Source organism: Peromyscus leucopus, chromosome 11 (assembly GCF_004664715.2).
Source record: "Peromyscus leucopus breed LL Stock chromosome 11, UCI_PerLeu_2.1, whole genome shotgun sequence".
Taxonomy (NCBI): Eukaryota; Metazoa; Chordata; class Mammalia; order Rodentia; family Cricetidae; genus Peromyscus; species Peromyscus leucopus.
In genome coordinates this window covers 67,233,218-67,377,396 of record NC_051072.1, presented here as the reverse complement: position 1 = coordinate 67,377,396, position 144,179 = coordinate 67,233,218, and the positions used below count along the sequence as shown (strand labels likewise).

At 37.2% G+C, this 144,179-nt stretch overlaps 1 pseudogene; it reads left to right on the top strand.

Moving 5' to 3' along the window:
• The first annotated feature begins 102,427 nt into the window (after positions 1–102,427).
• Positions 102,428–123,708, top strand: LOC114697398 (annotated as a pseudogene).
• The last annotated feature ends 20,471 nt before the right edge of the window (positions 123,709–144,179 follow it).

The following is a 144,179-nucleotide window of genomic DNA, read 5'->3' as shown; positions in this document are numbered from 1 at the left end:
AACTTATAAGATGAAGAGTTTATTTGGGTCCATGGTTGCAGAAAAATAAGAGTACATTAAGAAAATATGGGAAAACAGCAGGGAGTAGGTATTTTGTCAAGAACAGGAAGCTGAGAGTTTATATCTTCAAACCCAAGTGTGAATCAGAGAGTGCAAATTAGAAATGGCACAGGTCTTTAAACTCTGAAAGCCTAAGCCAGTGACATACTTCCTCCAAATTCACCCAGCTAGGCTGCACCTCCTTAACTTCCCTACACAATGACACTTATTGGGGACCATGTGTTTAAATTCGGGATCCTGTGTGGGACAGTTTCAACTTAAACCAGTGCATCCCTTTGCAGGGGCCCAGCAGATTTCATGGCTATATTATAATGCAAAATTTGGCTGCCCTAGTTGCAGGCCAAAAGGGAAAACTCCTGGGAGCAGACCTCCCCACTAACACCACCCAAGGAGCCTGCAATCTATAAGACCCACTCCCTCCCCCAAACCCACCCATCCCCCTGTGACCTCAGAGGCTCCCTGAGACACAGAATCTACCAGCTCCAATTATACCAAGAGCTACAATTAGACCAAGAATCGCTGCCTGAGACACAGACACAGCCAGCACAGATTGGACCAAGAGCAGCTCCCTCCGACCCAGACACCTCTTGCACCTATTGGAGGAAGAGATAGGTAGACACCAGTGCAAAAATACATAGGACAACGTAAAGAGCAATATGGCACCACCAGAACCTAGCAGTTCAACAACAGCAAGACCTGAACATCACAGTGTAGAGGAAGCAAAAAAAAATTGACCTTAAAAATGACTTTATGAAGATGATATAGGCCTTTAAAGAGAAAATGAAAAACTTCTTTAAAGAAATCGAGGAAAAGACAGATAAAAATAAGTGGAAGAAATCAATAAATCCATTAAAGAAAGCCAAGAAAAAGCAATCAAACAGGTGGAAAAAAAGAGACCTGATCAGGAATACAAGGAACATACCTAAACATAATAAAGGCAATTTACAGCAAGCCAACCTACAACATCAAATTAAATGGAGAGAAACTCAAAGTGATTCCACTAAAGTCAGGAACAAGACATGGCTGTCCACTCTCCCCATATTTATTCAATATAGTACTTGAAGTCCTAGCTAGAGCAATAAGAAAACAAAAGGAGATCAAGGGGATACAAATTGGAAAGGAAGTAGTCAAACTTTCACTAGTTGCAGTCAGTATGATAATATACATATGTGACCCCAAAAATTCTGTGAAGGAACTCCTACAGCTGATAAACATCTTCAGTAATGTGGTGGGATAAAAGATTAACTAAAAAAAAATCTGTAGCTCTCCTATATACAAATGATAAACAGGACAAGAAAGAAATCAGAGAATCATCATCATTTACAATAGCCACAAATAATATAAAATACCTTAGGATAACTTTAACTAAGCAACAGACCTCAAAAGAAAAATATTCAACTTCATATGGAAAAACAAAAAACCCAGGATAGCTAAAAACAATCCTCTACAATAAAGCAACTTCTGGATGCATTACTATCCCCCACTTCAAACTCTACTATAGATCTGTAGTAATAAAAACAACTTGATATTTACATAAAAAACTTACATGTGGACCAATGGAATCCAACTGAAGACCCTGACATTAATAGACACACCTATGAGCACCTGATTTTTGATAAAGAAGCCAAAACTGTACAAAAAAGAAAGCATCCTCAACAAATGGTGCTGGCATAACTGGTTGTCAACATGTAGAAGACTGCAAATAGATCCAAATGTATCACCATGCACAAAACTCAAGCCCAAGTGGATCAAAGACCTCAACACAAATTCAATTACACTGAACCTTATAGAAGAGAACATAGAAACAGCAACATACAGAATGGGAAAAGATCTTCAACCCCACATCTGACAGAGGGCTGATTTCCAAAATATATAAAGAACTCAAGAAATTAGACATCAAAATATCAAACAATTCAATTTAAAAAAATGGGCTACAGAGCTAAACAGAAAACCCTCAACAGAAGAATCTCAAATAGCCAAAAGACATTTAAGAAATTGCTCAACATTCTTAGTCATCAGGGAAAGGCAAATCAAAATTACTCTGAGATACCATCTTATACAGTCAGGATGGCTAAGATCAAAAACACTGAAGACAGCTTACATTGGAGAGGTTGTGAAGCAAGGGGAACACTCCTCCACTGTTTGTGGGAGTGCAAACTTGTACAGCCACTTCGGAAATCTGTATGGCAGTTTCTCAGAAAACTGGGAATCAGTCTACCTCAAGACCTAATGATACCACTTTGGGTATATACCTAAGGAATGCTCAATCATACCATAAGGACATATGTTCAACTATGTTCAATAGCCAGAACCTGAAAACAACCTAGTTTCCCTCAACCAAAGAATGAATAAAGAAAATGTGGTACATGCACATAATGGTGGACCACTTAGCAGTAAAAAACAATGACATCATGAAATTTGTAGGCAAATGGATGGAACTAGAAAATAACATCCTGAGTGAGGTAACCCAGACTCAGGACAAGCATGGTATGTACTCACTCATAAGTGGATACTACATGTAAAGCAAAGGATAACCAGACTACAACCCACAGCTCCAGAGAAGTTAGCTAACAAGGAGAACCCTAAGAGCGACACATGGATCACTCTGGAAGGGGAAATAGAGGAGATTTCCATGAGTAAACTGGGGACAAGTGGGTCAATAGTGGGTAGGGGATGGGGAATGAGAACATGAGGGAACAGGATGGTCAAGCTAGAACAGGAATGGAGTGGGAGAGCAATAAAAGAGATATCTTGATAGGGGGAGACATCATGTGGATTGGGAGAAACTTGGTTCTAGGGAAGTTCCCAGGAATCCACAAGGATGACCCCAGCCTAGACTATTACCAATAGTGGAGAGGGTGCCTGAGCTGGTCTACCCTGGCAATCAGATGGTGAATACCCTAAATGTCATCATAGAGCATTCATCCAGTAACTGATGGAAGCTGATGCAGAGATCCACAGCCAAGCACCAGACCTTGTGGATGACTATGAGCAAGGGGCATCAAGATCATGATGGGGAAACCTACAGAGACAACTGAAACCAAGCTAGTGGGAACTCATAAACTTTAGACCAGCAGCGCAGAGCTTGCATGGGACTGGACAATGCCCTCTGCATAAGAGAGACAGTTGTATAGCTTGGTCTGTTTAAGGGGCCCCTGGAAGTGGGATCAGGATCTATTGCTAGTGCATAAGCTGGCTTTTTGGAGCCCTTTATCCATGGGGGGACACCTTGCACAGCCTTGATACATGAGGGAGGGGCTTGGACCTGCCTCAACAGAATGTGCCAGGCTTTGTTGACTTACCTTTTCAGAGAGGGGGATGGAGTGTGGTTTAGGGGGAGTTGGAGGAGGGATGAGAGAGTGATCTAAGTTTGGTATGTAAAATGAATAAAAAATTTCTTAGCCAGGTATTGGTGGTACATGCCTTTAATCCCAGCACTTGGGAGGCAGAGGCAGGTAGATCTCTATGAGTTCTAGGCTCTCTGTGAGTTTCAGGACAGGCTCCAAGACTACACAGAGAAACTCTGGGAAAAACGCAAAAAATAAAAAAAATCTTAATAAAGAAAAAATAATTTGGAATGATTAAAAAAGTGCAAAATGTACTTGATCCTACTTTAAAGTTTTCCATAGTTTTTCCCAGTCATTACACTGTTTAAAATCTAAAAACCAAAATATTTTCTGAGACTCATGGAAATCTCTTAGTTCTAAATTCCCTTGTAAAATAAAAATATCAAATTATATACTTACAACATATAAGGGCATAGGATATACATTAACATCCCCAAAGAGGGGATCAGGAAATAGTGAGGAAATACAGGACCAGTAAGACTAGAACTCAGTAAGGTGAACAAAAAAGAAAATAATATAGTTTCATCTCTGGTTTAGAAATTTAATTCATGGCTTAGATGGCTCCTCTCCTCCAGATTTACTCCCTCTAACATCTCTCTTTTTGGCCAGTTCCATTCCTTGTATGCAACTCTCCTTGGCAAGTATCTCACATCTCAGGCTTCTTCAACGTTCAACCCTCCATCATAACCCACACTTGACTTTCAAGGTGCATCAATGGCCTCTATGGTTCTTCTGCTTTCTCAGAGCCCTCACATACAGACTCCCCCAACAGGCTCAACCTACCTTCAGTTTCTCTGAAATCACAAAGGAAGAGTCCACAAACTCTTGCATCGTTCAAGCCTTTAAAGCTCGCAAAACTCAACCCCAAATGGAAGAAGGACCATAACGTAAGGCCAGATACCCTGAATCTGATAGAAGAGAAAGTGGAGAATACTCTTGAAAGCATTAGTACTGGAAGTACCTTTCTGAACAGGACACTGATAGTACAGGCATTAAGATGGACAGTAAATGGGACCTCATGAAGCTAAGAAGCTCTGTACGCAAAGGCCACCATCATTCTAGCAGAGCAGAAGCCTACACAATGGGTTTTGCTTTTATTGTTTTCAGTTCTTTACATTTTGTTTTTATTAATTCTTATAGACGGTTTCAAAAGTAGGACTTGTAAATCAACAAGTTAGAGACATGATCTAACAAGACTTTAAGTATAGTGTGAAGATGGGATGGAGATCTAAATGATTCTGTGATTATTTCTTGAAAATTAAAAACTAATTTAAAAGCAACTGTTTTATGCTGAAGAGAGGAACATTGTTATATCCCATAGTACTATAATGTGTGTGAAAGTATTTTAACTGATAACTATCTGGTATTCCAACTTTTATTATGTACTATTAAAATATATTCTTTTGTTTGTAACTTCAACTTCAGACGAGAAACCTATTTATATACTTGTTATCATAAATAAGAATATTTTGTCAACACTCTCAAGCACCTTTTCTATAAAAAATTTAGTTTACCATACATCCCCCATGGTGGATTTCAAGTTGTAAATAGAAAAGAGACACAGTAAAAGTAAACTTTTAATCTAGGATTCTAATGATGAAATAAGTTGGAATTCTCATATTGAAAAATGCAGCAATATACTCTAACATAGGTATAACAAGTGAAGATACATCTACACGTGCATACCTTCCTTGTATTGTCTTTTCACTAACATACTGAATTTGATCGTGTGGACAGCTTGGGATAACTGGACACTAGTGAGTGTCGAATGAGTGGCTTGCTCAAGCATGTGAAGAATGGAGGTTGACTCCTTAGAATGTTTGTTCTCAAAATTTATGAACTACAATACTTTAGTTAACTTAAGAAGAATCCATGGAATGGAAACACAGGGGATAATTAAAAAAATACAGTCAACATTTACAACCAATATCCTAGAAGTGCACACCTATTGAACAAACTCAGCTCTGCCCTATCCTGTCATGCATTCCCGATGGAAGATCCTAGAACTGAGCAATCATAAAAAGTAAACTACTAGTTGTAAAATCACTTACTTTTGCTGTTTAGCGTTTACACAGTAATAGAGTAACCACTTTTGGTGAGCTTCAAAATGTAGATAATACCGTAACAAAATAACAGTAAATATAGGAGCAGGATATTGAGAGAAATAAAATTTCCCTCCAGTTATTACAGGTACATAGTTTCATTTTAATTGCACTTAACAAAACATACCTTCAGTTTAGTTTAAAACAATAGTTGCTATGGACCATTGTTTTAAACTGAAGGTATACAATGGTAAGTGCAATTACATGAAGCTAAGCTGCTGTGTAACTGGAGGAAAGTTTTTGTCTGTCCATCTGTGTCTGTCTATCTCTGTCTCTGTCTCTATCTCTCTCTCTATATATGTACATATATAATGTACTATTTGTATTTAAATAATATATATGTGTAACATTTATATGTTAAATTAAAGTGTGAAGAGTATTTTAAAAAGAAAATATATTCAGTAAGAGTCTAATTAAATAATTAACCATAAACATTGTGTTTTACATCTATAAAACAAATATATTTACTTAAATTCAATCACATTTACAAATTAAAATTTTAGTAGACTGTTTTGTTGATGATTGGCATAACATACATTCAAGTACAAAAAATGCTCAATAGTATTCAAATAAAAGAACTTAATGTATTTAATAACATTTCAATTGCTAAATATGCTCTGAGTTTAACACTAAATAGTAATAAGCTTGGTAATAAATCACTAAAATGCAACAAATGTGTTTTGGCATGCATGTAAAGAACGTGTAAGTCAACCTTGTTTTTGCAGTCCATTCCTTGTTTGTTTGTTTTTTTTATGACACAGAATAATCACTGGGGCATGTTACTTGTTACATTTAGAGTTTCTATTGCTGTGACAAAACACCATAACCAAAAGCAACATGCGTAGGAAAGGGTTCATTTGGCTTACATTTTCACATCACAGTCTGTTATCAAAAACAGGAACTAGGAGGCAGGAACTGAAACAGAGGCCACAGAGGAATGCTGCTTATTGCCTTGATCTCTATAGCTTGCTCAATTTGATTTCCTATACATTCTCAGGACCACAATACCGGAGGCAGTGAACTCTGAGTGGACTGGGTCCTCCCATGTTAGTAATTAATCCAGAAAATGCCCTAAAGACTGGCCTGCAGGCAATTTGATAGAAGCACTCTGTCAACTGAAGATCCTTTTCCCAGATATGTCTGTTTGTGTAAACTTGACAAAAACCAACTAGTAGCTACAGTACTTTTTAAGGGTATTTTAAATTAATATGGAGCAGAAAGATAAGATAAGGGATTTGCTGTAAAATTGGGTCACCAACATGACTGCCTCAATATGAGCTGAAGAAGGACGACACCAGAGAACCTGCCACACCGGCAGAGAAAAGCCACAGGAGCTCAGGCCTCCACAAAGAACTGCAGTAACCTAGGAAGCTGGAAATAGGAGAAGTGGGCCTCCCCAGAGAGGAGCACTCCAGCTAGTTATCTGGTATCAAACTGCCAGCCATGAAAACATACATCCATGTAGCATTTGGTGGACTGACAGGCTATGTTTAGGACTACATATGTGCATGCAGTAACAATTAGTAGGAAAAGAGACAACGCATTGGAAGGAGAGTGGGAGAGAATACATGAGAGACTTTGGAAAGAGAAAAGATAGGGAGAAATGTTGTGATTAAATTATAATCTCAAAAGTAAAATTTTAAAAAGATATTTAAATTCAAAAATGTTAAGATAAGGAAACATCATCAAAGGCCTACAACTAATGAAAAATCTGTAAGATTCATTCCTGCTCTTAAGTTTTTCTGAGCCTATGAAGATATTAAGGATTATAATCACTGACAAAAGGAAGAGTCTATTTTTCATACCCCACTCCTCCTGTCCCTCAAAAAACTTGGGAATTCGCCATCCTTATTTTTTCATTCATTTACATTTGTTTTATGTTATTTATACTGCTTTGGGAAAAGCTGTGACTTTTGACAGTTGAAAATGTACCAAAAGAGAGAGAGAAAGAGACTGCTGAATTTAGAAATATAAATTCAATCTAACATAAACGGAAGTAACATTCATATTCATATAATTTTCCTGCACTGTTCAGGATGTCTATCTCAGGTGGAAGGAATGTGACACTCATTACATCACTTGAAAGCAGAAGCAGCTTACAAGCGATGCATATTGTATCCTGAAAAGTGAACAAACCTGATGTGTTACAGCTTAAAAGGTATTTTGGAAATTGCTAACAATTTATGACAGCCGATTTTGCCAGACTGCAGAGACTGCATAGGCCTCACGTTAGCTAGCAGGCCAAGGCAATAGGAGGCAGTATGCTGGTGCAGTTGTTCTGTACTTAGTGGGACTACCCATTCCTCCACTACTACAGAACCACAGATGGGCAACCTATCATTAAAATTGAACAACCAATAAAGAGAACATGGCAAAACCAATATATGAGGTTTAGACTGAATTTCATATTTTATACTAAAACATGTGCTGCTTTGTTTAAATTTTACATAATATAATGCATGTAAACACATGTCTATTGAGTTAGTGTTCACTGCATATTAAATTACTGAATTATCAAATGAATGTATGCAATTGGATATAATGTGTTACTCTTCCTTTGGTACTTGAATTGGGATATATTTCAGTATTATTCACTACAAAAACAGATCACAATATCTGACTATCTTTGTGCTTACCAGTTTTAAGAAAACAAATTAACAGCATGTAAGGTTTACATAATGAATTCTAGTGGTTTAGATGTTATCATAAACAAGAACATATTCTGAGATAAGGGTCTCTTTGTGGTTATTTTCTTGCATGATCTTGTGCAAAAATATATTCATTTATGACTATAAATATAAATAGGAACATAAGTATAAACATACATACATGTATAAATGCACAGAGAATCAGGTTTGGTTGATTTTAAGGCAATCCTGGGAATACTAGGAATCTCTTATTGCTTGCATACTAAGAGAATGGTAGAGCATTTTAAAAAAACAAGTAAGAGGAAGGCCCAGAATGAGATAGTCTAGAGGGAAAACAGCCAGGTCTAGCAGCTATATGTTAGTTCTTATCCAAGAAAGGTAGGTCCTCCAGGAGAGGCGTGAGGAAGCCTGGAAGTCGCACAATCCTACCTCCAGGGTGAAAGGTGAAGAAACAGGCATACAAATTTAAAAACGCCAGGGATTTACTGAGATGCCAAAGGGAGTCTGTAGAAGAATTTATTGGATTCACTGCATAAGAAATTGAAAGTTCAAGTACAGTATCTCTGACTTATTGACTGGGTGCATATGCTAAGTGCATTTCTCCATTGGTCAACAGGCATAGCTCATACATAGTCAAGAACAAATAAAGTGCATGTATTTCCACCTAAAACGCAATGAGATATTTGTGGTAGGCAAAGAATTCTTTTAATTTGAAGTCATTACATTCAGTATCATTTTACTAGAATTTCTAGTGACATTAGTATTTAATAAAACAAAACATTATATTTAATTGAATATTATATGTATTTATGAGCCACTTTCCCATATTGGAAAATAAGCTTTCACATGGCATAATGCTACAGTTAACTGGCAAAAAAGGCTTTATTCAATACAATTGGAATATAGAAGAAAAGCTGTTAATGTTTGAAGGAAGGCACTATATAGGAGAGGATTATAGGTATGTATGAGGTGACTAGTTCTCTTAAAGGAAAAGTCTTTTTTTCCTCAAACTTTCCTGCCAGGAGACAGTTTTACAACTTTGAGCAAAATGCCAAGTAACTTAAGAACCCTTCTATCCCACCGGGCCCTTCTCAGGATCTGAAAGGCATTCTGTTGTGATAAAACCACCAATATTCTCTTCAAAAGATTTGCATCTTAAATGGACAGAAAGAATTTGCCCTAACAAGCAGCTTAATTAAATGGTTTTAAGGAATAGAGTTCTGAGGCTATGTCAGCAAAGAACCCAACTAGCATTTAAGAGCGGCCATCTTGATCATTCCTCAGAAATATTTCACTTCATTTTCAATTATGACTTGGCAAGCATATCTCCCTTTTTCCTCTTCATTTCACTTTAGTATTACCGTAATTACTATTATCTGGATATACATACTTTTAATTATTAGTAAAGCCACAATCTCATTTCAGGGTACAGATCTGTAATTTCTGAACCTATGCATATCTTCTGTGGATCTACTATGTAATGTATAAATCAGATTTCCATTTTTGTAATTTAGAGTTTGCTTTAATGTACAGTGTAATTGAATTATAAGAACAAAAGTTATCTCGTGAATTTTAAATCTCAAATCTAGGTTTAAAGTTGAAAACTTGTGGTTAGAAGCATTGCTGTCAATTATGAAATTCAGTAGACTGAAATCAGCAAAACCCATGCTCCGTAAGTGGCACTGTCCTGTCTCCTGATACCAGGGAGAGAGGTGGCAGAGTTAAAACTACCTGGGATAGGATGGTAGTAATGAGCCAAACACTTACAGGGTCTTATTTCCTAATTTTTGAAGAAAATTAAAAGAAAGAAAAATTATTACTCTGGAGTGTGGAAAGATAGCTCAATGCTTAAAAGCACTTTCTGCTCTTCCAAGGGCGCAGGTTTGGCTCTCAGCATCCAGTGGTGGTTCCCAACCATCTGTATCTCCTGTGGAACCAAGGCTCTCTTCTGACATCTGTGGACATCAGGCTCCTCCCCATGGTATATGTGCATATCTACAGATCAAACTAATACACATAGAATAAGCTAAATCAACCTTTTTTAATGCCAATCGTATTTCCGTTCATGAAATAGTGTGAGTAGAGTAAATTTGTTCCAGTTTTGCATATATTTGAAATCTCTAAAATTGTCACTTGAGGAGATTGTCAGAGTTTAGCCTATTCTAAAGCTTCTATCTCCTAACTCCATCAGAGAGAGAGAGAGAGAGAGAGAGAGAGAGAGAGAGAGAGAGAGAGAGAATAAAAAAGAATAAAAACAGGCTGAATTATTTTTCTCATGAGAAATGAATTTGGAATTCAGATTCCATTTCAAACTGCTGATAGCACTATTCAGAGTGACTCATAGATTTTCTTTCCACATGGCATGACAGTCTATTTTTATAAACTGGCACACAAATTAGTAAAATACTGCATAGTATCATAATGTTCAGGGTCTTTTTGTTTCTTAATTTTTCTGACAACTGGAATCGAAGTTACATTAATTGAAGGCACGTATTTTCCTCCTAAGACAAGCATGCTTTTACTATTGCAGTAAGTGTTCTTGCTTTGAAGTAGTGCGTCAAATTTAACTGTGCTACTTTAAATTATTATCTCTGCATCTTTACCCATCTTAACATGACATCATAAAAGAAGAAGATAAAAACCCTGTGAAGTGGAGGACATAAGAAGCAAAGAATTATTCTAGATGCAGAAGAGGTAGACTACCCACATCCTAGAGTTCATCGTTTTAGAGGAGAGAGGTCTTCGTGGGAAGGGGTTACCCAGGTGTCTGTGTGAAGACTGAAAGAGCTCAACAAGACAAAATATCAACCCCCATTTTGTCACTCTGCTACATGCACCTTTCAAGATATTTAGTCTCATTCAACTGGAAGAAAATCAAGCTGGGAAATGGTGCCTACCTCTGGGGCCAAATTGAATAGCACCCTTTCCCCAGCATGAACCTTCAAAGGGAGCTTCCCTTTTACACCTATCACAGTTTCTGTTTGGGAAGCCTAATAACAAAAGAATAACAGTAAAAGAGGTCCACAGAAAGAAGAGTGCATGCAGCTGCATGAACCATGGCGGTTGGCCCTGGTGCAACCATCTCTGGAGTGTTTCCCCCTTTCCCTCCACTTCCTCTCCCTAATATTCTTACAGGATAGTTTCCCACTCCTTGTGCACTAGCACAGGAAAGTATCTGCTGGCTGTCGATGCCATCTAGGGGAAGGCTAAACAACATGTAGTTCACAGCTCCAGCTTTCCTGTGTTCCTAAAAGGACTGGATTGCCAGCTGGAAGAAATAAGATCAAGGAATGTTGGTTTTTTTCCTATTCCTTTTCTTTGTTCCTTTCACCGATTTCCTATTTTACCAAAGTTGATTTATCTGGGAGATAACATGAGACTTGGCTGTTACTAGCAACAAACCCCTCTCCATTCCTTCCTCATGTATCCAAATCCCTCTTCACAAGGACTAAGGAATTCCCGTATGTAATCTGTATAGCTACAGAGCACTCCTTGCCATTATTCAGTGCTCTGTAGATAGAAGGTAGGGTGAAATTATTTTCCATCCATGAAAAGATGTATATTCTCAATAAAGAAAAGTACACACACACACACACACACACTCAGAAAAATGTGATCAATAGTCAGAATTTTAGTGAGGACAGTAGAGAATTCTTTCCTGCAATATACTAAGAATCCCACACATAAAAGCACTTTTGAAAATTCAGTCTATCATCATGGCAATTCCAGCAAGGCTGTAAATGTATTCTTTATTTTCACTTTGTTTTATCAATAGGTCTTCTTTCATCAACTAGACATTTCAGATCAACTCCTCTAAATAACATGTATATTTTTAACCTGGGGGATTCCTGAAGCATCAAGAAACAGCTGCAAAGTTTAATGATTTTCTTTAGAAAATCATTAAAAGTTTGGCTTATTCAATCTATCAGTCATTTGTCTTCATACTTTTTGAAAAATCTTTTCATTACTTTTATTTTTTTTTTTTACATCTTGTGCTATAGCTCTCTTGATCTTTTATGCTGAGATTAAACTCCCTAACGTTCCTTTCTTCCTCACTGGTGACTCTGGCTTTCTCTTCCTTGTGGATACCCTATAAGGATATTTCTAGTGCTATCAGCTAAGTGCAGACAGTTTGAGCGAACACCATCTCCTTCTGTCTTTACGATTGCCCGTTCCCTTTCTTTGGGGGATATCAATGAGCTCGCAGTGTATTCTCTCTCGCCTCATAGATCCACAGTGAAACCAGTGTTCTGGACCCATCTCTTACAGCTGCCACTCGTCTCGAAAAACCCCAAGTGGAAGCCCTCTCCAGAGCACATTGGGGACCATCCTGAACCTCAGTCACACCAACACAGTACAGATCTAACCATAATGGCAATCGTAAATGTTGAAAATGTAGGCTCCTGGTAGGGATTTCTATAGTCCTTTATCATGAAGGTCATGGAGTGATTTTAAACCACAAAAATATATGGTATTTCAATATTGATTTTGATTATTATCACTCAAACAGCTCAAAAGGCAGCTGTCCTTTAAGAATTTTTGGAACCATTCTTAAGAACTTACCATGCATTCATAAATGATGAATGTGTACAGCGGTGAGCATAATTTTGTGGGGACACGTTAGCACATGAGACATAGCTGCTCCAGCAAATCTGAAATAATCACAAAACACTTAGTGTAGATATTTGGCAATTTTTTGTTTGTAGATCAGTAATGTATACATACATTATAATATGAAAAGTAATCTCTTTGTGTGTAGTTGGAGTTTCCTCCAGTGCCATGTGGGCCTGTAGCCACTCAGGTCAAAGTAAACACACAGAGACTTATATTACTTATAAACTGTATGGCCGTGGCAGGCTTCTTGCTATCTAGTTCTTATATCTTAAGTTAACCCATTTCTATTAATCTATACGTTGCTATGTGGCTTGTGGACTGGTACTTTACATATTGCTTCTCATGGTGGCAGTGTCTGGCAGCATCTCCTGACTCAGCCTCCCACTTTCCAGAATTCTCTTCTATGTTTGTCCCACCTATACTATACTTCCTTTATGGTTACCAGCTGATCAGTGTTTTTTCAATAAATTAGAGCAACACAATCACAACATACAGAAAAACATCTCCAGTACTTCCCCTTTTCTTTTTTTCAAAAAGGGAGGCTTTAGCTTTAACATATTAAATTACATATAACAAAACAATTATCAGGCAAGAATTACAGCTACAATATCTAGTCTATTTGTAATATCTAGTCTATTTGTATTTGGCAAAATTAAAGAAGGTATCCTATCTATCCTATATTTATGAGTCTAAGGTTTCATATCTAACATATCTTTTATCATAACTAAGGAAATTATAACTATCTAGTCTTCAACTACATCAAAGACCTCAGGAGGATATAATATTATCTGAGAAACAGGAGAAGGACGCAAGCAACTTTCAGGAGTCTTGTGAAAGTAGACATAGACAGCTGGCAGCCTGGACAGTCATCCATAGTTCCTCTGTAAAGCTGGAGCATCTGTCTTCAGTTCACAGGTCTAGAGTCTCTCAGTCACTTTTCTCTGTGTCCTGTAAAATGTCTGGCAGTTTCCTCTGTGAAGCAGGAACCTGAAGGACCATTTTGCCAAGCAAAGTTCAGTGGTCACCTTGCTATGGGTCCTGCATGTCCAGTAGATCAAGCAATCCAGGCAAGAAGAGTTTCTAACTCAAATAGCTATTTTTGCCGAGAGGAAGATAAACTCCATAGAGAGTGTCTTCAATGCCCATCCTCCTCTCATAAGTCTCTATGTGTTTACTTGGGTCTGAGCGGCTGCAGGAGCTGGGTGGACACAGGAAAACTCCAACTACATCTTTGTGTGTTGATGTCATTTTAGCCTAACCTGCCTTAAAAAATTGCTTCATGAAATGAAAAAATCTAGGTGAGTGAACAGGAACTACAAGCTTAAACATCAACAACAGAATACAAGAGATGTAAGAGGGAATTCAGGTATTAAAGAAATGACAGAAAAAATAGATACATTGGTCAAAAAATGTTTAAAAATATCCTATAACAAAACATTCAGGAAATTGAGACACTGTGAAAAGACCAAACCTAAGAATAAGAGAAATAGAATAAGGAGAAGAATATTAGCTCAAAGGCCCAGAAACTATTTTCAGTAAAATCAGAAGAAATTTTCCTAACCCAAAGAAGGTAATTCCTATAGAGATACAAGAAGCATATAAAACACCAAATAGATTGGACTAGAAAAGAAATTCCACTGTCCACATAATAATTAAAACACTAAACACACGGAACATACAAGGAATGTTAAAAGCTGCAAGGGAAAAAAGAAAAAGCAGATTTCTACCAGACTTTCAAAGAAAAGCTAATACCAATATTCCTCAAATTACCACAAAATAGAAACAGAAGGAAAATTGCCAAATTTATTTTATTAGTCCATATTCACTTTGATACTCAAACCACACAAAGAGTCAACAAAGAAAGAATTACAGAACAATTTCCCTTATAAACATAGTTGTAAAAATACTCAACAAAGTCGGGCAGTGGTGGTGCATGCCTTTAATCCCAGCAATCAGGAGGCAGAGCCAGGTGTATCTCTGTGAGTTTAAGGCCAGCCTGGTCTACAGAGTGAGCTCCAACACAGGCACCAAAACTACACAGACAAACCCTGTCTCAAAAATTCAAAACAAAACAAAACAAAAAACTCAACAAAATATTTGTAAACTGAATCAAAAAACACATCAAAAGATCATATATCATGGTCAAGTGGGATTCATCCCAAAGATGCAGTCATGGTTCAACATATAAAAATCAGCCAATGTAATCCACCATATAGACAAACTAAAGGAAAAAAAAGTACATGATCATTTCACCAGATGCCAAAAAAAAAAAGCCTTTGAAAAAAATCTAACACACTTTCATGTTAAGTCTTAGAGAAATTAGGAATACAAGCTACACACCTAAACATAATTAATGTAACTTACAACAACATCAAATTATTATGCAATTATAGGCAATATCAAATTAACAGTGAGAAACTCAAAGCAATTCCACTAAAATCAGGAAGACAAGGTTATCTACTGTCTCCATATCCATATCAATATAGTACTTGAAGTTTTAGCTACAGCCATAAGACAACTGAAGGAATAAGTGGGTTATAAATTGGAAAGGAAAAATCAAAGCATTGTTATTTGCAGATGATATGGTCATGTACATAAGCAACACTGAAAATTCCACTGGGGAACTCCTACAGCTGATAAACATATTCAGCAATGTGACTGGATACAAGATTAACTCAAAAAAATCAGTGGCCTTCCTATATACAAATGACAGACTGAAAAAGAAACCACACAAAACAACACCATTCACAATAGCCACAAACAATATAAAACATATTGGGTAACCCTAATGAAGCAAGTGAAGGACTTGTATGAAAAAAATGTCAAGTCTTTGAAGGAAGAAATTGAAGAGGATATCAGAAAATGGAAAGATCTCCCATGCTCAGGGGTTAGTAGAACTAACATAGTAAAGATCATCATCTTTACCAAAACCATCTGTAGATTCAACACAATCCCCATCAAAATTCCAACACAATTCTTTACAAATCTTGAAAATACTCAATTCATATGGAAAAACAAAAAAACCCAGGATAGCTAAAACAATTTTGTACAATAAAAGAACTTCCAAAGGTATCACCATTCCTGATTTAAAGCTGTACAATAATTAAAAAAAATGTGTGGCATTGACATAAAAATAGACATGTTGATCAATAGAATTAATTTGAAGACCAAAATACTTATGAACACCTGATTTCTGATAAAGAAACCAGAAATATGCAACATAAAAAAGAAAGCATCTTCAAGAAATGGTGCTGGTTTGCATTAGTCAGTGTTCTCTAGAGTCACAGAACTTATAGAATGAATCTAGATAGATAGATAGATAGATAGATAGATAGATAGATAGATAGATAGATAGATAGAGATTATTGCAGGAATATTTATTGGAGTGACTTATGGGCTGCAGTCCAACTAATCTAACAATGGCTAGCTGTGACTGGAAAGTGCAAGAATCTAGTAGTTGGGTGTCTCTGCTGGTCTTCTGCATATGCTGGAATCCTGAAGTAGATTCCAATGGATGTGCTGACAAGGTGAGAGCAAGCAGGCAAAGAACCTTTTCCTCTTCCACTGTTCTTATATAGGTTTCCAGCAGAAGGTGTGGTCCAGATTAAAGGTCCAGATTCCCATCCAATCTGGATTAAAGATGTGTGTCCTCCCACCTCAAGATCTGGATCAAAGCCTGTGTCTACCTGCCTCAAGATCTGGATCACAGGTTTGTACTCCATTTCTGTATTGTAGTTTATTCCTGATATAGTCAGGTTGACAACCAAGAATAACCATCATGTGGTCTAATTGGATATCTTCAGGTAGAAGAATGCAAATAGATACATATTTATTACCCTGCACATGGGGTACAGATCTAAACAGAGAATTCTCAATAGAGGAATCTCAAGTGACTAAGGAAAACTTGAAGAAGTGTTCAGCGTCCTTAGCCATCAGGAAATTACAAATCAAAAGTACTTTGACATTCCATCTTACACATGTCAGAATGGCTAAGATCAATACACAAGGGACAACTCATGCTGGTGAGAGTGTGGAGCAACACTCCTCCATTGCTAATGGGAAGCCAAACTTGAACAGCAACTATGAAAAAATATGGCAGTTACTTAAAAAATCAAAAATCAATCTACCTCAAGACCCATATTCCCAAAAGATACTCCATCCTACCATAAGGATACTTGCTCAATTATATTCAAAGCAGCTTTATTCATAATAGCCAGAAACTGAAAACAACCCAGATGTCCTTCTACTGAAGAATGGGTCTAAATAATGTGGTATACTTTCTCAATGAAATATTACTCAGCTGTTAGAAAAAAAAATGACATCATGAAATTTATGAGCAAATGGATGGAACTAGAAGAAGTCATCCTGAGTGAAGCAAGACAGACTCAGAAAGACAAGCATGATATATATTCACTTTTAGATTAACTGTTAAGTAGAGGAAATTCACACTACAGTCTACAGACCCAGAGAGGCAAAAAACAAGGAGGGCTCTAGTGGGGGACTCATAGATCTACATGAGAATGGGGAAATGGAATAGCTTTGCAGGTGGACTGGGTACAGGTGGGTAGGGCAATAGGAGAGATCAGGTATGGGAAAAGAGTACAGGGAGAGACAGCTGAAATAGAGAAGCACTTAAGTGAAATATGGAAACCTAGTGCAATGGAAACTTCCTGGAACCTATGAGGGTGACCCTATCGAGGACTCCTAGTGAAGGAGAATACAGAGCCTGACCACCCATCTTTCGTAATCAGGCAAGGTGGTGGGACTGGGAAAACAAACCAGCCAACAAATCTTTGACCTTCACCTGTTCTTGCCTGCAAGATGTGCTGGGGCAATGGTGGTTCAGAACTTGTACAAGTAGCCAACCAAAAACTGGTCTAACTTGAGGCCCAAGCCATGAGAGGGAGCACATGCCTGACTCTGCCTGGATGACCAGGCAGAACCAGAAACTGGATGGCTAAGAGATCTAGGGTAAACCCAAACATGAGTGACCAAAATAACAACAACATGACTAATAATAATAATAATAATAAGTGGTGATATTGTGTCCCCCAATATACTGTGCACCCTAATAAATTTATCTGGGGTCATAGAACAGAACAGCCACTAGACAGACATAGAGGCCAGAAAATGGTGGCACATACGCCTTTAATCCTATCACTTGGGAGGCAGAGATTTATCCAGATCTCTGTGAGTTCAAGGCCATACAGGAAAGAGCCAGGCATGTAAACACATACCTTTAATTTCAGGAAGTAATGACAGGAGGCAAAAAGGTATATAAGTCATGAGTACAAGAAACTAATTTTGCTAAGCTTTTAGGCTTTTAGCAGCAGTTCAGCTGAGACCCATTCGGGTAAGGACCCAGAAGCTTTCAGTTTGAGGAAACAAGATCAGCTGAGGAACTGGCAAGGTGAGGTTGGCTGTGGCTTGTTCTGTTTCTCTGATCTTTCAGAGTTCACCACAATATCTGACTCCAGGGTTTGTTTTTATTAATAAGAACTTTTAAGATTCATGTTACAATAATAATTCAATGAAATTATTCCTAATGATATTCTGCTGTTCTCATAGATCAGTGCCTAGCTCAATCGTCATCAGAGAGGTTCCCTCTAGAAGCTGATGAGAGCAGATGCAGAGACCTGCACCCAAACACTGAGCAGAATTAAGGGAACCCTGAGAAGAGGGAGAAGAAGGATTGTAAAAGTCAGAGATAACAAACCAGGAGAATACCACCCATTGAATCAAAAAAAAAAAAAAAAAAAAAAAAAAAAAAGTAGGGCTCCCGGAGACTGCAGTGGCAATCTCAGAGAATTCATGGGTTTGCTCTAGGTCTTCTAAGTGTTATGGTTATATAGCTTGGTGTTATTTTGGGACTCCTAACAGTGGGGGTTTGGGTGTCTCTGACTTTTTCACCTGCTCTTGGGACCCTTTTCCTCCTCCTGGCTTGCCTAGTACAGTCTCAATATGAGAGTTTGTATCTAGTCTTATTGGATCTTATTATGCCATGTTTGGTTGTTATCCCGGGAGGCCTGCTCTTTTCTGAAGGGAAATGAGGAAAGAGTGGATCTCAGGGAGAGGGGAGGTGCAGGGGGGACTAGGAGGATTGAAGGGAGGGAAAGCTGTGATTGGGTTGTACTGTGTGAGGAAATAATAAATAAAAATAAAAATTAATGAATATATTTCCCTGCAATACAAAAAAATTTCATTCCTATAGTCATCAAATCCAATATTGCTCTTCTTCTGGTCTTACATGTGTGGAAACAAAGATCCTGACGTTTTAATGACCTCTTACATTATTCATATATGAATATAATCTTAAGGAAAATTTTAAGTTCCATCTTCTGTAAGTGTCTTATTAGCACAGTGCTAAAAATAAATAAAAGTCAATGTTTTTTGCAATTTCTAAATTCCCATTATGTATGGTTTTCTATTTCACTTAAGGATCAAAAAGATTGAAAAATAGCAGCTGTTTACATAACCAATAACAAACATCATAAATGATGTTTGCTCAGTTCTGGGACAGATTGTTCTCCCTTACTAGCTCCAGAAGCTAATACATTTCTAGTGGAAATGTATAGAATATTTGACATTTAATGAAAAACAAAGCTGGTTATTGTAAAAAAGTTCAGGAAACTATATTAAGGAGCAAGTCATTATTTGACATTTAACATGGAACAAACATTATCTGAAGCTTTTCAAAAATTTTATTCCAAATATTTTTAGAATATGATATTCTGAATTGATATATATATATATATATATATATATATATATATATATATTACTAAAATCAGGAAACAATAACAAACAACCACATAATCATTTAACAATAAGAGTTCTCTTACTTTCAAGTTTAAAAAAGTCAATTTAAAGTAGCTCATCCATGGAGAGATGTGTTATGTACATTAGGAAAACATCACGACTTAGGGTTAGTTCACTACTCAGTGTTGAGAACAGAGACCTGGGTCCCTTAAGTTTATCATCTTCTCTATTTGATGTATGAGTTAGATATTTCCAGATATTTAATAAAGCTTGAAGGTGCTCTATCAGATTAGATAACAAAATACATTATTGCTTATTTTCATATTTAGTCATATGCATTATAGCTATGCTGAAGAATGACCATATCTTTAGAAAATTTGTGTCAAATAAAATAGAAGTCAGCCGGGCGGTGGTGACGCACGCCTTTAATCCCAGCACTCAGGAGGCAGAGCCAGGTGGATCTCTGTGAGTTCGAGGCCAGCCTGATACAAGTGAGTCCAGGAAAGCGCAAAGCTACACAGAGAAACCTGTTCGAAAAATCAAAAATAAATAAATAAATAAAATAAAATAAAATAAAATAGAAGTCGTGATAGCCTAAAAATAGAACACATAGTTTATATTTTGAGACTTAATTTCCATGTAGGCAGTATTAAGTAATAAGAAATTTAGGAAGTGATTAAATCATGAATGTGCAGCTTTCATAAGTAGAGTTAGTGTTCTGGTTTTTCTTCTTCCTCTCTTTCATTTCATCATCATCATTATTGAGTGCTTAGGAACCCATTCTAACTCTTCACATATACTAAACAGGGTCTTTACCACTTAGGTACATTCCAAGGCCTGGGATTAGTGTTCTTTGAAACATGTTAAAGAAATGCTCATTCCCCTATTATGTGAAGATTCATAAAATGTTCTGTCTAAGCGGCATAGGCCCTGACTTAGGCATCAAACCTGCTGGCATCTTAATCTTGGAATGTCTAACCTCTAAAATTATGAGAAGCAAAATTCTATTTCTTATGTATTACCTAATCTAAAGAACTCTGTTTTAGTATCCCCAAGGACCTAAGAGTAGATTTACAAGACATAAACTTGGTGACTTGACCTCAAATAATTCAGAAAAAAATATTTTGAACATTTTACAACTTTTCTACATATTCAGTATTATTATAGAAATACAGGTTGTATTTATGTATTTAGGATTTTATATATAATATACATGTGTTTCTGTTAACAACAATTAATGAAAAAGAGGTCATGAATTTGAAATAGCAATGAGGTGTATATGGGAGCATTCAAAGAAAAGAAAGAGAAAGGGTAAACTGTATCATAACCTCAAGAATAGGATAAACAATTTAAAAAATATGTAATACAAAAAAAGCGAAAGGGATTTTACTTGATTTCCCAATAGTATACTCAAAGGAATGTGTGGGAAATTAAGATAAGTCAGAGTGACTAATTTGTCTCAAATTGAGAACTCATGACAAAATAACCTTTCATGAAAATGGTACTAAATAGACTATAATTTTCCTCATCAATGGCAATATTCCTAGCATATGGATTGAGATTAGTTTAATGAAGAAAGTGTTTTGTAAGTCAGGTCAAGCATGTGTAATTTGTCTTAAACACTGAAAATTTTAAGAAATGATTGTACCAAGAATCTTTAAAGTTGTTATTAATAAACTAAACTGAGCATTATTGGGTCCATGCTGTAAAAGAAAGAAAAGCAAGCTATTCACTCGCAGATCTCACTGGTTTGTCTTCAGACTGAGCTTTATTCATCTGAATGGGTTAGCTGATTATGCTCAAAGCTGAATGCTTACCAGCAAAATGCTTAACAGCAAATGCTCTGAGTTTCTGGTCTCAGTTATATATTTTTTGCTTTCTACACTCCTGGATTAAGGTTGTTTTGGATTAAGCGTTACCATGTTGCTTTTCAATGTGGCTTGAACTCACAGAGATCAGAGGATTTCTATCTCTGGAATTCTAGATTAAAGTGTGATCCACATTTTCTAGCTTTTATCTTGCTGTCTTTTCTGACAGATAAATTTATTAGAGTAACAATATTTTGGCGAACACAATACCACCACAATTGGTTTTGCTTTTGTTAATTGAAAAGATTCTTTTCTCATGCAATACATCTCAATCATAGTGTCCCCATTTCACTTCTTCCAGTCCCCTCCCACTTCCCCTCACCCCCAAATTCATTTCCCCTCCATCTCCTTCCAGAAAAGAACAGGCCTCCAAGAGATATCAATCAAACACGACAAAATAAAATATAATAAGACAGGGGGAAAGCCTTCATACCCAAACTGAACAGGCATCCTGATAGGAGCAAAAGAGTCCCAAGAGCAGGCAAAATAGTTCAAGATACACCCACTCCCACAGTTATAAGTCCATGAAAACACTAAGCTAACAGCCACGGGATACACACAGAGGACCTGGTGCAGACCCCCACAGGCCCCAAGCTTGCCAGTTCAGTCTCTGAGCCCATGTGAGTCCTGCTTGGTTAATTCAGTGGGCCATGTTCTCTTGATGTCCTACAATCTTTCTTCCCCTTCTTACCCCAGAATTCCCTGAGCTCCACAGGGAGGGACCTGATGGAGACCTCCAATTTAGACTCTCTCTCTGTATAACATCTGGCTGTAAGTCTCTACATCCCCTCCTACCAGCTGTCAGAGGAGCTATTTTTGATGATAACTGGACAAGGCACCCATCTATGAGTATAGCAGAATATCATTAAAAATCATTTCATTGATTTTTGTTTTAGAGTAGTCTCATTTGGTTCTATCCTAGGTCTCTGGCTATCAAGTCTCAAGTTTCTGGCCATCCAAGCAGTATTGAGCATAGGCTCAACATGTGCCTCATGTTAAATCAGACATGGGTTTGCTACTCTCATGAGTTCAGTGGCACCATTGTCCAGCACACTTTACAGGCAGGACAGACTGTAGAAGAAAGGTTTTGTGGCTGGGATGGAATCAGGTTCCTCTTTCAGTAACCTGCAGAGAGCCTGCACCTTAAGGGTGAAGGCTCCATGCAGAGATCAACTAGACCTCCTCCCCATATTCACTGTGTGTATGTTCCCCAGGCCATGGGACCCCACTGTCAGTTTGTAGCAAGCAATTCTCTGTCCTAGCATTAGCTTCAGTTGTTTGGGGATCTCCACAGGACCTCCCTCAGGCAAGAAGTCAACCAGATGCAATCCAGTCCCACCATTGGGAGACTTGCCTGGCTACAAGGGATGACCAGTTGAGAGTCCAAATCCCCCATTACCAGGAGTCCTCACTAGGGTATCTCTCATAGATTTCAGGAAGTTTCCACTGCACTAGATTCCCCCCCCAAATTCACCCAATTCCAGCCATATCTCCCTCCACTGTCTCTCTCCATCCCATCTCCCCCACAACCTAATCCCTCCTGCTTCTATCTACATCAACCCCCACTACACCCAAAAATTATAATCTAATTTCCCTTCTCAGAGAGATCATTGTGTCCCCTCAGAGTCCTCCTCTTTACCTAACCTCTCTGGGTCAATGGATGGTATCTTGGCTATCATTTAGTTAACAGTTAATATATGCTTTAAGTGAGTAATATGTTTGTCTTTCTGAATCTGAGTTAACTCACTCACAATTTCTTTTCTAGTTCCAATGATTTGCCTGAAAATTCCATAAGTCATAGTTTTTTTCTGTTTATTTTTTTAACTGCTAAGCAATACTCCATTGTATAAATGTACCACATTTCTTTAATCCATGCTTCTCTTGAGAGACATCTAGTATTTTTCCAGTTTTCTGGCTATTATGAATAAAATCACAAGGAACATAGTTAAGCAAGTGTCCTTGTGGTAGGGTGGAGTGTTCTTTGGGTATATACCCAGGAGTGGTATAACTGGACCTTCAAGTAGATTTATTCCCAATTTTCTGAGGAATTGTCATAATTGATTTCCACAGTTTCTGTAAAAGTCTACACTCTCACCAGCAATGGAGTGGTCCTACACATCCTCACCAGTATGAGCTGTCACTTGTGGCATTGATCTTAGCCATTCTGATAGGATTAAGATGAAATCTCAGAGTAGTTTTGATTTGCATTTTCCCAATGGCTAAGGATGTTGAACATCTCTTTAAATGTTTTTCAGCCATTTGAGATTCCTCTATTGAGACTTCTCTGCTTAGATCTGTATCATTTATATATATATATTTTTTTTTTTTGTTTTTATAATATATATATATATATATATATATATATATATAATTTTTAAAAAAATTTTCTTTCCTTTTGCACACCAACCTATTCTCCCTCCCTCCTCTTCTCCCACTTCCCCTACCTACCGCCATCCCACCCCAATCCCCTTACTTAAAAAGAGTAAGGCCTCCCTTGGGTAGTCAACACAGACTGTTATACCTTGTTGGGGCTAGATCTAGCTCCTCCTTCCTGCATCAAGGCTGAATAAGGCATTGCACCATAAGGAATGGGGTCTAAAGAACCAGTTTGTATACCCAGGTAAGACTTGATCCCATTGCCAGGAGACTCACAAACACATCAAACCATGCAAGTTTCACCCACATTCAGAGGGCCTAGTTCAGTCCCATGCAAGCTCCCCAGCTATCAGTCCAGAGTCCATGAGCTCCCATTAGCTGGGTCAGCTATTTCTGTGGTTTTTCCCATCATGATTGTGACTCCCCTTACTCTTATAATCCTTCTTCCCTCTCTTCAACTGAACTCCAGAATCTTGGCCAAGTACTTGGATGTGTGTCTCTGCATCTGCTTCCATCAGTCACTGGATGAAGGTTCTATGATGACAATTAAGGTAGACACCAATCTGAGTACAAGGGAAGGCTAGTTCAAGAACCCTCTCCACCATTGCTATGAGTCTTAGCTGGGGCAATCTTGTGAGTTCCTGGGCTTTTTTCTAGCTGCAGCTTTCTCACCATCCGCTTAATGGTACACTATGTCAAAATATCTCTTTCATTACTCTCCCTCCCCGTCTCTCCCCCATGTTCCCACCTTCTTCCCTCCACCATCCCCTCCCCTGTACTCTCCCCCTCTCAGTTTGCCCAGGAGATCTTAATCATTCCCCCTTCCTGGGACTATCCATTTGTGTCTCTCTTAGTTTCCTCCCCTTTACCTCGTTTCTCTGGGATTGTGGATTAGCAAATGGATGGAACTAGAAAAAGTCATCCTGAATGAGGTAACCTAGACCCAGAGAGACAATCACAGTATGTACTCACTCATAAGTGAATGTTAGAAGCAAAGCAAAGGATAACCGGGCTATAGTACCCCACTTCTTAACTGGACTATTTAGTTTTTTGATATTTAATTTCTTGAGTTCTTTCATATATTTTAGATATTCTTTCTCTACTGGATATAGAGTTGGTAAAAAAAAAAAACTTTTCCCATTCTGTAGACTGCTACCTTTTGGTTTTGCTTGATTGTTTATTTCATTGTCAAAACAGCTTTCTTAAGAGATAACTTATACACATTATATATTTAAAGTATACAATTCAAATCTTTTGTGATATTTACAGTTAGACAACCAGCACTAACCAATTCAATCATTCCAACAAAATCCCACAGCATCATTTTCTGTCTTATTTAAAATAGATTTTCTCGTACAATTTATCCTGATTAAAGTTTCCCCTTTCCTACTCCTCCTCCCCTTCCTCTCATCTGTATCCACTCACTTTCCATCTCTCATTAAAAAAGGCTTCTAATAAATAAAAGCAAACCAAAATATAATAAGTTAAAACAAAACAATCACATTGAAGTTGGTCAAGGCAACCCAACAGAAGGAAAAGAGCCCAAAAGAAGGCACAAAATAAAGAGGCTTGTTCACTCACACATGCAAGAGTCTCATAAAAAAAAACACTGAAAACTAGAAGACCTGGTACAGACTTGTGTAAACCCTGTGCTTGCTGCTTCAGACACTGTGAGTTTATATGAGCATTGCTCTGCTGATTTAAAGAACCGTGTTCTCCTGTTGTCCTCCACACCCTTGGCTAGTACACTCTTTCTACTTCTCTTCTACAGAGTTTGGGTTTCCTAAGCTCTGAGAGAAGGGATTTGATAAATACATCCCATTTAAAGCTGTGTGTTTACAAGGTCTCTCTCTCTCTCTCTCTCTCTCTCTCTCTCTCTCTCTCTCTCTCTGTGTGTGTGTGCATGTGTGTGTGTGCATGTGTGTGTGTGTGCATGTTTATGTGTGTGTGTGTGTGTGTGTGTGTGTGTGTGTGTGTGTATTTGTTATCATCTGCTGCAGGAAGAAGTTTCTTCAGTGATGACTAAATAGGGCACTGATCTACAAATACAGAAGAATGTCATTATGGGTCATTTTATCACTACTTTTTTTTTCTAAGACAGGTAGTATTTGGTTTTACCCTAGGTCTCCTGGATATATAGTTTCTGGTTTTTGATGACCCAATCAGTGTCATGTATCTATTCCATCTTGTGGAGAGGGCCTTAAATCAAACCAGATGCTGGTTGGTTATTACCACAAGCTTTTTGCCAACATTGCCCTAGACAGGACAGATTGTAAGTTAAAGAATTTGTTTCTGGGTTGGTGTTTTAGTTGCATTCATTCTATCATGAGAAAAAAAATCACTGAAACAAGATATATTAACATCTAAGATCAGAAAGAAGAGAAAATTGGTTATATTCAAGAAATATTTAAGACTTCAGAAATGATAAGAAATTCTGAGTGTGGATCAGTAGTTTCAGGTCTGAGCAAGCCTGGTGAATTGGGAAAATCTTTATTTTATTAGAACAACAAAAAGCAAAGACATGTTTATATGTGTCAATGTTAGCTTACAGTCTGGATAAACTTAATATTTTCCATTTACAGTGCATCTAAGTATTAACATCCAAAATCCCACTGAATATATGGTGGTGGAGAATGCTAAAATAACAGTCACGTATTCAAATTTTCTGATGTGTACATAATCCACTTTGTGTTGAGGGTAGATACAAAATGAAGAAAATAACTTTGCTAGAGTCATTAACCAAAATGCATGCAAAATTATTGTGAGTTTGTGATGTCAATTTGGGGCACAATTTGTTGAACAATAGTGGCAGAAACAGGGGTGTGATCCAGTAATAGGACAAGAAAGTTGGAAAACAAGTTAAGGGATGATCAGTAAGTAGGTACACTGACCCTTTCCTCAAAGAATATCGCTTTTGTTGAGCCAGAGCACATTCCACAGAACTTAGTTCCTCTAGGAGTTCCACAAGGCAGAGTGACCACAGACGTTGACAGTGAGCAGGAACATCAAGCCAGCCGGAAGTGATCTCTAACTCTGTGACCACCTTGTTTATACTAATGTGCTTTGTATTTTCTTCCATAACAGGGGAAATGGCAAGAGACGGTATTATATTTTCTAAATGGAAGAATATCCTGGAGTTCTCATGTCAGTCACACCTAAGTACATCAAAAATATCAAACGAACTTTACTTTGGTTGATTAATCATGCACATAATCCCAGCTTCATATCCCTGCGTAGTTACTCTGAGTCAAGGCTGTAAGATCACAGCAGAAGGGCAGCATCTTAGGTACAGAATGAGTCTGTGCTTTTGCACCTTTTGAACAGCTGCCTAGGGAGGGCACGGGAAGAGGAAATATCCAGGGATGCAAAGGAATTTTCTGGGGAGCCTCTCTCTTGGAAGCAACAAGACTTTTATTTTTTCTTTACTTTTACAATAATACTATTTTCTGATACTGAAAGGATTATTTTATAATTTGAACATAAAGTCAGAAAACTTCTTTTCCTTATACCAATGTTGATCCTGATGTAACCTTACAAAAGTCACTTTTTGCTCTCAAATTCTGTTGCAAATTTAAAGCAGACATAATTCTTTGTACCTTTCCACAGATACTGTAAGCTTTCATTAAATATTCACAATACTTCTCAAATATAGAGTAGTAAGAAATGTGAGGCATGCAAACTCTGTCAACAAATTAAGATTTTTACCAAAATTGACATTTCCGTATATACTTCATCTTAAATTAAGCATGACTTCTGCAACTCTAAAGGGCATATTTAATACTCCCTTCACAAAGTATAGTGAAAAAAAATACAAAACTCTCCCTCAGATTTCATATTCAGTTTAGAAGCATATTCTACAAAAGAACACATATTCTACACTCCCAAGGAGAATGCCAGAAGAAAGACTGAACAGTCATTTTGATTCCATCTTCTACACCAACAACAAGAGGAATAAACCTTTCCTCCTCCAACCACTTTTGAAGACAGTGAAGCAGCCGGGACCACAGATCATCTTTTATCACCTTGGGGTATGACGGGATTATTCAGGAGAAATAAAATTGACTTTATAACTTCGGAAAGATCTATCTACAAAGAAAAGAACTGAAATGAAAAACTGTAAATTATAGTTCTCTATGTAAAGAAGGAAGGTAAGCCATCTTGTTCTCTACGTTCACAATCTCTCTAATGCTTCCAAGAAGCAGCATGGTTTATGATTTTAAAAAAAAAAGAGTAAAGCTAAGTGACACTTGACAGTGAGGGATTTATTATTCCATATATTCACTTTTTTCTCCCACTTCAGTAGAAAATTAAGAAACAGTATATGTGTGTATGTGCGTGTATCTCTCTCTCTCTCTCTCTCTCTCTCTATATATATATATATATATTATATCTATATATATATAGATAGATATAGATAGATAGATAGATATAGATATAGATAGATATAGAGAGAAATCGGTACAGCTCATGAGATAAAAATTACATCAGAATCTGATAAATTTTAAGTTTTTATAAAATTACTATTTCATTAATATGTTTAACATCTATAATTCAATTTGTAAATATAAAAGTGATTAAATCTTATTCAAACTATGGTCTACTATGGACCATACTGGAAACACTACTTACTGGGAAAATTATTTAGGAACTTATATATGCATATGCATGTAACAGCAATTAATAAAAAAAGAGGTCATGGATTTGAAAGAGAGCAAGGAATGTCATATGGGATGATTTAGAGGGAGGAAAGGGAAGGGGAAATTATGTAATTATATTATGTCAAAAATAAAAGAATAAATAAAAAATTTAACATTCTGATCTATATATTTTGAGTGTGCCAACAATAACCTATTAACCCTTACCAGAAGAATTTAAACACCTCCCTGGAGAGCATATCAGAAGTTTGTTGGTTCAAGTGTAAAGAGTTGAGTTTACAACCATTGGCATCCACATGTAAGATTACAGAGAGAACATCCCCTTCCATTTTGATTTACATTACAAAATTCTAAGTTAATAGGCTCAAATAATTTAATACTGCCCTCTAGAGGCATTATAATAACATTAATTTTGTACATTATGGTCAGGTTTTATTAAATTTTATCTGCTAAAACTTAAATCAAATTATATAAAAAAAAAAATTTTAAAAAAAAAATATTAAACATTTTAAAAAATAAAAATATTAATTTTTAAAATTTGTTATAAATTTAAAATTTTGTACAGCTTTGTTGTGATTTTTGTGAAACTATAAATCACATGAGCAGTCATTAAACAATTTCTCACCCATCAATAAAACTGAATTAAAAGAAATAAACAAGAAAAATGAAATAAAAAAAAAGAAAAAAAATATTTAAGCATCAAAAAAAAAAAAATAAAAAAAAAAAAAAAAAAAAAAAAATAAAAAAAAAAAAAATAAAAAAAAAGAAAAATTGAAGTGTGAAAAGTTAAGAACATGAACATAAAAAAACAAATAAGCAATCAAACTTCAAAGCATCAGAAGCATCTGGTCAACCACATGGTGATTGAAGGACTAGACTTCTTTTCTATAAAGAAAAGCTCCATATCTTATGTCTGGTCCTAAAAAAGGGGAACTTTAAATGATATTTTTTGTGTGTGTGCCTAGAAATGTTGTGTAATATCTGTTGTTTTCTTAATGGTACCTAAACTATTAAAAAAGATGCAAGCTTGATTACCTTTAATAAGATAGTTTTTGAAGTATTTGTTATTTAATGGTTGTTGTTTATAGAAAGTAATGTTACTAAAAATATTACATTACCTAGCAATTGTGAAGAAAGAAAATGCTGATTCAAACAAATACTTCATAATTATCTCTAAGATAAATTACTTCCAGTTGTTTCTCTCTCGTTTTTATCAGTAACATTTTCATAACCTAGACACTTATAACTGTATTATACCAGTAAATGTGCACAAATTAAATTATGATTATTAAACAAATGCTTACATTAAATTTTGTCAAATTTAAGAAATTTAATCCAAATATAAGTTTATCTACATTTGAAAATTTATTACTATTCATAGAGGTTACATATACAATATTTTTTCTTTTTTATTAATTAATCAATTTTCCCCAGATAATTCAGTTTCGCCTCCTTTCCTCCTCTCATCCCAGTCCCTCCCTCCAATTTCCCAGTATCCCTCCATCCACTCCCGCTGCCTTCCCTTCAGAAAAGCTTGGGCCTCCTTTCTATATCAGCCAGCCATGGAGTATCAAGTTGCAGCAAGACTAGACACCTCCTTTCCTGTTATGGCTGGACTGATGAGGCAATCCAGCAGGAAGAAAGGGTTCCAAGAGCAGTCCTCAGAGTCAGAGACAGCCCCCTCCCTCTGCCCAGAGTCCCACAATAAGAGCAAGTTACACAATTGCAATACCTGTGCAGAGGACCCAGATCACTCCCATGCAAGCTGTCTGGCTTGGTCTCATTTATCCCCCATGAATTGAGGTCAGTTGACTCTGTGTGTTTTCTTATGGTGTCTTTGGCCCCTCTGGATCCATCCTTCTTCTCCCTCTTCCATAGGATTTCCCAAGGTCCACCTAAAGTTTGGCTGTGGGTCTCTGCATCTGTTTTCATTAATTGCTTGGTGAAGACTCCTTAATGACAGTTGGGCTAGGCAATATTTTATGGGTATAGCAGAGTATCACTGGGAATCATTTCATATAAAATATAATTCTAATCATTTCCAAAAAGGAAATTAAATAATTTGCCTGGTCAAAGATAATAAATTCATTTAATATCTATTAGAACTTCATAGGGAAATGAAGATTTGCACAAAGAAATATTGTAAATTTTGTCTTAAATGTTTAATTTTATAGGACAGTTTCAGGCAATACAAACTGTTCATTCAGAATGTGTAATTAAGTTCCAGGCATATGTTTTCTGTCCTTCCTTGTTGAATTGCTCTAGTTAACTAGTCTGAAAGTGATATTAATGCTAGAGTAGATATGAAAGAAAATGATTTGTAGAAATTGAACTTAAACATAACTGTTCCACTATTTACTTTGTTATTTAGAGAGACAAAAATGATAAGAATTGCAAGTAATGTAAAAGCAAACTGAGTATCACAAGAATGCTTTCAAGTGCATTCAATTAATGTTTATATTTAGTAGATAAGTAGTTAAGATAAAATCAAACTGTATTCTATTTGCTAATCCTCTAAAAATACAATGGAGTGCTGCCTTCAACTAGCAGGGGGTTGTGTTTAAAATGAACTGAGGTGTGAGAGTAATCCTACATGTTGTTATACAAAGAGTACATGATGTGAGAAAACACAGGAAAAACATTTCTGTATTAATCCCCACTCAAATATTCTCCCACAGTTCATAAGTTCTTAAAGGAGTAATGACTTCCTTTCAGATAACGAATGCTTTTCCAAACAAGTCTCAACGTCACACAGTACACTTATTTTAACCTTAAGCCACTCAAAGAGTCATGTTCTGTGATTAAAACAATGCATTTACCATTCAGTCAAGAAATAAATTATCTCAAGGTTGAACTCTATCTTGACCTACAAGTACAGAAGAAAATAGAACAAAGATATTATAAGAACCATGCTTGGAGATGGAGTAATTAGTGTTGATATAATTCTTTAAAATCCTCATTGGACCAGCTCTTCATAGCAAGTCTGTTATGATGACATTTCAGAATTAGATAATGTCAAAAGTAAGCATGAAGGCAAGATGTCCATTCCGGAGTGGGGCCAAAACTATACAAGTAGCATATAAATGATGCTATTTTATGCAAAAAATAGAAGAATTGGACATTTGTTTATTTTTGATAGCTTGTTTCATACACTCAATTTCAAAACTAGTGTTCTCTTATCTTAATTTTGATTTACAATAGGTTCTGATTTTTAATGAGAAGTGTTCAATTAAATAAACAAATTATATCATATTTCTGTTTATTTTCTGCCTTGTTAAGTTTGGAAAAGTATACTTGTAAATCTTTGATAATGAATGGTAACTTATTAAATTTTTAAAATATTCCTTTTAGATGTATGAAGTGTTTTTACTATATGTATGTATATGCATCAAGTATGTGCCTGGTGCCTGAAACATCAGAAAGCCTAGCCAGTACATAGTTAACATCAGTCTCCAGACACTCATACCCCCAAGTTATTACCTCTTACCTATTTTACTCCTTAATATCTATCTGCTTCAGGGTACTTGAGAAATGGAGCAGTGGTTAGCAGAGCTGATTGATCTTGAAAAAGACCTAAGTGTGGTTCCCAACACACACATTGAGGCTCACAACTACATGTAAGTATAATTGCAAGATGGAGACCCACATGCATACACACACACACACACACACACACACACACACACACACACAAACACACCATGCACAATAAACATGAATGAAAGTAAATAAATCTTAAGAAAAAATGTTGTCTACTTTCTTTCACTGACTCTATAGCCTTACTAATGGCATAAGTCCAGGCTTCTTTGACTCTTGCATTGGTCTCATGAGATTCTGACTTTAGACTTTTCTCTGATAATCTATTCTTCACACTAGTCCAAATGTCCACTAGCACTGTCATGCACAGTATTATCTCATAGGTGAATACAAGAAAGGAGGATTTTATGGACACAAAAGGGCAATTTATATGTGCAAATTCATGGTAGTTGTGAAACATGGACAAGACTCATCAATACTCAAACCAGACAAGATTCCCAGTATAGAGAAAAGAGGTTGGCACAAGGTCCTACCCCTTCCTGAGTGAGGGACAGTTGGTGGCTATGTGGGAAGAAAATCAGCTTCTTTAAGACTGTGGTTATTTATGGGCAGGCCACACATCCAGGAATATATGAACAACACGGATGGCACATGATGGCTTTTAAAGAGAGGAGGAGGAGGAGGAGGAGGGCAAAGAGAAGGAAGGAAACACATAGTTCCATAGAGTTGATCTGGGAGGAGTTGAGTGGTGGAAAAGATCAAAATATATTATGTAAAATCCTCAAATAACTAACAAAAATTCTAGTTTTTAAGGTTTCAGGAGAGGTATGTTCTGCACAAAAAAGTAAAAGCTTGATTAATATGTGGCCTTTTGGTTATATGGCAGAAATAGTGGAACAGCACACGATGCTACCTAACTAGAGGCAGAAAGGGGCTGGATAGAGGGCTGGGGATTGATTAATGGGTGACTGTAGTCAAGTTTCTCTGGCCCTGGGATGACTGGGGCACTGGATACTGTTATCTTCCTGCTCACAGCAGCAGCTCATGGAGGGTCTGGCTTCTAGCAGAGGCTATGTTTTGTGTATATATACATGTATATAATGTGTTATTATTGCATTTGAAATGCCATTCAAGATACACAGTTCACTATTTTAAAGTCAGAGAATTACCGACTAGACAATCATAAAGTGGTATTCACATTATTATTATTGTTATTATTGTGCTGGTTCCATGCCTTGGGTTGTTAAATAGCTTCCTTCACTTTATGAATAGTCACTTCCATAAGCAAGATCCATTAGCTCTTCATGACATGAATTCTGAGTATTGTCATTTGTGTACACACCATTCTTTCATGAATCCAATGTTCCAAATACCTCAGTCATCCATAGTTTGCTTATATTTCTCATATTTTCACATTTGTAAATGCCATCTTTTTATTCCATTTCAGATTTAATCTTTTGATGCCCCAGATGCAAGTAAAACAGTTTATTTTTCTGTATCTGGCTTATATTGATCGACATGGTGTCTTACAAACATTATGATGTTTGGAGATAGTGTGACTTCCTTCTCGTTAATTCAATATTCTTATTCATTTATCTGCTATTAAAATAAAGTTTACTCCACATCTTAGCTATTGTGAATAATGCTGCAATGATCATAAAAGTAGATGCATTGCTTTGATGTACTCATTTTATGTCTTGTCATATACTGATTTTCTATCATTTGGATCCAATTAAGTACAATGCATAAATCATGTGGCAATTTAAAAGATATTTTTCATGAATCTGCATATATTTTACAACTATAATAACTGCATAACCAACAACAGTGAACATTATTATTAATGGTATCCTCACAAATATTTGATATGTTCAACTCTTTGATAATACCCACAATCACAAATATAATAAGATATCAAATTGTGGTTTTTGATTTTAATATTCAAAATGACTAGCTATGTTGAACTTTATTTCTACATCTTATCTGCTTACATGTCTGTGTTTGCCCAGTTTATACCTTAAGTTTTGTTTTCTTACTATTGAGTTGATCACATAAGATATTTTTTGTATTAACTTCTTAGGAGATATGTGATTTGAAAACATTTTCTCCCACCTGTAAAGTTGTCATATCATTCAATTATTTTCTTGGCTTATATAGCTTTTACAGTATTACTTAATTTTACTGTTCTATTTTTAATTGGAATTAAATAATAATAATATTTAAACTGTTAATATTGAAATCTACTTTCTAGCTGATGGTTAATTACTCTAAGAAATGTTTTATGGTTAATAACTTTTACCAATCCTTGCCATACTGAGCTCTTATCATAGTACTTGAACAATAGTGAGAAATAAATCCATGCCATTGAATGAATTTTAAAACCCTCTGTTTAATACATATTGCTTTCTAACCAATATTACATACATCAGACTTTAAACCGGATTAGGCAAATTTTCAATTTTTTCTATTGAAAAGTTCCAAAAGCTAGTGTTAACACCAGCTTATAAAATTTTGATATTAGGGGAAACTTTGATTTGCTGATCATTTCCTTTCTTGCATACATTTTCCAGTTTACAAATCATAAGATTAGATGAGTGGTGTCCCCCCTAAGTCAGCACCCTTTGTTCCATGAAGCATCAAACATTTCTTTAAATTTCTCATCTATTTAAGCACAAGATTTGGCTCCAACATTAACTTTCTTAGTGATCTCTTTCTCCTCCGTTTGTACATTTTGTATCTCTTTTTGCCTGGTTTGTTCTTTCTTGTTGTAGATATGCATAAGTCAGATCACTAATAACCACTGGGCAGGCTGTCTTGAAATATCCTCTGCCAATATCATTAATCTCAATTTCTACAATTTAGATTCCAGGAGATTTTTGGACAAGGGGGAAAAGCAGACACATTCTTTACCAAAATATTACAAAAATTGTGTCTATCCCAGTTACTAATATTGTTATCCTCTGAAACCTTTTGAGCTAAGCCTCCACAGTCCACATTTCTCTCAGCACTACTGTCTTTCATTCTCCTGCTAGGATCACTAGCCAAGCCCCGGCTATAACATTTCACTACTTTCCTAATCCAAAGTCCACAGTGAACCAACAAGCAGCATGATCAGGTCTGTTAAAATACCCTATTCCTGGAACCAGCTTCTGTTTCAGTTACTGTTCTATTGATGAAAAGAGACACAATCACCGTATCTCCTCCAAGTAGGCCACACTTCCTAGTTCTTCTTAAAGAAGATAAACAGACATCCACCCCATTTACGATCTGTTGGAGCATGTGGAGGGGCAGAGAATGTGGAGGGGTGGAGCATGTGAAGGAGAATATTCTGAAGATCCAAAGCTGTAGTATCTCCATGACTCAAGGCAAAAACAGAATCCAAGAGGAGCCCCAGTGAGGGTCTGGTACTGATGGTGCAACAGAAACCAGAGGCCATGAACCAGACTAATGACTCTTTGCAATGAACACTTGCAAGATATATGGACTAAAATATATACTGTGTGAGTCATTGTGTTACGCTACAGCTTCCATGTTGAGAATTTTCTTTCCTTGTCTTTCTAATTTTCTTTTATTTTATTTGTGGGGATTGCAAGGCAGAAGGCAGATATGAAGAGATGGGGAGATGAATGGGATTGAGATGCATGATGTGAAAGACACAATGAATAAAAAAAAGTTTAAAAACACACAAAAATGAATAAATATCTGTCTTTATACCCAAAGATAAATATAAGCTTCACTCCTTATCAAGGAAACTTCTTTTTGCAACAGAACCTAACCATTACAGAACACTATAACCAATTAAAATGCAGAATTTTGGTACTCTGTCCCAATGAATATATCTACAAAACACTCCAACACTGAAGACTTAGGGAATATTAAGGAAGAGTGGACACAATGATTTTAAAAAGCAGGGAGTTTGCTGTGTGATTTTGTTTCCTGGTCATGTCAGATGCTGCACACATGAAGTCTCACCAGCATGCCTGCACAAATGTGAGCTGAACAAGGAGAATAGTATTAGACATGGAAAGTGGATGAGAAAAAGACCATACATAGGGCCTCAACCCTACACAAGGAACTATAGGCAACTGATGAATACTGGGAGTGGAGAGGTGGCCTTCCCCAAAAAAAGTACACCAATTTGTTGTAGAGTCCCAAGCTGTCATTCCTGCAAACATGCAAGTAACATTATATGGATTGAATAAGTAATACTTAGGAATATGTATACATACACATATGCACATGGGCATGCAATAACAATTAATAAAGAAGAGGTCATGAATTTGAAGGTGAACTGTGGTGAGATAAATCAGAGTGTTCACAAATATGAAAGAAATATCTAGGAAGCTTGGAAAGTTCACATGTGTACCTGATCTGTGTATGCCCAGGACATACCTGAAATGACTTAATTTCTCATCTCTGTGTTAATGATAGTCTTTGCATGACAAAGTTGGGCATAATGTTATACTGCCAGAGCATGGATGATATTCCCATTCAGAAAATGGAAATAAAGGAGAAAAAAAATCAATAAAGCCTTGGAAGCTTATGTTGCTTAGTTTGGTTTTTTTGTGGGACTCCTAACAATGGGAGTGGAGGTATCTCTAACTATTTTGCCTGCTCTTGAGACTCTTTTCCTCCTACTGAATTGCTTCATCCAGTCTTGGTATGAGGGTTTGTGCCTAGTCTTATTGCATCTTGTTATGCTGTTTTGGTTGATATTCCTGGGAGGCCTGCTCTTTTCTGAAGGGAAATAGGAAAGCAATGGATCTGTTGAAGAGCGGAGGTGGGGAGGTAGTGGTCAGAATTGGGAGTATTGGAGGGAGGGGCGGCTGCAGTCTGGATGTACTGTGTGAGAGAAGAATAAATAAAAAGAAAATAAAGGAACTTCAAAAATTTATGAAATTTACAAGCATGCACATGGAATTAAATGTCATTGTACCAAGTGAAGTAACCCTGATCCAGAAAATACAAAAATCTCCTATTTTTTTCTTCTTTGTGGATGCTAACTCTGAATCAATCATTAGATACAAGTGTGGAACCTGGAGTAACTACAGAGACCAGGAAAGTAGAAAGGGCAAAAGGGTGCATAGGTGGAGATTGGGGCAGAAGGTGGGAAATAGGACACACTTACTAAGAACAAGGAAATCCCAACTGCGTGAGACACAGGTAAATGGATGTTGCTAGAAGAAAATCATCCTGAGTGAGGGAATACAGAACAAAGCAAAATAAATATGATCAAAGTCTTGCTCAGCATCATCAGAGGAGCATCCTCCTTCATTAGACGGGAACGAATACAGAGACGCAAAGCCCGACAATGCTCAGAGATAGATGGGTGGACGGATAGACAGAGCTTGAAATACTCAGTCCTAATGGGACGTCTTCATCAAACCTGCTGTCAATACTGAGAGAATGGCGAGGAAGGGGAGGCAGAAATACTGTAACAGCCAGAGGAGAGGGAGGACACCGAGGAAACAGTTTCTTCCAGACACCGCAGGACTGACACACGTGCGACCTCACGGAGATGTGACAGCATGCACAGGGCCTGCACAGGTTCAAACCAGATGGATTCCAGCACTCAGAGGAAGCAGGCACAAGCTCCCACCCATAACCAAGAAGATGTCTCCAACTGACAGTTCCTTGCAAAGGAAAAACTAGTTTCTCCAAGGGCGTCTCACTAGGTACAAACCTGGTTCAAGGCCCGTGGATGCCAACACAGCAAACTCATTGGTACTGTTGGAGACTCTCTTTGTCTCATTTTGCTGTTTTCATAGTTTTTAAACTTACTAGTCTTTGGCATGCATATTATGACCACCAATTTTCTTTTTTATGATGTGTTAGGGGGTAGGTACATGTGTGTGAATGTGTGAGTGTACATGTGTGTGAGTGTGTGCATGTGTGTGAGTACATACATGTACATGTGAGTGTACGAGTATATGTGTGAGTGTACATGTGTGAATGTATGCGTGCCAGTGCACTTGAGTGTGTTGTATGTATGTGTGTGTGTGAGTGTATACATATACGTGTGAATGTATGAGTATATGTATGAGTGTACATGTATGAGTATATGTTTGTCAGTGTACTTGAGTGTGTTGTGTGTGAGTGTGTGTGTGTATGTCTTTCTTGTGCTTTTTCTTTATTTTTAGTTGTTTTATTTTATCCTTTTTTTTTTGGTTTTTCTGCTGTGTGTGTGTCTGTTTGGATTTCGGCCTGTTTATTTTCTAAAAAGACAGGGAAAGAAAGGCATGGAGTTGGAAGGTTATCTGGGAGAAGATATAGGAAGGAAACCATGATCAGAATATGTGGTATGAAAAAAATTATTAAAACCAACAAACAAATAAGGAAATGGGAAAAGCTGGGGAAAGAGACTTACCTGGAGAGAGAAGAGGAAATAAGGAAATGGGAAAAGCCAGAGAAAGAGACCTACCTGGAGAGAGGAGAGGAAGAAAATCAGAGGAGAGAGGGAAGAAGAAAGAAAAACTACAATGACATTTGAAAGTCAGAAGGAATTACATTATTTTATGTTTCCTTAAAAATACATATTGTATATACCTATGTGGATATAGATGAGTATATAGATATATTTTAATTGCTGTTACACCACTTGTTGAGACAATGATCCCCACCCCCAAACCATAGACTGTAAGAAAAACTGGAGCCCAGGCATGGGAACTGGCCTTTTGAGTTGTTGGTTAGAGGAACCCATCAGACTCCCTAAACAGTACAGATTATTAGTGTTACCGGTGGTTGACTTCCAAAACAGCAGCGTAAACTACCACACACTTTGAGGAGCCTATCTGCATGTGAAGTTTAATGTACAAATACTGGAAATGACAAATCAAAAAGGAGTTTGTAGGTCATTCTTTTTATTATTATTAAGATATTTTCTATTTATTTTACATACCAACCACAGATCCCCCTCTCCTCCCTCCTCCAGCCCCCCAGCCTTCCCCTGCAACCCACACCCCATTCCCATCTCCTCCAAGGCAAGGTCTCCCATGGGGAGTCAGCAGAGCCTGGTACATCCAGTTGAGGCAGGTCCAAGCCCCTCCTCCCTGCACAAAGGCTGTGCAAAGTGTCCCACCATAGACACTAGGTTCCAAAAAGCCAGCTCATGCACTAGGGACAGGTCCTGGTCCCACTGCCTGGGGGCCCCCAAAACAGTTCCAACTAAACAACTGTCGCCTATCCAGAGGGGCTAGTCCAGTTCCATGGGGACTCCTCAGCTATAGGTCCACAGTTCATGGCTTTCCACTAGTTTGGCTGTTCGTCTCTGTACATTTTCCCATCATGATCTCGATGTCCCTTGCTCATACAATCCCTCCTCTCTCTCATTGATTAGATTCCTGGAGCTTGGCCTGGAGCACGGCCTTTGTCAAAAACTTAAAGTCCTCGCCAGGAAATGTAAAGAAATAATAATAAATTTTAAAATGTCATGGCCTTAGAAATTCTCACAGTATAAGAGTGTAGCCATTTTTGAAAATTATTAGGCAATTTGTCAAAATTTTATGTACATTATCATGCAACTCAGAAAAGAAACTTAAAAAGCCATAGCCACATTGTAGTCACATCCCAGACAAGAGGTATAATACATAGACTAACAGGGTATTAGTTATTAATAAAAGTGAGCTCATTAAATATGCAGTATTGTACATGAAACTCAAAAGTATTACATTAAATGAAAGAAGTTAACACGAGAGTCCACAGATCATCAGGTTCCATTTATATGAAATGTCCACAAAAGGGAAAATAGAGACAGAAAATAAGTTTGTGGCTTCCTGGAGTCTTCTGGGACAAAAGCAGCTCAATAAGCATGTCTATGAAGGATCTTACTGAGGTATAGAAATATTTTACTTTATTTCTTTTCCACAATGTTTTTTATTGATTATTTGGGAATGTCATATCATGAACCCTAAACACAATCACTTCCTGTCCTCCCAGGTTTACCCCTCACCCTTATGACCCTCCATACACTTCCCATCCTCTCAAGTCCACCCCTCACCCTTATGACCCTCCCATACACTTCCCATCTTCTCAGGTCCACCCCTCACCCTTATGATCCCCATACACTTCCCCTTCCTCAGGTCCACCCCTCATCTTTATGATCCCCATACACTTCCCCTTCCTCCCAGGTACACCCCAAACCCTATGACACACACCCCCATACATTTCTCATCCTCTCAGGTCCATCCCTCACCTTTATGACACCTCCCTCCAATAAAAAGCAGAAGAGAAAGGAAAAAGAAGAAAAGAAACACGAGTCCACGTACTCACACTCGAGCATGGTCACACCAGTCGGCAGCCCCATAAGGCCAACTTCGTCCTTCCCCTCCACACCCCTGCCAGAATCCATCCATTGTGGAGAGCTACACTTCAGCATCCTTATCACAACTGCTAAGAGTTCTTCTCTCAATGACTTTCTGTCTAGCTGTTACTCTGGGTTGGGCAGGGGTACAGGGACTGTCACAGAAGCCTACAGCCCTCTATCTCAACTCTGAGTCCGCAGCCATCGATTCTCTGGGGGAAAAAGTAGCTTCCTTACCATTTACAGTCAGTGGAAGCACAGATCATGGACTTACACGTGGTTTCTAGAGACAGCACTGACCACAGACATACACATGGTCTCTTGGATCACCACGTGCCACAGACCTCCACATGATCTCCCGTGGCAGGTCAGACCACGTACGACAACACAGCCTGCTGCAGCTGCACGGGCCGCAGACACCACCGAAGCCCTCGGCGACAGCACAGCCCACAGACATCAACATGGCTTCAGTGGCAGCACAGACCATGGGCATCTGCATGACCTTAGTGGTAACACGGGCCATGGACATCAACTCTGCAGCTGGCTGCAGGAGGACCTCGGACATGGCCCTCAGCAGCAGCACAGACCATGGGCATCTGCATGACCTTAGTGGTAACACGGGCCATGGACATCAACTCTGCAGCTGGCTGCAGGAGGACTGCGGACATGGCCCTCAGCAGCAGCACAGCCCATGCACCTGAACATGGATTCAGGGTGCAGCATGGACCACGGGCATCTGCTTTACTCTTTCTCTAAAGCTCCCTTCTCTGCGGATGTGGCTGAACTCATGCTCACTTCACTCAAAGGGAGTGGCGTTTTCCTCTCCCATCTCTGTTCTCCCCCTCCAGGCAGCTGCTGAGGTTTATAACTTGCCAACTTGTTTTGTTGTTGTTTTATCTTGTTTTTGGTTTTGTTTTTTTAATTCTTACTAAATAGTTCTCTTACATCATTTTGAATCTGTTCTTAAATTAGTTTAGTAATGGGACTAACAGCCCCAAGAGGGGATCCAGATTTTAGCAGTAACATGTGATCACCCCAGTGGAGGTTCAGCAAACTTCCAGTGGTTCTTCTGGAGTAAAAAATCATATTTACTAGTGAATAAGGCATCACTAAGGAAAATTATGAGCAGATATTTTTTCATTCATTTTCTCATGATCTAAACAATGAGCTATATAATACAGATGTGACTAGCTCAATTCACGGGGCAGACAACAAAGTGTTGGGAAAATAAGATAAAGTAACAGGACTATTTATACTTTGAGATATTTATACATGCATATAATATATTTCGATGGCATTCACTCCCCTAACTCTTCCATGATACTCACACTGACATCTACTTCCAAACTTGTGCTCTTTTTAATACACACACACACACACACACACACACACACACACACACACAAACACAGAGTACAGTTAGTGCTGCTTGTATATACATGAATGTGAGACCATCTACCAGAGTGTAGTCAATGAACTAGCGACCACAGAGCTGATGAAAACCGACTCTGCTTCCACTAGCAGTCATCAACTGTAAATACCTCCTAAGACAGGGGTGGGGACTTGTGAGACCCTCCTTAATCCATGCTAGAATTTTACCAAAGTTATATGCCACAAACCAAACCACGGATGCTCCCTCAGTACCGTTCTCTTCAGCTGTATGTTGGAAGCCATGATAATTCCTAAGTAGCTCAGACTGGAGTCCTAAAGATGACAAATGCCGACATACTTCCAGAAACAAAGTGGATACAGTGTAGTGTATTATTATAAAGATGTGTCTAGACAAAGAAAAACCAGAGCATGTTCAGAAAGACAAGATGTCCAGGTCTGGCTACTGTAGTACTTTTAACTGAACAGAGTTAGATGAAGAAAGATAACCCACTAAATCTCTCCTCTGGCAAGTTGAGTTTTATTCTAACAAACAACTCAGAAAGGATCGTTTCTGAACATCCATCTCATATTCCAGATTCTAGCCAAATGCTGACAGTATTTCGAAGTGAGGTGACAAAAAAGCAAACTAGAAACCTTGGTTATTTTTTTCTTACAATTGTATCCCTCTCTCCTCCAAATGAATGCACTCTGAAGAGACACAGGTTGTCTCAGCCACTGCTAAGTACTGTGATCTAGACCAATTATCTTTGCCCCTCTACCAACGCTTCACCGTAATAGCCACAAAACGCTAGTTATGCATAAACTGTTTTCACAGGGACTACAAGCATTGTACTAAATATACAAAAAGCAGCACAGGCTTCTGAAGGAGCAGTGAGGTGTGCTGCAGCATCTGTGCGACTACTTAGCTATCTTTAAACTGGGTGCCACCAGAAGCTTAAGAGTTTTCAGGTTCCTGATCTTATTTAAATGACATTTACAGAGATGATTCCAGACATCCAGAAAAAAAAAAAGATTTTAGAAATATACTCTATTAACGGTGAATAGGAGTTGTTAACATTGTTCAAAAACTTAAAGTAATTCTCCATGGCCCTTAATAGAGTCTGAAATTTCTCTTACTTGTTTTTAATAGTCCTGTACTAGGGAATCTGATTTTATTTGATGCCTGGTAGTAGAATCACACATAACGCAAGACTGGAACAGGAATTAAGTTTAAGCATGAAATTTTTACAAAGTTTAAATTTCATAGAAAAAGTAGTTTAGAGATGGTGGTGTGTTTCTACTCATGAAAATCTCTAGAACTCCACCTAGTGCAGAGCCATATGTGTTGTAGAATTGTACTCTTGTTTTGAGCTCATATGTGACACTACTTTTTTTTTTTTTTTTTTTTTTTTTTTTTTTTTTTTTTTTTTTTTTTTTTCTGTGAGCTCATATGTGCACACTACTTCAGTCTCTGTGAGCTCATGTGTGCTCATGTGAGCACACTACTTCAGTTTCTGTGAGCTCTGTGCATCACTACTTCAGTCCCTGTGAGCTCTGTGCACACTACTTCAGTCCTTGTGAGCTCATGTGAGCACACTAACACTACTTCAGTCTCTGTGAGCACATGTGATCACACTACTTCAGTCTCTGTGAGCTCTGTGCACACTACTTCAGTCCCTATGAGCTCTTGTGCACACTACTTCAGTCCCTGTGAGCTCATGTGAGCACACTACTGCAGTCTCTGTGAGCTCAGGTGTGCACACTACTGCAGTCTCTGTGAACTCATATGAGCATAGATCAGGTCATTTTAGAGGGTCTTGTTTTCTTGGTGTCCTCCATCCCTTCTGGCTCTTACACTCTTAATGCTTTCTCTTCCACGGGGTTCCCTGAGTCCTGAGAGAGGGACTGCAGGAGGAAGCTTCTCTGATGACGCTGATTTACAAGTACAGCAGAATGTAGAAGTCTTTATTGCTATAGGCTTTTTTTTTTTTTTTGGTTGGTTTGTTTGTTGTTTGCTTGCTTGTTTTTGTTTTTAAGAACAGTAATATTTCATTTTACCCCAGATGTCTCTGGTTCTTGGTCACACAAGCAGTGTTATGTATGGGATCCATCTTGTGGGGTGGGCCTTAAATCAAATCGGACATTCGCTGGTTACTCCCACAAGCTTTGTGCCAGACAGGACATCATTGTTGATCAAAGTGTTTGTGGCTGGTTGGCGTTTCTCTTTTGGTAGTGTGCTCAGTAACTTCCTATACCAAAGACGTTAGCTCGTAGAGGTGAAGGCTCTCTGCCGGCATGAGTTTGATTTCACCATGTTCAGTGAGTTTTGTAGATGTTTTATTCAGCAATGGGGCCTTGCTGCCACTTTGTGGAGAACAACCTACAGTTTTTACAAACACCTGGGTTGTTTGGGGAGTCCGATGAGACCCCTTTGGCCAACAGCTCAATTAACTGTAAACCAATCCTGATGCTGGAAGCTTCATTTAGTGACAGGAGATGCCCATTTGGGGCTCTCTCTCCCACATTATTTGGGAATTTCATTTAGATCACCTTCATATGTGTATATTTTAGGAAACTTCTGCTGTGTTAGGGTTCCATTAAAACCCCTCAAATGATCCTTAATTTTAGCTGTCTCTCCTCATATTTCCCCCTTCTTCCTTCTCTTTCCTCTCTCTCTCCTCCTCGACCCTCCTGCTCCAGCCCCACAGTCATCCATAATTATCTGTTCTGCTTCCCTTCCTGGGGAATCTCACTGGGGTAAAAACTACTCCTAAGGGGATCTGCGTACCCAGAGGTAGACTGCCCACAGGAAACGCTCAGTGGCATCTGGAGGTTCTTCGTCTCATACTGTCATGTCAGGGCTTTTCCTCTGTTTTTATTTTATTTTATTTATATTTTCTCTCTTTTTACCCTGCAGCTCCTTTGCATAGATATTATGGTTTCCAGATTAATGTTTTTGTTTTTTTTGTGGGACTCCTGATTATGCAAAGAAGTGGGACTCTGTGTCTATATTTGTTTCTTGTATCTTTTATGGACTCTTTTCCTTCTGTTTTTTATGCTATTCTGATGTGTTTGTTTTTATTATATTATATTAATTATATTTTATCATTATCCCTCAGAAGTCTGTTTGTTTTTTAATGAGAGACAGAAAGTGGTGGATCCAGATCGGGAAGGATGTGGAAAGGAGCTAGGAGTGGAGGAGAGGAAACGGTAATCAGAACATATTATGTAAAAAAAGTACTCTTTTCAATAAATGGGAAAGAATGAAATAAATAAAAAGAGAAAAAGTTTAGCAAAGAAATTATTTTCCTTATCCATTCTTTATCTTTCCAACATATATTTATTTTACTATTTATGTGATGATTTAGTCATTTAAAACCAATTGTTTTCTGTCAATTTTGTGTCAGCTCTCCTCTGGACATGATGTGTTCGATGCATCTCTGACCTAGTAGTGGCCATCTGGCCAAGAACTACACAAGAGGAGGCCATCAACATTCCATCATCCAGGGTGATGAGGTTCATAAGGTTTCACTCTTCCCTACAAAGCCATAGGCACTGATAGTTGTTTACGTGTGGGGAACATATCATTCTGTGGTGTAGCCACTGGGAATTTGCCCAGTCAAGTAAATAAGCTCCCAAACATGTTCCTGTGGGCAATCCCCTTTAAACACAGTAATCCACAAACACAGAAGGCAGGAAAATATGAGGAGAGCTAGAAAAGGGGGATAAGAGGATAAAGGAGGAGAGCATGATCAAAGTGCATGAAGTTATAAAAGAACAAAATTTAAGCATTGAGTTTTCAATAGTTTCTAAACTATGCATTCTGTACTGCCTGAAAGTTGCTTTCCAATCAAATCCTAATGGTATCATAATCAGTTTCTACCTTAAGACCTCTATTACAACCTATTGAAGATCACATCAGCTACTATATAGTAAGTTGGACTAGAATTTGAAATATACTCATTTTAAATGCCTACCATTGCTAAACAAACATTCTGAAAGTTATTCATGTTTAGCAGGAGAACGTGGTTTATGCAAAAGAAAACTTGTGTCAGACAACTATGGTGGTACAATGCTCTAATATCAGGACTCAGAAAGTCAAAGCAGGATATTGTTTTGAGTTCAAGGTCATACAGGGCTGTACAACAAGTACAAGGCCAGCCAGAGCTGCACAGCAAAATCCTATCTCAGAAGGAGAAGAATTTCAAATCCAAATATATAGCTTAATTTTCATCTTCAGTGACACTATGTATGTATTCATAAGTGCATAAACATAACCTGCTCAGTGCATTATTATTACTGGAATGTACATGTTTCATGACTGACCATATTTCTTAAACCATTCCTGAGAATTAAAGAATAAATGTGAAGAAGAGTGAGTTTTAGTTGACATTAAAAAATGATATTCATGGAAAATTTTCCAAATTTATATAAATAATGTTGGAATAATACTCTATTGGTATTGTCTGAAAATACTCTCTGTTGGTAGCAACCAAAATTATTCTAATATAATACGATTCAAAAACACTCATAAAAAGTGTAAAAATTAAACAAGAAATCAAGTCTAGACAGAAAAATTTTCATAAAAGTCAAAGCTAAGTAAATCAGGTTCAAACTATAAGGGTTTTCAATATTTTTTTCCTCTTATATTATTAAAATTTTAATGCACTATATTTTGATTATGGTTCCCCTTCTGCATCTCCTCCTGAACCCTCCCAACTCAGTACTCATCTAACTTTATGTTCATTTTCTTTCTCTTTAAGAACCAACAAAAAAGAAATACAAATATCTCACAAAAAATTAAGATAAATAAGCAAAACACCAACAAAATAAAAATGCAAATAAAATAAAATGTCACATGAAGTCCACAAAGATATCACTGAGTTGTTTTATGTTGGCCAACTATACCTGGGTATGACCTACCCAGAAGTGTGATTGATATGTTTGGTGATACTCCACTGGAAGACACTGGTTTTCCCTTTGTAACTGGGTATCAATTACACATAGGTAATTGGGGTGCTAACCTGTGTCCACTGCCCCCTCCCAGTACTGGAACTCCATCTGGCTTGAACCTGTGCAGGTCTTGAGTATGCTTTTATAGTCTCTGTGAGTTCATGTGTATGTCAGTCTTGTGGTGTCTGGAAGACACTACTTCTTTGGAATCATCCACCATCTTTGGCCCTTACAATCTTTTCATCGCCTCTATCACATAGATTCTTGAACTATGGTGGGAAAGGTTCAATGAAGACATCACACTGAGGTCCAATGGGAGTCTACCTCTCTCTATACATGGTCCAACTGTGATAATTCCCATCTATTGGAAGAATAAACTTCTCCCATACAGATTATCTTATCTAATAGTATAGTAGAATGTCATTAAGAGTCATTTTATTTCTATGTTCCTTTAGCAGAATAATAGCAGTAGGTTTCCCCTAAGCCAGTTACCTATCTAGTCTCAGGTTCTTGACCACTTTAGAGGTGTCAGATGTGGATTTCATCTCATAGAGTGGGCTTTAAATTCAATTTTTAAAAGTGGTTGGTTAGTCTCATAATACGTGTGCTGCTGTTGTACCAGTATAATTTTTAGGCAAATTGCTAGACCCTGTTATCATGCCTACCTAGGATAATGGACCATTATTTTACTGTCACCTGTATTACTCTATATGAGATTAAGTTCTATCATATAAGCAACATTAGTTCACGGGTACTACAAATGAGCTATACAAAGATTTAGAAAGGCATAGCTTAAAGAATGCTAAAGTAGTGTGTGAGTGGCAGGAAATGCAAGATAACACTTTTGTGGCAAATACTGCATTTAAATCTCTACAGAAAATGTTCTCATTGCCATAACTATAGACAGCTCAGGACATGACCATTCAGAGTGTTTTTTTTTGTTTGTTTGTTTGTTGTTGTGGCTTTTTTTTTTGTTTGTTGTTGTTTGTCGGGGAGAGCGGTTGGTTTGGGTTTTTCACGACAGGGTTTCTCTGTGTAATAGTCCTCACTGTCCTGGAACTCACTTTGTAGACCAAGCTATACTCAAACTCACAGAAATCTGGCTTGCCTCTGCCTCCCAAGTGCTGGGATTGAAGGCGTGTGCCACCACTGCATAGGATTTTTTTCAGCCTCCAATAGCTCTCAGTTGTTTTATTTGTTTATTTTGTTATTGCTTTTTTTTATATTACTCTCCTGGCAAACTAATACACATATCTAAAATCTGTGCTAAAATTATGGTGAAATAGAATGCTTTTATTTCAAACCATAGTGATATTAAAGGCTGCCTACTATTTTGTTGTTTTACTGCCTGTGCACTAGACTTTGCTTTGTGAAAACAAAATATGCACTTTCTACAAGTCTACCTCTTACAAATATGATAAGGGATTTGGAAAAGCACTACCTGGCAGAAAGGACCTAAGAGATAAATTGGACTATCTGAGTCTTTACGTCTTTGTACCAGTTAGAACAATTGAAATTAATTGTTTAATATTAACAGATTACTATTGTGCTCCAAAGTGTTTCAGATCACTGAAATCATGCTAAAACATCATATGCCAAGATTTTTTAGGGTCAAAGAGATGGCTGGGCCTGCAATCACTAAAATGCTTTGCTAGGAACTTTTTCTTTCCTCTAATGCACAGATCTTGACTTTACTCTATCCATTATGTTCCTTTTATTTAAACTGATTTTTTCATGAATTAATTTTTTTTTTTTGTTTTTCAAGACAGGGTTTCTCTGTGTAGCTTTGCACCTTTCCTGAACTCACTTAGTACCAGCTGGCCTCGAACTCACAGAGATCCGCTGCTCTGCTCCGAGTGCTGGGATTAAAGGCGTGCGCCACCACCGGCCGGCTATGAATTAATTTTTTTATTTATTTTTCATCCAGACCATAGTTGCCCTCCCTCCTCTCCTACTGTTCATTCCCTGCCCAGCTACCCTTCTTTGCCCCCACCCCATCCTCTCCTTCTCCATCTCAGTTCAGAAAAGGGAGGCCTTCCATGGGTATCAACAAGGCATGGTACATCAAGTTGAAGCAGGACCAAGCTCCTCCCTTGCATCAAGATTGGGTGAGACAACCAGCATGGGGAATAGGTGACAAAAGCCAGCTCAAGTGTCAGGGACTAGATTCCTATTATAGCAAAATGACGAAGCCCATATTCCTTCCTTCTGCCCTACTTCTTTGATATTTTTCGAAAATGTCTGGAAACTTATTTGCAAATATACAATTGTAGAAAATGAATCAGTATGACTCTGGCTTTTGATGGAATCCAGTTCAACCTCATTTGTGACCCTGGATCACAGAATCTAATTCCCTAATAAATGGTACTTGTCTTAATTTAGGCGTGACTATATGCTGATGTGATGACAGTTCACTCATGACTCACTAAAAGCAAAATTGGGAAGGAAAAAGGTTTTATATCCTTGCCTCACACAAGTTCCACATAACATAACAGTTTCCATTCATTTCAAAAAGCATAAAAAAAGGAACAGGAAGACAGCAAACAAGTCAAGAAGCAACCTGGAGATATAGGTAGACTGATACTACGAGAGGCCACTGGATGGAGAGGTGTCTGGCCTTACTGGCTTTGCTGCCTCAATCTCTCATGGCTTGCTCTCAGCCTGTTTTTTTCTCTATATCAGAAACCAAGGATATGCAATACTACCACCACCAACTGAACCCGCCTACTCACCCACCACAATGCGTCTGGGACCTCTCAGTCATCCATCAGATGCCAACTCACTAATTAAGCAAAATTGCAAGCCAAAATGCAGTCAACAAACAGAACCCAAAACGCGCTTGTCATTACAAGCTGTTTGAATCTTTTTATGGAACTGAACATTGATTTATAGATTTCTTGAATCAATTTTCACAAGTCGAAGCAGGCTCCTTCTGCTTCTCTATCCTCTCTCTGATGGACATCATAGCTTGTGTTAAGTTTACATAAAAGCAGCCAGTTCACTAAGTAAGCCTAAGTTTCTGTTTAAACAGAACAATGCTTGCATCACAGGTTTAGAGGAAAAACAAGATGATGTGCATATAATACTACAAACCAAGCCACTGTTACGTTCTAAGTACTGGATTTCTACTATATTGTATATTTTTAATCTCAGAAGATTTCACATACCAATGTAAATAAGTTATACCAGAGAATTTAGGAAAAGAGTGGGGGAGCTGTATCTAACCCTTCATATCCAACTTTTCAACTTTTGAAAAGACAAGGGACCTAAAATGAGCTTGTACAATGGCACAGCAGGATGAATTACAAATTAGGAAAAACCTAATTGGTACTTGAAATCATCAAATACTGAAAAGCTAATGAAATAGGTCTATTTATTTGAATTTATAAATAACTTAAGTACCATTAAACCTGCTTAAAATAATATCAAACTTGTTTTAAAGGAGGACATCAGGAACAATTCTATTTTCTCCTCTTCTCCTCCTCCTCCTCCTCCTCCTCCTCCTCTCTCTCCTCCTTTTTCTTCTTCTTTATTATTATTATTATTATTATTATTATCAATGTGTGTTTGTGTATGTGCAGGATATGCATGTGAGTGCACAAAAGGTATGTGGGGGTCAGTGGACAATTTCGCAGAGTCAGTTTTCTCCTTCAACCTTTACATGTGCTCAAACTGATGTATCACCAGATGACAAGTGCCTTCATTTCACTGACCTGTAAAAATCACACTAAGCTTCGCTTATTTTTAAACTTCTTTAAATGTGCACATCACAATAATTGATACTCAAACAATATAGATAATATTAACCATGATTAAAATTGTGACTTCCACAAAAAGTCTCCTCTATCGTCACAGTATGTGCATATGTGTGCACAAGGATGCACATTTGCACATACACATGCTCTTGTGTTAGTCACCATCACCAGTCTAGTCTTCAGGGTAAGTTATTTATAGTTTTCAAAAAACATAATGACATTTAATACCTGTATTTAACACTACTATGAATATAACCTCTGTTATCAACTGTGATTGCAAAATATGCAGGAATTGTTAACGTGGCTGTTTAATGTAGCTAGAGTTTTCCTGCCTTGCCCACAGTCACAATTCATACAAACATGTATGAATTGTGCTTGAAATGCATGCATGTGATACGAGGTTATGATGGTTCCAGGGGAAGCAGGGATTAACTGCCAACTCCCTTCTCAGAAGGGAGTCTGGTTCTGTAAAATGTTTGTATTTGATATCCCTGCTGTAACTGATCCTCAAAATGAGAATAGTATTCACCTGTGAACTCAAGAGTTTGAATTATGTAGACTAGGAAGACTTATCAAAGTTTTTCTACAGTTTTGAAGGTAATAAATACTATGAATCTGATTTTTTTGCAATTGGTCACTTAGTGATACATGAATTGAACTGTCTTGACAGTTCAGAACGTTCAACATGAATAGTTTATTCTCTACTACTACTGACAATGTTACTTCCATATGATTTAACTGCTACAAAACATAATCTTGCTTATGTCCATATTTCATTGTTCTGCACCAGGATTTTTTTTATTTTCGAGATGCATATTTAATATATAATCTCAACTGTCAATTTTTCTACTTCCTATTTAAAAACTTCTAAACAATAAAATATTAGTATTTTTCTCTCTAGACAATTTAAAATAAGCTTTTGTAATATTTACCCAGTTAAAAGGACTCTATATAAATAAATATAGGATAATATCCTCTAATATAATTATAGAAACATTTATGCAGCAATGCACTTAAAATGCACTGGATTGATTTCTCCACAGGGCTTGCATGTCACAGCATTTTGTTAACCTACCTACTAATGTACAGTGCATTAGACAACTTTGCTTTGCATCATCAATTAGAAAAAAAATAATAACCAAAATAGTTTGCCTTCCAAATTGTTAGCTGCCCCAGTGCTGAAAGCCAATGATGTGTAGAAAAGAAAACCCTCATAACTCCTTGCCTGATAAATGAGTAGGGAGACTTTGACACATCAGAACGAGATGAAGCAGCCTGAAACATTTGGCACAATGTGCGTCTGGCATGCAGAGACTGCCTGTCAAATGCCTATGACTCCATACAGCAGCTAGGGACCCTATGGAGCAGCAGATGGGCCATTAAGGTAGTATTAATGTAGATGCCATCAGTTTTCAGTTCTGACTGGGACATACTCTTTGGAACTATGAGCAGCTGCTGCCATTTATTGTGACAGCTTCCTGCTAACTTTTGCCAACTGGCACAATCTGACTCTTTGTACCTGAGCTATTAAATGTGTGACTTCCACCATTTTATTCCTCCAGAGAATGCTCTTAATAATCCTCTAAAGAAAGACTGAAGCATTTATCACCCAAGTGAATATACATAGTATGCAGTTCTATTGTACACAGCTTCTTCTCAGTGTTAACAGAATTTATATTAACATATCCTTATTAAAACCAAGCTTAGATCTTATCAAATGTATGGAGATAAAAATTGAAAATGATCACTCACATTAATTCTAAATATTTAGTGTAATATTAATATATTTACTAATAAGCTAGAACCTTTATCTTTTGAAATATTTCCCCTAATGAGCAAATAAAAGTTACATGAAATAAGGTAACATGTCAGCTTAACAAAAGTAAATTACTTTTTGTAAGCCTACATTAACATTTTCTTAAAATGTTTAGATATAACTTAATGCATATTAGGAAATGTTAGGTGTATGCATGGATTGTAAGCTGTGTATCTGCATGTTATCTCTACTGTAAATCATGAAGAATGCATGGTAAATCTCAAGAATTGTGCATTTCACAGCTACAGAACAATTTCCACTATAATGTAACCAAACTACTGGCAGAAGCCCCTCTTTCCTGCTTTCCTTTTATCCAGCTAGACTTTGAGGGGTACATCGCATCGTTTTTGATTATGTCAAACAAGAAAGCTCTCAGAAAAGCACAGCACACGGTTTGTCAGACAATAAAAACTGCAGCAGATCATTATAAAAATGGCTGGCAGACATATTCATTATGCTGAGCCAACAGTCTCTTCTGCTTCAAATATCTCCAATGATCTGGGCATGAAATTTCTTTAATAAGAACATACTTCACAAGGAAGTCTGTCTATTTGTGCATGTACGTACACACACACACACACACACACACACACACACACACACACCGCTGCATTTTAATGCATTCAAACATCTAATCTCTTTTCAATATGTGCATTGATGAAATGCACCATTTATAAAACAGAAAAGATGGAATTTGAAAAAAGTTTTGACCTTAATAATACAGCTCTTGTACAGCTTCTTAAGATGGATCTATAAAAGAAATGACATGAAAGGTGTCCCATGCTGCATGTAAAGGACATATGTGAAATGGTGTCACATATCAGCCAGAGCGGTGAGAGGAATATCTAGATGCCAATGCATTTCTCAAAAATTCCTCGATGGAAGTGAATATCTGACAGAATCTGAGATTCCAGGAGTGAGTTATATATTTGATATGAGTCAGTACATTTGTGTATAAAAGTGAGTTTTCATGCACATTTACTTTTTAAGCAGTTTTATAAATGGGGTTTCAGAGTGTTATTTTAGGGCAGTTCCAAAGAAGGAAAATTATGTTATGGAATGGATCAAAAGAACGGTATTACTGAAAGTGTGATTTGAAAGAAAAGGGAGGAGAGCAAAATTCCTTTATTAAAATGTAGTCTGAATAGAACACCTTTATTAAAGTTTTAATGTCTCAGTCTAAATATATCAGTTGATATGTAAATTCACTCGAAGTTTGATGGTCTGTTGTCTATGTGGTTTTCTAAACAAACTCCACCTTATCTAATGTTGCCATACACGTGAGACGATGTAAGCATGCTTATGTAGGGAATTTAGGTAATGGTGGTTTAGTGACTCAGCTACTTTGCAGCAGCTGATTTTCATGAGCCTCTTTTAGTTTTCATTTCGTATTTAGCTGTGTAAAATATTCATAATATATAAGTTGAATTTTAAATATTCCCCATTTATGTTTGACATCAGTTCCAAATTAAAGTGCCTATATACATTATATTTTACAAACAGCCCAAAGATGCATCTGAAATGGACAGGACAAAACAAGAGCACTCTGGGTATTTTGGAGGATTTAGTAATGTTCTTTACCTGAGTGTTTTACAGGCCTTCTGTACAGAATGGCAAAACCAAAGCCCAGTATACAGAACCACTGCAGGCTTCCTACTGAATAAAAATGGATAAGTCCATGGAAAGCAGAGAGCCTGGAGAGTAACACCCTAGAGGAACTGGCAATCTTGTAGTACTGTGCCGACACAATGGACATGGCAGCAGATAGAGGGGATTACAGCCGCATATCTTCCAAAGAAGGCTGGAGTGGCAGAGCCGTGGGAAGGCGATACTTTTCCTCGCACTTTAACTTTACTGCTTTCGAGTGATGATTTTATATTCTAAAATCTCAGCTTCCTACATTATATTTTTAAGTCTAAACTTGGTAGTGTGAAAATCCAAGGACATAAAGGCTAGTTATCTATTCTAGTGAATTATTAAATAACTCTGTTAAAACATAATTTTAAACAGTAAAGTGACATCTCTCTATGTAATTTTATTTTGGTGGCCAGGGCAGAAAATATGCTAATATATTCACGAGTCATGCTTCAGGGTGTTTATTAAATCTAAGAATAAGTAGCTTTATCTTTGCTGTACTTTCTGCGGGGTGGTTTTGTAAATAGCATCATCCTCTTGTAGAACAGAGCTGTAGCGTTTGAGTACATACATTATGCCTAGGACTGTTTTCTATTATGCTCTTCAAAGGCTAAAATGGTGATAATGCTTCATTAAAAATCCATGCACAAAATCTCTACTCCTGTATCTCCCAAGATATCTTCCCACAGAGGTCTCACTTATACTTTTAGTCTGGTTCAAACTGCTATTGTCACCATTCTATGTATAAAGAAATTCCGCGGTATTAGGAAAACATGTGAAGACTCTAAGAACTTAAATAGATGGTATGGTTGATTATTCTTGCTCTTTTACCTTACTATATTATTTTATATGTAAGTTCTTCTATGTCCACACATCATTAAATGACAATTTCCATTAATTTTAGAAATCAAGAAAATATAAGACAAGAATCAACTGAAGACATCAGATCAACATTTCACTGTGTAATGAACCTCTTTCTCAAATAATTAGACTGATATAGCATCAGCATTTAATCATCAAAATAGTTGTTCAGGTAGTTGCCTAATTTGAAAACAAATACTTTAAAGCTTCAACTGAATGTACCCCCTCCCCCAAGACCCATCCACCATCCACTCCTCCAAAAGATTAAGGCTTCCCATGGGGAGTCAACAAAGCCTGGTATATTCAGTTGAGGCAGAAACAAGCCCCTCCTCCCTGCATCAAAGTTGAGCAAGGCGTCCTACCACAGGGAATAAGCTCCAAAAAGCCAGCACCAAAGATAGATCCTGATCCCACTGCCAGGGGCCCCTCAAACAAGCCAAGCTACACAACTGTCTCCCACATGCAGAGGGCCTAGTTCAGTTCCATGCAGGTTCCACAGCTGTAGATCTACAGTTTATGAGTTCCCACAAGCTTGGTTCAGTTGTCTTTGTAGATTTCCCCATCATGCTCTTGATCCCCATTACTCATATAATCCCTCTTCCCTCTCCTCAACTGGACTCCTGGAGCTTGGCCTAGTGCTTGGTTGTGGATCTCTGCAACTGATTCCATCAGTGACAAGATGAAGGCTCTATTGTGACATTTAGGGTAGTCACCAGTCTGATTAGAAAGGAAGGCCAGTTAAAGCACCCTTTCCACTGTTGCTAGTAGTCTAAGATGGAGTCATCCTTGTGGAGTCCTGGGAATTTCCCTAGCACTAGGTTTCTCCCTGATCCCATAATGGCCCCTCCATCAAGTTATCTCTTTCACTGCTCTACCCCTCCATCTCTCCCCCAGTTCAACCATCCCATTCCCTCATGTTCTTCTTCACCATTCCTTCCCCTCTAGCAAACCCTTCACCCTCAGTTTACCTAGGAGATCTCATCTATTTCCCCTTCCCAGGGCGATCCATGCATCCCTCTTAGGGTCCTCCTTATTACCTAGCTTCTCTGGATCTGTGGGTTGTAGTGTGATTATCCTTTGCTTTACATCTAGTATCCACATATGAGTGAGTACATACAGTACTTGTCATTCTCATTCAGAATGATATTTTCTAGTTCCATCCATTTGCCTGCAAATTTCATGATGTCATTTTTTTAATAGCTGAGTAATACCCCATTGTGTAAATGTACCACATTTTCTTTATCTATTCTTCAGTTGAGGAGCATCTAAGTTGTATCCAGGTTCGGGCTATTATAAATAACGCTGCTATGAACATAGTTGAGCAAGTGTGCTTGTGGTATGATTGATATATGAGTGTATATATATGGTATACTATATATGGGTGTATAACCAAGAGTGATATCACTAGGTCTTGAGGTAGATTGATGCCCAATCTTCTGAGAAACCATCATATTGATTTCCAAAGTGGCTGTACAAGTTAGCATTTCTACCAGCAGCAGAGGAGTGTTCCCCTTATTCCACATCCTCTCCAACATAAAACAGGTTTTTATAAAATGCTATTGTAAACTAGGATTTTCAAAATGAATGTTGGTTTCTCACAGCTCTCAAAGGCAAGAAGTCCAGATCAATAAGTGAATATATTCAGTATTTGATGAAGCCTCTCTACCCAATGTAGCAATGACTATGCTCATGCTTTATCCTCAAGTACCCAGAGAAAAACCATCCTTTCTTTCTCTTACAGTGAGAGCTATACCCTTATAATTAGTCACCTCCGAAGACCCCACCTCCTACAACCAGCACATCTGTGATTGAGAATGGAAGATGCAAGTTCTGTAGGTTAATAACTGGTTTCTAGCAATATAAAAAGTGACCAACAAAGGTTCACACATAGTGCAAGAACCAAGAAAAAGATAGGGAATACATACATCATCTGCCCAGTCTATAAATAGGCATTTATTAATTTGAAAAGCCCCCAAATACAATTTTAGATGATACAATTCTCCTTACCAGTTTTATTAATTTGAAAAGTAAATAAGTAATGCCCGTGATTCAGCTGATGTAAACTGAAGTAGCTGAATGGGTAATGGTGGATGGCTAAAGATGACTTAGAAAGAGTACCAGATGCTTGGGTACACAGGGCTACATGAGAAGTGCCTTCAGAAAATGAACAAAAGTAAATGTTTAGTTCTTTGCTCTGTTTCATCTCTATTGGAAAAAATTATCTAGAAGTGGTATTATAAAAACATACAGAAATTGGCCGGGCGGTGGTGGCGCACGCCTTTAATCCCAGCACTCGGGAGGCAGAGCCAGGCGGATCTCTGTGAGTTCGAGGCCAGCCTGGGCTACCAAGTGAGTTCCAGGAAAGGCGCAAAACTACACAGAGAAACCCTGTCTCGAAAAAAAAAAAATACAGAAATTTTAAATTAGAACAAAAGTAGACTCATTTGCATATTTGTTTTTCTTCTCTGCTGACAATGTATGAGCAAAAATTTCCTCCAAAATTTGAAAGTTGTTTTCTAAACACAGTATCAAATGTAGATGCTTGAGTCCCTCATATACAGTGACATACCCTTCCACACTACCTACTTATTCTTCACTCTCATCAGGTAAATGTAGATGCTCCAGATACCAGTACACATAAAGGCAAAGTTCTCCTAAGATTGTTTTCCTATGAGATTAACTGCTCCACAGCAAAACTTTTTCCTTAGGTTTAAAAGACTTTTCTTTTCCCAGAAATATCCCTGAAAAAAATCTAAACACTGAACACAAGAAATTGAAGAGGCACAGTGGTGGCATACACCTTGAATCAAAGCACTCAAAAGGCAGAGGCAGGTGGATCTCTGAGTTCAAAGCCAGCCTGGTCTATAGAATGAGTTCAGTGATGGCCAGGGCTGTATAATGAAACCCTGTCTCAATAAAAACTAAAAGAGAAGAGGGGAGGAAGGGAGAGAGAGATCTTCCGTTATGATCTTTCACCTTTCAGGCTTTATCCTGTCTCATTTCCTGACATTATGTATAACCCACTTTATTCTTGCAGGCTTACAAACCATCCTGACCATGTACATTCATTCAGCTCATAATAGGTGATATGCAGAAAACAACTTTTACTTGCCTCGAACCACAGAAAAGAATTAAAACAATTCTTTTTTTTAGAAAAGTTTAGAAAGTTGAAGAGTAAAGTTATTTCAGTCTCCAACTAAGCAATGATGTAAGTTGTCTACTTAAAAGAGTGCTTATTCTGATTTAATTACTCTGTTTCTGACCCTCTCCACTTCATGAAGTTTAAGTGTAGAAGTATCTGCGATTTCAGGTAAAATTCCACTGTCTATTACTGCCCTAGGCTGCATTCTTTGATCTACACATGTACTGCTTTCTACACTAACGTACAAATGAAATCCTTCCTTTATTCCTACACAGCCTATTCTGCACGTCTACAAGTTTAGCTGTCATGGCAAGGTCCTTCCGGTCCTTCTGATGTCAGCCAAGCTTCTCTTGTGATAATGTCACACTTACAAAAATTAAAACATCTCCAAGCATCATTTTCTGACAAAAATAACTTTTCCTCAAAAGAGCAATTTTGTATTTTGTCCTTGGTGGCTCTGCTTTGAACTGAAAGTCATTTACCCCTAGCACAATTGTCTTATATCTTTCCACAGATAGCAGATGGACAGTAGATTCTAGGAACCAGTGGGTTCCGGCACTACCCTGGTTCTTTACTGACAAACTATAACTTTTTCCTGGAGTCTCCAGGCGTTGCATACCCCAAAAACAATTGGTGCACAACACACATAGTCTTACCAGAATGAGTGAACTCCTTATTAAAGTGTCAGCAAATATATATAATATTTGACACTCATCAGTTGACAGGGAAAGTAGTTCAACCCTCTGTATTTCCTTGGCCATAGTTTAGACTGATGGCCATCTGATTCCTGATCTTGTCTATCATGCTTCATATTCTCATGGATTCTATTCACTTGATTATAAATGGGTGCCCTGTTATGTGTAGCTGGACCTTTGTCCTCCCCATCTATGTACCTGACTGAACCCTCTTCCTCTCCAAATCTAAGAAAAATGGCAGGTAGTCTAATTATGCTTTCTTCATTTTCTTTTTTATACAGAAACTTTTTATATAGTCACTTTAGAGTACAAAAGATATTTCTACCCTACTGTTTCTTTTCTCATTACTACTCCAATTTCCTAGGAAACACTAGTTGCTAAGCAAGTATATTTCCATTACTTGTGAAAATAGTTCTATAATATGAATCTATCAGGCTTGTGGATAAATTAAAAAAAATAGAGGATCTAGAAAATTTCCCTCTAAATACTTTCCTTGACCAAATGTGTGATCCTACTTTGGGAGGTCAGCAGTTGAAAACCAATGGCATATTTTTCAAATTAACTTACTTCTGTATAACTATTTGATGAGTATGGAGAAGGTTATTCTACAAGGTAATGGTGAAAGCACATTCAATGTTTATACTTAAGTGTTCATTACTGGTAATGAAATGTTTGTTGAAATGTCTTTGTATCTTCATTCTGTAATGGAATATGTCAAAGGAAGACTTGAAAGGAAAAGGATGCTCATGGTGCCATCTAGGGCAACACAGGGGGAAGAGTGAACTACAGTGAGCAAACATGACATGTTTCTAAGTGCCTGTAAAGGACTGTGGAGAGAGCTCAGCAGGTGACAGTGCTTGGTAGACAAGCCTCAGGACCTGGCTTTGAGTCCACAGCACTCACTTAATGAATGGGATGGAGTCACATTTGCTTTTATAAGCAAGGGCTGGGAGGCAGGGTGAGTCGAAAAGGGAAGATAATTAGGGATTGCAGGCTGCCAATGTAAACACAGGTTTAGAAAGAAATCATGTGTGAGTTTGATAACTGACATCCTCCTGTGGCCTCAGGACACATGATTACAGGCACATGCATCCCACACAAGTGCACACAAACACAAAGAAAATGCATAGAAATGAAAGTTACCTTCATAAATGTTTATAGCTGTATATGTTTGTAAGTATGTATACATAAAGAGAGAAATGAATATCACATATTTAAGATGCAGGCCCAAAATCCAGACTTTCCCAAGGATTTATAATACAAAAGGTAAGTTGCCTTGTGTTCTTCAAGATTCAAATGTCTTGGGCATGTTTTGAAAGGAGATAAATAAGCAAAGGTTTGCGGAGAGCACACCCAATCTCCCTGTTTAGGAAAAGCCTATTTCTGTGGCGAACTAGCAGGACAGAACAACCTGATCTGACTTGTATGTGTGAGGGGTACAAAGTCATTTTGTTGTGAAGAGACTATTTTTCAAATGTGCCAGCAGGAATGTCCAAAATATTTCCTCTTATTACTTTTAATTGGTAGGATTTGATTTTTTTTTCCAGAGCATTCAGACTCTAACTCATTCTCCTTCCATTTACACTCCTGTCTTCCGAGGACTGGAGCGCACTGTGTGAGATGTGAGATGTGATGTCAGTGGCAGTGGCTCAGGGTCATGTTGTAAAACTTTTCTGTTGGTGTTAAGAATGCCTTTGTGTGATGCCAAATGCTAGATAAAAATGAATCTTATATCAACATCACTGGTGGAAAGCAGAAGTTAAATTTGAGTCCACAGCACTTATTCAGGACTCACTTTAGAGACACGATTTCTAACAGAGCCCTGATCATCCCATCTCAAGTGAACTTTCCTCATTAGCTGAAGAGCTTCAAGCTTCTCCAATAACTGCTACATTTTTTAATTCACAAATTATTTAGGTTGTTTTTTAAAATTTCAAAAAAATTGCCATTTAATTAATACTGGTGATATTACATTAGAGGTACAATAGAAAATTTAAAACAGACAATAATAAAAGTACAAAGATAATCTTGATTCCAGGAAGTAAAATATTTCATCATGATTTCTGGTAGCTATGTTGTGTATGCCTACTGATGAAAATTTCTCTAAGATTTTAGTAAGAAAATAAATGTATTTATATCCTTAAATAGCTATCCTTTATGGCAGAACTTACCTCTGCAATGACGACTGTTCTAAACTTGATTTTTAATTTTCCAGAAAAAATTTACTTTTGATTCATATATATTTTCCTAGAATTTTTTAAAGTTCAGTAGGGTTATGTCTCTGATCTGCACAAGCTACAAAAGCCCTACTTTAGTGAGCATCTTTCCTGTCCCACTATTAGTGGCTTAGGGTGCTTTACCGTGTTAAGATTCATAAGCATCTTATGAAAGAGATTAAAAAATCACTGACCCACTGTGCTAATGCAAATACAGTATCCTGTTGTACCATTTTCAATTTTATTCTTTAAATGTGTGTTACCGATTTGTGAGCCCACACAGTAGAGTGACAAAGATGGAAAGCTCGGAGTCTGAAGGGGTACAGGGGTGAGAGAATAACCGCCGTGTAAGGAAACCCGTGTGTACGGCTGTGGCTACCAAGTGCTCCAGCACTGCCTTCTCTTCTCAGACGCAAGAGACATAGCCCCAAATATTACGTATTTCTGTATTTTCATGTAGATTTCATTCCGCAAAGTTATATTTATTTCTCCATTTTGGACATTTGCTGAACCTGAGTGTGCCATGTATTTAACAAGAAAGTAAACAAACCTTCACATAGTTTTCATGTTATTACAGGGAGTTCACTGAGCTGTGATTGTATGATGACAGAAAATCAAGAGGTCTAATAACTTTTAAATTAAGTTCTAACATGAAATTTGTCCTTCAGTATAAAACTCTCAATAAAGCTCATGTCTTTTCAGATAGTGTTAGAATTCTCAAATAATGAAATAAAAGCAAATTGTACTAGTTTCACATAGTTTATATGCAATAATACAGTGATACAGTTTTTGTTTGTTTGTTTTTTCAAGACAGGGTTTATTTTTGTAGCTTTGGAGCCTAACCTGGACCTCGTTCTATAGATCAGGCTGGCCTCGAACTCACGGCGATCCACCTGCCTCTGCCTCCCGAGTGCTGGGGTTAAAGGCCTGCACCACTACGGCCCAGCATGATACAGTTTTATATCACATAAAATACTAGAAAACAAGATCTCAGAATAAAAAATAATATCAAATTGTGTTATTTTATTTACAATAACATACATGAAAATTGTATATAAGTTAAGATGTTTCAAAGTAAAAAAAACCCCTCATATAAGTATCATATACTACTTCAAAAACACAAGAATTAATAAAATAGAACAGTTCAGATTCTCATTGTTTTTTAGTTTAGTTTAGTTTTCCTTATTTTATTTTGAGACAGGATTTCACTATGTAGCCCTATCTGGTCTAGAATTCCCTATATAGACCAGACTGTTCTTCAACTCATCGATATCTGCCTGTCCATGCTTCCCTGGTGCTATTATGAAAATCCTGTACCACTCTGCCTACCAGTCATCCTTGTTTTAAAGATGAGCATACAGGAGATGTACATCAACATCTTTGCGTAGTTATCATATCATATCTTGTAAGATTATGACTAATTTAACTATTCTTTTTTATTATTTTTCTTTACTTAGTGGTATTTCCTACATTAAAGATTTATAATTTTTGTTTTTGAGAAAAACATATTGATTTAAAAGTTGTAAACAACTTATCTTTCTGTTCTGTATGCTGTGTCTTAAGAAATTAGGATATGCAAGGTAAAAATCTAGAGATTAAACACAAATCTTCCCTTTTTGATGACTAGATCTCTTGAAATATTTGGCAGATTATTTGCTAATATCAATGGCACTTTTGCACTTTAGATCCTATTTTAATAAATTTCAAAATAATTTAATAAAATAATTTAAAACTTATCCTGTGTATAAAGAAGAAATATATTTAGATAGCTATCATAAACTCAAGAATATAGGCACAATGATGTACACGCAAGAGGATTATTCATATATATACATATATATATACATTCACATATACATAGAGAACTAATATTGTTATGCTTTGCTGTATGATAGAAGATACCTGCTTTGGTAGTTGTCAGTACTTGTAGTTATTATGGACCATTATTTGAACCTCTGTCCAAGGGAAAGGAACCACTGAAGAAGGTATAGATTTTCAAGCTAAATGTTGGAATTACATTATCTTTCATTTTCCCTTTATACTAACTCGGGTATTAAATGGTCTTCTACATCCAATTTAACTCAAAGTTATGATGCCACTTTGAGACACACACAGTGGATAGCTTACAAAAACAAAGAGTTTGTGTAGCTTCTTTGTAGCCTTGTCTCCAATGAGGAAGCAGAAGTCAGCCTTAGTATCCATTGGCTTTTGTGATACACTCAATATCTTTTCAATTATTGTGAGAGCAGGTTTAGTTTTCTAAACTATCAGAAAGATCAGGATTGATCTTTGGATTTTACTTTCTGGGACCATGTTTGCCAGTCACTATCATAGGTTTCTAAGATAGCAAGGACACCCCATAAATAAGCGTTCTAGGTTGACCAGCTAGCGAAGAAATGTACTAGAGTAGACTTTTCCAGATCCTCTTGACCATTACTCAGATGGATCTCTATCATCAAACTCTTTCCCTTTCTATGGTGAATGAAATGGTGAATCCATAGACTGAAATAATACTTACTGAAGATAAAAGATATAATAGTATCATTTGGTTCAACAGACATTTGTAATTTAATGTATTTTTTTCCTAGAGGGAATCATTATTTTCACATGTGTAACATACCTGGGGTGGCAGTATAATATTGCGTGAATCAATGTCTGGTCTGCAAAGTTAATCCAATTCTTTATCTACGTATAGTAAAGGGGGAAAGTAGAATTTTCACATGCATGAAGGTTTTCCTCTAATGCCTATCTTACATCATGTGATCTGGCATCTACAATTATAATATAACATGTTTACTAGAATGTGTTTACCCAACATTATATGCATAGAAACCATTACCTAAGATGTTGCCTCAAAATTCATAATTAACATTTGACCCAAGTTCTTTCAACTCACAAATTCATGAAATTGAGGAAGGCATATACATATACAGTGTGTCATGAAGTTCATTCTTTGCCTTACAGAAAATACATTTTATTTATACAGAAGTGGGGAACATGCAGGGTTTCTGTGGTCACGAATAGCCAATCATCCTCTTCTTCAAAGGAATAGATTTGAATTTTATTTTGTTGGTAAATGTTGAAATGGGTCAATGAGATAGCCATTGCCTATGTTGTTGGTTAGAACTGACTGAGCCACAGACAAAGCAGACAAAGGGCACTGCTGCCTTCAAGTTTGTTCACAAGTAGGAGACACCACTCTTGCAAGTGTAGGGCTTTATAGATCAGTTTAATACGTTTCCAAATGCTTTATGATTCAAGTGATTAGGCATTAGAGCTAATTACTCTAAGTATTTCTTTTCTCTTCAAAGCTTACTTCCTACTTTTACTCATTCAACTGAAACAATTAGATTCGCCAGGAGAAATGGATAATGTCTTTTCAAACCATATTTCCCATAATACTTAGTTTCCTGCAGCAAATCATTAAACAGTCAACAGTAGCATTTAGTTTTCAGTTTATATACAACTCTAAGCAATTATTTTAAAGGGCAAAAGTGAATTTTTTCTTTACTACCAAATATTTTCTCCTGCCCCCAGTTAGACAGACAGGTTATTAAAGAATCACTCTGCTTCTGTGGAACTTAGTCCTGCTTTCTGTCTCCGTGTACTGGGAGAAGAGAGTAAATGACATGAAAGGTCCTGGGGCAAGCAAGAGAAGAGGATTCAGTTTGTGAAGAAATAAATGACTGCTTGTTGATGTGCAATATACTAAGGAACTGCTGTTAAAAAGGTGAGCACCCAACAATTATATCACCTAGGAAACAACATCCTCCAAAGTTGACAAATTATTGGGAACCCCCCCCCCACCCCAACTGCCTTTTGTTTCATCTCCCAAATATAAAGCAAGTGCACTTTAGTGACATGATTTTTTTTTCCTGGCACCTTTCCATAGCCAATTCCATTCATGCAGAAAAAGGATGAAATTCCATCATCCGAGCATGACATCTCAAAATTCAGACTTAATGAGAGCTTTGGCAGCTTCTGTCGAAGGCAGACAGTGATTAACAAAACACTTCAGAGTACAAGGCACAGCAGTGCTCAAAGAAAACAGTGATGATCTCCACTTAATTGTAGAAAAGCCCAAAGCATCTGCCAGCCGAGGAGAGCAGGAGCCATAAGGAGCGCTATTGCTCAGATAGGCTGTCATCTCCAGAGATCAACAACCATATGCTCAGCTCAAGCACAAACTCCAAAGAAGTTAATTTTCTGACAAAATACAGGGATAAATATGACATTCAAACAAGTGTGCTCACTCATCCTGAACACACGTTCATCTGCACGCATCAGATTTATGCATCGTTTAAACACAAGCAAATATAATTTGTTTGGAACACAAACATTGCTGCATGGGTACAGGTATAATTAATCTTTGTCTGCTCCACAGGTTCTTGTGTTCTGCTGGCTAACCATGCTTTCAGTAAACTTTTGATGAATGGAGAAGTCACTTGTTGCTTCCTCTCTGCATATGCACCATATTCTTTCATGTTCTAAAATAAATGCAACTTTTAAAAATCAAGATTAAAAAAGAACCTTTATTGCACCTACAATTTAAAATTTATATAGCTATTTAATATATACATTCATATAATGCACATATATGTACATTCATATTTACATATATGAATATTCATATATCATATTCATATATATGAAATAGATATTCAGAAGCATATATTACTATGGATATGTGTATATGCAGAGAATCTACAGATGACAAGTTTTACATATATAAACTTGTAATCATTTATTCATTTAACAGATCTTATCTTTATCTCTCTATCTGTCTGCCTGTCAGTCTGCCTGCCTGTCTGTCTATCATCTATGATAGTATTCACACGAAGATGGGGTCCTGGCAAATCCTCCATGGATACAGCCTAATAAATGAAAAGAAAGATTTCCATCCAGGATGTAAAAATCTCACTTGATTTTTGCAGAGAGCTTGCTTATGGTACCTGAATTTTGGTGTATTTTAATTAAAAATAATTCAAATTTAAAAGCAGGTGAAAAAAAGTAGTGGGCTTTGGGAGCCCTCGGCATGGCATATAGCCCAGCAGCAGAATCTTTCCTGCATTTCACTCTGGATTCAATCTCTAGTACAGAAAAGAAAGAAAAGAGTTTGCACTCTCAAATATTTTATTAAATATTGATCAGAAAAGCAAACCTTCTATTTCCATTACTTTGAGAAGGGAACACCCATCATAAGACTTCCTTAGAAAATGCAACACGTAGCATCAGATGGACTGGAGACAGCAGACTATTGTGTGCACATCCCTTCAAAACAGGTGTTTGATTTAGCATTTGTACACTAGCCAAAGGGCAGGGAAATTTTCGGAAGTGAGCAGCCACAATCCGTATATAAACTAAAACGGAGCATCTGGCAGGCAACAAAGCGCTTCAGTAGCAATCGTGACTTCTGCTGCAAAGACTCCTAATATCCTCTCAGAACACAAATGCATTCCTTTGTTTGTATCAGCAGCTTCTCTCCAAGCCCCACAAGGAAGGGCAGTACGCATTGGCTGGGTTTGCAGCCACTCTATTACATTCTGAAGTGTCACTACAGGGCTGAGGGTATAGCTCGGCAGCAGTGTTTGCCTATCGTGTGTGAAGCCCATCCCGAGCGTCACAAAATAACTGTAAGAATAAAACTTGAAAAATGAATAAAGAAATACTGAAGTAGTCTTTCTTGGCACATCTGTGTCCAATCTTGCTTAGAGTTCATATTAATTTGCTATCTAATAATTTTGTAAATCTGATTATTATAATGTAGTCATCATTTAATATAGGGACAATTTTAAATTTTCTCCAGTTTTAAAATATGTTCCCATAATAGTTTTTAAAATACTAGTAGGCACAAAAAGGAAAACTCAAAAATATAAAAACAGCAGTCAGTAAAAACCAAACCAAAACACTAAGTAATTTATTTTGACCAAATTATCATATAAGTATAATTTGCCACTGACCTGCATTAAAATGTTCTCTTTTTCTCTACCATAATGGTTTCCTGTGAGCTTTTAGCATTGCTAATATCCAACTATAGAGGTGGGTTTACTTTTCCATAAGCATTTCCTTTTGGGGGTGGGGGGAGGAGGTCTTTTTTTGTAATTGATTTTAGTCCAAGTATACATATTTTATTCTATCAATGAAGCTTTAGATAGCAAGGAAAAGTTCCTCAATGAAAGAAAAATATAAAAATTAATGTACAATCTTTCAAAGGCAATCAAGTAAAAGAAATCTTGAACTTTAAGGACAGCCGGTCCCTGTAGTGGACTCAGGCTCTCACCATTAATCAAGAAACTGTCTGCAACTGACAACTCCTTGCAGAGGAAAACTTAGTTTTCTCAAATGGAGTCTCACTGGGTGTACAAGCCACACTTAAGGGCAGGCCCTACACCCAGGAGTAGCCGCCCAACATAAAACCAACTCAATAGTATTGTTGTGAACTTTTTGTCTCATATTGCATTGTGTGGGTCTTTTTGTCTTATTTGTCTTTCACTTGTATATTTTGGTTTCTGATTCTGTGTTTTTAATGGGCTTTGCATGTGTGTGTGTGTGTGTGTGTGTGTTTCTTGTGATTTTTTTTCTTTGCTTTATTCGGTTTGTTGGCTTTGTTTACCTGTTTATTTGCTATAGAAAAAGACAGTGCATGGAGCTGTATGGGTGGGAGACGGGAGGAACAGGCAGGAGTTTGAGGAGGAGAAACTGGGATCAGAATATATTGTATGAAAAAAAAATTTCAAGAAAATAATTTAAAAACCAAAAATATATTATTGACAAACTAATAAACTATTTCTAGTACCAATTATTATCATTTATCATTATAAATTATTGTCATTAAAATGACTACACATGTCATAATTAAGGAAATCAGAGATATATTAATGATTCTGTTTTGTTTCAGAATAAGTGGCTGAAAATATTATCATACTTTATAATAAACAAAACTGAAATTTACATGAAAAAATGCATAATTGTAAGATTTGTATAGGCTCATTTCTGTCTTCAAACATGTATGTACTCTCCTTGAAGCAGTTTTGCTTAAATAGTCTCAACCTTAATCTGGCCTAAGACCTTTTTTGGCCTCTTTTTCAAAAGATCCTAAAGTAAGTGCTCCATTCCTCTTCTGGTTTCCTCTTCACACTGACCTCACTTACCTCAAGACCCCCATACCCTAGTCTTCCAGGACTCCTTCATGCACAGCAGGTCTTTGTCTTGCAATGTAGCTGCACTCTTTTCCTGCTCTTGCACTTGACTTCCTGTCTTGAAAGTATGTTCTCATATTCTCAAGCTGTTTCTTCATTGTTTTTTCTTTTTCCAGTTGGAATCACTTTTCTATTTTTCTCTGCAACCAAATTTTTACAGTGGCCCCAAAGCTAATACTGCTCCAAAAGTTTTCATTCCAGATCTGCAAGGAATTCATGGCACACTGATGAAATATAACCTATTTGTACTGTTTTATAAATAGGTCTTATCTCCCTCATAATAAATTGCAAATTTCAGAGACAATATAGAAGGTCTTAGGTTGACAAATGTCTTTAGAGATTAATTTTCCTTTTCACAAAGAAGTATTATTTTCAGAGTACAAATACCTGATATAAACAAGATGACGCTGGAGTCTCCAACAGTGCATGATGAAAATTACCTCCTCCTTACTCAGCCTTTCTGTGTTATATATTTTTCTTACCATTCTGACATTACTGTGAGCTATGAGCATTCACCAATGAAATTATGAACTGTAAAATACACAAGTCTGTCTAAAAGTAAATATTGAATGCTCAATGCATTGAGACTTCATTGCCTTTCTTACTTCAGTATTCAGTTCTTTTCCAACTTCAAAGAAAATTGTAGTATCATATAAGAAAAATCACTAGGCTGATGGGAATCTGGATTAGGGAGACAATTTAATCAGTAGTATCCAAAACATACAATAAACCAAAAATTATAGCATAGGTTTACTAACATCAGAAGGTTATAAGTACCATACATAAATAAACTACAATAAATATATTTTATCTCAAAAACTGAAGCTGTTTTCTATGGTAATACAAGGACAATCCTTATAAGCTCTTAGGAAGTAGTGGGAGGGTTGTCTGAAACTGGATGGAGAACTATACTACCACATGAAAACATAACACAACAGCGACCTTCAAGGTTGTGTAGAAAAGGCATGTTTCTCTATGCATATGACTGTTTTCTTTTATAGAAATGCCCCCTGCGTACTTTGGCTCTCACTGTGAAACACTATTTTCCTTGATCTGTTTTATGTAATTTAAAACTATGAACCTAGATAAACCCAGCATTCCTTGATGACAAATGAAATGTTTACATATTATAAGGCATGATAGCACATCTTTCTTTCTTTCTTTCTTTCTTTCTTTCTTTCTTTCTTTCTTTCTTTCTTTCTTTCTTTCTCTCTTTCTTTTTTCTTTCTTCCTTCCTTTTTAAATTATTTATTTATTTTTTATCATTGAAAATAGATTCTTCTCTCATGCAATACATATTGACCATAGCTTCTTCTCCCTCCACTCCTCCCAGCTCCTCCCCATCTCCTCTCCCAACTTCCACTCCACTTCTTCTTCAGAAAAGAGCAGGCCTCCAAGAGATGACAGTCAAACAGAAAACAAAACAAGACACAACAAGACAAGGCAAAGCTCTCATATTGAGGCTGAACAAGGCCACACAATAGGAGGAAAAGCATCCCAAGAGCAAGCAAATGAGTTGAAGACATACCTGTTCCCACTATTAGGAGTCTCAGAAAAATACCAAGATACACAATCATAACCTATATACAGAGGACCTGGTGCAGCCCCATGATTTTCTGCCTTAGTCTCTGTGAACCCATATGAGCCCTCCTTAATTTATTCATTGAGCCATGTTCTCCTGGTATCCTCCATCCCCTCTGACTCCTACAGTCTTTCTCCCCCTCTTTCATGAAATTCCCCATTTCAGAGGGAAGGGACCCAGCAGAGACCTCTAGTTAAAATTCTCTCTGCATGTCTAGCTGTGGGTCACTGCACATGCTACCATCTGCTTCCTGAGGAAGCCTCTCTGATGATAAGTGGACAAGGCACCAATCTATGAGTATAGCAGAATATCATTTGGAATCATTTCATTTAATTAATCATATTTATTTATTTATTTAAGTTGTGTTTGGTTCTGCCCTAGGTCTCTAGGCTAACCAGTCTCTGGTTCCTGGCTGTCTGTGCAGTGCAGGGCTTGGGCTCCCTTGATGTGGGCCTCAAGTTAAACCAAACATTGGCTGACCACTCCCACAAGTCGGGCACCACATGGGCAAGACACATCTTGCAGGCTGGAGAGATTGCAGGTCCGATGTTTTTTGGCTGGGTTGGTGTCCAGGTTTCTCTTAGCCAAGAGACTAGAACTTAGGTATGTGGGTACCAGTTCTACTTCACTATGTTCATTTAGAGATGTGGGAATGTCAGAGAAGGGAGCATAACAGAGAGATTCTGCATTTTTGCTTTGGTACTAAGAGTGTGCGGCAGTCACTGGATATCAGTTAGTACTAGTGAGACTTCAGAAAAGGAGATCTGAGATGGATGTATTTAGATGAAAGGCCCTTGGTAGACAGATGAATTTAAAGCCAGAGATTAGTTGACCTCACTGAGATCTGACAAAAATGAGGAATGATCTAGCAATCTTGTGGCTTGATACCTTAACCCAAAGAAGCTAAAAGAAACAGTCGCTGGGAAAGACATTCAGGGGATTGGTATCTCAGAACCTAATTAAAGAACATCTTCCAAGAAGGAGGGGACAGACAGTTGTGCTAACAACACTTCTAAAACATCAGATAAAAGGAGAATTGTAGTACTCATATTTTAGAACAGAGATAAATGTTATTTATAACAACAGTCATTTTGTGGATTGATGGGGGAAAGGCCGGAACAGAATAGTTTCAAGGGAACTTGGAAGGAGTTCTTGACAGTACACGATTTCTAAGGAACCTGACTGCAAAATAAAGAGCTTGGCCACAGAGCTGGTAGAAGATATTATCTGACAACCAAAAGAAGCTAAAGCACATATACATACACAAATATACTTACAGGCATGGAGCCTGAGGAACTCCTGCCTACTTCTGTCTTCCCTGTGAAGTAGGCAATACAGTCATCATCAAAAACATGATTGTACAGTTGTGTTAGAAATGTAAGAGGGGAGAGAAATAAAATGATAGTGGAGGACAGCGAAAGAGACTTGAGTATGAGTAGCACTAAGGATTTTGGACCAGAATTCCTGTCTGTAGGTTTTTTTAAAAATCCCTTTTAACCCTGCTGGTGCAGTCATTGAAGAAATAGTGAATTGCTAAGAGAAAAAGGCTGGAGTTCAATAGCCCACAAATACTTCAGGAGATCCAGGTGGTGGGAAGGATATAGCTCTAATAATGGTCCATGAAATCTAAGCACAGAAATCTAAGAGAAGAACATATTTATCTCACTCCGTAGGTTACATATAAAAAAAATTCCAAAATTTTCCCTCTGTTTCTCTTTGGTCCTGCCAAAGACTGCCTTTGCTCATCTTTTAGGTACTTCTCTGTGTTACTTGAAGAGTAAGCTCTTACAAAACAAGGCTGATACAGTCTTTATAACTCAATAACAAGTATGTGATTACCAATGACTGACTAGTTAATTGTCCTATCTCTGATGGACAAATGGAATATAAAAAACTATGGCAAGCTTAACCAGGCAAAACAACATTGGGGGATATAAAAGAAGAAAATCCAAATTAACTACAGCTTTGGAATCACGAGCTGAGTTTTGTCTGGGTTGGTATTCTTACCCCAGTAACAGTGGTTATCACCAAAGCTCTCCACTAGTCTAAGTTATAAATTGAGATAACACCTACCAGCCAGACAGTGAGTGTTGTACTAGATATAGATAGATAGATAGATAGATAGATAGATAGATAGATAGATAGATAGATAGATAGATAGATAGATAGATGATAGATAGATAGATAGATAGATAGATAGATAGATAGATGATAGATAGATAGATGATAGATAGATAGATAGATGGATGATATACATTTTAAGCCTGACCATTTTTTAAACATAGTTACTTTTAACCACTAAGTCAGTATTCCCAAAATGTATTCTATGAAATGCTTGCTTCTGTTGGTATTGATCAAAATTCTAACAACAATTTTGAGTCAACAATCAGATACATGTCTTAAAATATGTCAAAGAAAAATAGCACTTTTTCTAGTTATATAACTTCTCAGAGGGCTCGATATGTTCAAATGTCTTTGGAATTTTAAGAGTTACAACATACCAATTTCTCACATACATTTTATAGGAAGGCCAATTTTTCACAAATATACAAAAAGTCAATTTCACAAAATGATCTGCTCTGAGAATCTACTCAAGGAGAGTCAGGTTAAGTTGATCGTGCTTCATGTTTCTGAGGCCCTACTTTTAATTAAACATCTTAGTTATTGTTCAGGCAAAAGGTTTTATAGTCACTCGAATCATATTAGAAACTGACTCTTCTATTTTAAGGTTTGATTTTATTCTTTTTATGAGTGTGTATCTGGGCCTGTGCATGTCATATGTGTGCAGGTGACTGAAGAGAGCTTCAAATCTGCCAGAGTTGGAGTTACAAGAGGTTGTGAGCCACCAGATTTGGGTGCTGGGAACTAAATTAATGTTCTTTGGAAGAGCAGCAAGCACTTTTAACGGCTAAGCCATCTTTCCTGAATCAAAATTCTACTCTTGGTCTAGCAGTGGTGGCTCATGCTTTTATGGGGAGGCAGAGGCAGGCAGATCTCTGTGATCTCAAGGCCAGCCTGGTTTACAGAGTGAGGTTCAGGACAGCTAGGGCTGTTACACAGACAAACCCAGTATCGAGATAGAAAACAAAAACAAACCAGCCAAGTTCACTCTTAAATTAGCCTTCATCCACTGGCAGGAGTTGCTGCATCTCAGCATCAGCAGGTTTCCTCTTACTGAATGTAACCTCCCTGCCAAGCATTTTGTCAAATCTAAAATTTGAAAATTGGAACACCTGTCTATCAGGTCTTCATTCTTTATTAATTCTTACAAGTCCTTACATAATGTCACCTCTTAAATTGATTTTGTTCAATTACAAGTTTGAATAAATGTTGTTCTCAATTTTCATTCCATATAGATAAGAATCCAGTTAATAACTGGGGCATCATAGTTAGAAGAGATTTAAAGATGAGAATAAATTTATAAACATATTTAACAATTATATGATTTTTTCTTTATGGAAATCATGCTATTTATTAAGCATAAGACGTCCTTAATTTTATAACATCTGGTAGCTAATTTTAGATTTTTCTTTTATTTTCTGATGATATTTTTCTTATGGTACTAGTAAGGCCCAGAAAATTATTATTCCTACGGTTGTCTGAGCTCTTAACAGTTAACCAAGAAATGAATACATAGAAAATAAAAGATCATCACTCTTTGGCAAAATTTTTTCTGTGACTGCACATACATCTACAGTCTTCTTTAACCACAGAAAATTGACATTTTCTACATCCCTGAGTTAGCATGACATTAACTGGACTGGGGCATTGCATTCTGCTAGTATCTCTTTCCTTTATTATTTTTATGCATTTTATGCTATTTTAAAAGTCATGCTGTTGAACAGGTCCTGACTGAATATGAGTGATTCCAAATAGCAGACCTTTTAACGTGAATACAAATGTCAGATTGCGGCACAGCCTTGTAGGTTGTATCTGATAACAGAGAGCACACCCACTGTCAAGTAAAGCTAGAATGTCACATCAACTGTGTCCTTATGAAAGCAGGAGCATCGTGCTACTGATGAGCTCTAAAAGAATTCAAGAACACATAAAGGTTTCAAGTTCATTTTGAGAAAGAAGGGAAATTTAAAGCCATAAGATCCATTGCCAAACCAAGTATAAAATATCAGGGAGAATTATGATGTTATCTTCCTTGGTATTTAACTGTCAATTTCAAATTATTAGTCACTTATTAAAAATCTAAGGACAAATAATATTCTTTATCACTGTTTGGTTATTAATTTTACATTCACTTGATTTATTGTGACCCAGGTACAGCAAATTCATTTACATCTTTACAAACTTAATTAAAAAATTATCCCAGGTAAAAAGGGGCCTTATGACCCACATCTGTTAAAGTTTTGATATGAACAGTTTCTGAAGGAGATCACTGATAACCAAGTGGCCCCAGAGTCTATAGCCCCTGACATAACATAGTGCATTGAACTCAGGTGCAGGCAAATCAGATTCTAATTATCGTAGCCTGCTTGAGGGAACTATCCTGTTTCTTCACTGTGGGCTAACCTTCATTTTACCATTCAACAGAAAATAATGACACTTAATGTGAGCTCTATAAAGAGTTATTTTGCCTTTGCAGCATCCTGTGCTCTGAGCTATGGCAATCCATACTTCTTTTATTTGGGCAAATCACTTTCTCTTTGAGGCTATGGAAGAACACCAGCAGAGGGAAGGGTACTTAGTAGAGGCGCAGTATATAAATAGCTCTGCCGAGAGCATTACAAAGGCTCTGTTGTGCTATCACACAGCACAGCCAATAATGTACAATATGAAAAATCCCTGCCAAGTGCACAGAGAATACAGACAATGTTTGCCATTTCTCTGATCGGCTGTTTGTTATGGGTTGCAAGAGTTTATAGCAATAGAGTCAGAAAAGGCTACCACACCCCGAAGTCTTCCTGTTATAATTCTTCCTCCTTCTCTCTCTCTCTCTCTCTCTCTCTCTCTCTCTCTCTCTTTGCCTATGCTTGTGAAGAGAGAGAGAGAGAGAGAGCCTTAAAGACACCAGGACAGTCCTCACAATGCACAGTAGGTGGGAGTGAGATTGAAACACTTCTTTAGAAACAGAAATTGAATTTTCACATGGAACCAAAGCCTTACGGAGCATTTCCTTAAAGACGGCCTCTGTTTGCTGAAAGCACACACTGCAATTCTTTAGAATGATTTAGACATCAGAATTATTCATTCCGATTAAAGAAATATCACACTTGAAGATAAAAGTCCATGTCTTATTTTAAATACTAAAATACTTGTTAATGTTTCACAAAATATTAAATTTCATTTAAAAAAATATCTATTATTTCTATGATTATAATATAATTATGCAACAGGCTTTCTTTTGGGCCACAAACCAGCTCACAAATCATGACACAGAGACTTATTATTAGTTATAAATACTCAGCCTTATCTTAGGCTTGAGCCACTAGTTCTTATAGCGTAATTTCACCTGTTTCTCTTGATCTATGGTTTGCCTAGGGGCTTTTTTACCGTTCTTTCATTCTGTACTTCCTACTCTGTGTCTGGCTGCCTGGTGGCTGCTTGACTGGCTGGCCCCAGGCATCTCCCTCTCTTTCTCTCTTGTTCCCTGGCTCTTGTCCATCTCCCTATTTATTCTCTCTGCCCACCAGTGCCACCTGTCCCTCTATTGCCTAGCTATTGGCCAATCAGCTTTTTATTAGACCAATAAGGTGCCTTAGGCAAGCAAAGCAACACATCTTTACATCATTAAATAAATGCAGCATAAACAAATATAACACATCTTTACATCGTAAAAGTTATATTCCACAATATAATTACATTCTTTTCTCCTTCCCTTTCCTCCCTCCTAATCCACCTATAAAACTTCCCTTTTCTATCTTTCGAATAGCCTCTTTTCTCATTAACTGTAGTAATATAGACACACACATATATATGTATATACATGCATTCCTAAATACACAAATACAACTTGCTAAGTCTGTATAATGTTACTTGTATGTATATGTTATTATAGATTATCATTTGCTATTGGATAACCAATTAAGACTCCAACATCATTATCATCAATCTTAGTTTTTGAAATGCACATTAAACTCTCTGGGGGCTAATTTGTTTGTCACTTTGAGACAGTTGAGACAAGAGAATCTCAATTGAGGAGCTGCCTCCATCAGATTGACTTGGGAACACGTCTGTGGGGCATTTTCTTGATTGTTAATTGATGTGGGAGACCCCAGGGCACTGTGGGCAGTATAACTCTTAGGCACAAAGGCCTGGGCTGTATCAGAAAGGAAGATGAACTTAAGCTTGGGAGCAAGCCAGTAAGCATTGTTCCTCCAGGGTCTCTGCTTCAGTTCCTGCCCCCCGGTTCCCACTTGAGCTTCTTTCTTGTCTACCCTGGATGATGAACTATAAACTGTAAATTGAAATAAACCCTTTCTTTCCAAAGTTGTTTTTTGGTCTGTATTTTATAACAGCACCAGAGAAGAAAACTGGAACAGACACATACCAGAAAATAAGATACTTGAATGTTGATGTCTAAAGTTCTCTTTAGTTTTATATCCAAGATTTGAAGCTATGTATCTACATGGAAAGAAAATACATACTATTCTCAATTTTAGCTAATTTCAATAAACTTTTTCCTTTTTTGTAAGAAAATATGCATGGAAATTGCCATAAAAGATTATGTTTGTATTGTAGCAGCATAAATCAAAATGCAATAAAGTTGTTGGTTTCTCTCTTCTTATGCATATTTTTCCTTTATTTCCTTCTCAGTGACAAGTCCCTCCTCACCTTCACCCCCTGACCTCTGACACCTGTCTGCTTCCTCTATTGCTCTTCTTCGTTATTCCAGACACATCTAGCATCTCTTTTGTTTTCTATGTATTTCACACGTGCCTACACGTGAGCACCTCTCTTCTTTGCTAATGTCTGCTTCAACTATCATCTTGTATTTCTCTATTTCCCCCTGTTTTATACCCCTCACTCCTGCCTCCTCTCCCTCTCAAAAACCCAAAAGAATAGTAGAAATTTTTTGAAATTATACCTTGTAAATTTCTCACAGTGAAGGTAGGAAAGAACACTCACAAGTGGATCAGGTGTTGTGTGTAGGGTTCTTTCAGTGAAATCCAATCATACTTTATATCCCCCTCAAATTTTTCCTGTGCTATGAAATCTTTCTTTCCTTTCTCAGGAAAATGTGCTGGCTCTATTATTTGCCCCTGAAGAATTGTGTGTGCAGTTCTACTGTGTAACTTATATTATATCATAGAAGGCTATTCACATATTCATCTGGCCTAACAAAGTGTATATATGTGATTTGTCAATATGTGGCTCATATATCTTCCCTCACTGATATGGAAAATTATATCTTAATCCCAGAAAGTCAGCAGTAGACATAAGTTGAAAAACAAATGCATACAGATTTGAGTGAGTTTATATCGTTGCTTGCTGCTTCTTGAGGAACTTACTTTATGTGTCGAAGCCTCTGATTTCTGGTTTGTTCTTGTGAATACTGACCTGTAAAGGCACTGAACTAATGCATTGAGAGCCACTAACTCAACTCCTGGAAGATAGCAATTACTGAGTTTGCTTTTGCTGCTCACTTCTTAGGAATATACACCTTTTTTCTAGTTTTACTGTGGGTAGTTGCTCTTGATGTACAACTGTATATTCCTCAAACAACTTTTCTTTTTGTTGCCAACACTGTTCTCCAATGTATTATTGGATATCTCATTAAATGATATATAGATTTCCAAAAGGTGACGTTGAGGACTTGACATGTTTCTGTAACGGGCATCACTGGAGTAGAAGTGATGCCCAGATGGCAGAGACAGCTGTCCAGGGAGCATGGTTTGATGAACGCTGTGGTCCACAGAGATCAGGGAGAGGGTGGGGGCCATTTGAAGGTTTGGCTCCATGACCTGAGGTAAGATTGAGTGCACATCAAATGTGAGATCCCTGTTTTGATCCACTCGTGAGTCATACGTTATTTCTCTCAGTGTAGCAGTAATCCTAAGCCCTAATGCCTGAGACAGCCAATTAGCCAGTGCTTGTGCTGCGTTACACATTCTCTGTCTATAAAACATGCTTTCGTTACCAGTATGCTGAAGACAGGAAAAAAAATCCCAATATCATTTATGCCAAGAACATAGAATTTAATCTTTGTTTTGTATCTGAATTGTGTGCATGTGTATGTGTCTGTCTACGTGTGTGAGAGAGAGACAAAAAGACAAAGACAGAGACCAAGAGACAGGAAAACAGAGTGAGAGGATCAGAGAGACATACAGAGGAGGAGAGATGAAGAAAGAGAGAGGGGTGAGGAAGAAAGGAATCATTTCCTTGATCATTGGACTTGACAACCTATCTTTTTTCTATAATTCACAATGTAGGGGGAATATGTACATTTTTTTTCTAAAAATTAGGAGACTTTGTTTCTGTTTATTGACTCAGATATCAATCACCTTTCCAAAAGTCTCCCTCAGTTCATCAACTTTATGAAACAGCCCCAAAGAAAAGAATCAAGGTTATTTCTTCTCCTAAACTACCCTGACCATACGACCTTAGCTTGTGTTCCTGAAAACCTTTGTTGTTCATCTTGACTTATGCCTCTGCTTCTGTACTTGCTTAATTGTGTTTTTGCCATGAAAGACACCACTTGACACTTCAAGAAGCTGAAATGAATCCCACTTAGGTTTGTATAATTTCCTATTGATCCAAGGTCATTTTGAATTTGGTGCCACTGCCTTAAACTACTCAAGCTTTGTAATAACCCTGATATATGTATTTCTCCATCCATAGGAAAGAGGTGCCTGGCTCATTTTCATCCTTACTGTGCTTACCTGGACCTTCAGAAATATCAACTGTTACTTAGAGTGCCAAGAACACTACTGAGAAGAGGACTCTTTATTTGCCTTGGTTCATTCAGCACAAGGTTAAGAATGCTTGACCATGAGGAATCTACCATTTCTCCTCATGCAGGCCTAGAGATGGACGGTAGCAGTCACTTAATAGATGTGTTCTCTTTTTGTATTGTTTCTATCAGCTGACTTACTTCACCAATTTAAGTAGAATATAAGAGACCAGCTCATCCTTGAGAAATTTCAGGTTTTGTGCAGTGAAAAGTGCTGTTCTGAACTTGCTTATGCTGACACCTTGCTATATCTTGTTTTTTAAAAAAAATGTTGATACGTAGTTCAAATATTATAAATTAAGAATTAAAATGGTGACATATTTTTTGGCCAAAGCTCGCTCTCTCCTCTCTCTCTCTCTCTTTCTCTCTCTCTCAACTGCTTGGAATCTTTACTAGTTAGGAGTCAAATTAGAAGTCAATATTGACAACAGCCTAAATGTTCCTATCACTTAATAGGTTCAGTTTAAGCTGAGTTACTGGCCTCCAGACTTAATCAGAAAACATTTGAATCTATAGACTGCTGATGTCAAAGAAGAACTTAATGAGACTAAATTTCCTTGAAAATATTCTTATTAAGAAAAGAGTGAGTGGCAATAAAGAGCCAATTAATTTTAAAAGTCTTCTATCCCCATATTTAACAACCATAACTGCAAATTTACTAAACTATTCACAAAGATGAATTCATCTCCCATTAGGAAGTTCTAAGGAAAACTAAATGGTATCTTATACTATCTGATCTATTGATATTTCTGCTTCCTCACAAGACTCCTCACAAACTTCATCTCTCCCAGACTGACTATATTTATGAAGGCATACTCCAGTGCCTCAGAGGCCAGAATGATAGTGTAACATAAGATTGGCATTATATTTCTTATTATAGCTTTGATTTGAATACTCTGAAAGGTCACAGAACAGTGGATATCTAAATAGTTGACTGTCAGGTGAGTATTTCAGTGTTTGACTAGCAGCCAGTAGAGATCATTTGTCTGGAGGTCTAGGATAAAAGGGGAAACTATTTGATGATGTGCAGACTATAGAAAGATAAACTGCTAACATTTTAGAGATACTCTGAAGATAGCTGAAAAGGTTTTTACTACATAATATTTTTCAACATGGGAGAAATTAGCACTAAATGGTATGTTGCAAAGCACAGAAAATGCGATTGATAAAACAGCCAACAATAAAATGTATGACAAAATAAGCCAACATGTAATGGAATTATAAAGGACTTTAAATATAAATGACTTTTAAAAATAAATATCTAAAGGAAGAAGAGTGCTCCGATAACTACTTTTATTTCAGGGGGTGTTGATCAGCACTTAGCAGAATGGATGTGTGTAGTGAGGGACAGGTGCTGGAATATGCATGAGCAGGCTTCCACTTTTCTACAAGTTGTTTTCAGCCATGAACCACATACAACGTCTTTGCTGTCTCAATGTATGGTGAAAAAAACGCAAGGATGGATGACATTTAAAGTGAGATAAATGAAAAGAGGGCAGCATCATCAACTGTTTCCTGAGCTTGTAAGCCACGGATTTTGGAGTAGGAGCATAATCATTATGAGATTTTGATGTTTCTCTTCATTGAGTTGAGGATCAATAGAACATGAGCTGAAGGGAGAATTTTGCCAGAGTCAGAGTGTTTTGATAAATACCAACTTGCTAAGTCCTGGTGGATATTTGAATTGCTATTTATGGATGTACAAAGTAAAAGGGAGAAGTCAATTCTTCAAAAGTATATTTCTGTGTTGAAAGCTTGGGAAGCATTTCAAGTTAATTTAAAATTATTAAATGATAAGTGCATCTTTAGAATCATGAAATATTTTTAAGATATCTGTATCTTCTTAGGCATTGTAGTACCAAATATCAATAAGCATTAGACATATAATGAGATTCAGTAAACATTTTCTAGTAAAAGTAAAATCCATTAAGTGATTTCCCCGCTGAAAAAAGTAACTTACTGAGTTTTCAATGTATAGTAGGCATAGAAGTAGAACTTAGAACAAGGAGGTTTTCTGTATAATATTATTTTAAAACTGGTCAGTGGTGGAGCACGCCTTTAATCTCAGCGCTCAGTAGGCAGAGGCAGGTAGATCTCTGAGTTTGAAGCCAACCCGCTCTACACAGTGAGTTTTAGGACAGCCAGAGCTACACAGAGAAACTCTGTGTAAATAAACCCAAATAAATAAAACCTAATGACATTACTACAAGATGGTATAATTTTGATCTTCCAGTTCAATATAAAGTAAATGAGGCACAGAGATGAAGTAATTTTTCTAAATAGTGTGAGTCCATCATTCAAATCCCCTGCTTAAATACCATTTCCTAACTTTTCTGAATATGTTAATGTCTTGTCACTGTTCACATAATAGTCAATAAGTGTCTTTAAGTGACAAAAATAAACACAGGATTATAAAAATAAATCAAATATCCAAGTCTATCCTTCATTACCATATTGTATTGAAGAGAGGCAAAGAAAAGAGACAGTAGGTTAACAGGTGATTGACAGATAGCTCATAGGTAGATAAGTGATGATGATAGGCAGGTGATAGATGACTGACAGATAATAGGTAGATAGATACAGGTAAATAGAAAAAATATCAGAATGAAATGGATGTGACAGCACAGTTAGCTGATGTGGGAGTCAGTGGGAGTTCAGCTCCTATCTTTCCCACCTTTTCTAGGGTTCTTAGGAAGAGGATAGAGGGATAAGAAAAAAACAGATAGAAAGAGAGACCTACCTGACAGGAAGAAAGACAGAAACACAGAATAGCTTTGGGAGGGCCTGGATCAATACCCAACAGCTTCGAAGGTTTATTCAAAAAACTTTTTATAACGTGCCAAAGGGAAAGGCAAAAGACCTCCCCCTTGCAAGATCAAAGCACACCACACAGGCAAGTATAGACCCTTCCAGACACCTGGTAAACACGCCCGTGGTCAAATCACCTCCTTATGCAGCCCTGCTGGGTAAAGCAAGCTCACATTCTCTGATCCTGAGTAATTTGGGTCTCCACAAGCTGATTTTGTAGGGATTCAAGTAAAACATTCATTCATGGTCATGGTAGCCAAAAAAAAAAAAAAAAAAAAGGAAGCAAGGAAGAAACCCATGGAATATGTAAAAGAAACATGTCCTGGCTAAGAGAGAACTGTAGAGCAATCATACTGTGACAGCAGAGCAGGCATCATTTCCAGAGATGCATGAAGGAGCTTGTGGCTTCAGAGCAGATGGCAAAAGGGCACAGAGAAATAGGTGAGATCACAGGGATGCTGGAAAGGGGCAGAGCATCTCATTGGCCAGGACACAAAAGGCACTAAACTTTTTCTGTATGCCTGGGGAATCCTGTCATTCTCTGAGGAGAGAAATAAAATAATTTAAAACCATTCTAAAAACACAGAGAAACATATTTCCTGGTGTTTTATAGATCACAAACTATGACAGACTACATAGAAATACAAAAAAAAAAAAATCCACAAACTATAAATCCTCAGAACTACTGCCAGATAATTTCTTCTCCATAACTCAGTGCCTTTCAGTCTAAAGTACTAAGAAAATAAGAATCTTCATCAGGAGAGAAAAGCTGAATTACACCAGATCACCATTCAATATCATTTACATCTGTTCATGATCTACTTATTGAACTTATTGAACCACAATACCAGGTAACATATGCTATCATTATTTCATTTACTTGCTTACTGTGCATTGTAGATCAGTGTTTCTAGCTGTATGGTTCTCTTCAGTTTCATATCCATATAGCAGAGCCTCCCACTGCTCCTTGTTTGAGTCTTGCACTCACAAGATTTCCAAGCCATTGACATGCATGTCTTTATGAAAATTGAAGAATATCTAGTAAAGGCATACTCTACATCATCACGACCATGGTCCAAGACCGGAAGGTTTAAGGAAACAATAGTAAATCAAAGCATAAATGTACTCAGAGCACAGCCTCGCAAGTCAGCAAAGGTGCAAGCAATGCGCGGAATGGGAAGAGCTGTGGGGCGCAGAACTGGTTGCAGCAGGTCTCCCACAGAAATTCCCACTCACTCGGAACACAGAACACTAAAGAAATGCCAAATCCAGTGGGCAGGGTGAGTAAGAGTAAACAGGAGAAAGAAAAAGCAAGGCAAGTCCCACTTTGGATCTTTGACACTACAGCCCACTCCATCAATCATGAAAAGGTCCCAGGAAGATAGTGAACAACGAGACGAAGTCAGGAAGAAGTGTGAATACAAGGGCAGCTTTTGAAAATATGCAAAGGCAAATACTGAAAAGGAAGCAAGACAGAGACAAGAAAAGAGACAAAAGTATGATGCAAGTGGAAATGGGAATTGTTAGGTACAAGTCACAAAGAGTCAAGTCAAACAGTGTGGGGAAGTCCTCTGCTTTATTATTAACATGAGGCTCAGTGAAGGGTTAATGGTGGGTGAAACCAGAGTTGAGTGAGTGAGATAACAGACTGGCAAGAATATGTGGGATAAGGAAAATGAATCCAAACACTGAAATTCAAATCTGACAGTAATCTAACATCACCAAAACTGACATGGTATTAAGGATACGAAACAGTTTGACTTTACCTAGAAAGTTGAAGACACATTTTTGTATGTGTGTGATCCATAAATCCCCAGCATTTCTGTCCACCATCTCCATATGTGCACATATATGAGAGAGAGAGAATTGTGGTGTTAGTTTTAAGAACACAGTACCTAAAAATAAATGGCAATCAATACTAAGATGTATGGCTGTGTCTGTGTAAGAATATAGTGGAATATTATATAATTGTGAAAATAACTGTAAGAACAGCTACATATGTAAAGACATATACAAAAACATATAGAACGGCAAACGATCAAAAACAGTTGAATGGAAAAACATCACAGCACAAACTAGGCTACAATTCCAATAAACCAGGTAGGTGAGACTGAACACATACAGTGGTATTAGAAGCACAGTGAGAAAGCCTGATAAATACAGTGAGCACCTTCCTGTATTTTATTCAGCATGGCATAAGGTGGGTATGATGGAAGGAGAGAGTGGAAATTCTAAATCATTGATCAGATTATATTTCCTCAAAAAACATTAGTATAAGAGTATTTACATTGTTCTTTGAATCTCTGATAACTGTTGCCTCCCTGTCCCTCTATTTTAAGCAAGCCCAGCAAGGCAAAGACAGAATAGAAAACATAAGCACAATTCTTTGAAGAATGTTGTGCAAGAGAGGAGAAAATGTAAGAAAAAAAAGGACAAGGGGATCCAAAACATAATAATAAAAATTTTCAACTTCTCTCTTTAATTGTTATTCTAAGTATTTAAGCATTTTAGCTTTCAAAATTAGCTTACAAAGCAACAGGTTTCCACAAGGAATGTTCCTGCAGGTTTCATTTTGGTTGATTCCCCTCATCTCTTTGATCTCACCTCCCCTGGACCATTTAGACCACATCGTTGATGCTTCCTCTTTGTCTTGTCTCTTTCCTGTAGCGCCTTTTCTAAAGAGATTATAGTTGTTATTTCCAAGCCTAATAGGCCCTTTCTAAGTCCCTGACTGAAAATCATGTTTCCTCCCAGGCAGACACACATTTTAGCTTTTCGAATTTAGGATCATCACATGGAAGCAAAGGTAACACAGAATTTGTTTCTAAGCTTGAGTTACCTCACTTAATGTTTGAATTTCATATATTTTCTAAAATTTCCATAGTGTAGACAGCAATGATAAATGAAGATGTGAAAAAAATTCTAGGATCCTTTCGGTATGTCCAGTGTGGTATTGTTGGCTCAATTGTTGGCTCAGACTAAAACCAAAACTACTCTAAGATATGAGACAATTTTCATAAAAAGGAAATTTGATACTATGGTGTAGGGTACAGAAGAGAGTCAATAGAGAGGGGATAAAAATTTAAACAAATGGGGGGGAAAGAAATTTGCAAGTTTCTCAGTTCCATTTTATTAATTAACAATTTTTTGCAGTTATATATAATAAAGTACCTAGAGACATATGATTAAGGCCTTTTAGGGAAACAAATGTATAGATTAAACTCCAATGCCTGAATCTTTGTGACTTACGCTTTCATTTCTCAGTCTCTTTGTCTTTCTCTCTTTTTTTAATCTTTTTGTTTGTTTGTTTGTTTGTTTGTCGAGACGGGGTTTCTCTGTGTAGCTTTGCGCCTTTCCTGGAACTCACTTGGTAGCCCAGGCTGGCCTTGAACTCAGAGATCTGCCTGGCTCTGCCTCCCAAGTGCTGGGGTTAAAGGCATGCGCCACCACTGCCCAGCTGTCTTTCTTTCTTGTTTCTTGTAACTTAGTTGCATAATATTCTCAGTGGATTGAAACTTACATACATGTACAGATAAAATGACTCCTCCTGCCTCAAACTGTAAAGACTTGACCATTGTCCACAAATAGCAATTTCATTTCATCTATAACCCACTCATTCCTTTCCCTCTCCCATGTTATTTCAAAGCTAGAGAAGGATTCCTTTTTTAAATAATTGCAAATGTGAATAAAAGGTGGACTTTTAAAATCCTAACAACAATTAATTGATATTTCTTAGTACATTAATATAACTTTTATTAATATCAGTTGTTGTAATTGAAGTTTCTTCAACATAGGTCACTCCAAAAAAAATGCAAACTTTAAAATTCATACTTCTTGTCAGAGTTACGTGATTCTAATTTCTCTTAGATTTTTCTTAGGCTTGCCTTTTGGGAAACATTAGCATCTTCCATGTACCAGATTGTAGGTTTTCCCAAGTTACAAAATTATCTCCTGTTTGACCTTCTTCAAAAAGGAGGAATGTTTTCTTCCAATTCTCCTACTTGCATTCAAATTATTCAAGGCAATCCACCTATCAATTAAAATATTATTACAATCATAACTTGAGCCCTGTGTTATAGGAAGATTTAAAGAAAAGCTGAAATGGATTTTAAAATATTCAAAGCTTTAAAGAAAAATTCATATTAAAGATGAAATTTTGAGTTTTCACTATGCACTTCATGCAGAAAAGGAACTCGATGCATGCACAAAGAAGCATATCAAAATTCTTCAGTTTGTTCCCAGGGCTCTGACACCAGCTGACTTAGATTAAATAGCAGTGAGCTGGAAAAGCATTCTGGGTATTGGTATGCAAATGAATTCACCAAGCATTTCTTCCTATGGCTTTGGAATTCCCACAGCTACAACTACATGAAACATATATTTTAAAATTGCATTTTAAGCAAATAAATGTAACATTAAACCTATCCTTTTCATAGCTCAAATATAATCCGAATAGAGCTAAAAATGTTTGATAAGAGGAACAAAAATAATTCTGAGAAAATGGGAGTATTTATCAGGGTATTCACAGGTACCTGGGAACATGTGCAATGACATAATCTTGTCTCTGTAGTTCCAGCTTGAGCACACTGCCACAGAGCCTTTCCTGTGCCCTTCCTGCTCAAGTCGAAGGATGGCCATGGCCAGCAGGTACAGGAAGCAGGTGGAAATCAGTGGTTACCTCATAAAGAGAAAACATTGTTTACAAATGTTGTTTTGAGGGTGACTTTTCTGGTGAGTCCTGTCCCCATCATCTGATGCTACAAGGAAGTTGTAGTGCAGTGGAAGATTACTAATTTGGGAAGGAAAGGAAACTTTTACAAAAATCAACCCTTTCTTCAGAAAAATAGCTCACATAGAGAATGTTACAATATATTTATATTTGACACCTTAGCTGCCAGCAACCCGTACTGTAAAGAGAATGGATTACTATGAAGCCTTTTCTCACTCAGATGAAATATTATAATGGCAGTGTTTTAGCGATATGACACAGATTCTTGACTTTCCTCAGTGTTTAACTCTACCCTTCCTTGTACCCACACTTCAGTGGAGTAGTACTGGATTCCAAAATTATAAACTGAAATGCAAAATGCATAATGCAAGCCATTCTTTCTTCTATGTAAGCCAAGATCACTTTGCAGCATACCCCTGCAGGGGACCTAACAGGGAATTTCCAAAAACATTAATGTATTCAGAAGAAATGTCAAAATAAAGAAAGCCTGTAAACACTGTCTGTGGGAAGCTTTTTGTGCCATTCCTGAATGCAAAATGAACTCTCATTTTCTTACAGAAGTAGAATCCATTTCTGCCATCTAGTGACAATAAGTCCAACAGATACTGAGAAGCGAAACTCATTTTCTAAATGTGCTCACAATTCAATCCAAAGCAACTAGGACATGTACACAGGCACTGTCCTGAAGATGCAATGTAACTTCATGCACACATATTCTTTAGAAAGGAATTTTAAGGAAGTTCCTTGGGTGTTAAGTGGCATCCACGTGTTTCTTATTAATCTTTGAAGCTAGAAAACAAATATATAACAGTACTTACTATGTGCACATTGCTTTTTGAAGGTGTCAAATCACTTACACATGTGTCAACTTGTTCAATACAGGAACAAAAGGGGAGGAGTGTGCCCTAAGCAGAAGTATAGTCTCCAAAGCCAGATGTCTAAACCTAAAGCTTGTTTGCTCCCATATTTGAAAACTTGTGAATGATCCATCCAATAGAGTACTAAGCTCTCATGATTATAGACCTTAGTTCAATGACTGTAACATCATGTCTTTCCATAAATTTATTATATAACATTGGTACACGATGTGTATATGTAGTAAAGTACAAAAGCTTTCCTTCCAAAAGTTCTCTTTCTGGAACTTTAGAATCTGAATACCCACAAGCAGATGTAAAACAATTTAGTTGCATCTTGGTCATGGAAGGTAAGGAAAAGGATTATGATGTGAGGAAAGCTTACTGGGCTCTCTCTCTCTCTCTCTCTCTCTCTCTCTCTCTCTCTCTCTCTCTCTCTCTCTCTCTGTGTGTGTGTGTGTGTGTGTGTGTGTTGTTGTTGTTGTTGTTGTATGTGAATGTGGCAGATGCAGGCAAGTGTAAATACACTTGCACATGCACCCACATGGACAACTTCAGATATCTTCCTCTACTGTTCTTCACTTTATTGCCTTGAGACCAGGTCTTTAACTGAGTGAAAGGATCGCCATTTGGGCTAGACTAGAGGGTTGGAAAGCTCCAGGTATCTGCCTCTCTACAAATAACAATACAGAGTTTATAGGAAAAGCAGTGTGTAGTCAAGTCTGGTCTTTTATGTGGTTCTTGAGATTCAAATTCAGATCTTCATACTTGCAGAAGAAATACACTTACCCACTGAGCCTATTTCTAGCCCCCAACTTACAGACTTAAAGAAAATTGTCTTTCTAGTTGTCTTAATCAGTTTTATTTTGTTTTAAGATAATACCTACTGATGGCTACTTTATACAAAAAGGGTGGTTGTGTGCATCCTCCATCCAAATTCTTTAGAGCCAGAATCTTCTGACTGAAGATCTGAACAGAATGGCCCCAAAGTCCTAATGAGGTCCTCTCTGGCTATATAACAACATAGGCAGAGAGCAGACAAAGAAATGTCACCTTGTGGGAAGCCAAGCATTCTTGATAGCCTGGTTTCAGGCCAAATGACAGAAAGAGAAAGCAGTCACATAGTACCTAATCCACTCACAAGTCCCCAACAGTGCCTTCATCCGTTAAAATGCTTGCAACCCAAGTGCCTGGTGGTTGGCCCTGCCTCTTTTCTCCTTTTTAATTTTTTTCTTCCTTTAATTGCTGAGATTATAAAGATACTACCACTTAAAAGTTCCATAGCCCCAACACAGCCAGGAGCAAACTTCCAGCATGTGAACTCTCTCTGAGAACCACCTACAAATGCCAGCACCAAGTAATTGCTTGAAACTTGGATTTGAAGAAGAAAAACAAAACAAACTCAGTGATTACTTTGCTTATTTTGTGACAGTATTGTTCATTTTTTCCTTTTCTTTTAACTACTGAACACAACTTTTGTTTTTGACTCAATGTGTTCTTTTCTGGGTCAGAGCAGATGAGATAGTACAAAGAGTAAGCAAATATCTTTCCAAAATATTTAAGTTCTGTCCATATACACCTGTGAGGAGACTGGGGATTTAGAAATAGGTGCAGATTTTTGGAGTGGGACTATTGTGGGATATTTTTCTGTATATTGTGAATGTGTGATGTGCTCCTTAGTTGATAATAAAGCAATTTTGGCCAATGGCAAGGCAAGATGAGGTTAGGTGATACAATCACACTGAGAACAGAGATGAAGGGTGGAGTCAGGTCAGACACCAGCCTGCCACCAAGGAAGTAAGATAGGTAGAAAAGAAGGTAATAAGCAACAAGCCACAGACAATGTGCCAAAGCATAGGCAAGAAATATGGGTTAATTTTAATATAAGAGCTAGCTAGGAATAAGCCTGAGCCATCAGCCAAACATTTATAATTAATATAAGCCTCTGAGTGATTATTTGGAAATGTCTGGGGGATGGGGTTGGACCGAAAAAAAGCTTCTGATTACAGTGGGACTTGGGAAATCACTTTAATTTTCTCCACTTCATATATATATATAAATGATATATATCATTTCTAGAATAATTTTCCTGATTTTTATACTATACCTCTTTTCAAATCCTTTACTCCCTTTTTCTTATCTCCACAGACCTTGCCTCTTGTTATGAGAGAAGGTTGTTCTTTGGAAATTTTCTCTTTTTCTACAAGAACCCCATTCTATCTACACATCCACCAATACATTGAAATGTTTGTATTTTCTGAGATCTAGATTTGCATGATCAACTATTCCTCAAATTCTCCATCTAAAAGTAAAATTCACATCTACAGATTAATGTATTTAAATCTGAGCTTCATGCTTTTTCTATGGAAGCTTATATCCCTACACTACCTTAGTCAATAGCTCTTTGCTCACTGCTTAGGTTGTTTGTAATAATTATGATATGAGTTTCAGGTGTTGAGGCCAAAGTAGGACCACAGAATACATCCAACTGCAGTTTTCCCTCCCTTCTCACAGTCCCTCCCCTTGGTCCCCTCTCCCCAGGTTCACTCCTTCTCTTCAGTTTTCCTTCAAAAAATATGTAGAGGTAAGCATCTAATCTGACCTAACAAGTTACAATAAGACTAGATACAGACCCTTATATTAAGGCTGGACCAGACAAGGCAACCCAGTAGGAGGAAATGAGTCCCAAGTACAATCAAAAGAATCAGAGATACATAAGGAAAGTTACTTGCTACAACAGTAAGAAGTGTCTAGGAACGCAAATCAAGAGACATATATTTAGAAGTTTAGCCAAATCCTCAAAGATCTTAGTGTTGTACTTTATAGTACTCAAATGATACTATAAAGAGATTGCAGTCGCTCATGTCATCAGGTGTAAACCTGACATTCAGAAGAATAAGCATTCTCTTTCTTAAGACTGAAAGAGTAAGGGGACATTTGACAGTAGTTACTTCTAGATTATCTTTCATATAGTATTGGTCAGAAGTAGCCTTTCCTGTGCCAGTTCCTGGCAGAGTTGAAATGCCGTTGTTGTCTTGGATTAATCATTCAAAGTGTATTATTAAGACATCAACCATATCTGATGGAGAAGCTAGAATTGTCTCAGTCTGTGCAAATATGTGATAGTAAAATGCCTTTCACAACCTGTAGCTGGAACTTAATTACTGAACACATTCATCTTATCTCTCCATGGTTTAAATTGTCTAGATAAGTAGTTGAGCTGCTGAGGTAGATGCTGTCTTATCCTCATTGCACTGCTGTCTAGTATGATGAATGATTTATATGATCTATTCAACACTCCAAGCAACATAACTACCAGCATTTTTCTATCTTGTGTTTCTAGTACTGGCTTTGAGTGCATAGGATTCTCATGCCTGAATGCCTGTGCTGCTTCCCATGCCATCTCTTGGGTCTCTCCTGATAGTTGCTGTCTTGGAAGAGAAGCACACAGTTGACAGATAGGAGAACAAAAACCTGTCTAACTCAGAGACTAATGCCTGTGCAGTGGAAAATGATAGGCATGAGGCTCAAACTGGGAGATTATATATCAATGAATTCAAAATAAAATAGAGAATTAAATAAGAATGAGTCAAACTTATTGATTTAAGATATATGAAAGAAATTCTTTGCCTTTCTCCATGGCAGAATGATTTTCACAAGCTCTCTTAGACACCTAAGACTCCCAAGGAGGCACACTCATTTCCAGCTTTACTCTTGAAAATTCAATGGGCATGGATGATCAAACAGGAATCAATGGGAGTTCCTGTTTTGGAGAATGGGATTTTCCTGTTAAAGTTCCTTTTTTTCTATTTGTAAGATGGTTTAGAGGATCTTACTTTCTACTCAGCTATTGGTTTTCAAACTTGTGCAATACCTGTAGCAGGATACTCACACACATTATTTCATTAAGTGCACATTAGCATGGAGGAGAGGTATACATATTTTCATTTATTTGATAAAGATTGAGCTTAGAGAAGTAGAATAATTTGTAAATTATAGAATGGGCAAGTAATTACTCTAGATAAGATATGACCCTAGATCAATCTCATGAAAATTTATGGATGCAAATTTTATTTTATTTATAACTCTAAAATCATGTCTACTCCAGAAAGGGGGATAAAGCTGCATTAACAACTAGAACCAAAGTATTCTAGAGTTGGACTGTGTTGTTCGGTGATTGTTCAGAGTCAGTGGTAACAGTTTGCACTTTGCTGGTAAACAATGACAGAAAGTCTGGCTCACACTCAGAGAAAGTCCACCATGCTTCTTATGCATGGAAAATGGAAAAATACAGTATTTTTAAATATCCATATGAAGTAAAAGCCAAGGGTATTGGTGAGTGTTGTTGACATCTACAAAATCACCATGTCATCAAGCAGTACTTTCTTTCTTTATAGTAGAGTTCATGAAGCAAGACAGAATTTCCTGTCTAGTAATAGAAAATATGAAAAATTTTGACATTATTGTATAGTTTCCCCATCACAGAAAAAAATGTAGAAATTGCATAAAAATAAGATACAAAATATGTATTTTTATATATCCCTTCTCCAAAATGGGCCCAGTGTAAAAAGCCATACATAGAACACTTGGGGTATAAAAAGGTATTCTAAACATATAATGACAATTTCACCATGAAAACCCCTCCAATAAAAAGGAAGATTCATGGTCACATTTATTACTCACTTAAAAAGAACACAAAATTGTATGGTGACCAAGGATGTAGTTAAGTTAGTAAAGCATTGTTTCATACACAAAACCCTGGGTTCAGTCCCCATTGCCACATAAACAGAATATTAGGTGAATATCTCTTATTCCAGTACTCTGAAGGCCAAGGCAAGACGATCAGAACTTTGTTGTCCTTAGCTACATAAAGAATTTGAGGTCAGACTGAGTACATGAGATAGATCATGGCTCAAAACAAGTACAAAAGCCTTTAGGTTTTGTATCTTTTTTTAAAAACCAAAGCAATGTGCAAGTGCTACTTTATACTGAGTAATCCAAAGGCATTAAGGATATTATTTACCCACCATTCTTCCAAGCTATGCTACTTTGAGTTATTCAATGTTAAAATTTTGGTGTACATTCTTTGAGGTCTTCCTGTAAGATCATGCTAAGTCAAAAGATTATTCTCTTAAAGAATGGCTTCTCTGACAGCATCTCCCAACAGCTCTTGTATATCAAATACATCTTTTCAGAGCAATGTATTCCTGGAACTCATTTCTATTAATAGCTGAAATACACTCTCAATACTATAACTTCTGTGATCATTCACCTATTTACAGGCATTTAGACTATGATCAGGAACTTGCAATTATAACTAAATTAGAATAAATGCAGTGTCCATGTGTTTCTGTACAGTAGTTCCTGAAATGAAGAAACTAGAGTAAAAAAGATACATGTGTATGTTAGAACCTAATGGATAGTGGCATATAATTTTCTAAATGTTGACTTTAATGAGATGCGTCATTGACTGTCTAGCTTAGACTCTTTCTGAGAGGCATAAAAGATAAATGGGTTTTATTTTAATCACTAAAAAATTGATGCCACTGAAAGATTTGATTGTAACTTTTACTTTTGCTTACCAAATGTGAATATATGTTATTTCAATAATTCGACTCATAAAAAAAGAACAGAACAAATGATAAAGAAATGAAGTAATCAAATTTATATGCAACCTATCTAACTAGAATAGACATGAAGTCTCAACCATTTTTTCTTCACCATATAAATATGGTTCAATATCTCTGCTCATGGCAATGGATGCTTTCTAAAACAAAATACCCAGTATGTCTTTGGAGGCCAATCCAGTACAAACAGAAGAAAGGCATGGTTCTCAGTTAGGAACACATAGACATGTAAGCTCAGAAGAAAGGATGAATACAGCTCTCATTTCTAGAATTTAATTTGATTTGCCTTTAGCTGACTTTTCCTTGTGTGCCCTAAAACTACATGATACAGATTTAAATAAAATCACATACTTTTAAAAATTATTTTGTTTTCTAAATGAATGTATAATTAGGCTTCAACATTATTTCAGAAGCAAAAGTAAAAATAAAAATTGAAGTTAGAATTATATATTTAGATATTAGCATATAAAATATCAGTATGAAGATTGACCCCATTAAGAATATTTAACAGTTCATCCCAAAAAATTATCAGAACAAAAGAGTATCTCTCCCTTGTTTTATGTATTGTTGTTATTAATGATCAATTTTAACAGTTGACTAGAACATTAAATATTGGAATACTTTAATAAGTTTCACTTTTGTACATCTAGTTCCAGTCTATTATGTAGTCATAAACTTTGCTAAGTCTCAAATGTATTTCCTATCATATATTGGGATTTGAAGATATTTAAGGCCAGGGATAGACTGTATTATCACAAAGTTACAACCTAATGTGAAGAAACAATATAAAGATGACAGAAGAAACATGCCTTAACAGGGAAATTAAACGATAGAATGGTTGATCTAGAAGGGCAAAACATTGAACATGACAAAATTATTAAATGGATACATGCACAAACATTCTGACACTGGATGTCTTTTTATATGCAATGATAAGTTAAAAAGCAATGAAATACAACAATTTAAGCAAACTAGGAAATTATATATTCTATTCCAAGACTTAGACAAGGTCTCCAAGAAATAGCCTAACATGAACCACACAGGAAAGTGTGTGATTGAGGAGGAATTCTGGGTAGAAACATGAAGGATGTCAGGAAAGCAGGGCATCAGAAAGAGACACAGTTAACTAAGGAGAGATCTTTGTCAGGGCCCCAGAAAGTGTGCTTCTTGTTGATCAACAAAGGAATCTGGAGTATACGTTTGTCTGAAGATTTACATAAGGAAGCAGGATTCCACCTTCCAGTCCATCACACGCTTGTCACCTCCTAAGAACAAAGTGGTACCTCTAGTAACTCTGAGGATGTCTTCTGAAAGAAACTATATGTTGATAGACAAAGAAGCACCCAGATAAAGTGATAACCCACAGAAGTCTGGTCAATCGTTTATTAAGGGATATGATAGGATTAACACATTCATGAATACAGAATGAAGTGATACAGCTACATCCTTGTCCACCAGGGAAGGATGGAGAAAGCTCTATCTCAGATCATCAAAATGTGGCTTCAGGAAAACCACCATGTCCCAGAGAGAGTGTGTGACCCTCCTCCTCAGTTCTTATTCAGTCATGTACTCAGAGAAGAACATGCCCCATAGGGCTAGTCACACCAATACCATTGGTTAAATGGATAAAATTCCCACAACACACACAAAGTGATAAAATGATGTGCTGGGGCTCTGTTATTATCAGCATGGGTTCAGATAGAACATTGGCACTGTTGGATATGTTAAAATATTTGTGGTACCATCCCAAGACAATGTCAGCACCAAGTACTATGAAGATAAGTTGAGATAAAGTCAATGATTATGAAACTGCAACAAACATTCCAAATCCCAATGATGATAATATGATCTGTAAATTTTTGACCATGATCTGTGGGAACTCTGTTGCCTGGGATAACTCATGTAACTGACTCTGACACAGGGTGTCACAGGACAGTCACAGACTTGATGTCATCACTGTGTTAGAGGGTAAGGTGACACCTCAGAACTTGGTGTTGTGTTGACACATTTACTACATACATCATTTTTGCAAGATCTCTTCCTGCTCTTCTGAAGTGAGAGTTGGTCCTGAGCCTAAGAGGAGGGAGGGCAGAGTTGTTTCAAACACATAATTACTACAGTGTTCAGTGGATAGATATGTAAACTATTACTTTTAAGCAAGATAAAAATATGATATGTAAAAACTGTGAATCTGAGATAATAAATCTAAGAATCATATTGGTGACTCAAAAAATATAATCTATATTACACTGATTAGGACTGAATTCTGTTAGCAATTTACAGATTAGAAACTAGGAGAGCAAAGTAAATATCAAATGGTACCTGAGAATGTTAAATACGATATTAAAATGTAGGTATCTAAAAAAATCGTGTGATCAGAGGCATGAGAAGAATACAAGAGCTAGAATTAAAGGAATTTATTCTCCATGGGTCAAGTTGAAACTCCTATGAGTAACACTGGACCCATAAGGAGGACAACATAGATAAAAGGTCCAGATAGAGAAGCAATTAAAAATGAAAATGTGGTACTAGTACTGTTCATATACATCACTTTTATGTATAAATGAGCAAAATAGAAAAATAAGAGTTACTAGTCTAGGGTGGTTATCACAACAGGTATGATTAGGTCTCTTAATGTTTAGGAAAGACTTGCCTTTGGAGAAGCCTCTGAGATAAACATTATTAATGGAAAACTAGACAAATATGCATAGCTAAATATACAGTTACATGGCACAGAGGACTCTAAAAACAAGTGTGAGGAAAAGGATTTTTAATGAACAAAGAAAATGTATATTACAGTAGGATTAGCTATGGAGCTAGATAAGTTATTTATTAAACACCATAATTATATGATAGCAAGATTATTCTAGAAAATTTCAGCTCCTTTAGAGGCCAAATAGTTATCACTTAATATATTTTATATATATATATATATAAATATATATAACACAAACCTGCTATGTGAGTTTGAATTTACTATGCCTTGTAAAATGCTATTAAAATTACTACTTCTTGGTACTTGTCAATATGAATAACAGAGAAAAACATTTAAGGAGTATCATCAAAACTATGTATTCTATAGAACTGGTTATCTTCTGTAACCAGGCATGGCTTCATGAGGTTGGGACTGGCACACCAATCTAGCCACAAAATCTTTGACCTACAACATATCCTGTTTGCAAGAGGTGCTGGGAAATGGTGGCTCAGAGTTTGTGGGAGCAGCCAGCCAATGACTAGTCTAAATAGAGGCCCAAGAGGGGGAGTCCATGTCCAATACTGCCTGGATGGCCAGTATCTAGAAGCTGGATGGCCTAAAGACATAGGGTAGAACCAAACACAAATGGCAAAAAAATTAAAGTCAATAAAATGATTCCTAATAATATTCTGCTATACTCATAGATTGGTGCCTAGCCCATTTACCATCAGAGAGACTTCTTCCAGCAGCTGATGAGAGCAGATGAAAAGATCCACAGCCAAACATTAGGCAGAATGTTGGGAACCCCACAGAAGAGAGGGAGGGAGGATTGTAGGAGCCAGAGGGGCCAAGCATACCAGAACACAGCCCACAGAATCAACTAAGCAGACCTCTTAGGGCCCACAGAAACTGAAGTGGCAATCCAGACACTGCATGGATCTGTACTAGGTCCTCTGCATATATGTTGTATTTGTTCAGCTTGGGGTTTTGTGTGACTCCTAACAATGGGAGTAGGGATATCTCTGACTCTTTTGCCGGCTCTTGGAACCCTTTTCCTCCTACTCAGTTGCCTCATCCTGCCTTGATATGAGGGTTTATTCCTAGTCTTAGTGCTCCTTGTTATGCTGTGTTGGGTTGATAAGCCTGGGAGGCCTATTCTTTTTTGAAGAGAAATGAAGGAGCAGTGGATCCGGGGGAGAGTGAAGGTGATAGGAGACTGGAATTATATAAGAGAAGAATATGTAATTGTATTTTATAAGAGAAGAATAAATAAAAAATATATATGTGTTCTGTTCACTTTAAAATATAAAGCAATGATGATATATTTTAGAGAAAATCCAGTGGTAACACTTTTCATGCTCTGTAAAAATTATTTTTAATCTATTTTCAAATATAAATTATACTTAAAATTATAAAAATGAATGCATTGCTATGTTAATTACTTACTCAGAAAGTATCATTGAGAGTAACAGCACTGATATTCTCTCCTGAAATTTATACAATGTTGAAATGCTGCATTTGTGTCTCAGCTCTTACATTGTGTACTGCTTTAGTGTTCAATCCCTGACTCAGCAAATATTTAGTAAAAGTGATAACTGGCTGATTAAACTCGCACTGTGGAGCCAATGGCCTACTTGTATATCTAGTTTGAAATCTTACCTTTCATGAGCTGGGCCATGAGAGGGTAGATGACTGGATCATATGTTATATACACTCCTCCACTGCAACAATGGCTTTTATGTCAGAAACATGGCATATCTTAATCTGGAGGAAATTAACACAAAACAGACTTATGAAACTCCTTTGTCTGAGGTAACATGTTTTTTATTTTATAGTATACACATGTATAACAATTTGAGTCCTGACTGTGGTTTCACGAATAATTTCACATTTGAGGAAATCTTCAAAGCAACTCATATTCTTTTACCTAAAGATATTGATCATATTTCTCTCCTTTGATTGGTTTCTACAAAGCCTAGAGTCAAATTTCAGATCTACCTAAGCACGTGTGTAGAACTATAGGGCAAATACTTTATGCACCAACCCGACCTCTGGCTTGATTTTACTTTTTCATCCTTCATCTTTCCTTTGGCTTTTTTACACATTTAAAATTTATTTTCTCTTCATGCAACTTTATGTTTTCACAAATAGTTTTTGTTAAAATTCAGGATACTAATAAATAAGTAACTAAAGCCTCAACTAGACTGTCTCTGTACTAAAGCACAGGTGAGCTCTTGCAGAGATAATTTGTTGAAAGGGTAGGGTACCACAAGAACAGTACCATTCTTAGATAAACCATTCTTGCCTGAGGAGAAAGGAGTGGAGGAGGTGATCTTGAGCATTGCTGTTGGTAAGATAATTAAAATTTTATTCACTGTTACAGGAGAGACATAAATCATAGGTGCAGCGTGATAAATAGCATCAGACTCATGAGTCCAGTGCATGAGAGCTGAGCTACTGCTAAAGTGAAGTTACGGTCTTCTTGCTGGGAAGCGTGATGATTGGTAATGTAAATAAACAATGAGGAAAACATAGCAGGCATTCACATCCACCCTTATATGATGAAATGTGGAAGATATAGAGAAAAGAAAGCTGGTGACAACTCTTTTCAAAAGTGAAGCTTCCTCTTGGGGGGAGTGCGGGATGAGGGAAGAGAGGGGACTTTGGTGTGTAAAATGAATGGAAAATTTTTCTTAATAAAAAACTGAAGCTTAACCTAAAATGTGTACTGTAAATCTGAAAAAAAAAATGAAAATAAGGGTCTAATAGCAACAGAAAATATAGTATATATATATTGCATATACTGATGAAGTGTATCAACTGTTAATTCAGTGGACTTTCAATGACTAGTGAATTAGTGCATGTCAATCACCCACTAAATTCTATGCAGAAGCTTTTATAAACTTTACTTTAAAATGGAAGAAATAACCGTTACTATAAAAAAGTACTGTGTGATTGAACAAATGAAAAAGCTTCATGGTTCAATACAGTTTGCACAAAGGTTCATCCTATATACATGAAAGAAACAAATATTCACCCAGAATGGGTAACTGTCAGAGAAACATCCATTGGTTTTTACACTATTTTAGTGACTCATTATTTTAAGTTATTTGTTTTCATAAGTACCTATCTGGGAATGACCATGGCATCTAAGTCAGGTTCTGGGATTTCTGGAAAGCAGCTAATGGACCTCTCCTTAAAATCATGGAGCTAGGATAGCCAAGTCTTGAGGCTGTGTATGGAGCATCAAGTAAGTGGTGCCTATGGTTTCCATCCAGCTGCTAGGGATGAAAGGACAGAGAAGTTTGTAGTGAATATAGCAACTTCATCAGGATTTGCACATTTGAAGAAAAATGTCTGACATTTTGGATGTTTTTATTTTTATTTTTTATTTTTGTTTTCTTTCAAGAAAAGATCTCCCTCTGTCCCCAAACTTGGAATTGAACTTGTGATTATCATCTACCTCCATCGTCCAGCTGTATTAAAGATATGTTCTCTATGCTAGGCTTCTTGCCAGGCTTTAATGCTGTGTTACAGATGTGTTCTGGCATTACAGATGTGTTCTGTGTGCTAGGCTTCATGTCAGGCTTTAATTGAGAAATTTTAACCTTACTAATCTGCTTACTCTTTTGACCATGACAATCCTATTTAAGTTAGTCATAAATTTCTCTTTTGTCACTCAGTTTATAAAAATTTTCTTAGTTTATTTTTAACGAGTCTTGTTTAAAATAAGACCCAAGATCATGAAGTCATTGAATATGTTTAAGCAAGCAGAATTATGTTCACAGTTCAATTTTGAAATTAAGGAGAGCATACAGAAAGATTGATAGCAAATAAATGTCTGACATTTTTTATAACTATCCCTTATTGAAAATTGTATCATTCAATCCATAAAGGGGGTTTTAGAAAACCACTTTCTCAAGTTAAACCTGATCATATGGGAGGTTTTACTTACATTAATAAATCGAATGAACAGTTTTAATTAAAAACTCATGCTATTTTCAAAATAATGCTGAAGAGGAGATTTCTGATCAATTGTAACTGCCAGATGGGAGATTTTCATAAGCTGTTTTTAATATTTCACTTTCATGAGCACATCACTTAAACATGCTGCCTACTTATCTCAAATACAAATGTTACTCAATCACAGTATTAAAATAATGCAATAACTTAAGTACTTTTCTATAATTTTTGTTTATAGACTTTAAATATAAGGAATGAAATTCAATAATTGGATTACCGAAGTGTTTCATCAAATTAATTAAATTTCCACAGCAAGCTCACTGATGAGGAATTATGACGTACCTGGTTAATAAGTTAAAATTGTGCTGAGATGGCAATTTGACAAGTGTCACTGACAAGTAAAATGAGAAAAAATAAGGTGCATATGTGTTTCCATATGATTTTTATTTATATTAACTTTTATGAAATTAAGTTATATTCATAGCTATGATTAAATGTGTTCGCATTAGTATGGAGAAGGAGACCACTACATATTTACATTTTACATTTGTCTACAAGTGGCATTTTGCTTTTGGAAAAGGTTTTGAACATTCACCATTTGATCTGATTCTTACAGTATCCCACTGACTTAAGGAAATTATTGCTTTCCTCATGTACAAAAATAAATATACAAATAAAAACTTGAGAAGCAGAGCTAAGGATTTTTCAAAGAGATTCTAATTACTGAGACAGATCTGGAGACTCCCATGATGGTAGTCTCTGCTGTCACTTTTTACCCCATGCCTAGGAGGAGATGGGAAATGAAAGAGCTGGCTGTAAGCCAAAATCTTGCAGTATGCATGAAAACAGTAACTAGAACCTCTTTTTGCTATCCCTTGATATTCCTCATGAAGCCATAACTTGTACCAATTCCTTTTCTTCTTTCCTTATCAGAGAACACAATGGGCAGCAAGAATAATAGTACTATAGTGACTAATAGAATGCCCAAAGCAGGACAATCATAAACCAACAGAATCTAACAACAGGTCATTAAGAAGATTCTTTACTCATCTCTATTTCCAGCTTACATACATTCCTCTTGTCATTTCAACTTAGTGATCACTCATGCTCCCCATTTTTAAGAAAAGTCATTTTAAGATTGTCTTGAAGACTTAGGAGGTTAACAGATTTGCAGCACGAACTCTCTGGATAGTTCAGGACATAGCGGTTACAGTGAAGCAGAGACGCAAACGGACATCGGAGTACAATAAAGACAACTGGGAGAGAATTTACTGATGGATGGATGTTTTCATCCAACCTCTTCCAAAATATGGCCATGTGCCTAATAAAAAGGATCTGCTAAGATCAGGGGAAAAAACACAAAAAATATGGGAAAAGTTCCTTCTATATGTTTAGGTCAAATATCTAAAAGGTGAATCCTGAAATCAACAGATAATGGAGAGAACAAGTGCTGTGTCTAATGGGCTGAAGCTATGGATCAGCACCAGAAGATCCAGTCCCCAACACCACCTAATGTGTGTTATGCCAACTGTCTACTCCATCCTCCTTCCTGTCTCCTTTTCATGATGTCACCTCTGCTGTGGACCTCCTTCCTGTTGGCTTCCTCTATACAGTGTTTATCTGAGTAAGCAAACCCTTTAGCACTAAAACACCATCATGTAGTCTCTAGGAAAGTTTAGAAGTGGATAACCTTTTATTATCATAAAGTTGAATACAAGTAAAACATGAGAAGATACTTTCATCAAATATTAGTCATATACTTTTATTATGGGAATTGAGTTCCCTGGAGATCCAAAAGAACTGCATTCAAATACTAGCCATCTTGACATATTTTTAGTTATATTAATTCTATTTATTTATCATATTAATATTATATAATTTAACATGTAAATAATATAATTTAATTATATTGGTGGCAATTGGACTGAGGCTTTCATCCATGTTAAACAAATGGACTACCTGAGCTATACCCTCCTGCTTTATTCAGAATTTAAATGAGACCTTTTACTGTCCATGTGAACTTTAGTAGAAGTTGTTATACCTTCACTGAGTTCTTATGTTCCGTTAAATAAAAGTGGAAGAAAAGCACTGCATCTGTATGATATCTCCTTTCTCAAATGATGTCTAGTTTGTCTTATCAGTTTCCTACTTAGAGAAAGCTGGCACTCAGAAGTACAAAACTTGTATAAAATCACGGAGTTAATCAGTCTTTGGGGCATAATTCAACTTCATATTTTACACCCAAGTTCCTCTGAAGATTAAAGTGATATGCCAACATTTGTAGGTTAATGCACTTCTGTAAATGTACAAATAATTACATTATTTGCTAAGGTGGATCCTTGTAATAGATTGGTAATATAAAAATACTAAAATAGCATTTCATGAAAGTATATCCCTATAATCTGAGTGAATTAATTAAATTTCTGGAAGCAACTTTTAAGTAAGGCATGGGATTTTTCCGTATAAAATCCTGGCATAGCTTACTAAAGGAACAGATGTTATCACAATGAACACAAAATATAAGAGTGTGTCTATCTTTCACTGGGCATTTGGCAACTTGCAAGGGAAACCAAGCAGCTGGGTCATAGCACACTAAATTATTTAAAGGTCAGACATATTCACCTCATTCTGTAGGCTGAAACAAATTACAAATGCATTAAAAAGTTTGAATTTTTGGAAGTCAAATAAAGGAAATTTGAGAAAATTTTTCAAAAATTAAATCTTTGAAAAAGGTATGATTTTCTAAGCCTTGACTATGAACATGATGCATATAGAAATATATTATTAATATAATGTTTTAAATACAAGTATACTGATTAAAATGGAAAGTGTATTTATGGAAAATTTTCAAATGTTACATTTTATTGCTAATTTGGTTATATTTTGATATTTCCAATTAGACACTACTTAAACTTCTGATGGAAAGTCATTGAAATTCAAATTACAAGCAGGCAAATACTCCAACAAATAATTAACATTAAATAAAAATGTAATCATCAAATAGAAATTTGGAAATGTTTTGACTTTCTTGTAGCCAAAAAAAAGGTAAATTTGGGCAAGTATTGTTTAACAGCAAAACAACAATGCAAAATAAGTAAATACACGTCCGAGATCCCGTGAGAGTGCGATGGGTGGACCCCCAGATCCCTGTGAGAGTGCGATGGGTGGGCTCCGAGATTCCCGTGAGAGTGCGATGGGTGGGCTCCAGATCCCCGTGAGAGTGCGAAGGGTGGGCTCCGACATCCCTGTGAGAGTGCGATGGGTGGACCCCCAGATCCCTGTGAGAGTGCGATGGGTGGGCTCCCAGATCCCCGTGAGAGTGCGATGGGTGGCTCCCAGATCCCCGTGAGAGTGCGATGGGTGGGCTCCGACATCCCTGTGAGAGTGCGATGGGTGGACCCCCAGATCCCTGTGAGAGTGCGATGGGTGGACCCCCAGATCCCCGTGAGAGTGCGATGGGTGGGCTCCCAGATCCCCGTGAGAGTGCGATGGGTGGACCCCAGATCCCCGTGAGAGTGCGATGGGTGGGCTCCCAATCCCGTGAGAGTGCGATGGTGGGCTCCAGATCCCCGTGAGAGTGCGATGGGTGGCCCCAGATCCCCGTGAGAGTGCGATGGGTGGGCTCCGAGATCCCTGTGAGAGGGTGTTGGATGGGCTCCCCATTCCTTCCCGACAAAGACAAAAATTAGTTCAGTTGTGGGGAAGTAATTTGGAAAGTAGCTTGTTCAGAGAAATTCCCAACTTAAACTCTAGTCAGAGAAAACAGGCCAAAAGACAGAAATGGATCGCTTACAGTAAGGCCAATTACACAGGATCCAACATCTAGCAGGGCTATTAGACTTTAACACATTCTCACTGAATATCTGGATAACATCGCTTGCTGCTTTTAGACTAATAGTTGTAAAGATTTTTAAAGAATCAACACAATTAGCTGAGTTTTCCTTGAAACACAATCAGATGAATCAGAATGTTAAAAGTTGAATTTTATATTATTTCTTAAAGTACTGGAGAGGAATGTACCAAGCACATAACTGGTTAGATTCATAGGTGCATTTTTACATTTGTTCCAGTTTCAGATTTTCTCTAAGATGAGTCATTTGTCTCTGTGTTTATTTAGAGGGGTCACCAGTTTAGACTGTTAGTAACAGATATCCCTACACATTGAGATTAAAAACAGTTTTTACCAAGATAAATTGATGGCAATTTATGTATGCCAAGCCTGCCTAAAACTTCTGGTCTTCCTACTTCAGCCTCACAATGGCTGCTTTTATGATCTGTGCTACCTTATCTGACAACAACACTTCAACTGAAATCAATAATAGTGTTTTTGTAAATTCTGTCTTCTATTAGTTGGACCCACATAAACTTTTATGTCAATATATACAGCAACCAAATGAATTATCTAAATTCAACTTACGCTTTTGAATTTAGATAATACATGAATTCATTAAAACAAGTTCTAATGCACACACACACGTACACACATGTGCATGCCTATGCACATAATTTGTCATCATGCTCTTTGGTTTAGATCTGATTACTTAGGCTTTGGAAACTTATCATAAGTCTTTTCCCTGAAGAATTGACCCTCACTCCCTCAGCAGCATTGACTGAAGCTCTTCATCCAGCACTAGGGCATTGTGAATTTTCCCCCAATCCATGTTTCCATGTTGACAAATATGTTCTTGTTCAGGCAACCACAGGTCCTGTGAATCCCTGGGTATAATATTCCTCCTATGTGCAGGAGACTGTCTCATAGTAAATCTCATAGAAATCTTTCTGCCCCTTCCTCAACCATGTTGCCTGAGCCTTGAGTGAAGGATTATGTTATAGATATCTCATCTGGGCATGGATGCTCCCTGATCACTGATTATCTACAATTTGACCAGGTGTGGTTCTAATATAACAGCCTCCACCTGCTGCAAAAAGAAGCCTCGTTTGATGAAGAGAGAAAGTTGCACACTCACTTGTGGGTATAAGGATAAGTATTTAGAGGCAGTTGGATAGCAAATTAATTTAGCAAAATGGAAACAGTAGAAGCTATTGCCTCCCCAACCAAGAGTTCTTAGCTAAGTTTATGGTACCAGCCACAAATTCCCACCTATTAAGCTGGCCTATATACAGATAGCTACTTGTTACCTCTGAACTATCAGTATCCCTACTAAACCATGGGCATATGTTGCCAAGGAAACTGTTATTGTGGTTCACAGGACTTACAGGAGGGTAGCACTATTGATGACTTTTCTTCTTCATCAGCTTATGAATACCTTCCAACCCTATGAGAACCTGCCCTCAAAGAGGATGCTTCCCTGTAAGCATCAGTTTGATGTCTCCAAATCTTCTGACCAAAGTGTGTGATGTCTCCAGAAACAGACTTCCTCTGAAGTTCCGGCAGACAACCAATAGAAATTTCAGCACCCTGTATCATTTTGATGATCTCATGGGTTTCCCACTGTCAACTTGAAAAACTTATTCATTGTTTTGCACTGGGCTTATTGTTAAATTGTCTCTGGTTCCTGCAGGGAGCTTTATCCAATTAAATTATAGTCTATGTGTATGGTAACTGCAACTAAACTATAGTCTGTTCAGTTATAAGGAAAACTTAAGTCATGAAATTTTAAGATAACTGCATAAAACTGAAAAATATTATACTGAGTGAGATAGCCCAGATGTAGACTATTAGAAATCTATGAAGTTTAGAAAACTTCACAATCATTAAACAGCATGATGATGTAAGCAGTCCTAAACAAGGTGAGGTTTTCAAAGTGAATTCAGTTAAATTTTCAAGTGCAAATAGCACTTCATGAAACTGGAAGTTAGTTTAGTCTGGAGTAGGGAAGAGAAGCAGAAAGGGGTAGAGTTAGACAGAACAATATGCACCTCCTCTGTGTTTGAGTATTTTGAGTGCAGCCCAACCCCCAGGTGCACCCTGAACATCACTGGGGCCTCAGAATCATTCAGGATGGGCAAGTAGAATTAAATTAATCCTGTTGATATGATTTGATAAATATTGTAACAAAGGAACATAAAATGACTGATATTAGGACCTTAAATGTTCATTCCCTTTACATTAAAAAAATGTTTCTGAGAATTCCAACAGTATCTTTGCAACCTAGGAGCCACCCAAGTCATCGGTATATGTCTTCTTCATTCCTCTTTCCTTCTCCAGCTGCCCTCTAGGGAGTGACAGCAACAGCCACTGATCACAGAGCCACATCCCACCCATGTGCAGACACTTGTCTTCTTTATCTTGTTTATCACTAACACCAACCTTGTGAGCCACAGACAGCGGTTCCTAGAGGGCCGTGCATGGCTCTACGTGCACTAACAGCAACCCTTTGATCTGCTTCTAAAACAAATTGGACCAATTCTTCAAAATGCTGTGTAGGAAGAATTTTTAAGGATTTATAGCTTGTCTGTGATCTCCTCACACCTCCTTTGGCAAAGGATCTAAGAAAAGTTGCAGAAACAGAAATGAATAGTAGATTATTACCACAGAGAAAAAAGAAGCCTAGATATTGTCAATGGCATTGGTAACTTTTCTGTCCATTCTTTGCTGCTTGGGTAACCCAGTTGAAGTCTTTTGACCTCCCATCCACCAAGTTTCAGATACTTCATTCTAAAGAGCCAAAATAAAAATCACTTTAGCCAAGGGTTTCCTCATTGCAAATAACAGAAACTATCCCACACATTTTTTAGCTAAAAAAAATTAGTTTTTTTAACTTTCCTCAGAATTTTGAACCAGAATCAGGAACCTGAATAGGGGACAGAATTCCAAAACCCACAAGGAATCATTAATTTAGACACTAATTTCACCACTTCATTCTTTCATCGCTTCAGTATTTGTGACCTTGATAACCATGACTAATGAATAGTCCAAAGTATGAATAAATAGAGGAAACCAGTGTTATCATTGTTTTGTCACCATAGATAAACTGATAGCAATCAATAACACATCTGCCCTAGAGAACAGTGGATACTGAGTGTGTGGATGGTTTGGTACAGGGAAACAGTATGTAAACATTGCTAGGAGTTCGAGAATTAGAGCCAACTTGATCATATTCTAATCTCACCACAACCACCATATTAGTTGAGACCTTAAGAAAATGACTCTGGATGAAAATACTAAAGTCATCTATCTAGTGATGGAAATTAAATGAGATGATATGTATACAACATTTTGTTTGGTTCCTGGTGACTGGCAAATTTTCAGCAAGTGTGAGTTATGGAATTATTATTTTTGAAAAATTATATGTTGAGGAATTTTTTTAGTAGGCCAGAAGGATGGGAGACTTGGAAGAAATTAGAAACTGCCTTAAAATTTCCAAAGAGAACCAGTGTTACATGGGGACATCCAAGCTCTCATGACCTCTCTTTGACGCTGCTACTCTTGTATGATCTCTCCTTTCCCTTCGTTTTGAAAACAACTAGAAATAGAGATGAGAAAGGGGACCTCACTTCAGTGGTTTCCTGTGCATGTTGAACACCATAGCCTTTACCTATGACCTCACTAGATGAGAAGTTCTCAAACTCTTCCCCAGGAACACTGAGGAAGCAGTATGGAGACACAGTCCACTGCATGTATCAGAGAGAACCTCTCTATGGGACTCTAAGACACGAGATGCAGAACAGCCAATCAGGAAACATGAGGTACATGTTGGAATCACTTGTTAGAACTATATATAGATGTTCAAACCACAGCATTACCCTAAAAACTGAATAAAAATTATAGAAGATGGGACCATGTCATTAATATAGAGATTTTTCCAAACATGATGAAAATTTCTCCTGTAGCATGCAAACAAACAAGCACTTGTTCACTCACTGTGTAATGGTGTAGAGGCACACCACAGGAAGTATCTGAGGAAGGTTAAAACAGGCAGAGCTGGCTTCTTGTCTCACATAATTGACACTTCAATATTATCATAGCATTATTTCCTCATATCTAAAGGTAACACCATCTCATAGTTCCACATCACCTGTGAACTCATAGAGTTTAGATCCATTGTTTCTATTGGTAAAACATTAGTATACAAAGAAAGCCTTTGCTGGTGTGTGTGTGTGTGTGTGTGTGTGTGTGTGTGTGTGTGTGTGTACATGTGTGTGCAGGTGGACTGCACATGTGTGTACATATGTGTGGAGGAAGGAGTCAGCATCAAGTATTTTCCTCTGTTGCTAGTTCTATTTTTAAGTCAGGATCTTTTACTGAACCGAAAGCAAATTGATTCAGCTACACTGACAAGCCAGCTAGACCCAAGGATCCCTTGTCTCTGCCTTCCAGATCAGAGTTACAGGAGCTTGATGGCCCCAGATTTCACATTGGTCCTTAGGATCTGAACCGAGAATCTCATGCTTGCTTAGCAGGACCTTTACTAACTGAGGGCTGAGCTCCCTCAGCTTCCAGAAGACCTATTTGTAAGTAAAATTTTATTCATAGGCCAAATGAAATTTCAGGCATTAGTCAAATGAAGTGTATAAGAATTGGAAGCAGGGGGTGAACAACTGTTTGCCCTGTTTCTTTATAAATTATCAAGGTTATTTCCTCAGCTAGAATTATAGAGCATTGATTATTATATTGTATTAGGCAGTAAACCTTGATGAATACTATCTCATTTCAATCCTTTTAGCAACCCCAGTGTTAGCTGATCTCACTCCTTCATTCAGAAAGTCACTCAGTGACAGCTGAAGTGCTAGCAGGATGTGGAACAGCAGGAGAAAGAGAACCTATGGAGACAAGAGGAGGGAAAAAATGGAAGCACAATGGTAACATGGCCCAGATGAGATTTCCTTTACAGAGTACACCAAAAATAAAGCCATTTAATAGACTTTTGTCAGTAGATCTATGTCTCCTGCTTTGAAAACAAATGTGTTGGCTTTCTGTCAACATTCCCAGGGCTTAGCAGCAGGAGGTCATTACCCTTTGACAATGCTCAGTTACACAGAGATTATCTCCAATTAAGGGCTTTACTATTTCTGTGTTATTGAAGAAGGTGGTGTTTTAAGATAAATAACTATATGTTATTCAGTGTCATTATCCAATGGATTGGGTTGGACAATTTATATGTATACACAAGCAAGCACATCCAAGTCAATGAAGTATTTTACTGTCCCTGGACTGTTTTTAAGGCACAGTGCACAAATATTCTATCATTTAAGTACACAATTCATGAAAATTTTCTCATTGAAAAACATACAATAAATCCTTCCCCTTGTTGATGTAGCCAAGACAGTATAAGCATTTCAAATTTCTAAAATAAAGTAGGTATAAATGAAACATTTATCAATTATAATGCATTATGTTTTCTGACTCATTTCAGGAAGTATTATGGTAATAATTCTGGATGGTGGCCAGAGGCTCAGAGGAGAGTTTTTAACACTCAATAGAAACATTTATAGCTTTTAAAGATACAGAGTGCTGGTCTTATCAGCACATAGCAGAGAAATGATTAAAATATTCCAAGCAAATTCAAACTTAGTTGTCCTGAGGTAGAAATGTAGCATCATTCTGAGCTGAAACCTCCAATTATATAAGATAGGAAGACATCGGATTCATACACTGTCAGTCTACGCGACAGATGGTAGTGTCTGGCAATGCCTTTTTATAACAGAAAATATTATTATAAAAATATCCACAAAAGACATTTTTAGTTCCTTGACTTAATATGTGTAAAAATTAGAGATTTTTGTAGAAATTGCAGATTTAATATTCAGTAGAATGAAATAATAATTTTCTGTGCAATATATGCATTAGCTATTGTCTCATTTCTTAGAGAACTTTCTATAGTTAGTAATCATCTAATAGCTTCATGTTTCTCTTTTCCTACCTATTTAAGTTCAACATAAAGCTTTATGTTTTCATACAAAAATGAAATCATACTTAATATGTTATGGTATGCTATAAATCATAATGTAGCCCCTTCTCTCTGTTATTACAGAATTGCCTTTATCTCAAAGGGGATATTTCCTTACAGAAAAGTTTCTTGAACACAGAATTATCCAGAGAGCCACATTTTTGAGTGGCATGTTCTTAAGCATATTACATTAAGTGTCAGCATAATTAGCATATTCTTCTACAGTGTAAAAAGTAACAATGGCTGACAGCCGGATATTGTAGGGAAATGGTCTGTAAAACCATTTGAGAACTGGAAATCTTGTCCTTGTATGGAACAAGAAGGAATAGCAGATTTGTGATCCTGTTTTGAAAATGAATGGGGAAGGTTTAGAGTCTCAGGTGGTAAAACCATTCCTGTCTCATATTCAGACACCTTGTTCAGTGTTTATAGTTTAGGGAGCAAAGCAAGCCCAGGGGTAACTAAAAAGAGAGAAGAGAAATGGAAACATTCCAGCCTGATTTTGGCAAAGCACATAAGATGTATCAATATAGCAAAAGAAATGTCCCCAAAGATTTCAAAGAATCTTACTAGCTGGAAAAGATCTCTATTCTCAGAATTGTTACATTATCGCAGTGTGCATTCTCAGATTGTTACACTGTAGCCGTGTGCATTCTCAGAGTGTTGCACTATAGCAGTGTGCACTCTCTGATTGTTACACTGTAACAGTATACGTTCTCAGATTGTTACACTGAAACTGTGCATTCCCAGATTGTTACACTGTAGCCGTGTGCATTCTCAGAGTATTACACTATAGCAGCGTGCGCTCTCTGATTGTTACACTGTAACAGTATACGTTCTCGGAGTGTTACATTGTAACAGTGTGCATTCTCAGAATTGTTACACCATAGCCATGTGCATTCTCAGACTACCAAATTTGATTGCATCTCACCAGAAAGAGCCAAAAAGGTGCACCACTATTATCAGTCATAAAAAACAGATCCAAATGGTGTGTAATGCATTGCTAGGTACAGAAACAAAACATCAGTAAAGCAGTCAGAACAAAGGTACTCTTGTTATGAGGTAAAGTTATAACAACAGGAAGGTCACCTCAGTAATATAAGATGTCATTAAGGTAGCTGGGGGAAGAGTGTTGTCATTATCCCTTGACGCATATTTGATATTTTGATACCTGATTTCAACTTAAATGACTGGAATGAAAATATCAGTGCTCATTCCTGTAGTTGGACATTCATTGCATTGAACTTCATCCTTGTGTATAAAGACTACTGAATGTTTGAAGATTTTTATTGTAAATAAAATTAAGAACTGATAATTGTAGATTAAACCTTGAAGTTTTGAAAAACAGAAAAAGAAGTCATAAGCAGATTTATCATTGACTTCATCATCCTTTGTGTGTGTGTATCTGTGTCTATGTATGTGTGTCTCTCTATGTGTGTGTATCTGTGTGTGTGTGTGTGTGTGTGTGTGTGTGTGTGCATACTTCAGTTGTTTCATTCTTTCTGTAGCCTAGCCAGCATAGAAAAAGTTCTGCCTCTTGGTTATAAGGGCTCCTAATATTGTCACCACAACTTTAGCCTCCAAACATTATTCATTACAACATGTAACAAGCCCATTTCCCAATCACATGTGAACCTGATAAATGGCTAAAGCTTAGAGAAACTGCAACTAAGAACCCTGAAGTCTTATATCCTGCATTTACATATTAATGTAGCAATATTGCACATTGATAATACAATATACATTCCTCTGCTTTAAACCAACATTATGTACCCCAATATCAATTGTAACAGGATTTTGTTCACTTCATTGCTGACTCCACAACTGTTTCCTGGGGCAGACTCTTCTCACATAACAATTCTTTATATGCATGTGTGCCTCAATCCTTTGTCTTTAGAAACGAAGAAACATAATAGAAAAAAGGTTCTGTGAAGTCTAGGGCCCCAAACATCCCATATTTATGTCTAAATCCCACCCTGAGAAACACATGTTCTACTAGAGACGTCTTTTGTACTTCAGAGGCTTCATGGAGCCTAATTTTTCAAGCCTGTGGACTTTCAAGAGAGAGTCTTAAACATTTTAGAATTTATAGAAAAAAATGAATTAAGGTCAAGAAGTTTATGGCTAGGGATAGATTATCATACTACAAACAAAAATAACATGAATATACTCCCTGGAACCAGTCTCAATGACTGGCTACCCATGTTAGACAGTTTTTAATATAATACACTTTGGGGGCACACTCCCGTTTATGAAATAACTGGAAGTCATTCTTAAAAACAGCTTTGTCAAAGTTATTCACTGGGACAATTGAACTCTAGAAATATCCTTTATTAACATATAATTTATTTCTTACTTCAATTCATATTTCCTGAGATCCCCAAAGTATAGGAAGCATTATACTAGATGAAATTAATGAAGTATTCACTCAGAAGAAAAAAGTAAGGAGGAGATTGGGTCAATTGCCTAAGTAAGAATTCATCTTCAGGCTAGGCTATTTCTGGTATGCAAATTTCTTTATACTAGATTATTTCTAAGAATCATGGATTTCTTTTAAACTACAGATAACCATCCCACAAAGAAAATGAAGGAGGGTTATTTTAATGGGTTGGAAGCACCAGAGGTACCCATTGCTTCCAAATACTGTGTCTCAAGGCTGATGTCCAGACAGGCTGCCATGGGCTGGCCTCAGGGGAAGTTGGAGCTAGACCTGCAGGTGACAGTTTTCCAATAGTATTTAATAATCATATTCAATGTATTTCTAATTTAGACTCAATGAAATATGACAAAGAAGCATATACATTCTTAAGTTGCTAGATGAAAAATTCAAAGAGAAAAACCAGTAGAAATTAAAATACTGAGTAGAGTATTCATTCTACTTCTGAATCTGTGAAACTTTCAGTTGGTACTCACGTGACCTGTCATCCATTTGTACATAAAACAAAAGTTTAGCATGCATGTTTTGTTAATCATCACACTGTTACTATAACAAAACACTTGGTATAATTATCATTCCAGAAAAACATCACTTTGGCTTACATTTTAAAGGATACAATCATGATCAATTGTCTCCACTGGTTTTTTTGTTTTGTTTTGTTTTGGGAGGGGGTGGTTTGCCTGTAATCATAATAGAGGAACAAGGTCACCATTTCATGGTCAGGATTCAAGAGAGATAAAGTAGATGGATGTCCTACAATCCTCATCAAGGGCATTCCCTACTAATCTAAATAATGCCCACTAGACATCCATTTAAAAGTCTCCCTCATCATCTTCAAATAGCACTTTCCTAGGACTGACAACTTTGTTGCATGAACTGTTAGAGGACAATTAAGTCACACTACAAAAACATTAAAACTTAGATTGTTTTCTCAAGAAAAGTAGAAAAAAACAGATGACAAATAGATAACTAGATAGATAAATAGATAGATATAGATTAGATAATAGGTAGATAGATGTGTGCATATATTTGCAATAAAAGGGACAATGTTAAAATACCTATAAATTCACTTTAATTTCAAATGCAGAAGTATGAAATGATGCCATGCAATATTCTATGTTTACATTCAAGTATTAAGTGTATAAACTGCTATAATTTTTTCATTACAAAATCTGCCTTATGATATAAAAATTTATTTATTCCAGTTTCTATCATATCAAATAAATATTTCTTAAATCATAGCATTTATAGATGAAATGAGATGTTAAACATGGACAGTCAAGATGAAATTGTGAAATGAGCAAAGTGGCCCTTAGGCCTCTTGCTCTTTGTCTTGCAGTCTTAACTGGTACCTGCCCGTACTTCTCTGATGGCCTCTTCTCATGAATGTCATCATGGCTCCCAGAAAGTCCATACAAGACCCCTTCCAGATACATAACATCTAGTTTTCTTTGCACTCATATTTGTCTTGACAGTCTTCTCTTCTCATCACATCCACCAATCTTACTTTAGTTAAGGATTTACTCAACATTGTTGTCCAGACAAGTCTGATGGGAATCCTTTAACAATCCAGGATACCACCAAAAACTTTCTCATAAATGGACAGCAAGTCCCTGTGGCTGAAGACAACTCCATCACAATTCATTGAACTTGGAGAAGTGAAGCTGGTGCCTATCTAGAGCCTTCAACACTTATGTTCTAGTGTCTTTGGTGCAGGAAGGTACTCTGCACACTATCAGATGGGAAACAACACACCAGCCATAAAACCTCTGATCAGCAATGCTGTCCTGCCTACAAGATATGCCAGGACAACAGTGGCAAAAAGCTTGTGGGAGTAACCAACCAATATCTGATTGGACTTAAGTAAGGTCTATACCACAAGACAGAACCCATGCCTCACACTATGGTTGACCAAGAACCTGAGACTAGATAGCCCACATGCCTAGGGTAAAACAAAATACTACTGTTCTAATAAAAAGAATAAAAGGAAAAAAACAGTAAAATGACTCTTTATCACATTCTGCTATACTCATAGATCAGTGCTTTCTTTGCTCAGCCATCATCAGAAAAGCTACCCTGAAGCAGATGTACACAAATACAGAGACCCATAGCCAGACATAATGCACAGCATGAGAGACCTTGGAACACTGAGCCCTAAGTAAGATTACTCTATCAAGTTCCTCCTCTCAGGACTCAGGGAAGTCTATGAAGGAGAAAGCAGAAAGAGTTTAAGAGTCAGAGGGGATGTAGAACATCCAGAAAACAAGGCCCTCTAAATCAAAATGATCAAAGTGCACATGAACTCATAGAGAAGGAGGCATCCGGCACAAGGCCTACATGGGTCTCCATAGCAAAAGAAACTGCAAATGCAGTAAGTTGAGGACCTGGCTTGGAAAGAATTTCCTCCATAAGGAACATGTAACCTGTCAGCCTTAGAAACTAGCTACACCCCATAGCCAACAACTGTCTACTTATTTTCTTCGATATTAAGCTGAAGTTATAATGAAAATGTGATCCCTGGAGGCTGTAGCATTATCGCAAATTATAGAAAGCACCCAGTAAGTCAAATCTTCAAGTGAACATTACTTGATTCTAGTATTTTCTGTGATTGTATGAGAGATGAAGCACAGAGTAACAAAATAACCTACAAGTCATATTGAAGTTCTTGTGTGGCAAAGCTAGGTTCCTCTGATGCTGTAGTACTAAATCAACAAGGTGAACTTGGATCCCTAGTTCTCTGACTGTCCAGCACATTTACTTACAAAGTTATGCAAACAGAAGAGGAAGGGAAGCAAGAAGAGATGGGCACAGAGTGTTCCAGGCACCCTCAGGTTTCGTGAGGACACAAATTCAGTTGGAAACCATTATCATCTCTGTCACTGGTTACAACTGAATATATGAAAGTAATTTCTTAGAAATCTACCCACAGCATTCTTTCTTAGCCTTTGAGCGAGACATTTGATTCTCCTTGTAAAAGAGGACCTGTTAATGAAGCTCAGCCCACAGCTCCCAGTCAGAGCACCTTTGGAGTCCACCTTGGATTTCTGCAGTGATGGCAGAAGTACTAGTCTCTAGGTGTGGCCATCTCTGCCGTATAGTGGGAACCTTTGCCTACTACTGTAGACCTAACCACTGGGCTAGCGAAGTTTCACACAGAAAGAACTCTGTTCTGAAGCTGCTTTCTATCCATGTCTCCACGCTCCCTCTTTCCACAGGCTTCAGACCTGCATCCTGAGTCTGTGATTTGTCCTCTCGAATGCATCTGACCTGAAATTAGTCCTTTTGGCTTGTCACCCTGCCATAATAAATGCTTCAGAACACCTGAAATGACACTCATGATTACAAAGAACTCAGGAGTGTATTCCCTTACCAAGATATGCTAAGACAAAGACCCTGGAAAGAAGGAAGGGAGAAAGGAAGAGAGGTAGAGAGGGAAGGAGGAAGAGAGGGAGGGAGGGGAAGAGGGAGGGAGGAAAGAATGAAGGAAGCAAGGAAGGGAGGGAAGGAGGGAAGAAGAGAGGGAGGGAGGGAGGAAGGGAGGGAGGGAGGAGAAAACAGAACACAAGACTATCTGTTACCTGTTCTATCGCATCAAGTGATAGGTGAAGAGGACTCTTTCTACTAAGCAGGAGGCCACTTATGTTACAGTCAATGTTGTACCATGACATTATCACAGAAGAGAAATGCTGTATCAACAAGATGAAAAATTAAAAATATTCCCAATATTCTTGCCAGGAAGGTTGATGTGTTCTTTTTTTCATGCCTACATATAAAGAGCAACTGTCCCTTCATTTTCATGTGCTACTTACGAGAAAATCAAGCCCATGCTTCCGGGCTGAGCACACGTACAGTCTTTGCTGGTGTCACACGTCCCTCTCAATAAACTAACTCATTAAGAATTATCAGCCAGCAAAGAAGATCCCATTCTGATAGTAAAGTTTTGTCTCTAGTATATCCTTTCTGTTTCAAATTCTTAAAAAATTCTAATATTATTCAAAAAACTACTCAGGCACATAAGCATGTGGCTAATTTCACCTGCACCATTTCCTAATTCTTTTATAAACTTTTGTTTTTCTTTTGCTTTCAACATAACATATGTGCTTTTTTAAAATACTCTGGTAAAGCAACTTGACAGTTGGTAGCTGTCTGGCTGATTATTCAACATATGTACCACTTAATGCACAGGTCTCTGTGATGCGGTCCCCAAAGATGATCCTACTGGGATAAAAGTCAACAAATAGAGCTTTTCACAGAGTGCATTTACTTGGGGAGAGTTAAATATTTGAAAGGTGTTTAGCGGTTAAGATTTAAACCTAATGTCATAAGACTTACAGGGTCAGCATCTCCCCATGCACAGCACAGGCTCTCGATTTCACATAGGAGCTCCATATGTCAGGAAATCACCTCTTTAATTAGATCTCTGTAGCCTCATTGTAACTTACCACTGTCACAAGCCTTGGATAAAATCCTATTCCCAGGAAACCTTTCAGCAAACAGTTAGCTGGGGCTTCTTCCGAGATGTTGAGACAGATTCTCCCAGATTGCAAGCAATTTTAAATTAGCTGCTCTGGAAAGTGGTGGGTGTGGTGTTATCTCAACATCCTCATATGTTACCTGAGCCTATTCCTTACGGAAAGCAAAACCTGTTCACACTAGTTTGTATTTCTGAAAGTAAAATTGGCCTGAAAAAAAAATCTGTCACTTATTCTATCTGCTCTGGACTAAAGAATAAGATAAAAAACAGAAAGTCTCCTATTCACTGTGGACAGCAGGACTACTGATCTGTAATGTCTACCTGATAGTTTAAGCCTTCTGAAAATTTAGAAATCATTCTCAAAAAGGACGAATGAACAGAGTAGTCACATATGAGGATCAATTTGCACTAAATTTCCATTAACTACATTGTCAGGTATCATCTTCTCTAAAGCCCTAACAATATTAACTATCTTAACTGTCATTTGAAAGAGAAATAGAATGTATGTGTTCATTTATACGTATGTGTTTTCATTGATGTGTGTGTACATGCTTATGCATGTGTGTGTGTGTGTGTGTGTGTGTGTGTGTGTTCATTATTTATGGTGTGTTTGTTGAAGTTAAAATGCAGCCTCCTGTGTAAGCACTCACCTTCCTCTTTGTGAGAATCTCTTGTTGGATATTCTAGGCACACTGACCCAAAAGCTTTCAGGGACTCTCCTGTCTCCTCCTTCCATCTCGCCATAGGAGAGCTGGGATTACAAGTGCGCATCATTGCTTTCTGCCTAACGTGGGTTCTTGGGTTCTGCACTGCAATTCTTACACAGCGAGCACCTTTCTCCTGAGTCCTCTCCCTAACCTCACACCAGCATACCTACAGTTACAACAAACTGAGTCTGAGCAAAAGTGTGGCTTGTCCTCATGGCAAAGATAAACATCGCAGCCATGCTATATCCTAAACCAGACTCTCAATTTTAAGCAGTGTAGCACACTGTTCAATGATAGCATATTATACACTAAGCGTTTAAGAAAACAAGTATTCCATAAGCTTTTATTTTGGATAATATAAGTCAATGTCCTTGGCATGAGGATCTTTGGGGCACTTGAGTTGTTGTAGAGTACAGCAATCAACTACTCTAAAACAACGTTCTCAAATTTAATGCAACAGAAAAAAAAAAAACTGTTTAGCTTTCTAGACTCCTGTGATCTACACTCTTGCCACTGAGATGAAACCAAGCATCCTTCTAGGAGCTGAACAGCTAAGGCCCCAGCTACACAGCTAGAGTGTGTAGTCTCTGTACTCGTAAATTCTAATGGAATGCCTCTTTGTAGTAAATGAGATCTAATATACCATATAGTGCACCTAAGGAGGCTGACATTAAACTGATTGTATGATACAACCTGGAAGTATCTGAGAGTTACCTAACTCCCTGTGAGAGGAAGTTTGACCAATGAAAAGAGATGCCAAGACTGATCAGACAGAACTCTTCCTCTTCTCCTAAGCCTGCAATATGGATGATGCCGCATGAAGTGCTCATGCTGAATCTACTACATGCTGAGTGAGCACTTACCTAGCCACAACAGGGCTGGTTTTAAACCATGAGTCAGATGTCAACACAGCACTTACTATTCCCCACACCCTTTCTGTGTCTGACCTTTCTTTTTCACTCTTCCTGTCTTTGATTTACATGTTAATTTACATTGGCTCTTAATTCTCACTCCAGACTCCATATTATAGGGAAAACAGCAACCAAAACCATGCATTCAAGTTATGAATATTACATGGGAGAGTTGACTTTCCCCAGTCTGAACATGGAACATTTTCCAGGTCATTATTAGATTTCAATTGTCACCCTTGTTTTATTTTAACCTATGTACTTCAAAGAGTTCCTGTAACCAAATTTTATTTGCATACAAGAGAAGTGATACTATTACTTTCTCTCTTCTTGTATAAGGAATCTAAAGTTGTATTAAAACCAGTGATGCTTAGAGCCAGAGAGTGAATTATAACTTACATGGTGCAATTAGAACATTGCTGTCAAAATTTCCCAAGCCTCCTTGGAAGTGAGAGATGCCAACACTCACCTCTATGAGGGAGGCAAAGCATTGTTAAAAGAGGGCAAATGGAGCTGGCTTGCTATCTGAAGTATCCATTTGTTCTTTCTAGAGGAATAAACATTTATCTCCAGTTTCAACAGCTACAGTCACCACGAAGTGACAAGTGAGGAGAGAGCAGAATCTACAGCTGAGGATAATGAAGGAGAGAGGTCAAGATGTCCATTTGAATGGTGTCATTGCTACCTACAGCAAGCATCTCTAACATGACTGCTCCTGGACGTCTTACTGTATGGAAAACAAACTAAACTGTCAGCCACTGAAACTAGGTGCCTAGCCACCTGTAGGCTGAGGCATTATAAGTTGATGTAGATTCTCAGTCTTTATGTTGCTTAATAAAATCAAACCTGAGGCCAGTTATTGGGATGAACACTGGAAGATCAGAGAGACAGAACAAGCCACAGCTAACCTCACCTGGCCAATAACCAGGTAACCTCTTAAAGTCAATGGTATCCTATGTGAAACTAATATAACAATGATTTTGAATTCATACCATATCAAAATAAAAATACCAAAAATGTGGTGGTATTGTGTTCCCCAAAATATTGTGCACCCTAATAAACTTATCTGGGGTCAGAGACAGCCACTAGATACAAAGGTTAGAAAATGGTGGCACTCACACCTTTAATCCTAACATTTCAGAGGTAGAAATCTCTCTGGATCTCTGTGAGTTCAAGGCCACATTGGAAACAGCCAGGCATGGTGACTCACGCCTTTAACCCCAGAAAGTGAGCCTTTAATCCCAGGGAGTGGTGGTAGAAAGCAGAAAGGTATATAAGGCGTGAGGATCAGAAACTAGAAGCATTTGGCTGGTTAAGCATTTGCCTGGTTAAGCATTCAGGCTTCTAGCAGCAGTTCAGCTGAGAGCCTTTTGAATGAGGACACAGAAGCTTCCAGTCTGAGGAAACAAGATCAGCTGAGAAGTTGGCCAGGTGAGGTTAGCCGTGGCTTGTTCCGTCTCTCTGATCTTCCAGTGTTCACCCCAATAACTGGCCTCAGGTTTGATTTTATTAATAAGAATTTTTAAGATTCATGCCACAGAGGCCGGGCGGTGGTGGCACATGCCTTTAATCCCAGCACTCAACAAAGCTACACAGAGAAAACCTGTCTCGAAAAACAAAAACAAAAACAAAAACAAAAAACAAACAAACAAAAAAAAAAGATTCATGCAACACCAAAAAACTTAACTGGTTAATCAGAAATGGAGTATAGAGTGTTGTATCATATATGCAGTTTAAACATGCACAGGGTATATGTTGAAAACAAGGACTGAACTACAAGAAGGAACTAATTTTTTTTGTTTAATATTAGCACTAATAAATGATCTAATCATTGTTTAAACTAGAGTGTCATAATATTATAAAGGCATAGTTTTGCCTGTGTGATTATGTCTTTCCAAAACATGATAGATTTTTTTTAATAGATGCTTATTTTTTAAACATAACAAGAACAGACATTATAACAAGATCAAGCACAGGTATTCTTTCTTTATTCCTTCTCGTAGTCTTCAATTTTCTAACTAATATTTTGACTCCAAGAAGAAAAATATGCATTTCCACTTATTTTGTCAGATGTAACTTTTTCCCAAAATACATTATGAAACACTAGACTATTCAGAAACAAAGTTTGGGGTAGCTGTATCAGAAAACTTGCATACATGTACTATGATCTGTGTGAGATGGTGGAGTAATTACTCTAGTGGTTAACACACAAACACATAGAGAAATTGCTTCAAAAACTAGTTCTGCTGTTAGAAGCAAGTCTTCTTGTGAAGTTATCTGTATACATCACTTAGTCATGCATATTACACTGTGACTTTTTGTCATCATTATTAAAAGTCTCCAAAACCAGGAGAAATACAAGTAGAACTTACTAACTAGCATATGCTCACATATGGGCCTGTAGTTAAAATAAATTTGAAATCTCCAGTTCCATTTAAGTCCAGTTCCTTGGATTATCCTTCTGTAGAACATTCAAGCTCCTTCCAATGGTTAGGAAATGCACAAGAAGGTAGAGAATATTAATTTTAAACTCTAATTTCTATTCCAAACCTCTTAAGAAGAGAAACAGCAACACATTTCATATAAATCCATCATAGGGACAAATAATATATCTAAAATAAATCAGAAATTACCAGCATTCTAATCAGCTTCAATTATTATTTTTCATTTGCAGTTTTTCCAGAACTATTGCTTGGCCATACTGATGATGCAGGATTCATTTTAATTGTGAAACTTGCTTCTGATGAAATAAAAATCCACATAGACTTATCATGTTTCAGGGGATAATAAAAAGAGAAGTGTTCAAACTCTGTATAGTACAATGGCTTTCCCCAAAACAGATCTTCCCTTTCAAGCACCAGATCAATAAATGACCCCTTTTATCGGAGAACAAACTAAAACCTCCTCTATGTTTTGCTTGCTACTTTCATTTTCTCCCCAATAAAAGATGAAGCCACTTAAGTGGCAAGCCACAAAAGCACCATGACACTTTTGTAGTAGTAAAGAGTTCAAAAAGTAAATAAAACTTTTGAAACTTACAGTTAAGAACAAAGCGAGCACCCAGTAGCTCGGTATCCCTTTGGGGTTAAGGGTATATCCAGAGCATCAAGAATCAGTACTTCCATTTAGACACCCTAGTGATCGAAATAGCGTTCGTGGGACTTTAAAAGTCTTTTTGAAATAAAAAGTAGAGCAAACTACAAAAGTATGAATTCTAAGTTTTCCAGCCACTGTATGCTTCACAGAGAGTTTGGTCAGGATAAATGCAAGGTTGTCACCTCAATCAGCTGTTAAATGGCCAGCATACTGGCCCACATGGCGGTGACACAGGCATAGAGAATGAAGCAGTGTGCTTGACCTCTTTAATTATCCATGGGATGAGGGACCTCACCATTGGCAGAACCCAATATTCTGATTAAATGTCCTCGATAAACTAAGGACTATTAAAAAGTATCAATGCCCAAGAGTGACAATATACATAGAATACAATACTGTTGTATTATATTTCATACAGACTGGTCTAATTTGGCAGCCAAACTAAATGTTTTGTTATATACTGGATATCTGAAAGGCAAACACAGATGTTTCTTTTAGGAAGCTATCTGAGGCATTCTGTACCTAAGGACTATAAAGATATTTTTCTGCATGTTTTACAATATCAAGAAATACTGGTTTGGTATACTTTTTAAATCGAAGGAGAAAGTTCAGACTCTCCACATGTCTCATACTCTTGGGTGTTGACAAATAAAGAGGTTCATAGCGGTGTTGAACAGGCACACTTATGGAGAACACAGCCATTTTTATATAGATCCAATACCGGTTTGATTCTCACACTCAGAATTAGACTCACTGATTCAGTAAGTGGCAAAATTTAACTGAGAAGGAAAATAATGGATGACTATGTATATGGAAAATGTACCCTAATGAAAAAGCCATCATAACATCAGAATAACAACTAACAAAGCCCATTCTGTACCTTTGCATTTCTTACTATAAATGTTCATTGCAGAATATGTAGAGAAAGATACGCTATATATTTATCAATAGGTATACACTGCATTTGCTGCTTTGTCTGGTTTTATATCCATGCTGAAGTCTGAGTGATAGTTTTAAATTACTTCTCTTTACAAAATCTCCTTTTCCCTGCTTTCCCTGCATTATGAGTTCTCTGGCTTCAGACATCATTGTTTCCCTGTCTGGAAGTCCTTCTGGAATTCTGGCTTTATGTAATGCTATCGTGAAGGGTTGCTGGATTCTTTTCCTCTCCACTTGTATACTGTCAAGGGACTCTTTTGAAGACCTTACTTTCACCATCAAGAATGAGGGAGGCAGACCCAGTGGCCTTCAGGGATTTAATTAGAGTTCACCAAGTTAGAATCTCCAAGCTCTCAAAGACCTAATTTAAATATAAGTTCACTCACTTTTTCAACTGTTTCTTAGGCCCTTATTAAAATTTCAGGTTATTAAAGAGAACGTCCTGTGTTTTACAATACGTAGAAAATAAACCTTGGTTATGCAGAATCTCAAACATCTCCAGGTACAAATGCAAACTCCTGCCAATCGCAAGAAAAATAATGATGAATTAGTTTATAAATTATTGAAGCCATCATTGTAGAATTTTGTCAATCATGATCAATTACATCTATATGGCAGCATTTGCTCTACAGGACTAAATACTGGTAGTAGTAACAGAAAATAGCTTCATATCTTTGAGATCAGTCATCCCAATATTGTTTTGTATAAAAATGATTATTAGTTTTAATGTTTTTAACTCTAGGTAGTATTGTTTTCCTTTTATTCAGCTGTCAGTTAGAAACCTTGTTAAAGGTTGATGACTAGTCATATCAATTTATAATTTTTTCCTGGTTAAGTCTTTGTTACATAAGGCTGCAAAAATAGAATAAAAAGATACCAGCTCAATTCTGTTGTCAACAGTGCAATTTCATGAAGAAATGCTAGTCTTCATTTTTGGTCTCTAACTTTCCACATTAAGCACAATATGTTACCTAGAAATGGACATAAAATATTAACTGATTGCATCATGATATCTAATGTTAAATGACTAACCATGACTGGCAAACACATAACTCTGACTTGCAGACAAGGTCACACACACACACACACACACACACACACACACACACACACCTGCAAGAGAAAAATCGAGAAGGTAGTTTCTACAGCTTTTACTTGTCAAGATCTCCTTCTGCAGATTACTCAAACAAAATGTAAAAACTGCACAGACTGGATAAATGGAAAGAAAACAGAAGCTGTGGCAACTAGGGTTGATTTGTGGGCACAACTTACAGAACATTGACAAGGCTTGGCTGTACATCTTTCAGTATCATTTTCCAGTGTTTCTTTCATTTCCACTATGAAAAACATTTTATGGTGAATTGTGAGAACTCTAGAACAGCTTATGTTTTCAAGTATTTTGAAGCTCACATTACCTTAACATTATCATGTAACAAGTACATGAACTTTCTCGAAAGTTAATCCTTACTTTGTTTTAAGAAGCAGATGAAAGATTTGGGATTCATCTCAAATTTGTAGAACCAAAGCAATTTGTCCTGTGCTTGCCTGTCTCTCCTTTACTTTCAGCATGCTAGATGCTGTTGTGCCATTCCCAGGGACTTCCTGGTAGGTGGAATGGCCAAGGCCATCTCCAAAGGGATGGCAGAAGATCTAGTGTGTCAAGCTGCTGCTGCAGAATCAACATGCCACAAGCAACAGATAGGTAATGCAAGGGCATTAGAGACTGCACGTTTCATATCCCCAAGGAGTGAGGGGTCCTATCCTTCTGGCATGGTAACCTGGCTGGTGGCATTAGATACTTCTCTAGGCTCTCAATTTTGCCTTCAGAAATAAATACAAATAGTTTTTCCGGGGTGGTGTGGACAGGAAGAGTCAGTTTGGCCACCACTTTTCGGGGAATCTACAATCAGTTGGTGCCACTGATTGTCTTTTATATTCCTTCTTCATTTTGTCTATCATCTAAGAGCTGATGTGGCCCAAGCTGAAGCCTCTAGGGAATTCAAAGTCTTCCATGACTTCCTGGTTAAAAATCTGTAAATCCAATGAGATTAAGGACTTGTATTAAGGCTTTAATGTGTCTTTGTGGGGTATTATCATCTACTGAGCTGCCTACTTTGCTATTACTGACACTTCAATGGTAATGCTTCCAGATCTCAAGAATGTTCATGTCTTTGTTAGCTGAATAGTTGCAGGCTGAAGTTGCCATTGCTATCTTGACTTCCTAACCCCTTGACAAGTATCATGTAATCCGGATACAAAGAAATTGTTCTGATGTTCGTAAGCATGTTTGACTGATTATTTGTTTGGAAGAAAGCAAATTTTTCTCAAGAGTATGTGACCCAATGTTCTGGAGATACGGTTGTTGCTTTTATGTTTATTTTGTATGATAAAATCAAAACACACACAATTATTTCCCAGGTGTTCCCCCATGTGAAGAATCATGTTGTATTATGTAACATATCTTGGACATTCTGAAAAGACTCTCTGTTTTATCAATAGCAACTATTTATTAGTTGAAATCATTTCCATGGTGATGATAATAATGAGACCCAATAATATTTTTTTTATTTCAGAAATTCCAGATTGAAAAATAAAACTTGTAGAAAAAAATCTAAGGACAAACAACAAAAGATCTGGGGTTATCTAGAGAGCTAATGGTGAGATTCAGCAAGGGATTTCATCATCTGTTTATACTGAATTTTATATTATTTATGTGCTTTTAGTAGGCATAAAATCTTAGGTAGCATTTTATTCATTTCATTTTTAAGAAAAATATAGCAGTGGATACACAAATATGAAATCTCTTATGCCAATTTACACTGTAAGTCAAGTCATATTTTAAACTTGATTATTTTTTGGCATTACTGCACAGGAATATAGCAAAGTTATCATCTTATAAAAGCACATTAGTTCTCAGTTACTACATTACAAGACTAGTTCTTTGGTATAAATTCACATGAACTTCCCAAAATGAGATATTTTTTATAATTTAAAATTTTAAAGTTATGGTTGATAACGATCAACCTGGAGTGGGAGAAGGGAATCTGTGTCTTCAGAAAATATGCTAAACTTTTTCCACTTCCATTTCACCAAAAAGATCATGTTGAAGTATTTCCATTAACTATAAAATATTTGTTATATTTTCCTTGTTATTTAATGAGATGTAAAATCAGTTTTCAAAGACAACCGTTTCAGTCCCCCACCCTCCAAAGAACTTGTCATTCCATGACAAACATAGATTTCCTGAGAGATGGAAAACATTTGCTGTGAAAATTACTATATTTATCCTTGAGACATATTTGGTATAATTCACTAATTTGCCCAGTGCATAATTTCAGTATGTTCATGGAAAAACAAACTGTCTTACCCATGACTTTAAAACAGAATCCCTCTGCTCTTAGAATTCTATGGAAGCAAGTGCTATGTAAATACTAATGATTGAGTATGATCTTCCGAGGCAGTGGGAGGTAGAATACTCATCTTAGTCACACACACACACACACACACACACACACACACACACACACACACACGTACATATGTGCATGCAAACATACAAATACACACACAATTTCTAAGAATGTCCTATATAACACAGCTATAATGATAAGTAAAACATCAATTTATAAGTATCTATTTAAGTTGGAGAGCACAATGCAAAATGAGAGCAATTGTGTGATGATTATTTTTCTTAGTGATATAGGTTAGGGCTCTTTGACTTCCAAATGTTCTCTAAAGATCCTACCCACATTTAAGGTTTTATTTTCTTTAACTTTTATAGCACATTTTTTTCTTCAAGAACACTTAAGAAATCAAAAGGTATATCCCTTTGGTTCACTCTGAGGCAATTTACCAGCTGAAATTTATGAAAAACTATTTCCCAATTTTACAATGAGTCTGAACTCGGAGCTTGGAAGAATTTTTCTCAGTCTCCTCCACCTGGAAGAGTTCACACACCTCAAATTCCTGAGCAGATTGCATTTTGTTTATTATAAAGGAAAAGCTATTCAAAATTTAATTTACTTCAAAATACACTTATAATTAACTGTTTTTATTTGATTCTGTCTACTTGCATATGAATGGACACTATGTATTTATAAATATTATGTAACAGATTTCACAAGTAAAATGAAATAAAATACTTTAACCATTTGTTTTACTAATAATTACTACATAAAAAGAAGAAGGAAAGCATAACCAAATGAAACTAGATAGAGACAAGGACAGATAACAATAGATGGTAATTCAACTATGCATACCAACAGATTGTAGAACAATAATAACAGCCAGAACTCGACTCACGAATAAGGAAATCCGAGGTCAAATCTCTTTTTAATGGAAAACTGACTGTACGTAGAAGAGATACATCTTTTCACTACAGACTACCTTGTGGTGGTATTTTATTTGTGCTGAAATGTGGTGATATTTTATTTATACATTAATAGATAAAGCTTACCTGGAGATCACGCAGGTCGGGTTGGGGGAAGGCCAGCCATTTTAAGTAAACAAAGAAGTCAGGCAGCACACGCTCTTAATCCCTTAGCAGACAGGATCTCTGTGTGTTCAAGGCCACACTAGGGAACAGAGCCAAGAGTGGTAACACACACCTTTAATCCCAGTACCAACCATAGCAACCTGGAGGTCTGGACAGACAGACAGACAGTGACAGAGCTGTGTAGCAAAACGAATTGAGGTAGCTGGGCTAAGTAAGAGCCAATGAGAGGGCAGAAAAGCAAGGCATATAAGCCTGGGTAGACAAGAAGTCATGCTCTTTGGAAACTACAGAGTTGGTGAGGTGAGGTTGGCTGGTGGCTTTCCATATTTCCCTGATCTCTCTAAGGCTTTAACCCAAATTTTTGGCTCCATGTTTTTCATTTAATAAGACCATTTAGAAATTCAGCTACACAATCTGAATTTACAACATTCTTTATGAGCCAGAGGGAAAAGCTATTTTTTAAAAAATTAATTTTTCAAGTAGGTGGAATGAGATAGTCATAAATTTGGAATTGGGTACTATAAAGTGGAAAAAGCATCAACATCTTCTTGTACTTTTGGAATGTTAGGATAGCGATTTGTTGACCTAAGAAAAACTTTTCTAAGAAAATTCTGGAACCTAAAATCAATAATCATAGAAATGTTTCAAGTAGAGTTTCCTGAGTGGTGAGTAAGTTTTCACATACCGTGTTCACAGTCCAACAACTGGTAGCTGTGTAGAAGAAGCATTTTTGTGAGAGATCAACACTCATAGTCTATCTTAGATCGACCACCTCTCCAGGCCTCTTCTACTTCATGTTCTCTTCACTTGGATTCTGAGTTATTGTAGCTCCCACTTTTAGTTGGGTTTAGAAAAAGCATGAAATGCTACAAAAACAATACAGAAAATTATCCCCTCTTCCATTATTCTTCACGTTGTTGCATTTATCCTTCATTAAAATCATATATTTTTGTCAGTGACTACTATAGACAGATGACTGATTGTTTCCATTTTCCAATACTACTTCTACACTTAATGATCAGAGCAGATCTATTAGACTGAACCATCATTAGGAACCAGGAAGACAGCTCTCTCAGTAAAGTTCCCACCTTACAAGCATGAGTACTTGAGTTTGGATCTGAACTACTCTCATATAAAAGACAGACATGGTCACATTCATCTGTGACCCTAGGTGGGGAGGTGGGGTAGAAACAGGAAGCTCTCAGAGCTCTCTAGCCAGCCTGTTGACCCAGTTGGTGAGTTCCAGGTTCAAGAAGAGACCCTCCGCCCTTCAAAAAGTAAGGGGGAAAACACTAGAAGACACTTGGTATTTATCTTTGGTGTCTACACACATGTACACATTTGTGTTTACACATACATTTATTTTTGTACAGCACACACACATATAAAAAATGTTTTGCCTGATATTAATAGACAAAATGATAAATGTAAAAGTTGCTGGTATGATAATTTTCTTGCAGTTTATTTATGCCAGTGCTATTCAAATTGCCTTCAGTTTGAATTTTCTCCAGGACTCTTCATTCACTGGTACGTGTTGAAATGGTAGAGTAGGTAAGACCAGAAAATATATAAATCTTCTTAATGAGATATCCATAAACTATAATAAACATCAAGACCTAGAAAGAAAATAAGTGAGATTATTTTTCCCATGAATGAATGATTTACTTGGCATACTGAATAAAATAAATTATGGAAGAAATAAGAGAAGATACATTTTTCTTGGCCCTTGACTACCTTCAATATGTTACATAGTTTATGACTCTCTGACATTTTATCAAAAAGTGAGTGTCAGTGTTCACCAACACGTTTAATAGAAACAAAGTTTAACTTTTATATAAATCATATTGCATAGAAGCTATGACATTATAAGTTACTTTATTAATTCCAATTTGCTTTATTAAGAAGTTATTCTCTGAGAAGTTAAGCTCCCTATACCAAGATGGAATCAATATTTATCATATCACAAGACCAACTTCCATAGAGCTCAGATATGTGTGTGTGCATGTGTGTGTATGTGTGTGTGTGTGTGTTTACATGTAAGAAATACTGATTGATTGTGGGTTTCCTGAATAAAATCATTTACTTTTCTCTAAGTTAAAGTTAGAGCATTAGCTCAGATAATTCCCCAGAGTTAGGGCATTAGCACTCACTTTGTCTCTCTGCCTTACTTCCAATCATTCCCCAGCTTAAGCTTGGTTTCATTCCTTCCTTCTCCACCAACAGAGTGGGATTTTTTTTCTGGATTCATCTCCCTTTTGTGCATACTGCATGAGCCTTCTACTCCCTGAACTTCCTTCCGTAATGCAAACCTCACTTCTGCCTTCATAATTTTTGTTCATTTACCTATCAGCCATGCACCTGGAAAATGCTGTTAAATGTCCCCCTCCCCTGTGGATCCATTCTCTCATTCTTAGGTTTGTCTTATCCTCTTGAAGCACTGTTATATCATGCTGGCCCAGAAGATAGGTAGAGGACTCTTTGATACCCTGTTTTGTAGCATATGGCTTGACTGTGACTAATAAAACCCCACACAGAAGTGACTTAAATGTAAAACAATTTATTTTAAATATAACAATCTGGAAATTTTCCCCATTATTGTAATGGAAGTGCTGTTGGACTCAAGGGAACCCAGATCCTTCCGCTGCTTCTGTACAGATTCCATGCCTTGACTAGCTTCCATCTTCCAGGACAGCTCACCACCCAACCCCATTCTGAACAGTGGGACAGAAGAATGGTGGGCAGTTTATCCCACTGAGGATACACTTCAGAAATAATACTCCTCACTACTTCACAGCACATTGCCCTGAACTCTATTTTAAAAAGCTACACTTAGCCAGTAAGGAAGTCGAAAGATGTAATATTTATTCTAAGTGGCAATATGTTCAGTTAAAATGAGACATTTTGTTACCAAAAGAAGAGTGCATACATTCTGAGGTGACCCAAATTGTAGTATAGAAGGACTCCACAGTTACCGTTAAATCCAGACCTCGGTAGTTCTACATGCTTTACTCACTCCACTCTAACAGTATAACCTATTTTCGACTATTCATCTCTTCCTTTTACCCAAGTCACACTGTCTATCTGAGTTTCAGTGGTTAACATTTATCCATCTTTCATTCTTTAACTTAAGGTCACTTCTCCAGTGAGTACTGTATCCAATCCTGATCATCTTATTGCAAATCCAATAACTCTCTGATTACTCCTTTGATGAATTCATTTGACTCCATTAATTTTTGTTATTTTTTTGGGGGGGGGGCAGTCCAATCTTTGAGGTCGGTTCAGCACAATGGAGGCTCAAACAACCTTGGAAGTCTGTAGTAATGAGAAGAGACTCATCACACTGTTAGAGATAACTTAAAGTTCAGCTGAAACCTGAATGATGATCCCCATAGACAGAGATAGAGGAATTCTGTAATGAATGCAGGCCATTTATTGGATGAGCTAGACTTAGTAGGGATCAGAAATGAAAAAGTTTTTTTCTTACTGTCAGTTCCGAAATCACTCTCCATGAATCCATTGTGTACCGTGGCTTAATAAAGTCTCAGGCACAGTCTCACAGTGTTCCCCGTGAAACATCACTTCATTGCTCAGTCAATTCTAGTAGCTCCACAAACGCAGGATATACCTGACTACCGTGACTCCAAACCACCCCAACAGAAATATGAGGTCAAGAACTCGGGTGTTGGCCTTACACTGTGGCACTGGTATACCCTGGGCAGTTGTGCGGTCGTTGACATTTTCTCCCTCTTGGATGATTTTGTAGACTCCACAAAGAGATTTCACCTGAAATGCTCAAACTGTAGCTTCTGTGATGGGGGCACTGATTGCCCACTAACAGTTCTCCTGACCATCCATGCTTCTGCTGAGGAAGGTGCACATCCCCATCAGTCCTCTGAAGTGGAATTTCCTTTAAGTCTACACAGCTTGTGTATCTTTAGTGAGATTTACATCTTCTCTTCACAGAACATATTTTTTACATTCTCTCCAAGCCTGTGAACTGTAGTTCATGCAAATGTAATTCTGTCTCTTTGTAAAGTTAGGGGGGAAGGGATACTTTCGGCCAGATTCTTTCCTCATAGTTAGGGACAGTGAACGACGAGTCATCAGAGCTTTCAAAGCCAATGAAAGTTCCTTAAACTCTCTGTACTGTCCCTTTGAAGGTCCTTTCACTTGCTCTGATATGAAAGAAAAATTCTGTCTTCCTGTGCTCAGTGAAAGTCGTGGGGAATCCAGGACATGTAAAAGTTCTCTTCAAAGAACTGTCTCCCTCTCTCAGTGGGTAAGTACCTTCTGTCTTAGCTCAGTTGTGGGTAGCTGGGCAGTTTTAGAGTGACCTTATTGTCTTAGTATGGTGTACAGGGATAGAAAAACACCTCTAGTAATGTCAAGGGACTTTTTCTTGCTTTTATATCCTTGGTGACATCAGATGCACATGAATTAACAGCACTCATTTAACACCATATGTTGGGGAAAGGTTAATGTGTAACTCAGAATCATGGAAACTCTGGTTCTCTTTTGTTAGGAGGTTTTTCAATAATCTAGCTCAACATGTTCACAAAATTCACACATGCACACACACACACACACACACACACACACACACACACACACACACACCATAATCAATATGGTGAATTAAAATTGGAGTTTAGTACCTAAAATATTTTTCGTGTGTGTGTATGTGCTTGAGACAGAGGCTCACTACACAGCACAAGGTGAACCTAAATTCACTGCATAGGCCAAGCCAGTCTTAAACTCACAATTCTTCTACCACAGCCTTTCAAGTACTTAGATCACAGTTAGACACTACCACACTCATCTCTTAGCTGTAAATCTTAAAATGTGGGACTTGGTCATGAAAGATGAACAGAACTGCCATAGAAATTCACTGTAAGATTATTTTTTAGAACATATTATATTACCTACCACACTTTTGTAATCACTTCAAATCTCAAGAATGATAAAATTTGCTAGAGAGACATTTCTATTAGTGGCTCGATTATAATGTGATAGAATAGAATGGTCCCACTGGACTTACATAACTCCCCATTTGCTTCAAAAATTATAGAATTTCAGAATAAAGAAATTGTAGTTCTGTATAAATTACATTAATAATACACTGAAAAATATTTTGTAAAGATGCTACAAACAAAAACAAAAATATTACCCATGAAGACAGTATAGTGTCTTTCAATATACTTTTTTTTCCAATGCAGTGATGTAAGCCAGAGGAAAGAACATGTAGCACTGAAAAAAACACAAGAGAATCCAGATGGGTCAGTATTAATGTTTCCTAATGAACAATCCAGATAGGTCAGTATTAACATTTCCTAACGAACAGTTTTTGTGAAGGGACGATTCCTATCATTCCATTTTAAGTCTTAATAAAGCAGAAGAGAGTTGGGAAGTCATATGGTTTGATTCTACAAGAACCAGTGAGTAAATCTGAATAATACTGGCATAGATATGATAATCAAATCCAGATCTATTAATGATACTGCCAGGAGAAGCATATAAATATAAAAATAAAAGGACGAGAGAAAAGCCCTGAGGGACCACACATTTTACAGTAACTGTTTCTGATGAGCTGCTCCCCAATTCAGTGTGCCGTGTCGGCTGACAAAGATAATTACATCTCAAGCCAGTTTAATGCTGCCTCAGAATTTCCAACTCATGTTTCAGAAAGATCTAACGATGTCTCACTGTCTACCATGCCCAGGGTGAGTTATCAGTCTAACTTTGAGAGTAGGCACCCATTTTCCCCCAACACTGCTCACTTATCACTGCAGATAAACAAGGAATGATAAAAATCTGCTCCCCAAATCTATGGTATAGTTTCATCAAATATTAATCACAGATAATGGTGTCTTCAGGCAAAATGTCATGAACATCTCCATTACTTCTCTCTTTTCTTCTAAAAAGGATAACTAATAAGTTTGTATCAGAATATAGCAGTGATGTAGCAGATAATCCCTGTTAATTGAATAAATATATGTATAAATTTTAATTCAACACACTCAATTTTGTTATAATTTGATGAACTAATTAAAACATGTAAAACAGAATGTTAGTGGGTTACAATAATAATTTTATCAACAATTTTATTCTGCCATACTTGCTCAAATGCAAATAGAAACAAATCAGATAAAGCAAGTTGAATAGAAATAACTACAGCCAAGATTTCCCCCAAATAAAATTCTTTTTCTTAAAAATGGAAAGACTTTTTATAAGCCTAGTAAATCTAAATCCATATAATTGGATGTAAGTGAAGCACTTCCATTGTTTTCTTTAATACATGACGTAGACTCTTCCTCCTGGTTGAAACCTGGGAGAACCAACCCCTATCATCTGCTGTTCATGCTGGAAGATAGCAAGATTGCTTACAGCTGTCAATCAACACTAACAGACCTGAATGTTCGCTGACTCAATCCTGCCGATCCTTGCTGTTGTCCCTTCTGCTTTTCAGTACCACACTGAAGGAACAGCAGCCATTCTGGGGAAATGTGCAGAGACCTAGTAATTCTGTGTCTTCTCTTTCTCTTCAGAAGTTGCTGAGAGTTTGCTTTTCGAGGGATCTTTTGCTACTATTTACTCTTGAAATGCTGCAAAGGTATTTAGTATATTAAAATGGAATTGGGTTTTAAAAGTGAAGCTCTTATCACAAAATATCCAAAGATATCATGACTGAAATAATAGATAAGTTGGTTCTCCTTGAGAACATCTGCAGACAAGAGATCTACAAGCAAGAGCCCTCCCAATTCTAACTACAGGGTCCCTGACTGAGTCAAGAAGGTTGCTCAGTCTCTCTACAGACTAAATGAAAGAAGGGAGCAGGGAGCTTTGAAAAACATGATTACATACAGTTTTAGGTCCATGACTGACCTCACAGGCACATGACCTAGAGCATCAGGCTCCACTCTAGAAGGGTCTATTTTAAGTTCTTTTTAAAATTTTTAACCAGGCAGTGATGGGGCATGCCATTAATCCCAGCACCGGGAAAGTAAAGGCAGGCAGATCTCTGTGAGTTTCAGGCCAGCCTGGTCTACAGAGTGAGTTCCAGGACAGCCTTTATTCATGGTTGCTCCCACCACCTGGAAACTCTTTATGTCTTTGAAAGAAATCCATCTCTAGCCTCTGCCCACTCTGAGCAGGAGGTTGTCTGTCCTAAATAAAGTTGTTGTCAAATATTGGTGAGAACATTTTTGTGTGAATGCACATTTTCTTTTCTCTATAGCAAATATGTAAAACTCATGTTACTGGTTTATATGGCAGATAAATATTAAATTTTCTAAAAAACTACCAATCCTTTTTCTAGGAAGGCTGCACCATTTCCTGTTGCCTCCACACATACTTGAGCACTGTGGTTGCTATCCATCCTCACATACTTGCGTACTTTCTGTAGTCAGGGATATCTACGTCAGCAATTCTAAAAGGCAGACAGTGGTACCTCATTCCTGGTCAAGCCCGACTTTCCTGTGATATAATAGTGGCAATACATTTTACATGATTATTTTCTAAGATTACATACTCTCTGGTAATTAGCTGGCCAAGTTTTTTCTTTTGACCTTTTTTTTTTAATTGTTTCATTGTTTGAGGTCTGAAAATTCTTTGCTGGACACATTATTGCAAACATTTTCATTCAACGCATGATTGATAATGTCTTTGGCCAAGCAAAAAGTCTTAATTAAGAGGGAGTTTAATTTTGAATTATTTTTCTTATACCTTTAAGTACTATTTGTAATATACTTCAGCCTAATCCCAACATAGGAATTGAAAAGACAGCTCTTCCTCTGTCTCTGTTCCCATAGAACCAATCCCTCAGTCTCATCCCTAAAACTGTAACAGATCGTTAGCTACAGCCTCCCTCCCTCCTGTGCCCACATCTCCTGGGGATCCACAGACCATCTCCTTCTAACCAAACATCCCTCACTTTTTCTTTGTATTCCAGACCCCAACACCAGCAGGCCTCCCCTGTGAACACACCAGCTGTGCAGGCAAAAAAAAAAAAAAAAAAAAAAAAGAAAGAAAAAAGAAAGAAAACAGGCAGCACACAGTTATCACTCTCTGAAAATCCAAAGTGGTAACGAGAACCAAGGAACAAAACACCCACCCAACAAAGACAAACCCAGAAATCAGCACCTGGATCTGCTATCAGCCCAATCCCAGATGTGTAGCTGCCAGAATAAGATCACAATCAATAACAGCCAGGGCAATACATTTTAACTAGAGCCCATCTATCCTGCCACGACAGGGTCTAAATATTCCAACATAGCTGAAGCATAAAAAAGACACTAAAAACAATTCTATGAAGATGATAGAGGTCCTTAAAGAGCAAATTAATATCTAAAGAATGCAAAAAAACATAAACAAACAATTGGAGAAATGAACAAATCCATTAAAGAAAGCCAAGAAAATACAAACAGTTGGTGGAAATAGAAACAATAAAGAAAATGCACACAGAGAATTCTGGAAATTAAAAATTTAGGAATTCAAACAGGAACTACAGAGGCAAGCTTCACCAACAGAATACAACAGATGGAAGAGAGAATCTCGGTTCATTGAGGATACAATGGGAGAAATGGATGTATCACTCAAAGACAATATTAAATCTAAAATCTTCTGACACAAAACATCCAGGAAATCTGGGACACTATGAAAAAAATCAAACCTAAGAATAACAGGCATAAAGGAAGGAGAAGAATACCAGTTCCAAGACAGAGAAAAAAAAATCAACAAAATCATAAATAAAATTTCCCTAACTAAAGAAGGAAATACTTTCTGTACAAGAAGAATAGAGAACACCAAGTAGATTGGACCAGAAAAGAAAGTCAGCTTGCTACATAATAATCAAAACACTAAACATACAGAATAAAGAAAGAATATTAAACTCTGCAAGGGAAAAAAGACCAAGTAACATATAAAGACAGACCTTTTAGAATTACACCCAGCTTCTCAATGGAGGCTCCAAAAGCCAGAAAGGCCTAGGCAGAAGTGTTATGACTCTAAAAGACCACAGAGGCCAGCCCTATACTTAGCAAAACTTTCAGTCACCATAAATGGAGAAAATAAAATACTCTATGATAAATTAAAATTTAAATAACATCTATCTACAAATCCAGCCCTACAGAGGTGCTAGAAGGAAAACTTCAACCTAAGGAAGTCATCTACACCACCCATGAAAACACAGAAAATAAATTATCTCACACAAGCAAAATAAAAAGAAGGAACAACAACAACAACATAATAGTAATCAACAATCATTGGTCATTAATATCTCTCAATATCAATGGTCTCAATTTCTCAATAAAAAGACAGAGACTAACAGAATAGATGTGAATAGAGGATCCATCCTTCTTCTGCATCCAGGACACACAGCTCAGCATCACGGATAGACATTACCTTAGGGTAAAGGGTTGGAAAAAAATATACCAAGCAAATAGATTTAAGAAGCAAGCTAGTATAGCCTTTTTTTTCATTTTTAGAGACAGGGTTTCTCTGTGTAACAGTCCTGCCTGTCCAGGAACTGACTTTGGAGACCAGACTGGCGTTGAAGCCACAGAGATCCTCCTGCTTCTGCCTCCCAAGTGCTGGGATTAAAGGCATACACCACTGCCTGGCTTAAAGAGGGGGTTCTTTTTATTTTGCCATTTTAATAGCTAACAAAATAGACTTCAAACCAAAACTAATCAAAAGAAATAAGGAAGGACACATATTCAACAAAGAAAAAAATCTACCAAGATGATATATCAGTTCTTAATATCTTTCCTCTGAACACAAGGGCATAAAAGTTTGTGAAGGAAACACTACTACAGCTCAAATCACATATTGATCCTCACACACTCATAGTGGGAGACTTCAATCCCCACTCTTGTCAATGAACAGGTCATCCAGACAAAAACTTAAACAGAGAAATATTGGAGCTAACATACATTATGAACCAAATGGACCTAACAGATACTTACAGAACATTTCACCAGAACACAAAGAATATTCCTTCTTCTCAGCACCTCATAGAATCTTCTCTAAAATTGACCACATACCACTCACAAAGCAAGTCTCAACAGAGATCAGAAAATTGAAATAACCCCCTGAGACTATGAGACCACCACAGATTAAAGCCAGGTTTCAACAACAAAATCATTACTAACTCATAGAATCTGAACAACTCTAAACTGAATGAAAAATGGATCAAAGCAGAAATAATAAATTAAAGACCTTTTAGAATTCAATGAAAATGAATACACAGAGTACCCAAACGTATGGGACACAATGAAAGTGGTGCTAAGAGGGAAGTTCGTAGCACTAAGCTCCTACATTTAAAAATAAATAAAAATTACCTATACACACAAAAAAAAAACCCTAAGTGCCTACATAAATAATTTAGAGAAATCTCATACTAGCAGCTAAGCAGCATACCTGAAAGCTCAAGAATAAAAGGAAGCAAACTCACCCAAGAGGAGTAGACTGCAGGAAATAATCAAACTGAAGGCTAAAATCAATAAAATGGGGGGGGGTGAACATTACGAAGAATCAATGAAACAAAGAGTTGTTTCTTTGAGAAAAATCAACAAGATAGGCAAACCCTTGTCCAAACTAACTAAAAGACTAATAAAGAATATCCAAATTAACAAAATCAGCAAAGAAAGGGGGCAGAATATACTTAAAAAAAAACTGTATTCTACCAAATTAGAAAAATTAAAAAGAAATTGTTAATTTGGGTCAAGATCAGATAAACAATTTAAGTAGTGAAGTAGAAGCAGTCATTAGGTCTCCCAACTGCCAGGTGGTGGTGGCCCATATGTTTAATCCCAGCATTTGAGAGGCAGACATAAGTGAATCTCTGGGAGTTCAAGACCAGCCTAGACTACAGAGCGAGTTCCATGATAGCCAGGACTGTACAAAGAAACCCTTTCTCCAAAAACCAAAACCCCAAACCAACCAACCAACCAAAGTCTCCCAACTAGAAAAAAAAACACATGGCTTTAGTGCAGAATTCCACCAGACTTTCAAAGTAGAGTTAATGCCAACACTCCTCAAATTATTCTATAAAATAGAAACAGAAGAAACATTGCCCAGTTTGTTTTGTGAGGCCACAATTACCCTGATAGCCAAACCACATAAAGACTCAACAAAGAAAGAGAATTCCAGACCAATTTCCCTTATGAACATAGATGCAAAATAATAAAATGCTTGCAAACTGAATCCAAGAACACTTAAAAAGATCACCCACCATGAATTAACTAAGCTTCATCCTAGAAATTTCAGGATGGTTCACCATACAAAAATGAGCAAATGTAATCTAATATATAAACAAACTAAAATAAAAACAACACGTGATCATTTCATTAGATACTGAAAAAGCCTCTGACAAAATCTAACACTTCTTTATGATAAAAGTCTTGGAGAGATTATGGACACAAAGGACATACCTAAACATAATAAAAGCAATTTACGGCAAATCTATAGCCAACATCAAATTAATTGGAGACAAATTGTCTTAGTTAGGGTTTCTATTGCTGCAATGAAACGCCATGACCAAAAAGCAAGTTGGGGAGGAAAAGGTTTATTTGACTTAAACTTCAGCATTGCTGTTCATCACTAAAGAATGTCAGGACAGGAATTCAAACAGGGCAGGATACCAGGAGCAAGAGCCAATACAGAGACCATTGAGGGGAGCTCTTTACTAGCTTGCTTCCAATGGCTTGTTCAGGCTACCTTCTTATAGAACCCAAGATCAGCAGTCCAGGAATGGCACCACCCACCATGGACGAGGCCCTCCTCGATTGATCACTAAATGAGAAAATGCCTTACAGCTGGATCTCAAGAAGGCATTTCCTTGTCTGAGGTTCTTCCCTTTGATTGACTCTAGCTTGTATCAAGTTGACACACAAAACCACCCAGTACAGACACTCAAAGCAATTCCATGGAAATCAGGGACAAGACAATTTATTTTTTTTTTTGTTGGGGGAAGGTATTTTTGTTTTGGGGTTAGAGACAGGTTTTCTCTGAGTTTCTCTTTAGTGCCTGTCCTGGATCTTGCTCTGTAGACCAGGCTGGCCTTGAACTCACAGAGATCCACCTGACTCTGTCTACCAAGTGTTGGGATTAAAGGCATGCTCCACTGCCACCAAGTAGAACAAGACTATGTTGTCCAGTCTCTCCATACCTATTCAATATAGTACTTAAAGTTTAACTAGAGCAATAATACAGCTGAAGGAGATCAAGGGGATAAAATTGGAAAAGAAGAGATCAAAGTTTTGTTATTTGTAGATAATATCATAATATACATGTGACCCTAAAAATTCCACCAGGGAACTCTTACATTTCTCATAAAGACATTCATCAATGTCACTAGATATAATATTAACTCACAAAATCCAGTCATTTATATACACAAATGGCAAATGGACTGAGGGGGAAATCAGGGAAACAACATCTTTACCAATTTCTGAAATAATATCAAATATCCTGGGGTATCTCTAACTAAGAAAGTGAAAGACAGGTATGATATAAATTCAAATGTTTGAAGAAAAAATAGCAGAAGATATCAGAAGATGGACAGATCTTCCATGATCAGGGGATTTCCGCAGTAAAAATGGACAGCCTACCAAAAGCAATGTATAGATTCAATGCACTCTTCATCAAAATGGTAGCACAGTTCTTCACAGATCTTTTTTTTTTTTTTTTTTTTTTTTTTTTTTTTTTTTTGGTTTTTCGAGACAGGGTTTCTCTGTGTATCTTCACAGATCTTGAAAGGACAATTTTCAGCACCATATGGAAACACACACACACATACAAATGCACCAAAAAATAAAAATAAAAGGAAAGAAAGAAAAACAAAAACAGAATAACTAAAATAATTCCAAATAATAAAAGAACTGTACTACAGAGCCATAGTATTAGAAACTACGGCAGAGTCGGGTGGTGGTGGCGCACGCCTTTAATCCCAGCACTCGGGAGGCAGAGCCAGGTGGATCTCTGTGAGTTTGAGGCCAGCCTGGGCTACAGAGTGAGTCCCAGGAAAGGCGCAAAGCTACACAGAGAAACCCTGTCTTGAAAAACAAAAAAAAAAAAAAAAAAGAAAGAAAGAAAGAAAGAAAAGAAAGAAAGAAAGAAAGAAAGAAAGAAAGAAAGAAAAAAAGAAACTACATGGTATTGGCATAAAATAAGTCAAATTGATCAATGGAATCAAATTGAAGACCCAGATGTACATCCACATACTATGGATAGCTCTTTGTTTGTTTGTTTTTTTAATGAAGAAGCTGGATGTACACACTGGGAAAATGACAGCATCTATGACAAATGGTGCCTGTCGGAATGGATGTCTGCATGTAGAAGAATCCAAATAGATCCATACTCATCACCCCGTAAAATCCCCGACCTCAAATGGATCAAATATTTCATCATAAAATCAGATGCACTGAACCTGATGGGAGAGAAAATGGGGAATAGCCTTGAACTCATTTGCACAGGAAAAGACTTCCTGAAGAGAACGATATTAGCACAGGCACTTAAGATCAACCAATGAACAAATGAGACCTTATGAAACTAAAGAGCTTCTGCATAGCAAAGACCTCTGTCATTAGAACAAAGCCACAACCTACAAATTGGGAATAACATTTCCCTAACTACATGGCTAATAAAGGGATAGTGTCCAAAACATATAAAGAACTCAAAAAATCAGATATCAAATTTTTTCTTAAAAAAATAACTCAATTAAAACTTGGGTACAGATCTAAACAGAGAATTTTCAATAGAGGAAACTCAAATGACTGAGAAACATTTAAAGAAATGTTAAACATCTTTGCCATCAGGGAAATGCAAATGAAACTACTTTGCGATTCCATCTTGTATCTGTCAGAATGGCTAAATTCAATAACACAAGTGACAGCTCCTGCTGGCAAGAATGTGGAGCAAGGGGAACATTCCTCCATTGCTGGTGGGAATGCAAACTTACACAGCCACTTTGGAAATCAGTGTGGTGGTTCCTCAGAAATATGGGACTCCATCTACATCAAGATGCAGCTGTATGAGTCTTAGGCATATACCCAACAGATTCTTTATCCTACCATAAAGACACTTGCTCAACCATGTTCATTGTTGCTGTATTCTTACTAGCCAGAAATTAGAAACAACCAAGATGCCCCTTAACAGAGGAATGGAGAATGCAAATATGGTACTTTTACACCATGGAGTAGTTGAAAAAAAATTACATCATGAAATTTGCACACAATTGGATGGAACTGGAAAAAAATCGTTCACAACGAGGTATCCCAGACTCAGAAAAATGACTATGGTATGTAGTTACTTATATAAAAATTAGCTGTGAAGTCAATGATAACCAAGCTATAATTGATAGACACAGAGAGGTTAGGTAGAGAGGAGGTATCTAGGGGTGGTGCATGGATCTCCCTGGAAAGGGGAAATAGAATAGAATTTATGGGTGGACTGGGGGTGGGTGGCTACAGGAGCAGAAAGGGTCAGGTGTGAGGGGAGATAGGATGGAAGGAGAAGTGTAAGGAGAGATGGCTGGAACTGGGGGATATTTGGGGTGGTGTGGAAACCTGGTCAGTGAAAACTTCCTGTAATCTATGAAGGTGATCCTAATGAGGACTCCTAGTGATGGGGGATATGGAGTCTCACCTGGCCTTTTCTTTGTGTCTAAGCAAAACTTCAGTGGAGGAACTGGGCTGCACTCAATTGAGTTGTCCAAAGTGGTTCCATGAAAATCCCCAAACAAACCATGCCAATATGAAGACAAAGGGTTGCTCTGTGCAAACTGACAGTGGAGTCCCATTGCTGAAGAAATATCAACATAAATCATTGAACATGAAGAAGTCAAGCTGGGGCCTACATGGATCCTTCATCCCTACACCTACATTCTAGACTTTTTGGTGCATGAAGGTTCTCTGTAGGCTACTGAAAGAGAAAAATGGACACTAACCTAGTCACAAAACCTTTGACCTATAATCTGTCCTGCATGCAAAATGTGCTAGGGCAATGGTGGCACAGAACCTGTGGGGGTGACCAACCAATGTCTGAATTGACTTAAGGCTCTCTCTGTGAGAAGGAACCCATAGATGATACACACACACACACACACACACACACACACACACACACGCGTGTGTGTGTGTGTGTGTGTGTGTGTGTGTGTGTGTGTGTGTGTGTCAGAGTATTATTCAGTCATCATCAAAAGGCTTCTTCCTCCAGCAACAGATGGGAACAGATGCAGAGACACACAGCAAAATATTGTGCAGAGAGACTCTAAACTGGAGGTCTCAATCAAATCCCTACCCTTGGGGCTCAGGGAACTCCATGTAATAGGAGGCAGAAAGTGTATGAGAGCCAGAGGGGATGGAGGACACAAGGAAAGCAAAGCCCTCTGAATCAACTAAGCAAGGTTCATGTGAACTCACTGAGCGTGAAGCAGCAAGCACTGCTTACAGGGTTCTGCCCCAGGCCCTCTGCATATATATTACAGCTATTACATTAGTATTTTTATGGCACTCCTGACAATGAGAATGAGTGGGTCTCTGACTTTTCTGTCTGAAATTGAGACTCTTTTCCTTCTCTTGGGTTGCTGTACCCAACTTTGATATGATGGTTTTTGTTTCATCTTGTTATATTTTTCTCCGTGTTTAGTTGTTATCTCTTAAAAGCCTGCTCTTTTCTTTTCTTTTCTTTTCTTTCCTTTGTATACATAACCATGTTGTTGGTTGTTTACTTACTCTTTGTGGGGGGGCTGTGGGAGCCCATTTTCAGCTTCCTCATGGCTTTACCAGCAGGTCCACATAGAGAAGATTATCAGGACCACAGGCCTGAGTGTGGGTGTCTGAGATGGTCTGCACTTGGCTGTGCTGAGGGGAGGTCTTTTGCTCCACTCCTTGGCATCTGTATAAATACCCTGAAACAGAGACAATCAGGGCCCACTGGAAAAGGTTCCAGGCCCTCTTGAGGTTATCCTTTATTTGCTATCTGTTTATCTCCGCAGTATAAATCCTTCTATCTAATATTTCCTGCTGCTCACATTCAAGAAAACTCTGGGGAGCTATGGGATTGGTGGGTAAACGCCCCACAGGTGCCCACTATGAAGCTCCCAAATAAATCACACACAGAGGCTTATTCTTAATTAAAATACCAAGCCTTAGCTTGGCTTGTTTCTGAAGCCTTTTCTTTTCTAATGAAAGACAGAAAGAGTGGATCAGGAGTGGAGGTGAGATGGGAAGAAACTGAGATGGTTAAAGGGAGGAAAAAACTATAATCATAATATATTGCATTAGAAAAGAGTGTATTTTCAATAAAAAGAAAAGGAAGGAAGGGAGGAGAGAGAGGGAAGGAAAGAAAGAAAGAAAGAGAGAAAGAAAGAAAGAAAGAAAGAAAGAAAGAAAGAAAGAAAGAAAGAAAGAAAGAAAGAAAGAAAAGAAAGGAAAATTCTCCCCCAAAACAAGGTCCACTGGTCCAAGATTGTAAACTAAGTTCTTAGATTGACAAGACAAGAGAACCAAAAATCTGAGGTTGATGAGTTTAGGTTGCACAGCAAGACTTTGCTCAAACAACAATTATAAATAAATAAAATAAATAATATATATTAAATATATATATATATTATATTATATTATATATTATATTATATTATATATTTATGAAGAAAAATACTATGTGCCATTTTTGCTAATTTTTAATTTTATGTGCTCTGTAAAGGATAACTCATTGTTCCAATAGAATTAAAATGATTGAATTATCCTCCAACTAATTGCTTTTGCATCTTTGTCAAGGAAACAGCTTCATTTATGTAGTTCAATTTTCTATTCTCTGGTTTCATTGATTCACATGCCACTCATTCTCTTTGACAATACTGTATAATCTTCATTGCTGTCTCTGATGTATGCTAATCAATTAGTTCCTAATAATAAATTTTGCTTTTTTAGCAGCACTTTTCTGAGTAACCAGTGTGATCTGAGCCCTCAGAGAAAAGAAAGATTGACTGGGTAGAATGGAAAATGGCAAGAGAGTTAATTATCGTGGTGCAATAGGCCCTGTCCCTGTTCCTGGAATAAAAGTGAGCATTATGAAGGAGCATAGTGATGGCCGCTACTCTTAACTGAAATGGACATTAGGTCCTTGTGGCACAGTTCAGAGCTTTACTGTATTCATACACAGCTTGATTGTAGAGAACACTGAAGGTACTTCTCTACCTTCCCTGTATTCTTTTTCAGAACATTTGCAGAAACTGCAAGCTGTCTTCAGTTCCCTGAGCTCTGACTGCCAGCCCATCAGCCCCAAGGCCAGAAGATGATGTCTGGATTATCCTTGTCACTTGCATGACCCAAAGCCTGCTGCCAGCTAGAAAATCTGAGAAATGTTCAAACTTACCTTTTTCAATAATTTTTTTTATTGCTTTTGACCAATGTCTTTATGTATGTGTTTGTGTATCTGTGTGTATGTATGTTTGTATATATTATATATATATATATGTGTGTGTGTGTGTGTGTGTGTGTGTGTATGAAATATATTTCATTAAATAGTGTATAATTAAAGGTTTATCAGAGTATCAGATACTAGTATCAGAGCTGGAGGAAGTCCAGTTTTTATTTCTCACCATTTTGAGTAATACTGGAGTTGATTGTACATATGTTTATATGGATAACTAATTAAATTATTTAAAATAAATACACATGAATATTTATTTGAATGTCTTAGTTGGGATTTCTATTGTAATAAGACACCATAACCAAAAGCAATTCGGGGAAGAAAGTGTTTATTTCTGCTTACACGTCCAGCAGTGTACCACTGAATGAAGTCAGGTCACTTTCTCAAGCAGGGCAGGACCCTGGAGGCAGTAACTCCAAACAGAATCCACTGAGGAGTGTTGCACACCAGCTTGCTAACCATGACTTCCTTCACACTCTTTCTTATGCCATTCTGGACCACCTACTCTAGGGTGAGACCACCCAAAGTGGGCTGAGTCCACCCTCATCGATAGTCAATCAAGGAAACAAGCATGCTTTCCCACGGGCCACCCGGTGCAGGCATTACCTCAGTTGAGGTTCTCTTTCAAAATGACTGTAGCCTGTGTTGAGTTGACACAAAAATTAGTCAGCACAATGAACAAGTTTCCTTAGGTAACTTCTAGACTATGACATGTTAACTTTCTAAGAAACCTTTTTGTGACATGATTACCCTATTGTAACTGTTGGA